Consider the following 144,179-nt stretch of genomic DNA (forward strand, 5'->3'; position numbering starts at 1 on the left):
ATTGTTGCAAAAGCCCCTTTTGTTTCACTGCTATCCTCCGGGAAAGGAAATCTACCATCCTTACTTTGTCTGGCCTCCATGTGACTCCAGATACACAACAATGTGGGAATTGGAGAAGTTCTACAGCACAGACGGAGGCCATGCGGCCCGTCTGGCTCTCTGAAGGAGAAATTCACCTAATGCCACTCCCCCCGCCTCCTCCCGGTCGCCCAGCACTTTCTTCCTTTTCGGATAACGATTCACTTCCTTCCTGAGTGCCTCGATTGAACATGCCTCCACCACAATCCCAGGCAGTGCATTCCAGATCCTAACCACTCCGTTGTGTGAAAACGGCGTTCCTCATGGTCGCCATTGCTTCTTTTGCCAGTTGACTGAATCGGTTGACTCTGAAATGGTGCAACAAACCACACAGTTGCTTCAAACCGCTAGGGAAGCAAGCACTGCGGATGGAGTTCAGGCAGAAGATTATCTATCTTCATATTGAATGGGGGAGCTCAAGGGGATGTATGGCCCACCCACGATTCTATTTCTTATGTTAAATCGATTAGCTTAATTAAAACGAGAAAACATCCATGAATGTTTATCAGTGGACACATATATTCAAAAGGGAGTGGGACTGCTTAACTCAATTGGGCCTGTTTTCTGGAAGAAAAAAATCACGATATACAAGGTCAGCATTTATTGCCCATCCCTAATTGCCCTTGAGAAGGTGGTGGTGAGCTGCCTTCTAAACCGCTGCAGTCCATGTGGGGTAGGTACACCCACAATGCTATTAGGAAGGGAGTTCCAGGATTTTGACCCAGCGACAGTGAAGGAACGGCGATGTAGTTTCGAGTCAGGATGGCGTGTGACTTGGAGGGGAACTTGCAGGTGGTGGTGTTTCCATACGTCTTCTGCCCTTGTCCTTTTAGATAGCAGAGGTCGCGGGTGTGAAAGGTGCTGTCTAAGGAGCCTTAGTGAGTTGCTGCAGTGCATCTTATAGATGGTACACACTGGCTGCCACTGTGTGCCCTTCTAGGCGGTCGAGGTGGAATTTGAATTCAAACAATAAATCTGGAATTAAAAGCTAGTCTAATGGTGACCTTTGTTCATTGTTGTAAAAACCCATCTGGTTCACTAATGTCCTTTAGGGAAGGAAATCTGCCGTCCTTACCTGGCCTGGCCAGATGTGACTCCGCAGCAATGTGGTTGACTCTTCAATGCCCTGTGAAATGGCCCAGCAAGCCATTCAGTTCAAGGACAATACATTCTGGCCTAATCAGCGACGCCCACATAGAATTTGCAGAATGGAAAGGCTACTTAGCCCAACTGGGCTACGGTTTAGGCTTCACAAGGGCATCCTCCCACCCTATCTTATCCAGTCCCATCAGTGGATCCTTCCATTCCTTTCTCACTTGTGTGTTTATCTAGCTTCCCTTTAAACCCATCCGTGCTAATCATCTCAGCCCTCTCTCGGTAAAGTCCTTACTCCTGAATGTCTTAATGGATTTATTGGTGGCTACCATATACATTTCAACATTCGTTTTGGATGCCCCGGAAGGGGAAACATCGGCTCTCCATCTGTCCTTTCAAAGCTTCCTCGCCATTTTGAAGACGTTGAATATGTCACCCCTCAGCCTCTTGCTTCGAGAGAAGAAAAGCAATCTGCTCAGCCTTCAAAATAGAATAGCTCTTACATTATCAGATATCTTCCTTTATACTCTCCTGCTGTGTACATGCGTAGAGTCATCGAGTCATTTATGGCACAGGAAGAGGCCACCCATGCCGGTCCCATTTTCCGGCTCGATCCCTATAGCCCTGCAAGTCTATCTCTCTCAGGTTGACATCCACCTTCCTCTTTAAGTCGTTGATCATCTCCGCTTCCACCGCCCTTGTGGGCAGCGAGTTCCAGGTCATTACCACCAGCTGTGTAAAAACGTGCTTCCTCATATTCCCCCTGCAACTTTTGCCCCAAAACTATCAATCTATGTCCCCTAGTCCTTGTACCATTTGTTAACAGGAACCGTTTGCCCTTGTCCGACTTATCTAAGCCCGTCATAATCTTGTCCACTTCTATTAAATCTCTCCTAAATCTCCTTTGTTCGAAGGAGAACAAACCCAGCTTTTCCAACCTAACCTTGTAACTAAAATCCCCCATCCCCGGAACCATTCTGGTAAATCTCCTCTGCACCCTCTCAAGGACCCTCACATCCTTCCCGAAGTGTGGTGACCAGAACTCGACGCCATACTCCAGTTGGGGCCGAACCAGAGCTTTGTAAAGGTTCAGTATTACTTCCCGGTACAATGCCTCTGTTTCTGAATCCCAAGCTCACTTTACTAACTACTCTCTCAATACATCCTATCACCTTCAAAGATTGTCTATAATCCGTATAAACAAGCTTCTTCGAATCAAGTTTCACATTATAATTAATCACATCCTATCCAAATAAAACAGCGCATTTGGAAGTGTAACGTGTGATGGCTGCTGGAAATGTCATGGAACGTTCCAGCAACAACACACAAATCAATAACATGAGGAGTAACTAACTCGACAGGAATGGTCAAAAGAAACTCGAAAGGGGGGACAAAGGGGGATGAAAGACCGTGTTGGCTTCGGGGTCAGCGTGGAACACCATCGGCAGCTGCAAAGAAGTTCGTCAACATCGCTTGATCGAGCTGGATGTCAAGCAATGTTGACCAAGTGTCAGATAACGGTGCAGGGACAGGCCGTAACGGTAAGTTAAAGGAATGGAGAGGAAAGATTCTTGGATCTGTCGCAACTATGGTCAGATGCAACTTTCCTTGTCAGACTCAGAGCATTCTGTGCCTTGGTAATAAATTTTTAAAAAAATAGTCAAACTGGAACTCTTTAATTTTTGAAACCGGAATTGCGAAGTGAGTTCTTTTTTTTTTGTTCTGTTCTATCGATACAAATATCAACGTGAATATTTGCTTTTTGGGAATTCTCAGGAAAATGTAAATGAAATACAGAACGTGTCCCGCAAGAGTATCATCTGAGAGAATCTAGTTACGAGCCGTGTTTGATGTGGAACACGGAGAGAACCATGGAATTGTGCCAGATATATATCTATATAAATACAGCTCATAGTTTCCAGCAATAGCGTTGCGAACATAAGAACTCGGAGCAGGCCATTCGGCCCCTCGAGCCTGCTCCGCCATTCAATAAGGTCACGGCTGATCTGTTTGTGTCTCGAATTCCACACTCCCATCTACCCCCGATAATCTTTGATTCCCTTGCCCTAACAAGAATCTATCTACCTCTGCCCTAAAAATATTCAATGACTCCGCCTCCAAACCCCTTCTGAGGCAAAGAGTTCCCAAGTCACACAACCCTCTCAGAGAATAAAATCTCATCTCTGTCCGAAAAGGGTGACCCCTAATTTTAAAACAGCCTCCCCTAGTTCTGGACTCACCCGGAAGAGGAAGCATCCTTTGCACATCCACCTTGTCAAGACCGTTCAGGATCTTATAAACTTCAATCAAGTCTCCCCTCACTCTTCTAAACTCCAGTGAAAACTAGCCCAGTCTGTCCAAACTTTCATCATAAGACAACCTGCTCATTCCAGGTATCAATCTAGTAAACCTCTTCTGAACCACCTCCAATGCATTCACATCCTTACTTAAATAAGGAGACCAAAACTGCACACAGTATTCGAGATGTGGTCTCACCAATGCCCTGTATAACTGAAGCATAACATCCTTACTTTTATTTCCAATTCCTCTCATTATAACGGATAGCATTCTATTAGCATTTTTTCTTATTCGCTGTACCTGCATACTAACTTTTTGTGAGTCATGCACTAGAACACCGAGATCCCTCTGCACGTCATAATTCTGCAGACGTTCTCTGTTCAAGTAATACTTTGGCCTGCACAAAACTGTAATACCTTCTAACTCTGAATCTTCATTCACACAGCACCCGTTTTGAGGTCGGTAATGGAGTCTAATTATACAGAAGGGTCACTATTTTCGTTTTGCATTTGCAATTTGCACTTATAACGGACAGATGTAAAATGACAAATTGTCATCATTAGAGTCATAGAGAGATACAGCACCAAAACAGGCCCTTCAGCCCAACGACTACATGCCGTCCATCAACCACCCATTTATACTAATCCTACATTAAACCTATTTTTCCCTCGCACATCCCCACCTTCCCTCAATCCTCCTAGCTACACTAGGGGCATTTTTTTCACCACGTTCAATTTGCCTATCAACCCGCAAGTCTTTGGCATGTGGGGGGAAACCAGAGCACCTGGAGGAAACCCACGTGGTCCTAGGGAGAACTTGCAAACTCCCGCAGGGGGAGTACCCAGCACCAAACCCAGGCCACTGGAGTTGTCAGACTGCAGTGCTAACCACTGCGCCACTTTTCTGATTTGTTTGAAACCTTAATTCCACCTGCAATTTCCGTTGGTGAAACAAATGCATTTTACTTTTTCTGGGATCCAGAGGAAACTGCTTTACCGTAATTGCTATAAGAACCTGTCGTGAAATAAAGTGTGTTTCTTTTTAAGGGGCCTATTGTTAAGAAGTAGAATGCACTTTTTGGACTAGAATGATAGCCGGAAATGACGCGATGAGTCCAATCTCCAGCTCCCATGCTGCATGATCCTACTTACCTTAGCACGATGGTCGTGGAGAACATAGTCTGACACTATCACTTAATACTTAATGAAAATAACGGGTCAGTTTTGATGGTGGTTGGGGGAGGGTAAATACAACTGCTGGGTTAAAATTGTAACTTTATTGAAATTGTGGGTTTTCCTTCCCGACCTGCACGTTCTTGTGAGTTGCTCTGCGATTGGCTTGAATAAAAATCGACCCCTGTCATCATTTTGATGACATTTGCTATGAATTGAGTGGTACTTGATGTTGCTTTTAATGTATTTCTTTCGCAGAGTGCAAGATGGGGAGACGGTGGGGTAGTAATAATGTCAGTGAGCTAGTAATCAGTACGCTTAAGCTAATGGTCTGGGCGCATGCATTCAAATCCCATCATGGTAGCTGGTGGAATTTAATTCTAACTAATCCATAAAGTCAGTTAATTAATGAAAATCTGGAATTGAAAGCTAGTCCCAGTAATGTCATTGCCGATTGGTGTAAATACCCATCTGGTTCACCAATGTCCATTAGGAAAGGAAATCTTCCGTCTTCACCTGGCCTGGTCTATATGTGACTCCAGACCCACAACAATGTGGTTGACTCTTAACTGCCCTCTGACATATCCCAGGGGGACACTTAGTTGTCAAGGGCAATTAGGGATGGGTAACAAATGCTGGCGGAACCAGCGACGCCCACTTCCAATGAAAGACTAAAAAAAAACTAACCAACAGAATTTCTCTGTAATCATATAAATGGATCTTGTTCCCATGAGTCCATGGCCTTTGATGTGGCTGTTTGCTGAGATCGATCGAGTCACTTACAAAGTAAACACAGCAAAGTACATTTCAACATTAGTGCAGTCTGTCCTTCAGCGTATGCATGCAGCGCTGGGGTCACTTGCGGCACGAATAAAGAGAGAATTATTAACAAACGGGCTTTCAAACATATCACCAAGTAGGTCAGAATGACAGTCCTTTCCAAAGCTGACAGATTGCGATATGGGGGTGAAGTGAATGTTTAATATCCCTTTGCTCCGAAGCATTTCTTTTAAGAACACATGCATTAAATAATTGCAGGCTAGAAAACCAGTTGATATGATACATTTGTTCGTAAGACAACTTCAATTGCTTCTACTCGATATCCAGTTGGCCTATTTAATGCAAAACTTGGCATAAATCACCCACACCCAGCATCCAATTCTGTTTATACCTGTTAGTGTCACCTAAGTGACAGAAACATGCTACACCTAAACATCACAGATGTGTGTTTCTAAGGACTGCTGAAAGATAGCACAGATCCACCATTGCCTTTGTCCTCGCAGTTGCCTCATTGGCTCCCAGTTGGACAAAGCCTCCATTTTGAAATGCTCATCATTTTTTTTGAAACTCTCTATAGCCTGGCCATACTATTTCTCTGTAAACTCTTTAAGCCACAAACACCTCAGAATCTCTGCAATGCTCCCATGTTGGCCACCGAGGCCCTAATTTGTGGAACCTCATCCTCCATTCTTCCCCACTAATCCACTCCTTAAAACTTACATCTTCAGCTGCCCTGATGTCTCGTCAGATGGTTTGATGTGCCAAATGTTATTTCGTTGCGTTGCTGTGGAGCACCTTGGGGCATTTTACTCTGTTAAAGGCGCTATAAAACCGGTATTGGGCGGCGCCGTGGCGCAGTGGTTAGCGCCGCAGCCTCATAGCTCTCGGGACCCGGGTTCAATTTTGGGTACTGCCTGTGCGGAGTTTGCAAGTTCTCCCTGTGACCATGTGGGCTTTCGCCATGTGCTCCGGTTTCCCCACACAGCCAAAAGTTTGTAGGTGATAGGTAAATTAGCCATTATAAATTGCCCCTAGTGTAGGTAGGTGGCAGGGAATATGGGATTACTGTAGGGTTAGTGTAAATGGGTGGTTGTTGGTCGGCACAGACTCGGTGGGCCGCAGGGCTTGTTTCAGTGCTGTATCTCTAAACTAAAATAAATGCAAGAGTCTGCTGCTGTAAGCTACCGTTTGACAATAGAGTAAAGTAGGCGACATTGGGAGATCTGCATAAAGGACAAACTTGGAAAATCAAACCATTCCCTCTCATACAAAACAAAAAATACCTTAAACGAAACGAATGGTATTGCTGGCAACAACAGTGATTTTGCAAAATTACCCTTGCGTGGTGTGAATATTCAAATCCCTCGGCCAACTGTGACTTTATTCTATTCGTTCATGGGATGTGGGCGTCGCTGGCTAGGCCAGCACTTATTGCCCATCCCTAATCGCCCTTGAGAAGGTGGGGCTGAGCTGACTTCTTGAACCACTGCAGTCCATGTAGGGTAGGTACACCCACAGCACTACTAGCCTGGAACTAGACATAGCTTGGAAACGACACCTGAGCTCTTAGGCTACTTCTTAATTCGCCGGTCACTTGAAATCAGTGCTGCTTTGTCACGTTGTAGCCCCCTCATGCTTGCAGCTTCAAAGTATTGTAGCCTAATGAATGCCACTGTACTGCAAGTAAGTCCAGGGATTTCTACAACGCCATTGTAAATCTTACAGGAGTTACAAGGGAAATTTTAGAGATACTACATGTAGATGGGGAGAAACCCCGCTGATGCCAGAACAGGGTAATCACAGAAAAGCACAAAAAAGAAACAACCATTCTGTTTTCTGCTGGGCTCCGGATTGTCCACATAATTCAGAATTCTTGGTGGAAATTTATTTCAAGTCTGCCCAACCAGCCGCCGGATTAATAACCTTGAGGATAGAAAACATCAAGAATGAAATAACGATGCACGATAATTAAATAGCACTTTTCCTGTATGTGTCTTGCTAATAAAATGGAGGCACCTGAAACGGGTGCAAGGTCTCAGGTGGTAGCACAAGGTGAGCATTATCGGATCGACAACGAAGTGTTTTTAAAATTTTGTTCATTCATGGGATGGGTGCATAACTGGAGGATGTAGCAGAGAGCCACCTTCTAAAATACAATGGAGTGGCATGGTAGGACATTTCACAGGGACGTTAAGAGGCAACCACATTGACTATGGGTCTGGAGTCACAAAAGTACAGAGTGGATAAGAACATTACTGAGCCAGTTGAGTTTTTATGACAACACCCATTCATTCCCCGCTCACCATTACTGATGGTAGCTTTGCATGACGCAGAGCAATGACGTGTATGTGGCTGGGAGCCGGGTGGTGTTCCCATGCATCTGTTGCCTTTGTCCTTCTAGGTCGCAGAGGTCGCGGGTTTGGAAGGTGCTGTCGAAGGAGTCTTGGTGAGTTGCTACAGTGCATCTTATAGATGGTACACACTGCTGCCACTGTCGGTGGTGGAGGGAGTGAATGTTGAATGTGTTGGATGGTGTGCCGATCAAGCGGGCCGCTTTGACCTGCATGGTGTCGAGCTTCTTGAGTGTTGTTGGAGCTACACCCATCCAGGCAAGTGGGGAGTATTCGATCACACTCATGACTTGTGCCTTGTAGATGGTGGACAGACATTTGGGAGTCAGGAGATGGGTTATTCGCCTCATAATTCCCAGCTTCTGACCTGCTCTTGTAGCCACAGCATTTATATGGCTGGCCCAGTTCAGTTTCCGGTCATGGTGACCCCCAGGATATTGATAGTGGGGGAATCAGTGATGGTAATCCCATTGAGTGTCAAGGGGAGATGGTTATATTCTCAATTGTCGGAGGTGGTCATTGCCTGGCACTTGTGTGGCGCGAATGTTACTTGTCACTTATCAGCCCAAGCCTGGATATTGTCCAGGTCTTGCTTCATCTAGACAGAGGTTACTTAAGTATCTGACACGTCATGAATGGAACTGAACACAGTGCAATCATCAGTGAACATCCCCACTTCTGACCTTCTGATGGAGTGAAGGTCATTGATGAAGCAGCTGAAGATGGTTGGGTCTAGGACACGACCTTGAGGAACTCCTGCAGTGATGTCCTGGAGTTGAGCTGATTAACATCCAACAACCACAACCATCTTCCCTTGCACTAGATATGACTCCAACCAGCAGAGATTTTTTCCCCCTGATTCCCATTGACTTCAGTTTTGCTAGGGCTCCTTGATGCCATACTCGGTTAAATGCTGCCTTGATGTCAGGGGCAGTCACTCTCACCTCAGCTTTGGAGTTCAGCTCTTTTGTCCCTGTTTGTATGAAGGCTATCACGAGGTCAGGAGCTGAGTGACCCCGGCGGAACCTAAACTGAGCGTCACTGAGCAGGTTATGGCTAAGTAAATGCCACTTGATAGCACTGTCACCGACCCTTTCGATCACTTTAATAGTGATCGAGAGTAGATTGATGCGGCATTAATTGGCCGGGTTGGATTTGTCCACCGTTTTTTTTGTACAGGACACATTTGGGCAATTCTTTACATTCCCGGGTAGATGCTGGTGTTGTCACTGTACTGAAACAGTTTGGTTCTGGGGCGTGACTAGTTCTGGAGCATAAGTCTTCAGTACTATTGCCAGAATATTGTCAGGACGCATAGCCTTTGCAGTATCCTGTGTCTTCAGCCTTGTCCTGATACAAGGTGGAATGAATCGGATTGGCTGAAGACTGGCTAGCATCTGTGATGCTGGGGACTTCAGGGGGAGGCTGAGATGGGCCATCAACTCGACAGCTCTGGCTGAAGATAGATGCAAATACTTCAGCCTTGTCTTTTGCATTGATGTGCTGGGCTCCCCCATCATTGAGGAAGGGGATATTTGTAGAGCCACCTCCTCCAGTTAGTTGTTTAATTGCCCACCACCATTCATGGCTGGATGTGGGAGGACTGCAGACCTTAGATCTAATCCGTTGGATTTTGGATTGCTTAGCTCTGTCTATCGCATGCTGCTTGTGCAGTTTGGAATGCAAGTAGTCCTGTTTGTAGCTTCACCAGGTTGACACCTCACTTTGAAGTAAGCCTGGTGCTGCTCCTGGAATGCCCCCCTACACACTTCATTGAACCAGGGTTCGTCCCCCGGCTTGATGGTAATGGTAGAGTGGGGGATATGCCAGACCATGAGGTTACAGATTGTGGTTGACTGCAATTCTGCTGCTGCTGATGACCAACAGCACCTCATGGAAGCCCAGTTCTGAGTTGCTCGATCTGTTCGAAGGGCCACACAACATGATGGAGGGTATTTGCAATGTGAAGGTGGGACTTTGTCTCCACAGGATGGTCACTCCTACCAATACTGTCCTCGGCAGATGCATCTGTGACAGGTAGATTGACGAGGACGGGGTCAAGTAGGTTTTTCATCCTTTTTGGTTGGCTGGCAATCTTCAGCATTCTGAATTATGATGACTGCTGAACCAGTATTAGTATACAAAATAGGCATCCATCTCATGTTTTTTTTATATATTCCACATATATATTAAGCACATTTAAAAGAAACAGAATGCAAAGATGTAAGTGAAAGTACAGAAGGAACACAGTTGAAAGAACATCCAACCATTTGTCACCAAAGTTGGTTCCCAGTAAAAGTAATTGTTCATACAATTCAATAAAGTACAGTCCGTAAAATACTTGAAAATTTAATTTCATTACGGTTTCTTTTCACCTTCTGTATGGTTCCAATGACAGAGAAAAACGATTTGTATTCGTACGAAAAGATGCATTATTTCTCGAAGAACAGTCTTAAAACATATTATATAAAATAACTTGAATATTGCAGGTCAAAATAATTTTTTAAAATGACTTCCAAAAGTGAAAGCGAAAATTGCAATTATCACTGATATGTACAGGGTGTTTATCAAATATCTGCGCAATTTTGAGGTCTAACAACTTTGTATGATGGATGCAAACAGTTAAAAGCACACAAAAGCCTAATTCATAATTATAACTTCATAATCTATAACTTGCGTTACATGATAACCTACACCATGGTGAGAATGAGAGAGTCGTTTATCACAACGGGGAATGCTACCAAATGGGAAGGCGACTCGCCTAATGAAGAAAACATTAAAACCTATTGTATCCTATGCGGCGTTGTGCTGTCTTTGCACCCTCAAATGTTGGTCTCTGCGGTGGTGGTAGGAATTATCGCATCTACATCGGTGTCAGCTGTACCCGAAATGGCATATGCTGAAATTTACAGAACAAAATTATTTGTGCTGTGAGATAGGATAAAAATGATGCTCAACATATCTATCACTTCCATTAATTCAATGCAATTTCATTTGTTTTAACCAATAACTACTGAAGTCAGGGGCAATTAGGGGTGGGCAAAAATCGCTGGCCTTATAGAATGAATACAAAATATGCTACACTTGCTCTGTTCGGAGTTGGCTAGTACCTGAAGACACAAATTGCAAGTCAACGAGACACCGCATGGAAATTGAGGCCCAGGATTTTGTGTAGGTACAGTCCTGAAACTGACAGCAGCTCGTCGGATCTGCACATGCCCAGTTGAACACAAAAAATCCACACGCTGCTGTCATTTCTTCTAAGCTTGCTCGTAGGGTGTGCTGTTTAAGTCTAGCCACTCCCCACCCCAAAATGCAATCAGGTAGAAGTCGGTGAACTGACGGGAGCTCGCCTTTTTCTGCCGTTAGTCACACTGTAAAAACCCTTGAAAAAGTTACACCTTGTTACATGAAGTGCAACTGGGCTTTAACAGCGTACTAAAATCATAATTACTACTGCGCTGCCTCACTAGCTCTGAAAAAAAAAGCTAATTATATTTTGTGGAATGCAGCATTTCTCTATGCTAATAAACTAAAAATAATACATTCCTAAAGTTCTTTAAAAAGAAGATAGTTTATGATATTTCGGTTTTAATCTCAACCCCATGCGTATGTCATGCTCATTAATTTCTCTGTCTGTTAAAAGTGATTTAAAAAAAAGTGTTGTATTTCCCATTTTGCTGCCTGTGACAATACTTCAACATGTTTGGCTGCTTGTGTTGCTTGGTGACATCACTGTTGCTAGACGCCTGGAGATCCCCTTAATGTTGTGTCAGATTCAAACTGATATCAGGAAAGGGCAAATTTACACCTCGGAGATCACCGATCTTTGAGGTCAGGCATAAATGCAGTGACCACCACATTCAACAGTCTTTGCTGTTGTATAAATGCATGTATTCATGATTTGGATCAATCTATGTTTTCAATACCTGTGATTGAATGATCATATCAATGAAACCTTTGGCATATTTACGTTTGAGGTAATTAAATAATGATCTGCTCAGTACTTTACCTTTTCTATTCTTCTTGCGTATGTTGATAGTTACAGCGACTGCCACAATGACCAACAACACCACCGCCCCAATCGCATAAACAGAGCGGATCAGCATTTCAGTTGAAGATTTGTCTAAGGAATGACAAGCAACTGCATTAGACTGACAGGCTTGTGTGTGCATTTCATCATGTAAATCATTTGACACTTGGAAACTCTGTGCATTGTTTGAGTTTTAACACACAATGGAAGAAAAGCACTATCGGAAATGGCATTTAAAGAAACGTAATAGCAAAATTGGTGCCCATTGAATAGGGATATAGGAACACAGGAGCAGGAGTAGGCCATTCAGCCCATCGAGCCTGCTCCGCCATTCCATACGGTCATGGCTGATCATCCACTCCAATGCCCTTTTCCCACACTATCCCCATATGGAATCATAGAAGTTCTAAGACACAGAAAGAGGCCACTTGGCCCATCGTGTCTGTGCCAGCCAAAAAACGATCCACCTATTCTAATCCCATCGTCCAGCATTTGGTCCGTACCCTGCAGCTTCCAGCACCTGAGGTGCCTATCCAGACCTCTTTTGAATGGGTTCAGGGTCTCTGCCTCAACTATCCTTTTAGGCACTGTGTTCCAGACCATCACCACCCTCTGGGTGAAAAGGTCTTTCCTCATCTCCCTCTAATGTTTCGACAAATCATTTTAAATCTATGCCCCCTCGTCACTGACCTCTCTGCTAAGGTGAATAGTCCCTTCAACTCCACTCTATCCAGGCCCCTCAAATTTTGTTTATTTCGATCAGATATGCCCTCAGCCTTCTCTGTTCCAAGGAGAACAACCCCAACCTATCCAATCTCTCCTCATAGCTGCATTTATCCCATTATTTCGTTTGTATTGAGAAATCTGGCAATCTCTGCTTTAAACATACACAATGCCTGTGATTCCACAGCCCTCTGGGGTAGAGAATTCCAAATATTCACAACCCTCTGAGTAAAGACGTTTTTCCTCATTTCGGTCCTAAGTGGCTTTCCCTTTATTCTGAAATTGTTGTTCCCTGGTTCTGGACTCCCCAACCAGGGAAAACATCTTACTTGCATCTACCCTGTCTATCCCTTTAAATATTTTGTATGTTTCAATGAGATCACTTCTCATGCTTCGAAACTCTAGAGAATACAGGCCCAGTTTCCCCAATCTCTCTTCATAGGACAGTCCCGCCATCCTGGGAACAAGTCTGGTGAACCTTCGTTGCACTCCCTCTATGGCAATAATATCCTTCCTAAGTTAAGTGGACCCAAACTGCACACAGTACTCCAGGTGAGGTCTAACCAAGGTTCTATACAATTGAAGCAAGACTTCACTACTCTACTCAAATCCTCTTGCGATAAAGGCTAACATACCATTAGCCTTCCTGATTGCTTGCTGCACCTGCATTTAAGATTAAAGAGGGGGGGGGGGGGGCGACAACACTGATACAAAATTAGCTGAGATCTAGAAAGCAGAGACTAATGGTGAACTGCAGAAGGTATAAACTGGACCCAAGGAGTCAGTATTAGGCCTACTGTTAGTTTTGATAGATATTAACACACTGCACTTGTGTATCAGCAGTAATGATTTTAAAGATTGCGGATGGTACACAGCGTGGAAAGGTGGCAAACAGTGAGGAGGATAGTGGCTGATTTCATACTGCATGGGCAGACTGGTGAAATGGGCAAAATGATGGTAGTTCAATTCAGAGCAGTGTGAACTGATGCACATTGGTCGGAAAATTGAGAAGCAGCTTCAACATTATTCTGCATGGTTGAGGGGAAAGAGCTGGTGAGTGGGACTAAATAGTGGCTCCTTCAGGTACAATGGGGCCGAATCGTCTCCTTCTGTGCTGTATGAATCTCAGTTGCGTCATCGCCCCTTGCTATATCTTCACAGAAACAAATTGCTGCTAGCTACATTCAATAGAATTTATAAACTACCATTTAACATTTGTTTATATATAATACAAATTATCATCAAACTATCTTTGCCTTTTTGCCAATACCCAGCTTTTGCTAATTCTTTTCTCCTCTCAAAAAGATGGGGTGAAGTTCAAAGTCAGGAGACAGATTAACGGATTGGCTGTCTGTTATAAATCCCACCTCACTTCGGTGTCTACTTGGACTTCAGGCTTAAGTGCAAAACGGGCGGCATCAAATTAGTAATTTCTTCTCCACCTCGGCCGATTTTCCCTTCCAATGACCTCAGTGGACAGGAAATCCGGCATCGCGTGCAATTGGTGGTGAATTAAAATCTGCCTATTTTCCACCCAAACACAAGTGTAACATTGCCCCTATGTATTTCAGTGGACATCGAAATCTAGCAGGATGTATAGCAGCACCTTTAGCCGCTCCCACCCTCTTTGCACCCCAGCCATTGAATATTCCCTCTTTCCCCATTTAATGCTTGTCCATTTTGGCAGGAAGAATAAAGAAGATGTTTATTCTTTAAATGGTGAGAGATTGTAGAGCTCTGAGATGAAGAGTGTCCTAGTGCATGAATCACAAAGGGTTAGTATGCAGGTACACCAAGTAACAAGGAAAGCTGATAGAATGTTATAATTTATCGTGAGGGGAATTGAATACAAAAATAGGGAGGTTATGCTTCAGTTATACAGGGCATTGGTGAGACCACATCTGAAGTACTATGTAGAATATTGGTCTCCCTACTTAAGAAAGGATGTAAATGTGTTAGACGCAGTTCAGAGAAGATTTTCTGAACTAATACCTGGAATGGGTGGGTTGTTTTATGAGAAATGGTTGGACAGATTAGGCTTGTATCCTCTGGAGTTTAGAAGAGTAAGAGGCGACTTGATTGAAACATATAAGACACCTGAGGGGTCTTGACAGAGTGAATGTGGAAAGCATGTTTCCCCTTGTGGGAGAATCTAGAACTAGGGGTCACTGTTCTAAAATAGGGGGTCATCCATTTAAGACAGAGATGAGGAGAATTTTTTTTTTCTCAGAGGCTCATGCATCTTTGCAACTCTCTTCCTCAAAAGACGGTGGAAGCAGAGTCCTTGAATATTTTTAAGGCAGGGGTAGATAGATTCTTGATAAGCAAGGGGGTGAAAGGTTATCGGGGGTAGGCGGGAATGTGCAGTTGGGTTCACAATCAGAGCAGCCATGATTGTATAGAATGGCAGAGGAGGATTGAGGGACCGAGTGGACCACTCCTGCTCCTAATTCGTACGTTCATTAAAAAGTGCTTTGTATCGACGGAGTGTCCATGGGAAGTTGGCGGCAATGTGGGCATTATTGATGTTTCGGATGCTTAAAGGGCATTGAGCCTGATTCCGTTCCTTGTTGCATAAATGCACTGAGACACTGGGTGTAGCTTCACCCATTTGCTTTGCCCCATTGTTGGGTAACAATATCTCCCTGCACAGTACACTTACTTTTTTCACATCGATGGTGGAACCACATGTGAGATGGTGGAGCGATTGATACTGATACAGGGATAGATGTCCACCCTAACTGTTTGGAAGGTATTGCATACTGTCTGCCCGTGATCGAAACCAGCAAGTTCTATTGTAATGGGACCGATGGGTGTATAACTGGCGACAGATGCCATAATTCATATGCTCAAATGGGGTTTCACCACTGCATTTTAGGTCAATTGCCACATTCAATTAAACTGTTTTATACCCACTTAACCAGTGCGTCTAAATCGTCTTATTTCCCTTTCTTGTGTTTTTATATTGTAAAGATGAATTCATTCACGTGGATGCTGTGACTGAAGAATTCTCGCTCAGTTTTTTCAGTCACAAGTCAAGTAGTCTCTCCCTTACAGGTCACCACCTAAGTAGCACTCACCTGTTACAGTCATCTGCACAGGTTCACTGACAGCTGATGTGAACACTGTTCCATTTACCATGACCTTATAGCCACAGGAGTAGGCTCCATCATCGTCATGGGTCACATCGGTGACGGTGAAGGTGACAGAATGGTCTTTTGCTGAAACAGTTTGGTAGTGGGTGGAAATGGCCTCTCCAGCTCTCTGTAGAAAGAACATGGCGCTGGGCTGGGCAGCGGTGCTTGTACAGGTAATGGAGATGTTTCCTCCTATTCCAACATCTGCCGACTCTATGGATATAACTGGCTGAAAAACCTCTGAAATGAAAAATCATTGAAGAAAGTTGACCACAATTCAAATGCTGATTACATTGGCGCCAATTCATTGCAGAGTTGCGCTATGTGCCTCGATGATTTGTTATGGAGTAAGTCGTTGCCGATTTTAAACCATTGAAATTGGAAATAGTGGCCGGAATTTTTCGTTGGGCGGTAGGCCCCATCCATCAGCTGAAACGTCAATGGCGATCTCACCTCGGCTGAGCCTGGGGAGCCAGACTGGGATTTTTGGCTCCACAGACATTGAAATGGTCTTGGGCGGGACTTCCACCTCCTTCAGTCAGGAGGCCGCCTGCTTTCACCAGCTGGGCTTTTTGAGGCCTGCCGCCCGGCGGCCAAGGGTAAAATACTCGCGGTAGTGGGTAGAGGCCCTTAAGTGCCAGTTAGTTGGGCATTTAAGGGCCTGGATTGGCTTGGAGCAGGGGGCTGTTCCTTACTTTCCCACTGCCGCCCCACCGAAGAATTCCAGCGGAGGTGGGAGACGCTCTGTACGCCTGTCCTCCGCCTCCCATTCAATTTAACGCTGCCCCCCGGCCCTGCCACCAGCCCACTCATTTGCGGGGGCATAATATTCCGGCCGGTGTTCACAATACAGGCGGAATCACAGTCCCGACCATTTTATGACAGGTTTGATATTCCTGTACAGTGAAGTCAAGGGAATGAAACGCTGCAGTCTGAGAAAGACATGAGGGAATTGGAGAGATTAAGAAAGGTATCATGACAATGGTTCCAGGGATGAGGAATTTATGTTATGACGGTAGATTAGAGAAGTTAGGGTTGTTTTCCTTGGAGAAGAGAAGGATGAGAGGTGATTTGATAGAGGTATTCCAAATCATGAGGGTTCCTGACAGAGTAGATAGAGAGAAACTGTTCCCACACGTGAAAGGATTGTGAATGAAAGGGCCCAGATTTAAAGTAATGGTTAAGAGACATGAGGGAAAGTGTTTTCACACCATGAGTGTTTAAGGCCTGCAATGCACTGCCTGAGAGTGTGGTGGAGGTAGGTTCAATTGAAGCATTCAAAAGAGAATCATACTGAAAAGGAAGAGTGTGCAGGGTTACGGGGAGAAGGCGGGTGGGGGGGGGGGGGGATGGCACGAGGTGTATTGCTCTTTCAGAGAGCCGCTGCAGACACGATGGGCCGAATGGCCTCCTTCTGCACTGTAACAATACTGAGATTCTGTATCACAGGTGACTGACGTGTAACTGTCAGTCTTGCATCCCCGCTCACGCCCAAATTCACCTCTGAACCTTCTTAATTATTCATCATGGTGTTATAATTACTGCACCAGAATAATAGACTCATTTCCATCTCTCATACTCTTTAGGGAGGGTATTTATTCTAGGCAATAGGCTTTATGTTCAATTCGCCACCTTGATGTAATAACTGGCGTTAGTAATGAAACCATCGCACTTAAATTCCCATTCATTTTGTCAACAGACAGCCAATCGCATTGCCTGTTTGACAACCAGGAAGCAGTCTGAAGATCTACCCCAAAGTGATTAATACGCCATGAGATTAAGATCCTCATTATTCCTACTTCTGTGTCTTCCAGAGCAACAACTTACTCTGCAACAGCACATTGATTGGAATTCAACTTCCAAAGAGGAATCTCTGCAGATGCGAAGAGAGTATTACGCAACAAGAGTGATGGATCTAGTTAGTAGCATATTCTGACATTGTTAAAGGTGAACAGAGATATGGCAATGCAAAAGGTTCAGAATGAAGAATCAATGGGGCAGGACTTGGTTAGCTTAATGTTATTCCACTCATACTAACTGTTGTGAATAGAAGTGCAAAATACCGGAGCATCAGCAGTAACTCCACAGAGCTTATAGGTGTCAGGAAGTTGACCGGCAGTTTCAGTTCATTTGATGTTTATTGAACAGAATATCAGGCTAATAATGAGCGGTCAGTGCAATACCACCCATTTTGAGCTGCCGCCCAAGACGAATTTCAGCTGCGGACAGCTACAGGTCTTAATAATTCAGAAAAAAAGCAATTCTGCCGACCGCTGGGGGATGTGTTATTTGAGTATTTCTGGAAACAGAGACATTTTGTCGAAGCTTCTCATCTTGCACTCGTCAGGACGATTCGCAAGAATGTCAACGTAAGGGAAAGCAACAAATTTACCCTGTATGAGAAGAGAGTGCTGATTGGTTGGCAAGTGGACTCTGATCAGTAGATGTGTTGCCATGGAGAATGCACCGGTTATGGTGACTGTCAGTTAACTGCCAAGCTTTGTTTGAAATTTAATCCAGGCAGCGTGATTGGTCAAGGCATTGCCCTGAGAAATGAACCAGCGAATGGCTGTCACTTATATTGTTCAGCTGAAACAGGCACAATATGTGTCCATACTCTTTCTCCCTGCGAAGAACAGAGCCCTGTGTATTAATATATGAAGCTACTGGTACGTGTAAATGCGCCACACAGTGAGTCCTACTGACAATCATAAATTGGTTGCCAGTGTAATTCTTAGCACACTGAGGATTATTTAGCAAATGTTGGCCAATTGCGGAATCACATCTAATGTTGGACACTGTGTTTTGAGTTTTGCAAGCACGGCTGGCTGGGTGCAGTCTGTACCTCGCCCTTTGTGAACAGCAGAGGAGATACGATCTGCCAGTCTTTGGGACATACAGCCTATATACCTAGCATCACACTGACATTGAAATTCCATGTTGATTGGTTGCCAAGTGGATTCTGAATTTCAATGCCAGTGTGATGCTAGAAAGAATATGGATACACATTGCGTCTGTTTCAGCTAAACGAAATAAGTGACAGCCACTCGCTGGTTCATTCCCCAGGGCAATGCCTTGACCAATCAGAGTCAAGCTGCCTGGTTTAAATTTCAAACAAAGCTTGGCAGTTAATTGTCAGTCACCATAAATGGCGCATTCTCCATGGCAACACATCGACTGATCAGAGTCCACTCGCCAACCAATCAGCACACACAGGGGTAGGCGGTCGTGTAGTGGAAATATCACTGGGTTAGTGATCCAGAAACCCAGGCTAATACTCTGAGTTCAAATCCCACCATGGCAGATGCTGAAATTTGGATTCAATTAACAAATCTGGAATTTTTGGGGCGGCACAGCGGCGCAGTGGTTAGCACCGCAGCCTCACAGCTCCAGCGACCCGGGTTCAAATCTGGGTACTGCCTGTGTGGAGTTTGCAAGTTCTCCCTGTGTCTGCGTGGGTTTCCTCCGGGTGCTCCGGTTTCCTCCCACATGCCAAAGACATGCAGGTTGATAGGTGAATTGGCCATTAGCAATTGCCCCGAGTATAGGTAGGTGGTAGGGAAATATAGGGACAGGTGGGGATGTGGTAGGAATATGGAATTAGTGTAGGATTAGTATAAATGGGTGGTTGATGGTCGGCACAGACTCGGTGGGCCGAAGGGCCTGTTTCAGTGCTGTATCTCTAAACTAAACTAAACTAAAACTCTTCTCATGCAGTATAAATTGGCTGCTTTCCCTTGCATTGGTATTCTTGTGTGAGTCCAGATGAGTGGAAGACGAAAACCTTCGACAAAATGTCTCTGTTTTTAGCGATACTCAAGTTCTGTGCTTTCAAATGACTGGATGTGTTATTTTTCGCACGAGAAAACAAATAATGAGCTAATTCTAGATATACAAATAATGATTTTGTTAAGCAAAACCCAAGGAGGAGCAGTTACCTACTACAGTTAGTAACACGGCATTACTGATGTGTGACATCAATCGCCTTCCGGACACAGTCATCTCGGATTTGCAGGTGTAATTTCCTTGGTTTATATGCGAAATGTTGCTAATAGTTATAGAGGCAAAATGATGATGGGAAACAATATCCAATGAGCGTAGTATCGATTTGTTCTTATAGAAGTGGAAGGTGTTGACATGGCTCTGCTTGGTATCCAAACAGGTAATGGTAGCTGTGTCTCCTTTCAAGTACAGGCCAGATTGGTGGTCCAACGAAATGCTTGCAGTCATCATCAGTCCTAAAACACATAGACACAGTGCATAATTTCCATTCCCATAGCCCATTGTGCAACCATGTTTGTTTCTTTAGCCGTTACGAGAACAGTTGCAGTCAATGGAAGCGATTGCCAGGAATACGTCCGAACATCCGAACATACCAATTAGGAGCAGGAGTAGGCCACTCTGCCCTTCGAGCCTGCTCCGCCATTCAATAAGTTCAAGGCTGAACTGATTGCTCCACAAAAATAGGTAATAAAGTAACTTGCGAAGAGGGCATGAGGGGGCTACAAAGGGATATAGAAAGGACAAGCAAGTGGGCAAAGACCTGGCAAATACCTGCCCCCAATAACCTTCCACCCCCTTGCTTATCAAGAATCTATCTACCTCTGCCTTAAAAATATTAAAATACTCTGCTTCCGCCGCCTTTTGAAGAAGAGAGTTCCAAAGACTCACAACCCTCTGAGAGAAAGAAATTCCCCTCATCTCTGTCTTAAATGGGCGACCCCTTATTTTTAAACAGTGGTCCCCTAGTTCTAGATTCTCCTACAAGGGGAAACATCCTTTCCACATCCAAGACCTCTCAGGATCTTATATGTTTCAATCAGGTCGCCTCTTACTCTTCTAAATTCCAGCATTCCTCATAAGACAGCCCACCCATTCCAAGTATTAGTCTAGTAAGCCTTCTCTGTACTGCTTCCAACGCATTTACGTCCTTCCTTAAAATAAGGAGACCAGTACTGTACACAGTACTGCAGATGTGGTCTCACCAAAGCTCTATATAGCTGAAGCATAACCTTCCTACTTTTGAATTCAATTCCCCTCACGATAAACGAGAACATTCTATTAGCTTTCCTAATTCCGTGCTGTACCTGCATACTAACCTTTTTCGATTCATGCACTAGGACACCCAGATCCCTCGGCATCTCTGAGTTCTGCAATCTCTCGCCATTTAGATAATATGCTTCATGTTTATTCTTTCTGCCAAAGTGGACAATTTCCCACATTATACTCCATTTGCCAGGTCTTTGCCCACTCACTTATCCTTTCTATATCCCTTTGTAGCCTCCTTATGTGCTCTTCACAAGTTACTTTACTACCTATTTTTATGTCATTAGCAATAGTAGCAAACATACCTTCGGTCACCTCATCTAAGTCATTTATATAAACTGTAAAAAATTGAGGCCCCAGCACTGATCCCTGTGGCACTCCAACATTAGAATGGTCAAGGACAGAGGTAGCACAGGCATGGATGAGATCTGCAGCATCAGGTGAACTGAGAAAACGGCAGCTGAGAGAGATGGGAGGGAAACTGGGGCGTCGCAAGTGAGCAAACACATCAGTAGTGAGAACGGATATTATGATCGGGGTAATGTTACTCTTCCATAATAATGCAATTCCAGAAACCATCCATAAGTCAAATATGAATGCTCATTGGAACTTCGTTTCTCTGGGCAACTTGTGGTTAAGAAAAATTGTTTAGGAACTAGCAAAAAGAGGCTCTATTGCATTGCCCTGCTGTTATATCGCCCATCCGATGCAAAGTTCAGGTAAAGAATAGTTTCCACTAGTCCTTGTACCATCAGCTAATGGGAAGAGATTTTCTTTGTCTACCCTATCTATTTTTTTCCATAATCTTATACATCTCTATCAGATCTCCCCTCAATCTCCTTTGCCCCTAGGAAAACAACTTCAACTTCAACCTAAAGCTAAAATCTTCCATCTGGAACCATTCTGCTAAATCTCCTCTGGTAAATCTCAAGGACGTTCACTTCCTTCCTAAAGTGTGGTGACCAGAACTGAATGCAATACTCCAGTTGGGCCTAACCAGAGCTTTATAAAAGTTGAGCATAACGTCTCGATTTTGTAGTCAATGCTTTTATTTATGAAGCCTAAGCTCCAATATGCTAATTAATCTCTCGATGCGTCTTTCTACCTTAAAAGATCGATGCATATGAACCCTCGGGTCCCTCTATCCCTGTGCACTCTTTAGAACTGTGCCATTTAGTCTATATTGCCTCTCCCCCTCCCTTCTGACAACATGCATCACCTCACCATTTTCTGTATCAAATTGCATCTGCCACTTGTCTGCCCATTCTGCTGGGCTGTCTGTGTCCCGTTGTAATCGAGTGGCATCATGCTCATTGGCTGCCGAAGCTCCAAGATTGGGATCAATGGAAAGTTTTGAAATTTTACTCTGCCTTCCAAAATCCAAGCCGCGTGCAAGAAGCTCCTTACCACACCTTAATGGGCTCCATCCCGTGCTCAAATTCATTTTGAAATGGATCAGTACAATGAACACCCTTTCCTTGACGTGCTGTTTGAGAAATCCGCTAATGGTTTCTCCACTACTGTCTACCACAAGCCTGCCATCACTGGTCAATATATGCGTTGGGATTCCTAAACCTATGCACACTATAAGATTGTCCTATCGGCAATCTCACAAACACTGCCCAAGCCATTTGCTCACAGTACAGGTTTTACGCCAAAATAGTGTGCATTAAAGCATGCGGGACAATGTCTGCACTGATCTGATCATTGCTCACTGTGTATTGCACAATATGCACACGAATGAGCCTAAGCCCGCCACTTTCCGACCTGAAAAGTGCCCCGTCTACCTCAAATTACCCTGGAAGGTTTCACGCTGCTGCTATGGAGTAGCAACACGAGTGGTATTTTCCACTAACAGGGTGCTTCCCTCAAGCCAAACAAACTTTCTGCCTACCACGCAAATGAATTATGTGGGATATGAATTTCAGTGCCGGTGCGATGCCAGCTAGGTTGGGTGTGTGTCTCAAAGAATGGTGATTCACATCAAACAGAACGTCCCTCCAGCTGTTCTCAATATGCAGATTATTGACTATACTCAACCAGCCCGTGCTTGCAAAACTCAGAACATCATGTCCAACATTAGATGTGATTCTGCAATTGGACCATACTTGCTAAACAATCCCGAGTGTGCTAAGAATTGCACTAATGTCCTTCGACATCTTTATCCTGAGCCACATTATATCATGTTTATGACTATCTTGTTCTTTCCCAACATCTACTTCTCTTATCTCTGTGATTCATTACCCATTACTGAATCCAGTAGCAAATTCTCCCGTGTTTTTTTTTGACAAAACTAGTTGAAGAAAGACCCGTGCACATTCTAAGAATACCGTTCCGGTCTCCAGTACCTATCTCTTCTAGCTAGTTAATATTCCCCAGGATTATTATACTATGTTTTTGCTCATTTTCCGAATGCGTTGGCATATTTCTTCCTCCAGTATTCTCCAACTGACAACCATACATCATCTGGTCATTTGTCCCACCAGATTCCAGCACCTCCCTGATCTCCTGTCCCCCCTTTTTTTTTACCTGTGGCAAGACTTCAAAAGTATTCTATTGGCTGTAAAGCACTTTAGGACACACTTAGACCGTCAAATTTCCAATATGAATGCACAATATTTTTCCATAGACATATAAAAACAAGTACAAAATTCCGATGAAGGGTCACTGACCCGAAAAGTTAACTCTGCTTCTCTTTCCACAGATGCTGCCAGACCTGCTGAGTGGTTCCAGCATTTCTTGTTTTTATTTCAGATTTCCAGCATCCGCAGTGTTTTGCTTTTACAAAATTATTGAGTTGCTGCCATGCTGGTTCCGTTAAGCCATGAAGTCGCCATTTAGGATGGCATTGTGGTGCATTGCTCAGGCAGTGCTGTATTGTCAGAGGTGCCTTGTTTCGGAGGAACCATTGAAACAAGGCTTGTCTCCATGTACTTTCGTATAGTCGTGCCCAGTGAAAGAACTTTCTTATTTTGAGTATAGAGTCCCTCCATTATGATGCTTGTGAGTATTAATAACAGTAATTAGATATACATTGCAAATGTTGACCTTTCCCCTGCTGTGTAATGCTGTGGTATATCCCGCTGAAATATGAGAGGTAAGGCAATTGTCACCTCTATTACATAGGTCTCTGGCCTTCATTGCTGTTTATCCAACTTCGAGCAGTGACATTTCATTCCCTTAGTAATTCTAATATCCCAATCTTAACTTATGTCTCACGCACACACACAAACACACACACAATCATCCACACTTTTAAATAGCTTTAATGGCAGAAAAGAGGTTGATGTCAACTATTTAAATACTGTTAGCGCGACAAACATCGGCAATACAAATCTTTTGGGGGCTGGACTTCTGACATTGCAAATGAGCAGTCATACTCGCTACTGACATCAACAATCTTAAATACTAATCTGATTACAATTGCGGCATACTGCAAATTGACTCAACGGTCGTGAAAAGCCTGTCAGCCCCCCTAATATGTCTTATATTTCAAATTTAAATTCCAAATAGCACTATTGCTGCTATTAATAACGAATCAATGTTATCAGCATCTCAATAGTAATATTGCCATCGTTTTACCATTGCAGTCAACTAAAATAACTCAATGTAATGCAGAACATTGATGATTATAAACGAATGGCTGCACGAACCGCATTAGAAAGTGCAAATATTACAGAACAGTGGTGATTCCGACTTACGTGTAAGAATTATTCCAATGGGGTCGCTTGGAGAAGAAGGTATCCATCGACCTGACACATGTGACCGGTAGAAACATGTATATCTCCCTTCACTGCTGTGGCTGGCATTCGTAATGACATATGTGAGGAACTGCTGGCCTCTGGCACTTTTGGTGATAGAGACCGAATCTTTTAACAACTCAAATTGTCCAAGCGGGTCAACAACCTGAACTGTGCATTTGATAGTGACCATTTCTCCCACCACGTACACTGGGTGTTCAGGACTTTTAGTGATCGTCGGCTGATGAGGAGGATCTGCAAGGATAAATTTCGAAACATGATTTCCAACAGCCAGGCATTTGAATTAATTCGACTCCAATGGTCAACAGGGATTGGCTGGAATTGAAACCAGCCCCTGAATTAGGTTCTTGAAAAGTCATTAGATTCTATTCCATATTTCTCTGACTGCAATTCTACTGATGTTGACAACACAATGTTGTATTGCTCGCCAGTGTATGCTGACTGTGTGGGACGGTAATATAGTGGTAATGTTACTGGACCAGCTATCCAGAGGCTCCGTGTTAATACTCGTCACATGAGCACAAATGCCATCTAGTGCAATTTCAGTTCAATTCATTATCAAATCTGGAATAAAATGCTGGTCCTGTTAAGATTTATCAAGAGAAACACACCTGTTTCACCTATGGCCTTTAGGAGAGAAAATCTTAAATCCTTACCTGGTCAGGCCTACACGTGACCCATACCAACAAATTTGACTCTTATCAAAAGCCTTACTGAAGTCCATGTAGACTACATCAGCTGTTTTACCCTCATCTACACATCTAGTCACCTCCTCGAAAAATTCAATCCAGTCAGTTAGCGGCTGGGTCTGACCACCATTCGATAAAGTCATTGCAGCATGGAAGCAAATGACATCGAAGCAGGCCGTTCGACCCATCGTGCCTGTGCCAGCTCTATCCAATGAAGGCCCCTCTCTCATCCTTTATGCATAAGGAAGTAATGGAAAATATATATAAGCCGGTGAATTATAATGGAAATTAGAATTCCCCTCTGCAGGTTTGAATTCAAGAGCAGTTTAATCAATAGGCAGCCTGAACTCCGTTGACATCTTAGTTGCAACGAGTTCAACTTCTTGGGTAATTTTGAATAATGTTTGTGAAAGTATTAACCGACTGCTGTTGAATGGAATCACTTAAAGCTTCTAATATATTTGGTGAACAGTATGAAATCTTCCCAACTCATTTTATAATGTAACTATGACATAACTGCGTTAGGTCTTACTCACATGTGAGAATTATTTCAATGGCGTCACTAGCAGAAGAAGGAATCCATCGTCCAGACACATGTGCCTTCGAAAAACATGTGTAGCTGCCTCCATCGCTGCTACTGACATTTCTAATGATATAGGTGAGGGCTCGTTGGCTTCTGGTGCTGTCCATGACAGAGGTCGAGTCTTTTAGCAACTGAAAACGATCAGCTGAGTCACCAGGAGCATCTCTACAGGTTATGGTGACTGTTTCTCCGGCGATGTATACAGGGTATTTAGGACTTGCGGAGATCACGGGCTGTGGTGGAGGGTCTGAAACAATGAAAGCCCAAAGATCAGTCCAACGAATAGTGCTTGTGAGCTACTGACGTGCCAATGAGCTTTAGTTTCTATTCAACAATGCCTTTGAATTAAGTTCCCTGGCTAACACCAAAGCCAGCTTTGCAAGGCTCTGACTGCAGCCCCCTTGGTACGAACTTGCATGAGGAAGGTAAGAATTTACGGCTCGTTCCTGGCAATATAATTATGAGATAAAGTCAGTTCACCCGTTTCAACTAATGCTATAACTTTGCACACTTGCCTGAGGTATACAGACCATAGTCTGGAATGGCAGTTGCATTCCTTGCAAAGACATTTGAATACTTGGCTGGTTGTCAAGAAAAAAAGTGCATAAAGCAGCAAATTGTGACGGAAATTTGCATTCAGCCCAGCAGGTTTGCATTCGAGTCCTTGTGCTCAATAGACACCATTTTGCCAACTTGAATAAACCTGACATCAAGGTTTCAAAATATTCATTCATATAAAGTTTGCTTTTGAGTTTATTGTCGTACTATCGATCAGCAAATGCACAGGGCTACGGTGGTGCACTGGTGATGCCAGTGCACCAGTAACCTACAGTCACGGTCAATCTTTTCAGGTCATGAGTTGAAATCTCACCAGGGCAGATGACACAACTTGAATTCACTGATTAAACCCGGAATTTAAAAGCTCGTCTAATTGTGACCACAAAATCATTTCAGATTGCAATAAAAACCTATCTGGTTCACTCATGTCCTTCAGGAAAGGGAATCTGCCATCCTAACCTGGTCTGGCCTACATGTTGTTCCAGAACCACAGCAATGCCGTTGACTCTTAAATGCCCTCTGAAATGGCCTAGCAAGTTACTCCATTCAAGGGCAATTAGGGATGGGCGATAAATGGTGTCCTCGCCAGTGACGCCCACATCCCACAAACGAATAACAAAACATAAAATTGTACGGTATGCAAAAACAGCACATTCTTAATTCAGACTTAGAGCATATGCTATTAATACATCTGGGCAAACATTATAAATTCTTACCAACCTCCTTTTGAAAGTGTAGTCAGGGAGAGAATCAAGGGGAAACCTCTCCACTGGTTGGAGTCATAAAGGACAATGGTCGTGGTTGTTGGAGGTCAATCATCTCAGCTTCAGGACATCACTGCAGGAGTTCCGCAGGGCAGTGTCCCAGGCCCAGCCATCTTTAACAGTTTGATCAATAACCTTCCCTCCATCATAAGATCAGAAGTGGGGATATTCGCTGATGATTGCACTGTGTTCAATACCATTCAGAACTCCTCAGATGCTGAAGCAGTTGGTGCCCACATGCAGCAAGACAAGGGCAACATTCAGGCTTGGGCTGATAAGTGGCAAGTGACGTTCGCACCACACAAGTGCCAGGCAATGATCACCTCAAATAAGAGAGAATCTAACCATCTCCCCTTGACATTCAACGGCATTACCATCCTGAATCCCCGACTATCAACATCCTGGGGGTTACCATTCACCAGAAACTGAACTGGACCAGCCACATAAACACCGTGGCTACAAGAGCAGGTCAGAGTCTGGGAATTCTGCGACGAGTAACTGACTCCCCAAAGCCTGTCAACCATCTACAAGGCACAAGTCAGGAATGTTATGGAATGCTCTCCACTTACCTGGATGGGTGCAGCTCCAACAGCACTCAAGAAGCTCGACACCATCCAGGACAAAGCAGCCCATTTGATTGGCTCCCCATCTTCCACCTTCAAAATTCACTCCCTCCACTACCGACGCACAGTGGCAGCAGTGTGTACCATCTACAGGATGCACTGCAGCAACTCCCCCAGGCTCCTTCGACAGAACCTTCCAAGCCTGCGACCTCTACTACCTAGAAGGACAGGGGCAGCAGACGTATGGGAACACTACCAAATGCAAATCCCCCTGCAAGTCCCATACCATCCTGTCTTGGAACTGCATCAGTGTTCCTTCACAGTCGTTGTGTCAAAAACCTGGAACCTCCTTCCTAACACCACGGTGGGCATACCTACACCACATGGACGGCAGCAGTTCAAGAAGGCGGCTCACCAGCACTTTGTCAAGGGCAATTCGCGATTGGCAACAAACGCTGACCTTGTCAGAGCCTCTCACGTCCCAATAGCGAATTAGCAAAAGAAAACTGGAGAAATGCGGACATTTTTACTCACATGTAAGCATTATTTCAATGACGGGACTCAGAGACGAACGAATCCATCGACCTGACATCTGGATCTGATAGAAACAGCTGTAGCCCCCTTCATTGTTGCTGTTGACATCTGTAATGGTGTGCGTGAGGGATTGTTGGTTTCTGGTGCTGTTTATGAGAGAAACCGTGTCTTTCAGCAATTGAAATCGACCAACGGAGGCACCCCGTGGAACTGTGCACGTCATGGTGACAGACTCCCCTGGCACATACACTGGGTATTCAGGACTGGTAGAGATCGTAGGCTGCGGAGGGGCATCTGAAACAGTAAAATCCGAAATGTCAACTCCAAACAACCAAGGATTCAGTCGACACTGATGTGAAAATGGGACTCGTGCTGATATCCAAAACACCTGCAGTGCCTCCTGGAACGAGCATAGGGAAAATCGGAATGGCGGTCTGAGATAAAGTCACCTCTCCCATTTCATCAACAAGTGGAATTTTTCCCACTTGCGACATATATCCTGCTTATATTTCACAAAGGCAGTTGTCCTCCTCAAGTGGCCTCTCAAGTCGCCATTTGTGGTCAAGAAATGCATTCTAAAAAACGTAAAGGAAATTTGAATTCAACTCGGCAGGTTTGCCTTCATGTAGGCCTTGACCAATATTGTTGTCTCGGTTGTAACTACTTTTCACTTGTTGAAACACTGAATAAGGGAGCATTTGCATTTGAGTTTCGTGCCTTACCGGATAAGTTCACCTAAACATTCGCAGAAATGCGACAAAATTAGCAGAATTCCTTACATAAAGTGGAATGGTTTGCAAATACAACATACTTATATTTCAGACTTATAGCCATAATTCCATAAACGCATCTGAAACAATATTGTACGTTCTTCCCAATGCGTTTTAGAAAGTGTAAATATTATAGGACTGCAGCAAGTCTTACTCACGCATGATTGTTTTTCGAACGGAATGACGAGGAGAAGAACGTAGCCATCGACCAGACACGTCTGCCTGGTAGAAACATGTATTTTATTGCTTTATTGCTGATGGTGGCATTGCTAATGTAATACGTGAGAGTTTTCACAAGCATGTTTTCCAGAGCTCTTCCCTCACTTGCATAAATGCAGACAGAAGTATAAAATGGTCGTTCTCCAGGTTGTTTTCCCTAATCTACTAAATGAGCTTTTTTTTTGAAGCATGTCCAACATCATCGCCGGTGACCGTATTGTCACAGAGTCATGCAGCACCGAAACAGGAACTTCGGCCCACCTAGTCCACTCCGACCCTCAACCACCCATTTATGTTCATCCTATATTAACTTCATTTTCCACCTCTCACATCCCCACCTTCCCTCAATTCTCCTACCTACACTAGGGGCAATTTTTACAATGGCCAATTTTACCTATCAACCCGCAAGTCTTTAACATGTGGGAGGAAACCCGAGCACCCGGAAGAAACCCACAAGTTCACAGGGAGAACTTGCAAACTCCACACAGGCAGTACCCAGAACCGAACATGGGTTGCTTGAGCTGTGAGGCTGCGGTGCTAACCGCAATTGGCTGTAAAATAACAGTATTAATAGCAATAATATGAATGACAATATTTTTCCTTGCCTCATCTTGTTGCCATTATTGGTAGAACTCTGTTACTGTCACCATCACCATGACTATCTTTACAAGCAAACAACATTGTTCGGAGCCGAGGGGAGAGTTGGGATAATATGTGTTCAATAGTAAGAATCAAGGATGATGAAATGGATGTACAGCATTTTCCTTCTCTGCAGGAATGCTAAAGCGAGTCTACAAGAGAAGGTAACCATTCTGAGCCAGTTACTGCAAACAGAATTATGAAATGAAGCCATCTCACCCATTTCAGTTTCGGGTATAACTTTTACCCAGTTGCAACTGATCTACATCTATGCTCCATCCATCAATATTGGCGACCACGCTCTGGAAGTGGTTCAAGAGTTCACCTACCTAGGCTCAACTATCACCAGTAAGCTGTCTCTCGATGCAGAAATCAACAAGCGCATGGGAAAGGCATCCGCTGCTATGTCCAGACTGGCCAAGAGAGTGTGGGAAAATGGCGCACTGACACGGAACACAAAAGTCCGAGTGTATCAAGCCCGTGTCCTCAGTACCTTGCTCTATGGCAGCGAGGCCTGGACAATGCATGTCAGCCAAGAGCGACGTCTCAATTCATTCCATCTTCGCTGCCTCCAGAGAATCCTTGGCATCAGGTGTCAGGACCATATCTCCAACACAGAAGTCCTCGAGGCAGCCAAAATCCCCAGCATATACACCCTAGTGAGTCAGCAACACTTGAGGTGGCTTGGCCATGTGAGCTGCATGGAAGATGGCAGGATCCCCAAGGATACATTGTACAGCGAGCTCGCCACTGGTATCAGACCCACCGGCCATCCATGTCTCCGCTTTAAAGACGTCTGCAAACGCGACATGAAGTCCTGTGACATTGATCACAAGTCGTGGGAGTCAGTTGCCAGTGATGGCCACAGCTGGTGGACAGCGATAAAGGCGGGGCTAAAGTGTGGCGAGTCGAAGAGACTTAGCATTTTGAAGGAAAATAGACAGAAGTGCAAAGAGAGAGCCAACTGTGTAACAGCCCCAACAACGAATATTATTTGCAGCGCCTGTGGAAGAGTCTGTCACTCTATAATTGGCCTTTAGCCACTCCAGGCGCTGCTCCACAAACCACTGACCACCTCCAGGCGCTTACCTTGTCTTTCGAGGTAAGGAGGCCAAAGAAGAAGGCATCTTATAAGATTGGAAAGATAGTTGTATGCCTTAAATGGGCAATTCCTTTCACAATTGGCGGTCCGAAAAGCTGTATAAATCAGCAAACTGTCACTGAAATGTGCATTCAACTCAGCAGGTGTGCCTTCGAGTCCTTGCACTGGGTAGGCACAACTTCACCAGCTGAAGCAATCTTGGTATTTCAGTTGTAAAGTGGCACTTTTTGAAATATTGAATGAGGGAAAATTGCTTTTCAGTTTATATTCCTACCTTCATTGAATGAATTCACCTAACACTAGCCACCTAATGAAGAAAACAAATGCATCAATATTGCTTTCATAAAATGGAACAGTATTCAAATATAACACATTCTCACTTTAGACTTGCAGCATCATTCCATAAACATATCTGGAAAAAAGCATTATAAATTCTTTCCAAAGCGTTTTAGAAAGTGTAAAAGAACTGCAGAAATTCGTGCTCACCTGTGACAAAGATTGTAATAGCAGGACTCGGAGATGATCGTATCCATCGATTGGACACTTGTCGCTGGTAGTAACATGTATAGCTCCCTTCATCGCTGCTGGTGACATTTCTAATGGTGTGAGTGAGGGATTGTTGGTTTCTGGGGCTGGTTATGACAGATATCGAGCCTTTGAGCAACTGAAATTGACCGGCTGAGGCTCCACTTGAAACTACACAAGTAATGGTGACAGTTTCCCCTGCCACATATACTGGGAATTCAGGACTCTTCGAGATTGTAGGCTGAGGCGAGTGTTCTGAAAAAGACAAGATTCAAAATACCAGTTCAAAGAATCGCGTTTTTGAACTGCGAAGGTCCAGTTTACGCATAAGTCAGAAGTCGTTTCATGTGACATCAATATTAATCCTTGCTTGGTTAGGCCACAGCTGGAGTATTGCGTACAGTTCTGGTCAACACATTACGGGAAGGACATAATTGCTCTGGAGAGAGGACAGAGGAGATTTACAGGAATGTTGCCAGGGCTTGAAGATTGCAACTTTGAGGAGAGATTGGATCGGCTAGGGTTGTTTTCCTTAGAACAGAGGAGGCTGAGGGGTGACTTAATTGTGGTGTACAAAATTATGAGGGGCCTAGATAGAGTAGACAGGAAGTACCTGTTTGGCCAAGCGGAAAGGTCAATTACCGGGGACGTAGATTTCAGGTAGAATAATTAGAGGGGACATGAGGAAATCCTTTTTTCACCCGGAGGGTGTTAGGCGTCTGGAATTCACTGCCAGGAGCAGTGGTGGAGGTGGAAACCCTCAACGCATTTAAAAGGTACCTGGACATGCACCTGAAGTGCTGTAACCTGCAAGGCTGCGGACCAGGTGCTGGAAGGTGGGATTAGATTGGGCAGTTAGATTTTTCAGCCACGATGGACTGAATGGCCTACTTCTGTGCTGTACCTTTTCTATGGCCAATGCCAAGTCAGCTTTATAGATCTCTAAGTACGGCTAGAAATATGAAAGTGCTGTTTTCCACTCATATATTAAATAAATCACATCAGTATTTGTTGCAACAAGTCAGTCACCATCCCCAATGCATCGAACACAAGCAAATAGGATAATTATTTATTTTTCTTCCCCATCTGATTATCATGATTCGGATTATTTTGTTGTGTATTATTTGATTAATATCATTGTTTCTATAACTGTCATCAACACGACCATGAATCTCCTTCCAATTTCGCACAAACGTTCGAAGCTATGGGCAGAAAATTATTCATGTGCATTCAAAAAGATAGATGAGGAATTGAATCTGATGCGTTTCCTCTCTCTACCTGACTGTTAATGCCCCATGACAAGATACTCACTTGCATGCTTAGTACATCCTAGAGTACTAGAAAACCCCCAGTCATGATAATACGTGAGCCATAAGTGGAACGGATCTCGTGTCCATGAATGTGGAGAATAAGAGAAGGGAAACGATGAATGGAAAATCCATTATGGGATGGTCATGTCAACCATTGAAATTAATAATGCAACATTACATATTATATAATGTAATGTATATGACCAATTATCACATTTATGTGAATGCATTTCAGTCAATGTAACTGGGCTTTGGATTTCTCTCAATTGGTTGGAACTCAAGTTCTGTGCACTCGATAGACATATTCTTGCACCTGAACTATTTTGGCATCATAGTGGGAACCAATTCTCCTTATCTGTAACTATGAATACTATTATTTTGCTTCTATGTCTGGTGTCTCTCTGCCATTGAACAGATTTATCTAAAACTAGCTCGTTCAGAAATATAACCAGAAGGTTTCATAATCAAACAGTTGTTTTTTTAAAAATTCATTTTAGGGATGGGGCGTCACTGACAAAGCTAGCATTTATTGCCCTTGCATTGAGTGGCTGCCTGGTCGACTTCAGAGGAAGTTTAAGAGCTAACCACATCGCTGTGGGTCTGGAGTCACAGGTAAAGATGGCAGATTTCTTTCCCTTTAAGACTTTAATAAATCAGATGGAATATGGGATACTGTGGGGAAATGGCGTTGAGGTCGAGGATCAGCCATGATCTAGTTGAATGGGGGAGCAGGCTCGAGGGGCCGGATGGCCTACTCCTGCTCCTATTTGCTCTGTTCCAATGTTCCTCTTCTTTATAAATTTGTTTGTATATCAAATTATTGAATTCTGTCTTCGGTTTTTTTTTTGTAGCTGGCTTCTATTTATGTCACCTAGTTTCATTCTCCCCACAAGCAGAAACATTGTTTCTATGTTTACCTTCAAACTTTCCATAATGTTAAATACCTCCATTCCATCCCGCGAATTATCTGGAGAAAGGAGCCCCAACCTGTTCTGCTCGCCAGTGCCTCTTCACCCTTTTCTACTGCATGGGGGACCAGAATTGTGAACAGTACTCCAAGTGTAACCTTAACATGTTTTGACACAAGGTGAACGTTCCTTCTTTGCTTTTCAATTACATTGTGCATCAGACGTAACTCAGTTGGTAGATCTCACGCGTCTGAATCAAAAACGTTGTGGTTTTGAGTCCCACTCCAGGATTGGTGCACTGCAATCTAGTCCCCACTCCAGTGCAGTACTGAGGGAGTGCTGCACTGTTGGAGGAGCTGTCTTTCTGATGAGACTTTAACACCTAGCTCCGTCTGACCTCGCAGGTGGAAGTAAACGTTCCCCAGTTTTGAAGAAGAGCCGTGAGTTCTCCTTGGTTTCCAATATTTATCTCTGAATCAATGTCACACACAAAGAAAACGATTATCTGGCCAATATCACATTGCCATATGTGGGATCTTGCTGTGCGCAATTTGGCTACTGAACTTCCTACATTACAACAATGCCTACACTTCAACAGTTTTTCATTGGCTGAAAAGCGATTTGGGACGTCCTGAGATTGCGAAAGTTGCTATAAAAATGCACGTCTTCCTCTTCCTTTTTTTCCCATTGTACAACTCTAGAAATGAAACGCAATTCTTAGTTTTCTTTAATATCTGTAGTTACATTCTTCTCTACTTCGAGTAATGTATGTGTCTATCTGTACACCTCGATCCCTGTGCTCCTCTTTTGTGTTTAGACACATTTTCCAAGCTGTATCTGATCTTTTCATTGTTTCACTAAAATGCGGTACCTCAAAATCAAACTGAACTGAATTGAAACAAAACAGAAAGTGCTGGAAATACTCAGCCGGTCTGGCAGCATCTGTGGCAAGAGAAGCAAAGTTAACATTTCAGGTCAGTGACCTTTCATCAGAACTAGCAAAGGTTACAAAAGAATTTCCACTAACATTCATTATATGCCCACCGACTCCCACAGCTACCTCGACCACACTTCTTCACAACCTGCCTCTTGTAAGGACTCTATCCCATTCTCCCAGTTTTTCCATCTCCGACGCATCTTCTCCCATGATGCAACCTTCCACAGCAACACTTCTGATATGTCTCCCTTTCTCCTCAACCGAGGATTCCTCCCCCCACCCCCACTGTGGTTGATGGGGCCTTCAACCGTGTCTGGCCCATTTCCCGCACCTCTACCCACACCCCTTCCCCTCCCACCCAGAACCGCGACAGGGTTCCCCTTGTCTTCACTTTCCACCCCACCAGTCTCCACACCCAAAGGATCATCCTTCGCCATTTCCGCCACCTCCAGCGTTATTCCAGCACCAAATGCATCTTCCCCTCCCCCTCCCCTGTTAGCATGCCGAAGGGATCATTCCCTCCGCGACACCCCGGTCCACTCCCCCATTACCCCCGACACCTCATCCCCTTCCCACAGCACCTTCCCATGCCAACACAGGAGGTGTAATACCTGCCCTTTTACCTCCTCTCTCCTCACTAAACAAAGCCCCAAACACTCCTTTCAGGTGAAGCAGCGATTTACTTGCACTTCCTTCAATTTAGTTTACTGTATTCGCTGCTCACAATGTGGTCTCCTCTACACTGGGGAGTCCAAACGCAGATAGGGTGACCGTTTTGCAGAACACCTCCACTCAGTCCAACAGCATGACCCCGAGCTTCCGGTTGCTTGCCATTTCAACACTTCCCTCTGCTCTCATGCTCACGTCTCTGTCTTTGGCGTGCTCCAGTGTTCCTGCGGACTGAACATTTACTGCAATAACTTTACAGCATGACTGGCCTTTTTATAATATAGTTTTTTTTTAACGTGTGCCTGCTTTTCATGTAGATAGAGCTGCTCATTATTCTGCCATTAACACTCTCTCTGGACTAATGCTTTGTCTTTCACCACAAGCATTAACACACGCTTTGCCTCTGTCTCAGGACAGCTTTGTTATTTAATCTCTAATTCCCTCTGTCCTATCAAACACTTCCCCTTGGCTGTCTCCCCCATCCCACTCCCCTTCACTTGCTTAAAACCTAATTCTTTTCTAACCTTTGCCAATACCGATGAAAGGTCACAGACCTGAAACATTAACTCTGCACCTCTCTCCACAGATGCTGCCAGACCTGCTGAGTATTTCTAGCACTTGTTGTTTTGTTTCAGATTTCCGGCAGCTGCAGTATTTTGCTTTTATTTAACTGTACTGGAGATCTTTTTGCCAATCACACGTCCACTCTGCACGTTTTTTGTGATTCCTTCGTCATTCTGTCCCACTTTTACTGGGTATTAACAATACTTTCCAATTTGGTCCCGTTCCCGGCTGTTGAAACTGTCCTTCTCGTTCCCTTTTCCAAATTGTTTATGGAAATTGTGAACAACAGTGGTTTCAGCACGGATCACATCTTTTCACATCTCACCAGTCTGACGGGCTACCGCTCAGCTTACCAGTTTATAGGTTCTGTAGCCAGCTTTGCTATAAATTCATCCATATTTCCCCCCCAATATTTACTCGTACATCCTTCTGTTTTAGAGGAACATTTTTTCTCTGGGATTGTACTGGACACCGTATTGAATATGTCACTGACCCGAAACGTTAACTCTGCTTCTCTTTCCACAGATGCTGCCAGACCTGCTGAGTGATTCCAGCATTTCTTGTTTTTGTTACTCCCTGTGTCTGCGTGGGTTTCCTCTGGGTGCTCCGGTTTCCTCCCACATGCCAAAAGACTTGCAGGTTGGTAGGTTAATTGGCCATTATAAATTGCCCCTAGTAGTAGGGAAATATAGGGACAGGTGGGGATGTGGTAGGAATATGGGATTAGTGTAGGATTAGTATAAATGGATGGTTGATGGTCGGCACAGACTCGGTGGGCCGAAGGGACTGGTTCAGTGCTGTATCTCTAAACTAAACATAACTTAAAGGGATAGACAGGGAAGATGCAGGTAAGATGTTTCCCCTCTTTGTGAGTCCAGAAGCAGGTGATACAATTTTAAAATAAAGGGGGAAGGCACTTATGACAGAGATGAGGAGAACTTTCTTTAATTAGAGGTGCTAAATCTTTGGAATTCTCTACCCCAAAGGCCTGTGGAAGCTCAGACATGGAGTATGTTTAAGGTAGAGATTGACAGACTTCTAAATACCAATGGTATAAGGGATGAGAATAATGTGGCAAAAAGGCTTTGAAGTGGGTGATCAGCCATAAATCTATCGAATGGCGGAGCAGGCTCGATGGGCTGAATGGCCTGCTCCTGCTCCTACATTCCTATAACCAAATAGTATAAATGTTTCATAACATAAATGAATATGTTTTTTAAGGTAGTCTAGTCTTTCTTCAGAAATCTGGTGTAATTTAGCAACACAATTGTAGCAAAATGGTACAAACTTTCCAGAATCATTTAAGAAAATTTAAATATTACAGAATTGCAGTAAATTTCACTCACGCGTGAGAGTTATGCTAATGGAGTGACTCGAAGAAGATGGTATCCATCGACCAGACACTTGTGACTGGTAGGAACATGTGTAGTCCCCTACATTGCTGGTGCTGGCATTTCTAATGGGATAGGTGAGGGATTGTTGGTTTCCAGTGGTGTTTATGATGGTGATTGTGTCTTTGAGTAGCTGATATCGACCAACTGGGGCACCACGTGGAGCTGTGCAGGTAATGGTGATTTCTTCTCCTGGCACATACACTGCAAATTCAGGTATCTTAGAGAGCGTGGGCTGAGGAAGCAGTTCTGAAAAGACAAACTCCGCAATATCAGTCACAAGTTTTTCAGCTCCTCACATCCAGTCTACTCTTATATGCAAATGAGTTGTCTTCCGAAATCAATAGGTTTGACATAGGTTTTCTGAGGATTATAAAAATTGAGTATAAAAATTGGCAAGTCATGTTGCAGCTGTACAGAATCTTAGTTAAGCCACACTTAGAATATTGTGTGTAATTCTGGTCGCCACACTATCAGAAGGATATGGAGGCTTTGGAGAGGGTACAGAAGAGGTTTACCAGGATGTTGCCTGGTCTGGAGGGCATTAGCTATGAGGAGAGGTTGGATAAACTCGGATTGTTTTCACTGGAACGATGGAGGTGGAGGGGCGACATGATAGAGGTTTACAAAGTTATGAGCGGCATGGACAGAGTGGATAGTCACAAGCTTTTTCCCAGCGTGGAAGAGTCATTTACTAGGAGACATAGGTTTAAGGTGCGAGGGGCAAAGTTTAGAGAGGATGTGCGAGGCAAGTTTTTTACACAGAGGGTGGTGAGTGCCTGGAACCTGCTGCCAGGGGAGGTGGTGGAAGCAGATACGATAGTGACATTTAAGAGACATCTTGACAAATATATGAATAGGAAGGGAATGGAGGGATATGGGCCCCGGAAGTGCAGAAGGTGTTAGTTTCGGCAGGCATCAAAATCCGCGCAGGCTTGGAGGGCCGAATGGCCTGTTCCTGTGCTGTGTTCTTTATTCTTTGTTCTTTGTAATGCATAAGCCAGGTTTACAAGAGCAGTAACGTCCAACCCTAGGTGCAGACAGATAAATGAAACCCTTGTCCTGCACTCAGATATTAAATAACCTTTACAGTGCTGATTGCAATCGATCAGTCATTATCCAGAATGTGTCAAATGGAAAGAAATAGTAATAATAATAATGAAAATAATAATATAATTCTACTTCTTCTTCTGATCATCATTATGTATATTATTCTTTTGCTTATTATATATTTATTATTATTGTTCGGAGCCTAAAACGGTCAATGTGCATTCTAATAGATGGATGGAGGCAATAGAACTGAATCTGACCTATTTTATGCCTTTCTTGGAAAGTTAACTCTTGTTCTCCAGGGACAGGATGATCACGTGCTATGCCAGAGAATGGAAGAAAAACTTACCATAGTCACTTGCCACATCTCTCTATATATCTTTCTGATGAGAAAGATACATTTCATATTTGTGGTTTTTTTTGTGGGGGTTTAGTGAAAGTAGGTATAAGAACTGGTGAAATGTAACTGGACTGGATTCATTTGAGCTTGCTATGTATACTCCTCAGACATGTTTAGAGATACAGCACTGAAACAGGCCCTTCGGCCCACCGAGTCTGTGCCGCCCATCAACCACCCATTTATACTAATCCTACACGAATCCCATATTCCAATAACATCCCCACCGGTCCCTATATATTTCCCTACCACCTACCTATACTAGGGGCAATTTATAATGGCCAATTAACCTATCAACCTGCAAGTCTTTGGCATGTGGGAAGAAACCGGAGCACCCGGAGGAAACCCACGCAGGCACAGGGAGAACTTGCAAACTCCGCACAGGCAGTACCCAGAATCGAACCCGGGTCGCTGGAGCTGTGAGGCTGCAGTGCTAACCACTGCGCCACTGTGCCGCCCGTTATCGTTATCTCAGCTTTGAGTTATCTTCATATATTGCTGCGAACGAATTCACCTTATTTGTACCATGAAGAAATGAAATTTTGCCTCTGTGTTGTCATTCAATGGATGCATCTAACAACAACTTATATTTATATCGCACCTTTAAGGGAATAAGGCATCTCAAAGCTCTCGGCCGCGGCGTTATGGCATACAATTTGAAACTGAGCCATATAGTCAGATGAAGGAAGGTTGCAAAACGCTTGGTCAAGGAGGTGGGTTTCAAGGAAGAGGGAGAGGGAGCTAAAGAGGTGGTGAGGTTCGGGAAGGGAATTGCAGATAAAAGAACATCAGCAGATGAAGGCACGACCGCCAGTGGTGGAGGGATTACAATGGGGGACTCTCAGGCGGCAAGGATTTTGGGGGGGGGGGGGGCGGTTGCAGGGCTGGTGGAAATGAGCTGAAGCAGAAGAGCAGTTGGTGCTTTTATAGAGGTGGAAACAGGCTGTCTTAGTGATAACGTGAATATATGACTGTAAACTCGAGGCAAATGTAACACCAAAGATGTAAACAATGGTTCAGGCTAAGACAGTCGCCAGGTTTGAGTCATTGACTTGGGGATCTACTCATCCAGCACCGGTTGTCAGAGAAACAGCGTGACAATTTAGCGACACGTTTGTCTTGCAGTCGAACTATGTGCTGTGCTGTGTTTTTTTTTCGGATGATGTCACCCCTGAGACTACATGTTGTTGAGATATAGGGGGAGCCAAGTGTACATCCTCGGGCTACACCAGCGGTAACAGTCTGGGAGGTGGAAGAGAAGCCATTGCAGGTGATCATCGGGCTACGAGTGGACAAGTGACAACGGAACCAGAAGCGTGCAGTCCCGTCCAACTGGAGGACGGTGGGACAGATTTTGGAGAAAGATGGTGTGGTCAACCGTGTCAAAATTTGCAGACAGGTCTCCAAGCAGAAGGAGAGAGAGTTGAGCTGTGTTAGAGACACATCGGATGTCCTTTGTGACTTCGATAGAGCCTTTTCAATACTGCAGCACGGGCAGAAAGCTGCTTGGATGGACCCGAACATGGAGTTCTGGGAAAGATGGCCATGGATTTGGAAGACAGCAGTACATTCAAGGACATTGGAGATGAAAGGAAGCTGGAGACTGGTCGATAGTTGGCATAGTGGTAATTCTACTACACTGGCTATGCAGAAACGCAGTCTAGTACTCTGGAGACGTGCGTTTGCATCCCACCGTGTCAGATCGTGAAATTTCAACACACAATTTTGTAATTCGGCAACGTTTGGTCTAATGGCGACCATGAAACCATTGTTTGACTGCAGTAAAAGCCCATCTGGTTCATGAATCCCTTTGAAGGAAATCTGTAATCCTGATCTGGTCTGGCTGACATGTTACTCCGGACACACAGCCACGTGGCCGACTCTAAAATGCCCTCTGAAATGGCCGAGCAAACCATTCAATTCAAGGGCAATTAGACACCCATATCACATGAACGAATGAAAGCATAAAGGCAGAGTGAGTGGGGTGGAGTGGTCAAGGGACGTTTTATCGAGAGAAGGGTGAAGACGACTGTTTTGAAGGAGAAAGGTACAGCACATCAGGAGAGAGAACCTTTAACAACATCAGCTGGCATGGGAAACAGGACGGGAAGTTTAAGAGAGCAGCAGTTGAGTCTCATAGACAAGTTGAGCTTGGAGCGTGCATGAGAGGAGAAATCACTGAAACTAGATCTTTATGTCGTCATTGTCGACAGGAATAGTGCCGGAAGACTGGAGGATAGCAAATGTTGTCCCCTTGTTCAAGAAGGGGAGTAGAGACAGCCCTGGTAATTATAGACCTGTGAGCCTTACTTTGGTTGTGGGTAAAATGTTGGAAAAGGTTATAAGAGACAGGATTCATAATCATCTTGAAAAGAATAAGTTCATTAGCGATAGTCAGCACGGTTTTGTGACGGGTAGGTCGTGCCTCACAAACCTTATTGAGTTTTTCGAGAAGGTGACCAAACAGGTGGATGAGGGTAAAGCAGTGGATGTGGTGTATATGGATTTCAGTAAGGCGTTTGATAAGGTTCCTCACGGTAGGCTATTGCAGAAAATACGGAAGTATGGGATTGAAGGTGATTTAGAGCTTTGGATCAGAAATTGGCTAGCTGAAAGAAGACAGAGGGTGGTGGTTGATGGCAAATGTTCATCCTGGAGTTTAGTTACTAGTGGTGTACCGCAAGGATCTGTTTTGGGGCCACTGCTGTTTGTCATTTTTATAAATGACCTGGAAGAGGGTGTAGAAGGGTGGGTTAGTAAATTTACGGATGACACTAAGGCCGGTGGAGTTGTGGATAGTGCCGAAGGATGTTATAGGGTACAGAGGGACATCGATAGGCTGCAGAGCTGGGCTGAGAGATGGCAAATGGAGTTTAATGCAGAAAAGTGTGAGGTGATTCACTTTGGAAGGAGTGACAGGAATGCAGAGTACTGGGCTAATGGGAAGATTCTTGGTAGTGTAGATGAACAGAGAGATCTTGGTGTCCAGGTGCATAAATCCCTGAAGGTTGCTACCCAGGTTAATAGGGCTGTTAAGAAGGCATATGGTGTGTTAGCTTTTATTAGTAGGGGGATCGAGTTTCGGAGCCACGAGGTCATGCTGCAGCTGTACAAAACTCTGGTGAGACCGCACCTGGAGTATTGCGTGCAGTTCTGGTCACCGCGTAATAGGAAGGATGTGGAAGCTATGGAAAGGGTGCAGAGGAGATTTACTAGGATGTTGCCTGGTATGGAGGGAAGGTCTTACGAGGAAAGGCTAAGGGACTTGAGGTTGTTTTCGTTGGAGAGAAGGAGGAGGAGAGGTGACTTAATAGAGACATATAAGATAATCAGAGGGTTAGATAGGGTGGATAGTGAGAGTCTTTTTCCTCGGATGGTGATGGCAAACACGAGGGGACATAGCTTTAAGTTGAGGGGTGATAGATATAGGACAGATGTCAGAGGTAGTTTCTTTACTCAGAGAGTAGTAGGGGCGTGGAACGCCCTGCCTGCAACAGTAGTAGACTCGCCAACTTTAAGGGCATTTAAGTGGTCATTGGATAGACATATGGATGAAAATGGAATAGTGTAGGTCAGATGGTTTCACAGGTCGGCGCAACATCGAGGGCCGAAGGGCCCGTACTGCGCTGTAATGTTCTAATTCTAATTCTAGATAGGTAGTCAGTGTTTTAAAAAATCAAACTGTATCAGTATTTCTTAGTATAAAAGAAGGATTGAAAAGTGAATACATTCATACTTCAGACATATAATAGTAATTTCGCAAATATATTTTGAAAAAAAGTTATACATTTTGTGGAATCCTTTAGACAATTGTAAATATTAACAAACTGCATTACGTATCAGTCATGTGTGAGTTATTCCAATGGTTGACCCCGAGAAGAACGGATTCATCGACCTGAAATGAGTGCCTGGTAAGAACATGTTTAGCTCCCTTCATTGATTATTGGATTATACTCCAGCATTCTATTAATATTATTAATATCATTATAATAATTATCAATATGGCTCAGAGATTTAGATAGAAGTTACAGCACATTTTTATTCGTTCATGGGATGTGGGCATCACTGGCTAGTTCAGCATTTATTGCCTAATTGTCCTTGAGAAGGTGGTAGTGAGTTGTCTTCTTGAACCGCTGCATTCCATGAGGTTTAGGTACACCACTGGTGCTGTTAGGAAGGGAGTTCCAGGATTTTGACCCAGCGGAAGTAAAGGAATGATGATATAGTTCCAAGTCAGGATGGTGTTTGTCTTGGAGGGGAACTTGCAGGTGGTGGTGTTTCCATACATCTGCTCCCCTTGTCCTTCTAGCTGGTAGAGGTCGCAGGTTTGGAAGGTGCTGTATAAGGAGCCTTGGTGTGTTGCTGCAGTGCATCTTGTAGATGGTACACACTGCTGCCACTGTGCGTCGGTGGTGGAGGGAGTGAATGTTTGTAGATGGGGTGCCGATCAAGCGGGTTGCTTTGCCCTGGATGGGTTCAAGCTTCTTGAGTGTTGTTGGAGCTGCACCCATCCAGGCAAGTGGAAAGTATTCCATCACACTCCTGACTTGTGCCTTGTAGCTGGTGGACAGACTTTGGGGAGACAGGAGCTGAGTTACTCACCGCAGGATTCCCAGACTCTGACCTGCTCTTGTAGCCACAGTATTTATATGGCTGGTCCAGTTAAGTTTCTGGTCAGTGGTAACCCCCCAGGATGTTGATAGTCGGGGATTCTGCGATGGTAATGCTATTGTACGTCAATGGGAGATGGTTAGATTCTCTTTTGTTGGAGATGGTCATTGCCTGGCACTTGTGTGGCACAAATGTTACTTGCCACTTTTCAGCCCAAACCTGTATGTTTTCCAGGTCTTGCTGCATCTGGAAACAAGCTGCTTCAGTACCTGAGGAGCCGTGAATGGTGCTGAACATTGTGCAATCATCAGCAAACATCTCCAACTCTGACCTTATGACAGAGGGAAGGTCATTGATGAAGCAGCTGAAGATTGGGCCTAGACCAATCTGTGAAACTGGTCGATTCCAGCGCTAATGGTCCACAGCATCCTCCTCTCATTTCCCTTCGTTTAACCATGTCAGGATTTCTTCAATTTCTTTCTCTGTCGTCTGCTTACACAACATCACCGGAAATGCATCCATGATATGTGCCTCAACTGCATCTTGTAGAAGCGATGTTCCACAATTTTCTCAATCCTTGAATGCATTTTTTTTTAATGAATTCCCTATTGGTTGTCTTTTTCTATTCATGGACCTCAGTTTGGACCTCCCTCCCCAGAAGACCAAACCCTTTCACAATTTTAAAAACCTCCATTAGGTCACCCTCTGTCTTTTTTTTCCCCCTTAAAGAAAGGAGTCACAACGTACTAAGGCTCGTAGATGCTCCAATATGAATATATTTAAGCCTGAGTGAGACATATTTTAGGTCTTTCCGTGTATTAAGGGAGATGGGGAGCGGGTGGGAAAATAGAGCTGTTCGGGTATGGTCTGCTACTGCTCCTATTTCTTATGGCCTTACAACCTTACCCTCTCTAACATTCCTGAATGCTTTCCAACCAGTAATATAAAGAACCCATCACTGGCCTTGCTTTATCACGTGCTCTGGTAATGTAACCACGTGACAGCCCCTTGTGGAATATTGTGCCTAAAGTTCACCAGCGTTTGAATTTACAATGCGGAAATTGATGTACACACCTTATATAATAAGCCATTCATCATTGTAGTTAATTTCTCAATCTGGTGCTTGCAACATTTTTGGATTATTACAGGTTTACTTCTTTTTTTCTTCTTCTCAGTGTCCTCTGATTTCATTGCTTTTTCTTTCAGCAGCTCTCTGGCATCGTGTCCCCTTCCAACATACCTTTAAAACCATTTCCAGCAGTGCAGGCGAATGTCCCTATGACCACATTGATCCCGTGTCTGCTCAGGTGCAACCCCTTCATTTTTTCACACTTCCTCTTCCAGGAAAATAGATCCCAGGGGAACATGAGTCTGAAAAAGTCCCTCCTGCACCAAGTCTCTAACCACGCATGTAACTGCACTGTGTGCCTGTCTTGATGGACAATATTATGTGTTACTCAGATGACAGCTGTGAAGGCACTGGGGCATGGACTGAAAGCTGATTGGTGGGATTCAAACATGGAGTTCTTTGAAAGGCGGCAACAGGTTGGAGATGAAAGGGAGATGCAGATCTGTCGGTAGTTCGCAAGGAAAGAGGAGGATTTGAAGGATAGACGAACAGTAGCTTAGGAGAGGAAACCCTTAACACTATCAGCCAGCATAGGAGCCAGGAAGGGAGGTCCTAGAGGGCAGTAAATGCGTCTCATTGACTAGGTGAGTTCGGAAAGGGCGTGAGGACAGAAGGAAAGGAAATGAGAGAAATATCGAGGCCAGGAGAGCGGGAGCCTCAGGGAACGTTCTGCCAGGGGCACAGAAGAATAGAGGGATGCTGCAGAGGCTGATATTCAGATGGCCTCACTCTAAGGGACAATAAAAACCATGCCCACCCCGCACAATCTAGCCAGATGTACAGAAAAGGCATGAAACGGTGTACATATTTCATAGCATAAAATAAGCGTTGCAAAGCCAATATGTTACTACTTCTGGGCTAGGGCATCATTTCACACATATATGTGCAAAAGCATTAGAATTTCTTCCGGAACTGTTTAATCCATTGTAAAGATTACAGAACCGCAGTAAGTATCACTCACCTGTCATGCTTATTCTAATGGGCTGACTCTGAGATGAACGGATCCATCGGCCTGACACCAGTGCCTGGTAGGAACATATGTAACTCGCTTCGTTGCTCTTGGCGACATTTCCAATGGGATAGGTGAGGGACTTTTGGCTTGCGTTGCTGTCTATGACAGTGGTAGAGCCTTTTCGCAACTGAAATCGACCAACTGAGTAACCACGTGGAAGTGAACAAGTAATCGTGACGCTTTCACCTGCCACATACACTGGGTACATAGGACTCGTAGAGATCGTGGGCTGAGGTGGTGTTTCTAAAATGATAAAATACAACATTTTAATTTCCACAACCTTCCCAGTTCTTGAATCAACGTATTTTCTGAATTCTCTGTTGGATATAATCCAGAGTCCGAGGTTAATTCTCTGGGGACATGGCTTCAAATCCCACCACAACAGATGATGAAATTAGAATCTAATTCATAAAAATCTCGCATTATGAAGCTCGTCTAGTAGCGACCAATTGTTGGTTCATGTAAAAACCCACCTGGTCCACTAATGTTCTTCAGTGAAGGAAATCTGCTGTCTTTCGCTGATCTGGCCTCCACGTGACTCCAGCCCCCACAGCAGTGTTGTTGACTCTTAAATGTCCTCAGAAATGGCCTAGCAAGCCACTCAATTAAGAACTATTAGGGATGGGCAATAATTGCTGGGCAAGCCAGTGATGCCCGCATCCCATGAACCAGTGAAATGAAGTATTGGGCTTACTCTTCTGTTCACGGTCCCCAATTTTGGACTCCCCGGGAGTGTTAACAATCATATCTGTGTGTAACCTATCAAATCCTTTCACAATTGTAAATACTTCCATTGGTTCAACCCTCAACCTTCTCTTTCAAGTTGGAAAAACAAATGGTATACCATTTCCATAGTATAAAGTCAAGGTTGCAAAGAGTATATATTCTTAGTTAAGTGTCAGAGCAAAATTCCACAAATATATCTGGGAAACCGTTATTGCTTTGTCTGGAATCGTTAATCAATTGTACCTATTACTGAATTGTAATAGGCTTCACTCACGTGTGACAGTTATTCTCATGGGTTGACTCCGAGAAGAACGGATCCATCGACCTGACACCTGTGTCTCATAGGAACATGTGTAATTCCCTTCGTTGCTCATGGCGACAATCCCGATGGGGTAGGTGAGGGATTGTTGGCTTATGGTGCTGCTTTTGAGAGTGTCCGAGCCTTTCAGCAACTGAAATCGACCACCTGAGTGATCCCGTGGAACTGTGCAAGTAATTGTGATAGATTCCCCTGTCACATAGACTGGGTGCTTTGGACTGGTAGAGATGGTGGGCTGAGGCGGGGTTTCTGAAACGATAAAATGCGAATTACCAACCCCAGATTTCCAAGAGCTCAACTACTCGTGGGCTTTGTGAATCTTTAGAGTTCTCTACCCCAGAGGGCTGTGGAAGCATGCCATTTCGTATGTTGAAAGCAGACATTGACACATTAAAATAGAAAGGAAGGCTACAGACGGTATACATATTTCATGGTCTGAAATAAGGGTTGTCTTAGAGAGATACAGCACTGAAACAGGCCCTTCGGCCCACAGAGTCGGTGCCGGCCAACAGCCATCCACTTATACTTATCCTAAATTAACCCCCTATTCCCTATCATATCCCCACCACCTACCAACACTCGGGGCAATTTACAAAGGCCAACTTTCCTATCAACCTGCAAGTCTTTGACTGTGAGAGGAAACCAGAGCACCCGGTGGAAACTCACACAGTCGCAGGATGAACTTGCAAACTCTGCATAGGCAGTACCCAGAATGGAACCGTGGTTGCTGGATGTAATGAAGCTGCTGTGCTAACCACTGCATCACTGTGCATACTTACCTTTCCACCGATTAAGCATCATTTCAAAAACATATCTGGAAAAAAATCATGATTAGTTTCTGGAATTGTTCGATCAGTTGTAAATGTTAACTAACAGCAGCGAGTATCACTCACGTGTGACAGTTATTCTGATGGTTTGACTCTGAGATGAACGGAACCATCGACCTGACACCAGTGTCTGGTAGGAACATGTGTAACTCCCTTCGTTGCTCTTGGCGACATTTCTAATGGGATGCGTAAAGGACCGTTGACTTGCATTGCTGTCTATGACAGTGGTAGAGCCTTTGCGCAAGTGAAATCGACCAATTGAGTAACCAGGTGGAAGTGTGCAAGTAATCGAGACGCTTTCTCCTGCCACATACACTGGGTATGTAGGACGCGTAGAGATCGTGGGCTGAGACGGAGTTGCTGTAATGATAAAAGCCAAGAGCATCATCTCCACACCTCCACCTATCTACTCTTTTTCTGAAAATGGACTTTGCTTCAGTCTCAGTACAAGCAGCCCTTGTATTAGATTCGAACACAAGCCCCAATATATGCTTTCTATGAGATCTGAGGGCATCTGGCACAATGCAGAGGTAAGATTGTAACTCGCCAGGGTGTATTCCTGCATGAGTTCAGCCCTCATCCTTCTCTTTTCCAGGGAAAAACGCCACCATGTATTACAAGTGAACATAAAAACATGCAAATTAGGAGCAGGAGTAGGCCACCCAGAGGTTGCGAATCTTTAGAATTCCCTACCCCAGAGGGCTACGGAAGCTCACTCATTGAGTATGCTTAAAGCATAGATTGACTGATTTCTAAATACCAATGGCATAAAGGGATATGGCGATAGTGTGGGGGGAAAAGGCATTGAAGTGGATGATCAGTCATGATAGTATTGAATGGCGGAGCAGGCCCGATGGGCTGAATGCTCCTGCTCCTATTTGCCTATGTTCCTACCCCCACTCCCTCCCAGATCGTCGACGGTTGCGATTCTTTGGTGGAGGATGCTGGGATCAAGCATGTCAAAGGTTATAGACAGGTCAAGAAGCACAAGGAGATATAGCTAACCTTCGGTAAAGTCACAGAAGCTGTCATTTATGACTTAGATAACAGCCATTTAGACACAGTGTATGGATGCAAACCTGATCAGAGGGAATCAAGTTTGAAAATGTTGGAAAATTTGAGATACAGTAACACATATGAGGAGTTTGGAGACAAATGGGTGGTGCAGATCTTTCGGTAGTTCGCAAGGAAGGAGGAGACAAAGGTTCTTTCTTTTATGGGGAATTTCAACAGTACCACAGGAGAAGGAGCCGTTACCACTATCAGCTGTCATGGCAGCCAGGAAGGGAAGTTGGAGAGGGCAGCAAATGGGTCACACGGACTACTTGAGCTCGGAAAGGGCATGAGGGTAAAATGGATGGGATCTAGAGAAATGTGCAAGATCATGGCTGGAAAAGGGGGGAACCTCAGGGGACGATCTGCCTGGGAGGCAGCTGAAGGGAGGGAAGCTGCAGAGACAGTTGATGGGATGGTCTCATTCTTCGGGACAAAACCGTCAATGAGCACATTCTAGCCAGAAGCAGAGAATTTTGACTGCACAGGAGGAGGCCATTCGGCCCCTCGTGTCTGCACTGGCTCTCCAAAAGAGCAGTTTACCTCGTGCCATTCCCCTGCCTTCTCCGCACAGCCCTGCATATTCTCCCATTTCAAATAACAATATAATTTCCTCTTCAATGCTTCAATTGAACCTGCCTCCTCTACACTCTCCAGCAGATCCCAAACACTTGCTGCAAGAATAAGTTTTCCCTCACATCGCTGTTCCCTCTTTTGCCAATCACCTTAAATCTGTCTCCTCTTGTTCTCCTTCCACCAATGGGAACAGTTTCTCTCCATATGCTCTGTCCAGACCCCTCATGAATTTGAATACCTCTGCAGAAGCTCCTCCCAGCCTTCTCTTCTCCAAGGAAAACATTCTCTACTTCTGCAATCTGTCCTCGTAACTGAAGTTCCTCATTCCTCGAAACATTCTTCTGAATATTTTATGCACTCTGTATGATGCTTTCTGATCCTTCCTACAGTGTGGCGCCCATAACTGGACACAATACTCCAGCTGAGGCCGAGATTGTGTCTTATACAGTTTCAAAATATCCCTCCTTACTCTTGTACTCTATACCCCTATTAATAAAGCCCATGTTACTGTATAAACCGCTCTTTCAACCTGTCCTGCCACTTCAATGATTTATGTACATATACACCCACGTCTCTCTGCTCCTGCACCCCCTTTAGAATTATAAATTTTATCTTATACTGTCCCTCCGCGTTCTTCCTTCCAAAATGAATTACTTTACACAAATCTGCATTAAATTGCCTCTATCCCTTGTCCACCCATTCCACGATCCTGTCTATGTCCTTTTTAATTTCCGTACTGTCCTCCTCACAGTTAATGTTTCCCAGTTTGGTTTCATCCGCAAATTTTGAGGTTGTGCCCCTGTACATCAAGGTCGAGGTCATTAATAAATATCAGGAAGAGCAAGGGTCCAAACGCAGACCCTAGTGAACTCCACAAACCTTCCTCCACTTCAAAGTCATCCATTAACCACTCGGCTCCTTCTTCTTGACACTCAGCCAATTTCGTATTCATGTTGCTACTGTCCCTTTTATTCCAGGAGCTATAACTTTGCTCACAGGTCCGTTGTGCTGCACTTCATCAAATGCTTTTGGAAGTCCATGTACAACAACAGCATTACCCCCATCAACCTTCTCTGTTACCTCATCTAATGACTCCAGCAAGTTCATTAAAGAGGATTTGCCCTTCACAAGTCCGTGCTGGCGTTCGCTAATTAACGCGAATTTTCCCAAGTGACTAATAATTTTGTCCCAAATGATCATTTCCAGAAGCTTCCCCACTGCCGAAGTTAAACTGACTGGCCTGTAGTTATTGGGCTTATCTTAACGCCCTCTTTGCAATAAGAGTGTAACATTTGCAATTCTCCAGTCCTCGGGCATCACTCCTGAATCTAGGGAAGACTGGAAAATTAAAGCCAGGGTCTCAACAATTTTCATTCTCATTTCCCTCAGTATCCTTGGATGCATGTCATCTGGTTCTGGTGTCGTATCCACTTTAAATACAGACTACCTCCTGGTTATCAATTTGAAACTATTCACGTGTCTGAATTTATTTTTTTCCACCATGATCTGCCCAGCATCTACTTTGGTAAACACACGTGCAAAGTATTCAGTTAATACTCAGTCATGCCCCCTGCCTCCGTACGTAAATCCCATTTTTGATCCCTAATCGGCCCCAGTTATAAATAAGAATGCATCAAACGGTATACATATCTCATAGTGTAAACTAAGGGTTGCAACATGTGTATGTTCTTATTTCACGTATCGAGGTCATTTCAAAAACAAATCTGGAAAAACGTTTTGATTTTTTTTCTGGAATTGTTGGATCAATTGGAACTGTTACTAACGGCAGCAAGTTTCACTCACGTGTGACATTTATTCTAATGGGTTGACTCTGAGAAGAACGGATCCATTGACCTGACACCTGTGTCTGGTAGGAACATGTGTAATTCCCTTCATTGCTCATGGTGACATTTCTAATGAGATGCATGAGGGACTGTTGACTTGTGTTGCTGTCTATGACAGTGGTAGAGCCTTTTCGCAACCGAAATCGACCAACTGAGTAACCACGTGGAAGTGCACAAGTAATCGTGACGCTTTCTCCTGCCACATATATTGTGTGCGTAGGACTCGTAGAGATCGTGGGCTGAGTTGGGGTTGCTGAAACGATAAAAGATTATCCTATATTATTTATTATTGTATTAGATTCGAACACAAGCAACAACCTATGCTGTCCAGAGATCTGATAACATCCGACTCAATGCAGAGGTAAGTTTGTAACTCACCAGGGCGGATTCACTGATTGAGTTAGAGACTCGGGTATCCAGGTCCCTAGATGATTTAAATGACAGCAACAGCTCTTCAGGGACATTGGCGTTTATATCTAGGCAGTAGAATACAAGGGGGTACAAGCCATGGAGGCATAGAATTGGAACTGCACAGAAGGAGGCCATTTGGCCCATCGAGTCTATGTAGGCTGTCTGTAGACGAATCCAATAGTCTGATTCCCCAGCTCTATTCCTGTAGCCCTGCAGGTTTATCTCCCTCCATTACCCAGTCAGTTTCCTATTGAAATCATTGATCATCTCTACTTCCACATCCTTGTAGGCAGCGAGTTCCAGGTCATCACCACTCACTGCGTGAAAACGTTCTTCCGTGCATTCCCACTGCCCAAACCCTTAAATCTATGCGCCCTAGTGCTTGTACCCTCAACTAACGGCAACATTTATTCTTTGTTTGCCATATCAAAACCTTCCATAATCTTCAACACCTCTATCCAATCTCTCCTTCAATCTCCTTTGCTTCAAGGAGAACAACCCCAGCTTCTCCAACCTAACCTTGTAGCTAAAATTCCTCAGCCCTGGAACTATGCAGATGAAGCTCCTCTGCACACTCTCAAGGACCCTCACATCCTTCTTAACGTATGGTGACCAGAAGTGGACACAATACTCTAGTTGTGGCCTAACCAGAGCTTTATGGAGGTTCAGAATACATTTCCTGCTTTTGTCTTTATTTACGAAGCCCAATATCACATCTGGTTTCCCAGCACTCTCTCAATATTTCCTGCCACCTTCAAAGATCAATGCACATGACTCCCCAAGTCTCTCTGTCCATGTGCCCTCTTCATAACTGCACCGTTTAAACTCTATTGACTCTCCTTATCGCTTTTGTCAAAATATATATCAGCAATGCAGTGATCCTAGCACTGACCAATGGGAAAAAAACGCTGCTTTAAGTCCTCCAGTCTGAAAGGCAACCATTTAACATGACGTGCTGTTTTCTATCTTAAAGCATTTTTTTTTGATCCGAGCTGACATCAATCCTCCTCTCCCATGAACCTCAATTTTGTTAACCAACCTTCTAGGCGATACTTTGTCAAATGCTTTCTTAAAATCTATACGGACAACATTCATTGCTTTCCCGTCATCATCCTTCTCTGTTACCTCATTAAAACAAATCAGTCAGATTGGTCAAGTGTGACCAAGTGTGACAAATGTCTTTACACCCTTTCTTGCATAAGGGTGTCACATTTGCCACTCTCCAATCCTCTGGCACCTCCACCGTATCTAGGGAGGTTCAGATGATTTTGGCAAGCCCTTCTGCTCTATCCAGCACTACTTCCTTCAAGAACCTGGGATCCAAGCCATCCGGCCTATGAGACCTCAACATAACCAGCCCTTCACAGTACTTCACATCCTGTCCATCTATTTACACCCCATCCATTATCTCTACCATCTCTGCTTCCACCGATATTTTATCAGAATCCTCTTCCACAGTAAACACACATGCAAAGAAACATTCTAGACTTGCCCTGTGCCTGTAAGCATATATTACTTCCCTTGGTCCCCAATAGGCCCAACCTACCTTTTACTACCCATTTACGATTTGCATGCTGGTAGAATATTTTTGGGTTTCCTTTTGTGTTCACTGCCTTTCTATTCTCATATAACTTCTTTGCAAGTCGTTTCTTTTTTCTTCTTCACTTGTCCTCTCAACTTATTGCATTTGACCTGTTTCTCGCTTGTCAAATTCACCTGACATGCATCATAGTCCTTCTTTTGCTTTGTTTCATCACCCTGCTTCAGATATAACTAGCCCACGTTAAGCCGCATGTGGAGTAATATGCCCAGTTCCCGGCACCACAGCACAGGGACAATATATAGCTCTTGGAGGGAATGCAGCATATTTTCTCACATTGACTCTTGGACGTCAAGGGTATAATAAAGAGGAGACATTTTACAAGCAAGAATTTAGGAGATTAAGGTGTGGCTTGGTTGAACTTTTCAAGATATTAAGGGGAACAGATAATGTAGATGGAGAAAAGCAATTTCTGGCGCTGGGGGAGTCCAGAACTATGGCACACAATCCAAACATTAGAGCCAAACTATCCAGGAGCAAAACTTATACAGACAAAAATTGGCCAAAGTTTGGAACTATCTTTTAAAAGTGGCAATGAATGAGAGGCAAAATAACATTGGCGAACTGTCCCACCCCGCAACTAAATGAATTACTCCAGCCCTCGCCTCCAAGACTGTCTCTACGTGGCCAGAAAGATTCCGTGGATAAGTTCAGGAGAACGCAATTGTTAAGAGCTTCGGGGAATATAAATGCAAAGTCCCCTCTTTCTCCCAGGCATGCAGAACTTAATATATCTCCGCCCTCAATTTTTCTGATATTTTATTACAGATTTGCTGCTCGATCTCCTTCTCACTTTTGGGGATCTACGTGAACAACTGACAATGCAAAAACTTCTTTTATGTTCTTTAACATAATCAAATAGTTTCCATCTTTCAACACTTTCTATATGGTCCCTCTGCAGCAGTGTATTATAAGAACTCAAAGACATATCAATCATCTTTTGATTTGGGCGATGGTGTTCTTACCTGGGTTGCACCTCACACCTGCATCTTCGTTGTGACCGCAGTTTTCTTTCCCCCATCCGCTGAAGCTGCAAGACCGCAGGGAAGACTCTGTCCCAGTGCATGCAACATCGTCCATCCAAATACGCCCGGTACCTGCTCCGAAGTGAGCGCTGCTGTGCGCTGATATGGCGGGCCCGCAGCGCAACTCAGTGCAAACTACTTTGGCATCTGGCATACCCCAGCTGTCATCGCAAACCGTTCCCCATTCTCCTCCGTAATAAACCTCCACTCTTCCAGAGCAACGATCGTTTGTGTTCACCAGTCTCACATTCGATGCTGTTGGACATTTTAGATTAACAAATCACCCTCCTCTGATAAGGAACAGAATATCATTCACTAGTAGCTTCCGCAATCATTAACAACAGTGCACTGAGTGTGTCCTTTTATCATTGCGGTATGTTGGTAATCTAAGATTTATAAGGTTGCATAAGGAGATCGATAGATTTCTACATATTAAAAACATCAAGGCTTACGGGCACAGTGCTGGAAAATGGTGTTGAAGCAGAAGATCATTGAATGGCGGAGCGGGCTCAACGGGCTGAATGGCCCACTCCTGCTCCTATTTCTTATCGCCTTATGTTCACTCAACAGCAGGACCATTACGTTTTTTGTTTTGTTTTGCATTTTTCCGGCCATCTTTTTCTACCAGTCAAAATTTATTTTCAATGGCTATGTAGAACAGTAACACGTCTTCACATTGGTTCTCAATCTGGCAACACCTTAAGGGCGCTATGTAAGGAGAAGAAAACTAAGACTAGGGCGGCACAGTGGCGCAGTGGTTCGCACCGCAGCCTCACAGCTCCAGGGACCCGGGTACTGCCTGTGTGGAGTTTGCAAGTTCTCCCTGTGTCTGCGTGGGTTTTCTCCGGGTGCTCCGGTTTCCTCCCACAAGCCAAAAGACTTGCAGGGTGATAGGTAAATTGGCCATTATAAATTGTCACTAGTATAGGTAGGTGGTAGGGAAATATAGGGACAGGTGGGGATGTTTGGTAGGAATATGGGATTAGTGTAGGATTAGTATAAATGGGTGGTTGATGTTCGGCACAGACTCGGTGGGCCGAAGGGCCTGTTTCAGTGCTGTATCTCTAATCCAATCTAATCTAATCTAAAAACTGGAAAGAATTGCATTCATATAGCGCCGTTGACGAAGCGCCACATCGCTTTAATGCCAGTTGGCACTTTGGATGTGCGGCTGCTGATTTCCTGTCGGAAACGCAGCATTTGGGCACAGCAAGATGCCATAAAACTGCAGTGTGATAATAAGCAGGTAGTCTGCTTTTGTGACGTTGATGAGGGACAAAAAAAAAGGCCGAAACCCACTCACCCTTCGTCGAAATAGTGCCATGGGGTCTTGGACGCCCACTTGAAGTGGGGCTCGAATCAACAACCTCCTATGTCAGCAGTGATAGCGCCACAAGTTGGCACCACAACTTTGATTGAGCCACAATCAATACACCATGTGGTAGCTTTCATTCAGTACCTAACTGACAGCGGTTATTTCACACTAACAAGTCGGGTACCCATCACCAGTGAAAGCGCACAGGCACGATTTTCGTCCTGAATCACAAACTGCTGCTGATAATGGTTCCCACTTATACATCTGGAGGGATGTTTCCTCGGCAGCGCCATTAATTCGAACTGGAGTGTCTTGTGACCCAAATGCTGCGCTGGTTCGAACTTACAGAGCTTCTAGTTGGATCCCATCTCTTATCAACATCCTGGGGGTTACCATTGACCAGAAACTGAACTGGAGCAGTCACATAAATACCGTGGCTACAGGAGCTTGTCAGAGGCTGGGAATTCTGCGGTTAGTAACTCACCTCCTGACTCCCCAAAGCCTGTCCACCATCTACAAAGCACAAGTCAGGAGTGTGATGGAATACTCTCCATTGTCTGGACGGGTGCAGCTCTAACAACACTCAAGAGGTTCGACACCATCCAGGACAAAGCAACCCATTGATCGCTACCTTAGCCACCACCTTCATCATTCACCGCCTTCACCATCAATGCACAGTGGCAGCAGCGTGGACTATCTGCAAGAGGCACAGCAGCAACTCACGAAGGTTCCTTGGACAACTCCTTCCAAACCCGTGACCTCTATCACCTAGGAGGACAGGGCAACAGACCCATGGGAACACCACCACCTGCAAGGTCCCCTCCAAGCCACACATCATCCTGATTTGGAATGATATCGGCCGTTCCTTCACTGTCGCTGGGTCAACATCCTGGGACTCCCTGCCTAACAGCACTGTGGGTGTACCTGCCCCGAATGGACTGCAGCGGTTCAAGAAGGCAGCTCACCGCCACCTTCTCAAGGGCAATTAGGGGTGGGCAATAAATGCTGGCCTAGCCAGTGACGCCCACATCCCATGAACGAATAAAAAAGCGATCACAAGCTTGCACAGATGTTATTATCTCTCGTTTCTCAGGATATCAGTAATTTAGTCCAGCCATACTGCCCCCCCAAATTAAACTTTAACTTCTTACCCAATTTCTCTGATCAAACGTGCCTTTTTTTCTTAAATGGCCTTCGGTTTTTCAACAACTGCTGTCGTGTTTTGAATGCACCTCCTACCAATGTAATCTATAATTGCGTTAGCCACCATCACAGAGAATATTGGCTTAAAATCCAGTTATTAGTGCTGGTTGCTGTATCGTTCGTCAGCTTTTTGCTCATGTTTTCTGGGACGTCTGTGGAATGTAGACCTGTATCCTCTATACCCCTCATTTCAAGTATCCTTGCTTGAGAAGTATCTTATGATGCACTTTACCTAGGCTAAGCTGCTAACCTATTAACTAACACAGTATTCTGCACAGATATGTCTCAATCTACACCACCTAGATTTAAATAACTACTTATTCATCTCATTGTCAGTTGTAGGGCCTCACTGTGTCTACATTAACAGTTGCATTTCCTTATAGAATGACACAATGCACTGCAGCAACTCGCCAAGGCTGCTTCCACAGCACCTTCTAAACCTCCCGCCTCTACCACATGGGATCACCAAGGAGCTGCAAGTTTCCATCCAAGTCTAACTTGATCAAGTAATTAAGTCTGAACTTCATCTCGATCAAGTCATTGAGACTTAAGTCACTTGAGATTACCTTGGTGTCCAAGAACCAATGTGAGAAATGATGCCGCATTTAAGTAGATCAATTAATTAACTCTTCAGTTTACTTCTGTTCAGTTTAGCTACCCTACAATTAAATCAGTGCCGTCAAATGTACATTGTTTTTCCATGTGGAAGCTCCAGGCTCTTTCCTGTGTCCTGGACAACCACAGCTACAGGAAGCGTCGTCAGCTGGAAGAGGTCGATCTCTCAGATTGGGTGCTTGTGCAGTGGCTGGCACCATTTATTCTTTGGTGAAGATTCTTTGGTGGAGGATGGTGGGATCAACCATGTCATAGGTTACAGACAGGTCAAGAAGCACGAGGGGAGATAGTTTACCTTCGGCAAAGTCACAGAGGACATCATGTATTAGTTAGATCGCAGCCATTTAGGCACAGTGGCATGGATGCAAACCTGATCAGAGGGAATCAAATATGGAGTCTTTTGAAAGTGGTGTCAACTTTTAGAGACAGCAACACATACAAGGAGTTTGGAGACAAAGGGAGATGTGGATCTGTCGGTAGCTCGCAAGGAAGGAGGAGCCAAGGGTTCTTTCTTTTATGGAGAATTTCAACAGTACCACATGAGAAGGAGCCGTTACCACTATCAGCTGTCATGGGAGCCAGGAAGGGAAGTTGGAGAGGGCAGGTCTCATGGACTACGTGAGCTCGGAAAGGGCATGAGAGCAAAACTAGGGAACTAGAGAAATGTGTGAGATAATGGCCGGAACAGGAGGAACCTCAGGGGAGGTTCTGCCAGGGAGGTGGCTGAAGTGCGGGAAGCTGCAGTGACAGTTGTTGGGATCATCTCATTCCTCGGGACAAAGACATCCGCGAGCACATTCTAGCCAACATTTCAGAATCAGAGAGCTGCGGCTGCACAGGAGGAGGCCATTCGGCCCCTCGCGTATGCACTGGTTCCCGAAAAGAGAAATTTACCTCGCCCACCTCCCCTGCCTTCAACGCACAGGCCTGAACATTATTCCTTTTCAGAATCTTGAAGGGAATGCAACACAACTTCTCACATTGGTTCTTGGACACCAAGGTTAAATCACGACATTATACAAACAAGGATTTAGGAGATTAAAGGCGTGCACTTGTTGAACTTTTCAAGATATTAAGCGGAACAGATAATGTAGATGAAGAAAAGCAATTTCTGGTGCTGGGGGAGTCCAGAACTGTGACACTTCATCCAAAAATTAGAGCCAGATCTTCCAGGAGCAATATTGGGCAACACTTATACAGACAAAACTTGGCCAAAGTTTGGAACTACCTTTTAAAAGTGGCAATGAATGAGAGGCAAAATAACATTGGCGAACTGTCCCACCCCGCAACTAAATGAATTACACCGGCCCTCGCCTCCAAGACTGTCTCTACATGGCCAGAAAGATTCCGTGGATACGTTCAGGAGAACGCAATTGTTAAGAGCTTCGGGGAATATAAATGCAAAGTCCCCTCTTTCGCCCAGGCATGCAGAACTTAATATATCTCCGCCCTCAATTTTTCTGGTGTTTTCTTACAGATTTGCTGCTCTAGCTCCTTCCCACTCTTGGGGATCTACGTGAACAACTGACAATGCAAAACCTTCCTTCATGTTCTTGAACATAATCAAATAGTTTCCATCTTTCAACACTTTCTATATGGCCCCTCTGTAGTGCTGTATTATAAGAACACAGTGATATATAAATCATCTTTTGATTTAACGATGGTGTTCTTACCTAAGTTGCACCTCACACCTGCATCTTCGGCGTGACCACAGTTGTGTATCCCCCATCCGCTGAAGCTGCAAGACCGCAGGGAAGACTCTGTCCCAGTGCACGCAACATCGTCCATCCAAATACGCCCGGTACCTGCTCCGAAGTGAGCGCTGCTGTGCACTGATGTGGCGGAACCGCAGTGCAACTCAGTGCAAACTACGTTGGCATCTGTTATACCCCAGCCATCGTCGCAAACTGTTCCCCATTCTCCGCTGTGATAAACCTCCACTCTTCCAGAGCAGCGATCGTTTGTGTTCACCAGTCTCACATGAATGGAAGCAATATCTGAGATAATATGGAGGAAAAGTTAATTCTGATCCATTTGATAATTGTACTTTCCAAAGCATGAGGACTTTTTACTTTCCTTCCATGCTGTTGGACATTTTAGATTACAAAGAACAAAGAACAGTACAGCACAGGAACAGACCATTCGGCCCTCCAAGACTGCGCCGATCTTGTTGCCTGCCTAAACGAAAACCTTCTGCACTTCTGGGGACCGTATCCCTCTATTCCCATCCTAATCATGTATTTGTCAAGCTGCCTCTTAAATGTCGCTATCGTACCTGCTTCCACCACCTCCCCCGGCAGCAAGTTCCAGGCACTCACCACCCTCTGTGCAAGGAACTTGCCTCGCACATCCCCTCTAAACTTTGCCCCTCTCACCTTAAACCTCTGCCCCCTTGTAACTGACTCTTCCACCCTGGGAAAAAGCTTCTGACTATCCACTCTGTCCATGCCGCTCATAACTTTGTAAACCTCTATCATGTCACCCCTCCACATCCGTCGCTCCAGTGTAAACAATCCGAGTTTATCCAATCTCTCCTCATAGCTAATCTCCTCTAGACCAGGCAACATCCTGGTAAACCCCTTCTGCACCCTCTCCAAAGCCTCCACGTCCTTCTGGTAGTGTGGCGACCAGAATTGCACACAATATTCTAAGTGTGGCCTAACTAAAGTTCAGTACAGCTGCAGGATGACGTGCCAATTTTTATACTCTATGCCCCGATCGATGAAGGCAAGCATGCTGTATGCCTTCTTGACTACCTTATCCACCTGCGTTGCCACTTTCAGTGACCTGTGGACCTGTACGCCCAGATCTCTCTGCCTGTCAATACTCCTAAGGGTTCTGCCACTTACTGGATACTTCCCACCTGCATTAGACCTTCCAAAATGCATTACCTCACATTTGAACGGATTGAACACCATCTGCCATTTCTCCACCCAAGTCTCAAACTGATCTATATCCTGCTGTATCCTCTGACAATCCTCATCACTATCCGCAACTCCACCAACCTTTGTGTCGTCCGCAAACTTACTATTCAGACCAGCTACATTTTCCTCCAAATCATTTATATATACTACAAACAGCAAAGGTCCCAGCACTGATCCCTGCAGAACACCACTAGTCACATCCCTCCATTCAGAAAAACACCTTTCCACTGCTACACTCTGTCTTCTGTGACCGAGCCAGTTCTGTATCCATCTTGCCAGCTCACCTCTGATCCCGTGTGATTTCACCTTTTGTACCAGACTGCCATGAGGGACCTTGTCAAAGGCTTTACTGAAGTCCATATAGATAACATCCACTGCCCTTCCTTCATCAATCATCTTTGTCACATCCTCAAAAAACTCAATTAAATTAGTGAGACACGACCTACCCTTCACAAAACCTTGCTACCTCTCGCTAATAAGTTCGTTTGTTTCCAAATGGGAGTAAATCCTGTCCCAAAGAATCCTCTCCAATAATTTCCCTACCACTGACGTAAGGCTCACCGGCCTATAATTTCCTGGATTATCCTTGCTCCCCTTCTTAAACAAAAGAACAACATTGGCTATTCTCCAGTCCTCTGGGACCTCACCTGTAGCCAATGAGGATGCAAAGATTTCTGTCAAGGCCCCAACAATTTTTTCCCTTGCCTCCCTCAGTATTCCATCAAGCCCTGGTGACTTATCTACCTTAATGCTTTGCAAGACACCCAACACCTCCTCCTTTTTGATAATGAGATGACTGAGACTATCTACACTCCCTTCCCTAGGCTCATCATCCACCAAGTCCTTCTCTTTGGTAAATACTGATGCAAAGTACTCATTTAGTACCTCACCCATTTCCCCTGGCTCCACACGTAGATTCCCTTCTCTGTCCTTGAGTGGGCCAACCCTTTCCCTAGTTACCCTCTTGCTCTTTATATACGTATAAAAAGCCTTGGGATTTTCCTTAATCCTGTTTGCTAATGACTTTTCATGACCCCTTTTAGCCCTCCTGACTCCTTGCTTACGTTCCTTCCTACTGTCTTTATATTCCTCAAGGGATTCGTCTGTTCCTAGCCTTCCAGCCCTTATGAATGCTTCCTTTTTCTTTTTGACTAGGCTCACAATATCTCGCGTTATCCAAGGTTCCCAAAACTTGCCAAAATCATCCTTCTTCCTCACAAAAACTTGCAGGTCCTGGATTCTAATCAACTGACGTTTGAAAGACTCCCACATGTCAGATGTTGATTTACCCTCAAACAGACGCCCCCAATCTAAAATCTTCAGTTCCTGCCCAATATTGTTATAATTAGCCTTCCCCCAATTTAGCACCTTCACCCAAGGACTACTCTTATCCTTATCCACAAGTACCTTAAAACTTATGGAATTATGGTCACTGCTCCCGAAATGCTCCCCTACTGAACCTTCGACCACCTGGCCGGGCTCATTCCCCAATACCAGGTCCAGTACGGTCCCATCCCTAGTTGGACTGTCTACATATTGTTTTAAGAAGCCCTCCTGGATGCTCCTCACAAATTCTGCCCCATCCAAGCCCCTCACACTAAGTGAGTCCCAGTCAATATAGGGGAAGTTAAAATCACTCACATCCACAAACCTGTTACCTTTACATCTTTCCAAAATCTGTCTACACATCTGCTCCTCTACCTCCTGCTGGTTGTTGGGAGGCCTGTAGAAAGCCCCCAACATAGTGACTGCACCCTTCCTATTCCTGAGCTCCACCCATATTGCCTCACTACACGACCCCTCCGAGGTGTCCTCCCGCAGTACAGCTGTGATATTCTCCTTAACAAGTAATGCAACACCCCCACCCTTTTTACATCCCCCTCTATCCCGCCTGAAGCTTCTAAATACTGGAACATTTAGCTGCCAATCCTGTCCTTCCCTCAACCAAGTCTCTGTAATAGCAACAACATCATAGTTCCAAGTATTAATCCAAGCTCTAAGTTCATCTGCCTTACCTGTTATACTTCTCGCATTGAAACAAATGCACTTCAGACCACCAGTGCCGCTGTGCTCAGCAACATCTCCTTGCCTGCTCTTCCTCTTAGTCTTACTGGCCTTATTTACTAGTTCCCCCTCATTTAGTTCACCTGCTGTCCTACTGCTCTGTTTCCCACCCCCCTGCCACACTAGTTTAAACCCTCCCGAGTGATGCTAGCAACCCTCTCAGCCAGGATATTTGTGCCCCTCCAGTTTAGATGCAACCCATCCTTCTTGTACAGGTCCCATCTGTCCCTGAAGAGATCCCAATGGTCCAGATATCCGAAACCCTCCGTTGTACACCAGCTGTTCAGCCACGTGTTTAGCTGCACTGTCCTCCTGTTTGTCGCCTCACTGGCACATGGCACAGGGAGTAATCCAGAAATTACAACCCTAGAGGTCCTGTCTTTTAACTTTCTACCGAACACCCTAAACTCCCCCTGCCGGACCTCATCACTCTTCCTGCCTTTGTCATTGGTACCGATGTGTACCACAACCTCTGGCTGTTCACCCTCCCCCTTCAGAATGCCCCCTGTTCGTTCAGAGACATCCTTGACCCTGGCACCAGGGAGGCAACATACCATCCTGGAGTCTCTTTCACGTCCACAGAAGCGCCTATCTGTGCCCCTGACTATGGAGGCCCCTGCAACTATTGCTCTTCTGCGCTTTGTCCCTCCCCGCAGAACAACAGTGCCATTCGTGGTGCCACTCCTCTGGCTGCTGCTGTTTTCCCCTGATCGGCCATCCTCCCCAACAGTATCCAAAACGGTATGCTTGTTAGAGAGGGGGGTAGCCACAGGGGATTCCTGCACTGACTGCCTGCCCCTTCTAGCGGTCACCCATCTGTCTGCCTGCACCTTGGGTGTAACCACTTCTCTGAAACTCCTGTCTATTACACTTTCTGCCACCTACATGCTCCTAAGTGCATCCAGTTGCCGCTCCAACCGATTAATGCGGTCTGTGAGGAGCTGCAACTGGGTACACTTCCTGCAGATGAAGTCGTGCAGAACGCTAGAAGCTTCACTGACCTCCCACATCTCGCAGGTGAAGCACTTCACCCCTCTAACTGTCATTTCTATCACTAATTAATAAATGAATTTAAAATAAATAAGTACTATTAAATCCTTACTAAATGGTTATAATTAACTATATGGTCCCCGGTGCAAGATTCCTTCTATAAATATTCAATGCTGAGTAAATAGAGTAATCTCCTCCCTCTGGTTTAGTTACTCTATTTATTAGTTAGTTAATTAGGGTTTTAATCAATTTTTATCAATATTTTATTTTCAAATTCAGCAAAACAAAATACCTACCAGCCAATCAGGTCACAGCTTTCCTGTGACGTCACTTTCAGGGTTTTTTTAAACCAGAGGTAAGTTTTTTTTATAACAGATCACCCTCCTCTGATAAAGAACAGAATATCATTCACGAGTAGTTTCTGCAGTCATTAACAACAGTGCACATAGTGTTTCCTTTTATCATAACGGTATGTTGGTAATCTAAGATTTATAATCATACCAACTTGGAACACAGAAGTCGGCCCCTCACACCTGTGCTCTTCTGCTTAGTCCAAAATCCCTGCTTTTTACCCTGTAAATTCCTTATCCTCAGCTACCTGTCCAGATCCCTTCTGAATTATTGAGGCAAGCAGCTCTCACCATCTTTGCAGGTCGAGCACTCCAGATCCTGACTGTTCTTTGTGTAAAATCAAACATCCTTATCTCCTCTTTGTATGTGTTCCCAATGAGCTTTTCATTTCACAAATATTCGTTAGTAAGATGTGGGCGTGGCTGGCAAGACCAATATTTATGGCCATTTGCTGATTGCCCTGGAGAAGGTTGTGGTGAGTCGCCTTTTCAAACCATGGCAGTCCATGTGGTGCTTTTTAGGTAGGCCGTTCGAGGATTTTCCACTAGCGACAATGAAGAAAAGCCAGTGCAGTTCCAAGTCAGGCTAACGTGTGGCTTGGAGGTGAACCTGTGTGTAGCGGTGTTCCAATTCACCTTGTTTTTCTCGGTGGTAGGGGGTACGGGTTTGGAAGGTGCTGTTGAATGAGCCTTGGTGAGTTGCTGCAGTGCATCTTGTACATGGTACACACTGCTGCCACTGTGCATCAGTGGCGGAGGGAGTGAACGTTTGAGGAGCTGAATAAAGTGCCAAGCATGATTCTGTGTTTCCCTGAATGGTATCGGGCTACTTGAGGGTATTTGGAAATGCATCCATCCAGACAAACGATGACTACTCCTTCACACTCCTAACTTGAGCCTTGTAGGTGGTGGGCAGGCTTTGAGGAGTCTCAAAGTGAGCAATTTGCCACAGGACATCGAGCCTCTGACTTGCACCTGCAGCCTCGGTATTAGAGTGGCGGGTCTAGTTAAGTGTCCAGTTCATAGAGACCCTCGCCCAACCTCACCTCCAGCCTGCTCAGCACCACCCCAACCAGGATGTCGATGATGTAATTCCAAGGGGAGCAAGTTCGAGTCTCTCATATTGGAGATGGCCATTGCCTGGCAGCTGCGTGACATGAATATTACTTATCAGCAGCAGCCCGGATGTTGTCCAGATCTTTTCACGTGTGGGCACGGATTGCTGCATCACCTTTGGGGCTGTAAGTGGAGCTCAACACTGTGCAATCATCAGTGAACATCATTGCTGCTGACCTTATGATGGAGGGACGGTTATTGCTAAATTATCTGAAGATGGTTGGGCCTAGGACACTCTCCTGAGGAATTCCTAAAACAATGCCCTTGGGCTGAGATGATTGGCCTCCACTAGTGACATTCACATCCCATGAGCCAACCAAGGAGTTGCTGAACTTTGCTTGTTAAATCGGAAGTTTGAGCATTCTTTGCCCATGTAAGCATTGGGGCTGTAACTGTGTCAGTTGTGGCTCAGTGGTGAGCACTCTCTCCATTCAGTTCAATAAGAGCAATAAGGCCCCGTTCCAGAGACATGAGCACAGTACTGAGGAAATGTTGCACAGGCAGAGGTGCTGTCATTCAGATTAGTCACTGGACCCAGGCCGCAACTGCTGTCTCAGGTGAATGCCAAATACCCCATAGTACTATTGATATTCACTCAATGTTAACTTCTCATTTGAAGAAGTCAGATTATCCAGTCATAATTATGTTCCTGTTTGTAGAATTTTGTTTGGTGATAATTGGCTGCCACCTTTCCTGCAAAGCAACAAACTTACTTTGTTGTAAAGTGCATGAGCATGCGCTGAAATCGAGCAAGACGTTGTATCAATACACTTCTTTTTATAATAAAATATTTTGGGCTATGCTGTGAATATCCCTCGATCTGGTAAAGGATTTGGGAGGTGTGAGTGATGCAGATTGCCTGGTCGTAATCATATTGCTGTTTTCAAATGCTAAACCACAAGTGATCCAAGTTTCTTTTTCACCAGATCCACTCATTCATGGATTTACGAAAGGGAAATCATGTTTAACAAACCTGTTGAAGTTTCTTTCAGATTATAACTGGGAGAATAGATAAAGGGGAACTGGTCGAGGTGATATATTTAGATTTTCAGAAAGCTTTTGATAAAGTCCCACACAAGCGTATAGTAAATAAAATTACTGCAAATGGGATTGAGGAGGGGGGAATATACTGGCATGGATTTAGAACTGGTTAATGGAAAGAAAACAGAGAGTAGGGATAAACGGGTCATTTTTAGGTTGGCAGGCTGTGACTAGTGGGATACCACAAGGATCAGTGCTTGGGCCCCAGCTATACACTATTTATATCATTAATTTAGATGTGGGGATTAAATGCAATATTTCCAAGTTTGCAGATGACAGAAAAGTGTGAGTTGTGAGGAGGGTACAAAGAGGGGAATTTGGAGAGGCTAACCGAGTGGGCAAAAAATTGGCAGATGGAATACGATGTGGAAAAATGTGAGGTTATCCACTTTGGTAGGAAAAACAGAAATACAGATTATTTCTGAAATGGTGAGAGGCTGGGACGCGTTGAACTTCAAAGGGGCTTGGGTGTCTTTGTTCATGTGTCACTTAAAGCTAACATGAAGGTACATCAAGCAATTAAGAAGGAAAATGGCACTTTGGCCTTTATTACAAGGAGGATTTGAGTAGAGGAGTTAAGATGTCTTACTACAATTACATAGAGGCTTGGTGATAGCACACCTGGAGCATTGCGCGCAGTTTTGGGCTCCTTACCTAAGATTACATGCCATAGAGGGAGTGCAACGAAGGTTCACAAAACAAGTTCTTGGGATGGACGGATTGTCCCATAGCAAAGATTATTCTCTAGAGTTTAGAAGAATGAGAAGTGTTCTCATTCAAAAATACATAATTCTTACAGGGCGTGCCAGGGTCGCTGCAGGAAGGATGTTTCCCCTGGCAGCGGGGATGGGAGGGGTCTCAAACCAGGGGACACAGTCTCAGATTAAGAAGCAGGCCATTTGGGACTGAGAAGAGAAGGAATTTCTTCGCTAAGAGGGTGGTGAATCTTTAGAATTCTCTCCCCAAGATGGCAGTGAGGCTTAGTCATCGAGTATGTTCAAGATTGAGATCAATAGATTTCTCCATATTAATAACATCAAGGGATATGGCGATAATGGAGGAACTTGTCAAATGGCGGAGAGAACTCGAGGGCTGAATGGCCTACTGCGGCTCCTATTTCTTATGTTTTCATGTTCACTCAACAGCAAGACCAATAAGAGGTTTTTTTTTTGTTGCATTTTTCCTGCCATCTTTTTTTCTACCAGTCGAATTTTATTTCCCACTAGCATCACTGGTGAAAGTGCACAGGCACGATTTCCGTCCTGAATAGCAAACCGCTGCTGATAATGGTTCCTACTTATACATCGAGAAGGAAGTTTCCTCGGCAACGCCATGTGATTTCTGCTTAGGCCATTAATTCCAATTGTAGTGTCTTGTGACCCCAATGCTACACCGTATCTGCTTATGCTGGTTCGAACTTCGAGAGCTTCCAGTTGGATTCCATCTTTTATCAGCAACCCGGGCATTACAACTGGCCAGAAACTGATCACAGCAGTCACATCAATCCAGTGGCTACAAGAGCAGGTCTAGAGGCTGGGAATTCTGCGTGCAGTAACTCACCTCCTGACTCCCCAAAGCCTGTCCACCATCTGCAAGGCACAAGTCAGGAGTGTTATGGAATACTCTCCACTTTCCTGGATGGGTGCAGCTCCAACAATACTGGAAAAGTTCGACACCATCCAGGACAAAGCAACCCATTGATTGGCCACTCATCCACCACCTTCAACATTCACTGCCTTCACCATCAATGCGCAGTGGCAGCAGTGTGTACCATCTGCAAGAGGCACTGCAGCAACGCACCAAGGCTCCTTCGACAGCACCGCCCAAACCCGTGACTTCTATCACCTAGAAGGTCAAGGGCAGCAGATGCATGGGAACATCACGACCTGCAAGTTCCCGTCCAAGCCACACACCATCCTGACTTGGCACTACATCACCTTTCCTTCGCTGTCGCTGGGTCAAAATCCTAAATCTCCCTTCCTAAGAGCACTGTGGGTGTACCCACCTCACATAGACTGCAGCTGTTCAAGAAGGTGGCTCACCACCATCTTCTCAAAGGCAATTAGGGATGGGCAATAAATGCTGGCCCACATCCCGTGAATAATCTGCAAAAGTTTATTGAGGGCAAATTGTGTTAATTAATTGCCAAGTGCTTTCATTTCAGTTTACCTTTATTAATAATACATACCAGTTATAAGTTAGTGCACTCTTCATTTGGGGAATTGTGTTCTTACCTGCTTGACAGGTTACACCTGCATCTTCATTGTGATTGCAGTTGTTACTGCCCCAACCACTGAAGGGGCAGGAGGAGAGCGAAGACTCGCTTCCACGGCATGCAACATCATCCATCCAAATTGTCCCCGTCCCTTGTCCAAAGTGAGCTGCCGTGTGTACGGAAGTGGGAGGCCCACAGGCTAGCTCGCGGCATACAACCTGGGCATCTGCCATATCCCAGCTATCGTCACACACTGTCCCCCATCTTTCACTGCGGTAAACCTCAACTCTTCCCGAACACGCATTGGGCCCGTTCATCAGTCTCAGACTCTGTCCTGAAATAACATGGAGCACACGTTACTTCCATGACATTGCTTTGAGAATAGAAGACCCTTCCGTTTTCTCTGTTACTAATCGTCATGGCGGTGCACTGAAGGACTGAGATGAGGAGAAATGACTACACTCAAACGGTTGTGAATCTTTAGAATGCTCTACCCCAGTGGATGCTCCATCATTGAATACATTTAAGGCTGGGCTAAATATATTTTTGGTCTCCGAGGGAATCAAGGGATATGGGGAGCGGGCAGGAAAGTGGAATTGAAGCCCGGGATCAGCCATGATCGTATGGAATGGCAGAGCAGGCTCGATGGACCAGATGGTCTACTTCTACTCCTATTTCTTGTGTTCCTGACCTGATCTAGAGTCGGCAGGGTGGGGGGGGGGGGGGGGGGTGGGGGGTGAGGGAGGGGCTGGTGGTGGGGGAAGGGGTTTGTGGTTGCATGTAGTTTTAGTCACAAAGACCGGAAGTCCATGTTTCCCCACATCTTGTAGCAGGTGGATTCTATCCAAGGGAAGAAGGTAACTTTGGTGCGAGAATGGAACTCCCATTCCTGCTGGCTCACAGGGTAGCACTTGCCATTTCGCCAAAGCTGTGCTGAGCTGTTCGGTATCACTAGGCCCGGGAATCCTGGGCAGCCAGCGTTAAACAGAAGCGGTTGGAATGTGGAACCGGGAGTAGGTGAGGTGACTAGCATAGATATGTTCAAGGAATCTGGACAAGCACATGGGGGAGAATGGAATAGAAGGATGTGCTGAAAGATTAAGATGAAGTGGGCTAGAAGGATGCTGGTGTTATTATTCAAGGTAGTGAAGGTTGCCAGAAGAGCAAAATTGGAGCATAAGAGCAGAAATGGGCCGTTTAGACCCTCGAACCTTTTCTGATACCCATTGAGATCAGAGCTGGTCTGTGACGTGGCTCCATACACAAGTCTTTATCCCACACCCTTAATAGAGTTACATCACAAGAATCTATCAATCCGAGATTTAAAATTTATTATTGCATCTCGCATCAATTGCCATTTTCAGATGAGAGTTTCAAACTCTTTGTTTCTTGAACTGTTTTCTGGGTTCACTCCTGCAAGGTTCAGTATTTTATTTTCGACTATTTAGTTTAGTTTAGAGATCCAGCACTGAAACAAGCCCTTAAGCCCACCGAATCTGTGCCGACCATCAACCACCCATTTATACTAATCCTACACTAATTCCATATTCCTACTAAACATCCCCACCTGTCCCGATATTTCCCTACCACCTACCTATACTAGGGACAATTTATAATGGCCAATTTACCTATCACCCTGCAAGTCTTTTGGCATGTGGGAGGAAACTGGAGCACCCGGAGGAAACCCACGCAGACACAGGGAGAACTTGCAAACGCCACACAGGCAGTACCCAGAATTGAACCCGGGTCGCTGGAGATGTGAGGCTGCGGTGCTAACCACTGCGCCACTGTGCCGCCCCTTGTCCTGGAGGACTAAAATCCCACCCAACAGAAAGAGTTTCACTCTATCCAGCCTACCTACTCCACTTCATAGGTTGAAACATGTTTGGGTGTGAGATGCTGGGAAATGTTGCTGAACGGAAGGGCCTGGATGTCCTTGTGCACGGGGCCAGGGAGGGGTAGCATGCAGGTGTAGCGAGTGGTTGAAAGGGCAAATGTAAGGTTGGCCTTTGTTGCAGTTGGATTGCAGTATCGGAGTGAAAAGGTCCACTTTAAAATTTGGTAGCACATTTCTTTCTAAACAATATATGGACTCAGAGATCACAGGCCTTTACAAAGGCAGAAAGGGGAGTGATGACTGCATATGTTCAGTGAAGAAAACACTGGAGTGTTGTTACAGGGTAACACAGTGGCGCAGTGGTTAGCACCGCAGCCTCACAGCTCCAGGGACCTGGGTTCGATTCTGGGTACTGCCTGTGCGGAGTTTGCAAGTTCTCCCTGTGTCTGCGTGGGTTTTCTCCGGGTGCTCCAGTTTCCTCCCACAAGCCAAAAGACTTGCAGGTTGGTAGGTAAATTGGCCATTATAAATTGTCACTAGTCTCGGTAGGTGGTTGGGATATATAGGGATAGGTGGGGATGTGGTAGGAATATGGGATTAGTATAAATGGGTGGTTAATGGTCGGCACAGACTCGGTGGGCTGAAGGGCCTGTTTCAGTGCTTTATCTCTGAACTAAACTAAACTAAAAGGCAGTTCATTGCTTGGTGAGTGTTACCCTTGCCTTTTGTTGTCCGCAAGGTCAGGGCAGGAAATTTAGAGAGTGGTCGATTTTTTTTTTTATTTGGTCAATTTTAAGTAGGATTAAATCAAATACGTAGGTTTTTTTTCTGGTAATTTTAGATAGCAGTCCAATAAACAGAGGCATGGCATGGAATTTCAATTCCCTTGGGGGCGCATCCTTTGACTTGTGTTTTTGTGTTCTGGACAAGCACATGCGCAGGAAGTGTCATCAGCTGGAGTTCCGGTTTTTTGAAACTTCATCAGCAGCTGGCTTTACAGCTGAGCATCCGCGAGGCTGAGCACTATGGGGGAGGGGTAGCACATTTCTGGAGGTGGTCACCTGATAGTTTAAGAATGTGCAGGCAGGTAGGGAAAGGGTGACAGCCGAACAGTTATAGAGGACCAGGCACGTCGTGCAGGAGTCCCCTGGGTGCTTCTCGCTCTCTAACCAGTATTCAGTTCTGAATACAGGTGAGGGCGATAGATCCTGTGGGAAATGCAGCAAGAGTCACGTGGCTCAACTGTGCCAGTGGGGAGGAGGAGGATCGGGTGATAGAAGGTTAGGGGAATAGGCAGGCATTTCTGCTGCCACAGACTGGGCTCCTGGGTGGTATGCTGCCTCCCTGACACTAGGGACAATGATGGCACTAAGCAGCTAAGGAACATTCTGAGAGCAGAGCGTGAACAGCCAAAGGTCCCAGCCCAAAGCGGTAGCAATTGCATAGGTAGAAAGATGGATGAAGTCCTGCAGGAATATTTCAGGGTGTCTAATTGACTATCGCTATGTCACAGCGAACACAATTTGGAACGAGGTTTTTCGTAATATAATGTTACTGATAGCAATACTGACCTTGGGAATAAATCTTCTGCTCTACGCCCACAAGCACTGAAACAGGAGACAAAACAACATTAGCTCTTTGCCGAGCTTCCTGCTGAAAAAGAGGCATTAGTCTCGTCTTGCAATAACATCGAATTGCATTTATATGGCGCCTTTAATGGAGTAAAACTTCCAAAGACGCTTCCCAGCCGTGATTATCAACCAAATGACAAAGTGCAGAGGTTCAGGGAGGCAGTTCCAGAGATTAGGAACTTAGATGGTCCGGCAGCCGATGGTGGACGCATGAAAATCATGGATGCAGTGGCATAATGGTATTGTCACTGGACCAGTAACCCAGAAGACCCAGGTTATTGCTCTGGGGACATGGGTTCAAATCCCACCACAGCAGAAGGTGGAATTTGAATTCAGTTAATAAAAGTCTGGAATTAAAAAGCTAGTCTAATGATGGCCATGAAACCATTGTCGATTGTTGTAAAAACCCATCTGGTTCACTAATGCCCTTTAGGGAAGGAAATCTGCTGTCCTTACCTGGTCTGGCCTACACGTGAGTCCAGACCCACAGCAATATGGTTGACTCTTGGCCTACCAAGCCATTCAGTTAGGGCAATTAGGGATGGGCAGGCTTGGCCAGTGATGCTCACATCCCAGGAATGAATATTAAAAAAAACCCTCCAGAATTGGAGGAGTGAAGAGATAGGGAAAGGTGAAGCCATGAGAGATTAAATAAAAACAGGCATTAGAATTTTAAGGTCAAGGTTTGCTGGTCAGTGATCAGTGATCACAGGGATGATAGCAACCTTATACAACTATCAACCTCCAAGATGTTTAAATCGCTAAATCAGAAGAATGACAACTGCTTATCAATCAGATAAAAGAGAAATAAGAAAATGTTAATTATTTACATGTTCAGTTGTTCGTTTTTATATTATGTCTTTAAACATGTACTGTCAAAGATATGTTCTCTATCAACTTGACATTGTGGGGGCGTGGGTAGTGCCATAGGCTAAAACAAGTCAGAGGGAGACCATTCGGCCCACCGTGCCTGTGCTAGCTCTTTGGTGAAGCTAATCAATTAATCCCACTCTTTGCCACGCTCTTACCCTATGGCCCAGCATTTTCCCACCTGAGGTATTTATCCAATTCCCTCCCAAATGTTACTATTGAATCAACATCCAACATCCTGTCAATCAGTGCAATCCATAGTCTCAACAAATCGTTATGTGGAAACTACGTTGCCTCATGTCTACTCGGGTTATTTTAACAATCAAGTTACATCTTTGCCCTATAGTCGCAGAAACAGTTTTGCCACTGGAAACAGATTCGCCTTATTCACACTTTCAAAACCATCCGTGGTTTTGAACATCTCTATAAAATCTCCCGTTAATCTTCCCTGCTCTAAAGATAGCAATCCCATATTTTCTGGCCATCTACATAAATGAAGTCCGTCATGCCTGGCACCGTTCTAGTAAACCTCATTTTCACCATCTCCAAGGCCTTAACATCCTACCAAAAGGGTGGTGTCAAGAATTGAACACAGCACTCCAGCTAATGCCTATCCTAATGCCTAATGCTTATTAATGTTTAGCATGGCTTTCAGGTGCTGGGATCTGCATAGGGACCAACGGCATAGATAGGACTGGGAATGGAGCTCTCCTTGATAGGTTAGGGTTCAAATTAAAAAGAAGAACCTCAAAAATAATAGTCTCTGGACGGTTACCTGATCCACGCACCAATTAGCATAGGGGTAAACAGACTGGAGGTAAATGCGTGGCAGATTGAGTGTTATGGGATCCAGGGGTTTCACTTCATAAGCCACTGGTACCAGCACTGGAGAAAGTGGAACCTGTTTTTTGGGATGTGGTGCACTTAAACCAGTGACTTGGCAAATTGAACAACCAGGGCAGTAGACAGGGGTTAAAACTGATAAGAGGAGGTGAGACCTTTCAGTAAAGGGTTGATTCTGAAGCAGAAAGGCAACTGTAAGGGTTAGAGCAGAGCAGCGTTTTGGGTAAACTTAAGCAGAGTTGGTCAGGAAGTGATGGCGAGAAGCCACAAGTGACCCAGGCAGCATCAGAGAAAAAATTGGAATGAAGTCGAACCGATATCTGAAGCATTTGCAACAAACTCGATCAGTTAACTGCACAGGCAGAAATTAAAAGGCTTGATCTAACAGCAATTACAGAAACGTGGCTGAGCAAAGGTGGGAACTAAATATTCCAAGCGGCTTCACATTGAGAAGAGAGAGGCAAAAATGGAACAGGTGTAGGCCCTGATAATAAATGATGGCATAAAGATAGTAGAGAGAAGGTGCTTTGGCTCGGAAAATCAAGAATCCAATTCGAGGGAGCTAAGAAACAGCAAGTGGACGAGAGGTGGGGACCTTTATCGGCCCCATAACAGTAGTTGTAGTGCAGATAAGAGCATAAATCAGGAGATGAGAGGCGCATGTAATAAAGGGTAATGCAGTAATCTCCACGAATGCAGAACAAACGAAATTTTCAGTGATCATATGGAGGACGAGTTCAAGGGATGTATGGAAGATATTTTTTGTGATCGGTATGTCAAGGAACCAGCTCAGGTACAAGTTATTGCGGGTCTAGTATTGTGCTATAGAAAGTAATAAACGTGTAGTTAAAAAAAAAGCTCTGTGGAAGAGTGATCATAATATGATAGAATTGTATTCTGAATTTGGAAGTGATTTAATTTAGTCTGACACTAGGCACTCAAATCTAAACAAAGCATTCTATATAGGTGTGAAGGCGAGTTGGCTATGGTCGATTGGGAAGCTCCCTTAAAAGATATGATAACAGTCAGACATTGGATAGCATTTGAAGAATTAATGTGTGACCGTGCAACAAATATGCATTCTGTTAAGGCACAACAAAACCGAGAGAGGAAATTATTCAACCGTGGCTAACAAGAGGAGCTAAAGATAGATGAAAGAAAGAGGCGCAACATTTGCCAAAAAAAAAACTGTAGTAACCCAAGGATTGAAAGGTAGCAACTATAACCCCACTATTTCAGGAAGGTGGATGAGAGAAAACCGGGAGATACAGGCTTTGCCTCACATCAGTAGTTGGGAAAATGCTGGAATCTATCATTAGGGGCGAGGTAACAGGTATTTGGAAAATTATCATCTGATTTAGCAGAGCCAATACGGATACATGAAAGGGAATTCATAAATGCACTTGATGGAGACACTGTCAATACTGTCATAGCCAATCTAATCAATTTTCAGCAAATTGTAATCCTTCCATAATATTTCCAGCAGAGGCCCTCCATGATTTATTTATACTATTTAAGGAATAATTTAACAAAGACATGAATCACTCACCTGCCAGGAGTAACAGGGATGAGGGAGTCATTTTCGCCTGACCATAGATGTGCAAGTTTGCAAAAATGATAACCCAGCTTGACCGTCAGCTGCTTATGACGAGCAGCACTGTAGAAAGGGGAACTGCCTGATCATGAGTAAGCGAAGTTTCAATTCACAAAAAGAAGAAGTCTTGTGAAAATCTGAAGTATTTGCAGTTTGTTAAGATTTTCCGGGAATTTGAGATTTACTGCTAATAATAACTTGCAGCTACAAACTTAGCCTTTATCATTATGTGTTGCAGTGGTTAGCACCACAACCTCACTGCTCCAGTGACCTGGGTTCAGTTCTGGGTACTGCCTGTGCGGAGTTTGCAAGTTCTCCCTGTGTCCGCGTGGGTTTTCTCCGGGTGCTCCGGTTTCCTCCCACAGCCCAAGACTTGCAGGTTGATAAGTAAATTGGCCATTGTAAATTGCCCCTAGTGTAGGTAGGTGGTAGGAGAATGGTGGGGATGTGGTAGGGAATATGGGATTAATGTAGGACTAGTATAAATGGGTGGTTGTTGGTCAGCACAGACTCGGTGGGCTGAAGGGCCTGTTTCGGTGCTGTATCTCTAAATAAAGAAAAAAGGCGAAATAAAATAAAATTTACTAATGAGGAGGACTATTCTTGAAACATCCACATCCATTTCTAAGCTATATTTAATCTGTATATATTGTCATATCAAAATCCATATTTATATCTATATCAATATTTATATAAAATAACAGAACCTTACAACACTAAAAGAGGATGTTGAAACAATTATCTTTATTCAAGGTCTTTGCAAGTGCCATTTAAATATTTAGAGAGGCAGGGTTGTTACAAAATTGAAATACCATTTCATTAACACTTCCAATCCCCTCCCCCAGCTCCACTCGCAATGAATACCCCATTGATTTTTTTGTCCTAACCACCCCCCCCCCCAAAAAAAAGTGAGTTGTCACTCACAACCACCCCGCCCAACCCCCACTCCCGATCTTTGTTGCCTTTGCCCCTACAGCGTGTCTACAGCGAAGCCCCGCCGACATCGGTAAAATGCGGCGTGACCTTCTCAGCACTAGGGGTCGTGGCGGGCCTCTCCCAGAAGAATTTTACCCCACCAAGACCACCCCGGCACCAGAGACCTCATAAAATTCAGCCCAATATGTTGTGACCTGTGGAGAAGTGGGACTGAATTGACAGTGCACTCCTCCCACTTGGGTTGTAACATATTTAGTTGGGGGATCTCTGTTTTCCTGAGACAAACCCATCGCCAGCAATGTATAATTGGAAGTGGGTCATTGTAATTGGAAAAGGGAAAATAAAAAGCACAAATTTTCCTGTGCAAGGGAGTAAAATCTATATTACCGGAATGTCTGTAGCAGTTCCTGAAGCTTTTATGGGGATGGAGAATGTACACCACAGTGACTTGCAAAATTTAACCAAGCCTAAAATAAAGGATTTGGCATCGTAATTGGGTTTAGATTCGAAAAAATACAGACCCAAGTGAAATAATAGCCCAACATTTGAAATTGGAAGAAGACAGTAAGTCAGAGGGCAGTGCAGTTGCATTAGCTAGAATCCGGTTGTAGATGAGGCAGCTTGAACTTGAACAGGGAAAAAGAATTGAAAGAACTTGAATTTGAAAAAGAGGAAATGGAAAAAGAGAGAGCATTTCAGGGAGAATAAACAAGAGAACTAAGGGAATCCGAATTAAGAAAGATAGAACTAAGTCAAAGAGGTGGTCTTGACTCAAGTGAAAATTCTGTTCATGTCGAATCTGAGTCCAGCACAGGACCCAACGGAAAGCTATTAAAATTTACCTGAGCTCTCCCTACGTTTTAGGAAAGGGACGTAGAGGCATTTTTCATTTATTTGGAGCAGATAGCCAAGCAAATGAAATGGCCAAAGGAAAGCCGGACACTGCTTATGCAAAGCAGGTTAATGTGCCGAGCTCATGCAGTTTATGCCATGCTTTCTGAGGAGGCTTCTTCAGATTATGAGATGGCAAAAAAGGCTATTCTCACTGCCTATGAGTTAGTCCCTGAAGTTTACCGACAGAACTTTTGGAACCTCCAGGGATTGGATGGGGGAGACATACATAGAATTTGAGAGGGTGAAACAAATTAGATTTGATCGGTGGATGCAGGCACTAAGGATGGAAGCCACGTATGAGAAACTTAGAGAACTGCTTCTCCTAGAAGAATTTTAAAATTCACTCCCTCCTGTAGTAAGAACTCAGAAGGTTTGAACAGCCAGACAGGTAGCAGCAATTGTTGATGATTGTGAGCTTGTGCATAAGCCCAAACCCTTTGTCCGTCACCCCCACAAACCCGAGAAGGATGCAGGTGTGAGAACCAAAGGATGGCATGTAACCAGAATCAAGAAGGGACAGCCGGAAAGACCCCTGGATCCCCTCCTCAGTCCAGAAAGGAAGGTGCTGAGGGTAGAAGTGAGGTTCACAAGCCTAAATGTTACCATTGTCACAATGTGGGACATCTTCGAGCAGAATGCTGGAGGTTGCGAGGTAAACCCATGGGACCTATTGGGGTGGACAAAGCCAATGCAGTGAAAGGGACCCCCGACCAAGAGTGCAGCAGATCAGGCTGTAGCTCTGACTGCAGCTGTAAGGCCAGGTACAGAAACCACTGTGAATGCAGAGATTGTGAATAAGATACCTGAGAGTTAGAGGGAAATCTTCTCGAAAGGGAAAGTAGGTCCCTATCCCTCAAGTGAAGCAAGCAAATATAGAGTCATACTTCGGGACACAGGAGCAACCCAAACGCTTTTGCTGGGGAAAGACATAGTCTTCCCACAAGACAGCGCACTGAATGCTAAAGTTTTAGTGAATGACATTGATATTGTACGGTACCTTTGTATTGGGTGCACCCAGGCTGTGACCTAATATCTGGAACGGTATCTGTAGATGGAGTTGATTTACTCCTAGGGAATGATGTGGCGGAAGAGGAGCGAAAGTAGTAGTTTCTCCAGTAGTTACAGAAAAAAAGTGAAGGTAAAGAGACAAATAAGTTGCAGGAAAAGTTCCAGAAATATTTCCTTCTTGTGCAGTAACCCGAGCAATGGCTAAACAAGTGCATTGTCAGAAGTAAAATTGGCACCACCGTCAGATAGCCGAATATCTAAACTATCTTTGGCGATTTAGATAATCCAAATGAAATATTTAGCATGTCTTCTCTGACTACAGCTCAGCAAGATGACCCAGAGTCTTATGAAAGTGACTCTGTTTGGAAAAAAAAATTAAAAAGGAATTTGTAGTTAAGCTAAATAAATTGTGAATCTGTTTGTTTTTAATCAAAAGGACTGAGGGATCCAGATTGACAACAGTGTTGATGTTTGTCAGATGGCTCAGGCTTGGCTTAGCTTAGAGTGGAAGCCCTGGCAACAGCTGTAGGAAATTGATAAGACTTTGACTGGACAACCCCAGCAGCAAGCACAGAACACCTGGGTGGACAGTAAACTGCCAAGTTGTTTGGTTGTTAGTCTGTGTGTGTTTGTGTGTATGTGTTGTGTGTGTGTGTGTGTGTGTGTGTGTGTGTGTGTGTGTGTGTGTGTGAGATACCTTCTGAAAGGGGACAAAAGTCAAGTTTGCTGCAGAAGAAGGAGAGAATTTCTAGAAAGAACAGAAGACCACAACCCAGCTCATTTTCTTGCAATTCCCTAAAAGACTCTGCGAAGTCTACTGCCAATTTATCTTGTTTCCTGCATTTCAAGAGGGCCTGCTAAATTATTTTTCAACGCTGCCGAAAGAGGACTAATTTCTGGAAGATTCTGTGGATTCTGCCTACCTGTGCTCGGCGACTAGATTGTGTGCCAGTTTGGTTTCTCATCTGCTATTTTTTTCAAGAGTGGGCAAATGGGATTCAATTAATCCCACGCCCCTAATCTACCCCCAACCCCACCGCTATCCCCAAGCCTCCACAGAACATTTAAATTTGTGTACTCTGGATATAGACCCGCCTGCCAGTGGAAACAGCTTCTCCCTGTCTACTCTCTCAAAATCCTGCATAATTTAGAACATCTCTATCAGGTTGTTTCTTAACCTATGAATCTAAGCAAGCATAATTACAGAACAGCTCCTTCGCAGTTATGATATAATGTTCAAATCAATATGAGATATTGTACCTCAGTAGTTAATTCGTTTCATTAGCTCTGGACAGTGATGCTAAGTTTAAAAATACTTCATGTCAATGTGAGAAATGAAATGCTTTTGAAGATAGTTGGAGATGCAGACGTGTGAGATATATATTTGTGTCTAGGTAAGCGAAGCAAGACCAGAAGAAGAACACAATACACAGGAGCAGGAGTAGACCATACATCCCATCGAGCCCACTCCGCCATTCAATATGATCACGGCTGATCTTGGGCTTCAATTCCACTTTCCTGCCCGCTCGCCGTATCCCTTGATTCCCTGCAAGACCAGAAATCTGTCTATCCCAGCCTTACATATATTCAATGATAGAGCATCCACTACATTCTGGGGTAGAGAATTCCAAAGATTCGCCGCCCTTTGAGTGTAGTAATTTCTCCTCATCTCAGACCTGAATGATTGGCGCCTCACCCCGAGTTCTGGAATCCCTGACCAGTGGGTACAATCTCTCAGCTACTACCCTATCAAGCCCATTCACAATCTTGTATGTCTCAATTAAATCGCCTCTCATTCTTCTATACTCCAGAGAATATCGGCCCAATTTACTCAACCTGTCCCTCATCCCAGGGACCAATTTAGTAAATCTCGACAAATTAAATTTCTGTTAAAAAGATCACAAGAAGAAAATAAATGCAGGATATTGTCTGGATATATTAAACAGACATTGACCTCTGTTGGCTGAGCAAAGAACAAAGAACAAAGAAAATTACAGCACAGGAACAGGCCCTTCGGCCCTCCAAGCCTGCGCCGATCCAGATCCTCTAGCTAAACCTGTCACCTATTTTCTAAGGGTCTGTATGTCTTTGCTTCCTGCCCATTCATGTATCTGTCTAGATACATCTTAAAAGATGCTATCGTTCCCGCGTCTACCACCTCCGCTGGCAACGCGTTCCAGGCACCCACCACCCTCTGCGTAAAGAACATTCCACGCATATCCCCCCTAAACTTTTCCCCTCTCACTTTGAGCTCGTGACCCCTAGTAATTGAATCCCCCACTCTGGGAAAAAGCTTCTTGCTATCCACCCTGTCTATACCTCTCATGATTTTGTACACCTCAATCAGGCCCCCCCTCAACCTCCGCCTTTCTAATTAAAATAATCCTAATCTACTCAACCTCTCTTCATAGCTAGCGCCCTCCATACCAGGCAACATCCTGGTGAACCTCCTCTGCACCCTCTCCAAAGCATCTACATCCTTTTGGTAATGTGGCGACCAGAACTGCGCGCAGTATTCCAAATGTGGCCGAACCAAAGTCTTATACAACTGTAACATGACCTGCCAACTCTTGTACTCAATACCCTGTCCGATGAAGGAAAGCATGCCGCATGCCTTCTTGACCACTCTATTGACCTGCGTTGCCACCTTCAGGGAACAATGGACCTGAACACCCAAATCTCTCTGTACATCAATTTTCCCAAGGACTTTTCCATTTACTGTATAGTTCACTCTTGAATTGGATCTTCCAAAATGTATCACCTCGCATTTGCCCTGATTGAACTCCATCTGCCATTTCTCTGCCCAACTCTCCAATCTATCTATATTCTGCTGTATTCTCTGACAGTCCCCTTCACTATCTGCTACTCCACCAATCTTAGTGTCGTCTGCAAACTTGCGAATCAGACCACCTATACTTTCCTCCAAATCATTTATGTATATCACAAACAACAGTGGTCCCAGCACGGATCCCTGTGGAACACCGCTGGTCACAAGTCTCCATTTTGAGAAACTCCCTTCCACTGCTACTCTCTGTCTCCTGTTGCCCAGCCAGTTCATTATCCATCTAGCTAGTACACCTTGGACCCCATGCGACTTCACTTTCTCCATCAGCCTACCATGGGGAACCTTATCAAACGCCTTACTGAAGTCCATGTATATGACATCTACAGCCCTTCCCTCCTTATCATCCGTTGCAATAGATTCCACATACCAGACAATAGTTCACTTCAGACAAAATACAACTGACAAGAAGATAGATGTTTTGATTAATGGATATTCGTTTGAATTCTGATTGAGAACATACAATCGGTTAAAACTAACAGAAAAATAAATGCCTGTGATAAGCACATAGTCAATTTCATGATGCAAGATGAACAGTTTCGGAAATGTGCAACACTAGTTCGAATCAAAGTCCTGAAATGAAAACGCGGCAGTCAGCATTGTCCTGATTTGGGACTTTGGAAAGGATTGGGTGGGAGCAGTTTGTTTTTTTTTCGGGAAACGAAACAGGAACTTAAGCAGAAACTGCAAAATCAGTCTATTGGAACTAAACTTGACCCAGTCAGGGCGGGGGAGATGGACAAAGGTACCAGCCTATTAGTTAGCCTTTCAGTTGGTATTCTGACCCTTAATGAATGGCAGTCCCTGCTAGGAATTGTCGCTAAGTTGAAAAGAAAATGATCTGAACCGCAGTAGCTTCATTGGTGTATCCTTACGAATAATGAAATCGAAGCTGAAAATGCTGGGAGACGGTCAGAAATTCATCCAGCAGTCATGGAGAGAGAATTAAATTCAATAGCCTTTCATCAGAACTGGAAAAATGTTAGAGGTTGGGAAGTCTTTGAACAAGCAGGGAGCCAAGCAAAAGTTAGAGGGATCACAGGGGGAGAAGGGCCTTCAATAGGAGTGAACAAATGACGAAAGGGACGATGCAAGGTAAAAGATGGGTGCAGAGGAAGGTTGTGAACAGTTACAGCAGAATAACAGAGCTAGAGGGAAGCATAAACAAAATCTCCTATGTTCCGTTAATGATGAGCATGTGACATGTCCCTTGATATCATCTTGACACCGCTTGCATGAATTTGCATATAGTTGAGCATCTGATCAATCTTGCATCCAAGTTTAACACAATCATTTGGCTGCACAAAGAATGAACCTGTAAATAATTGCTACAATGCAGATATCTTGATGAAAATACGAATCAGTCTTCAATACAATCCTTCAGAACAGAGGTCGAAACAGTGCACAAGCTGTACTACTCCTGCTGTTGTTTCAATATTTGAACAAGGCTTTTTTTTTGTCCTCCTCCGGGAGTCAAGTGATTTTGCAAATTTCATTTGATGAGGTTGGATGGTGAAGGCTGGCTTAGAGGTCCGGGAACGAAGCATAAATCTACAAGGCGAAGGATTTCTACAAAAAGTATTTTTAAAAAGAGAATACGTCCTGAAATGTTATTAACACGGGGCAGATATTATGGTAAGGGTTTGAGAAGTCGTGTGGTAGGTTGAGCTAAAAGGGAGAGTCGCCAAGATCACACACCGAGATGTAAGGGACAAATGCAGATGGAATTGCCTTCAGCTAAATATGAATTGCCAATAGACTGGTTGTAGCAATCAAGCTGCACTTGCCCTTCTAGGTCAGAGTTGTCCATCGTTTTCACATGGGGAGGGGTGGGGCTCAGGTGAGACAATTTCTGAAAGATAAAGGCATGAAAACAATTATCTTACTTTAATCAAAACAGAAAGGAATGTGCATTTTTGCCAAGCAGCTTTAAATGAGAAGGCTAATTGGTTGACTTCCTTTCTTCATCACTCTCTCTCTCTACCTGTATTCCTCCTCTCCTCTCTCTCTCTCTCTCTGTCTGTCCCCGTCCCTCTCCCTTTCTCTCTCTCTCAGCCCCTGTCTACCCCACCCTCGCCTTTTCCCCTCCCTCTCTGTTCACCTCCCACTCTATCCCCTCCCTCTGTGAGTGAGTTTCACAGCTGACAGTGCTGACAGCGGGAACAGCCGCCAGTTGTGAGAAATTCCGCTCACCCCTTCCTCAGTCTGGCTATTTTTAGCCACCACGTATTAAGTGGTCGACGTTTCGAGTCGCTCAGATTTGTTTTACTAAAAGGTATCCCAAGTTTTACATTCGACACTCAGTTCCATGAGTAGAGAGATATGAAGCGCAACTATTACTTAAGTGGCATTTCCTGCTCAGCTCAGTTGCCAAATATGGAACAGGCAGGGCAACGTGTTGGCAATCGTTCTCTTACCGAGCTGTGCTTATAACTATAAGATGCAAGCACTGCCCGCCTGATTGGCACCGCATCCACTCTCTTAAACTTCCAAGCCCTCCACCAGTGGTGCACCATGTTCACAGAGTGTCCTACCTACAGGATGCACTGCAGCAACTTCTTTTGGGCAGAACATCCCAAACCAGCGACCTCCACCAACTAGAAGGGCAGCAGTTACACTCGAACAAGACACCTCTGAGGTTCTGTCCAACTCGCGACACTGTCCTGAAGGCGACCTGTAGTGCCGTTCTCTAACGGTTGCGGGATCAAAATCATGGAACTCGTGAAACAGGCGCAATGTGTGTACATGTTCTTCCTGTCTGCAAAGAACAGGTGCCTGTGTATTAATATACGCAGCTTCCAGTACGAGCAAATGCTCCACACTGCGGAACCCGACTGACAATCTTGAAATGGTTGTCAGCCGTAATTGTCAGCACACTGAGGATTATTTCGCAAATGTTCTCCAATCGCGGGATCACATCTCATGTTCAACACTGTGTTTTGAGTTTTGCAAGCAGGTTTCAGCTAAATGAAATAAGTGACACACATTCGCTGGTTCATTCCTCAGGCCAATTTCAAACAAAGCTTGGCAGTTAACTGCCAGTCACCACAAACTGGTGCCTTCTCCACGGCGACGCCGCCAACAATCAGAGTCCACCAATCAGCACTCTCTTCTCATACAGGATAAATTTGTTGCTTTCCCTTACATTGGTATTCTTGCGGGTTGTCCTGATGAGTTCAAGATGAAAAGTTTTGGTAAAATGCCTCCATTTTCAAACTTTAAAATCTTAAAACATTAAGAGCATTGCATTTTTTAAAAAAACTTCCCCTTTGCATTTTCTTTCTACTCTTCATATTTTAAGTCTTCTCACCAGTAGGCATTTCCTAGCTTCTTTTCATACTCTAATATTCTCATTAGCTCCTTGATCTCCTTTCTCTTGTGTTCTTTCCCTTGCCTTGTATTGCCATAAGCACTGTTAAATCTCTACCCTCTGCCAGTTCTGATATAAGGTGAAATGATTGGAAGTCTTAAATCTGTTTCTTTCTCCACAGATGCTGCCCGACCTACTGAGCATTTTATAACATGTTCTGTTTGTATTTTGGCTTCAGCGCTATCTTCCAAGGATATTTCAACAGCACAAATCATCATTGTGTTGTCTCATGAAGATGTCTTAGGAACTGCGGTTGCTTCGGATCGGAACACAAGTTAAAATGCTAACATGCAGCCATGTTGCTTTATCCCACACCCCACCCTGGTTGACTGATAGTTGCCTCTGCTTAAGTTCTAAATGACCAGATTGTGCACTTACTGTTTATTTTTTTCCTAATCTGCCACTTGCCTAATCTGCTTTCATGTGCAAGACTGTACAGAGGTAACTGCAACTACTTACATAGAAGTTCATTTTTTATTATGATTCCAATTGATTTTCCATATTCCTGAAACTATTTACCTTCGATTATGAACTGATTCTGTGCTTACCACTACTATTTGCTTTGCTATCTATTTTTCCAACCAATACTTTTCACGACTCTACGGTTTTTGTTATTATTATTATTCAATGTGTTTTATGCTCTGGTATATGGAATCCATTGTGGTGGCTTACGAAAGTTATTCAGTAGAGTGGCATTTGGCGTTCCTATTACACAGAGGTGGGCCATTCGGCCCTTCATGCTTGTGACGGATCTAGGTGAGCAGATTGGAGACCCCTCCTTAGGGAAGAGTAGGTTGAGAGATTTGAAAGAGGTGCTCAAAGTCATGAGGGGTCCGGACAGAGTTGATAGAGAGAAACTGCCCCCCTTGGTGGAAGGGGAGAGGAGCAGGAGACACCGATTGAAAATGAATGGTATATGAGGAAATACATTTTTTTTTTTTTACCCAGGGTGTGGTTAGCATCTGGAATGCACTGCCTGAGAGTGTGGAGTAAGCAGGCTAATCCAGACTTTCAAAAGGGAATTGGATAAGCGCCTGAAGGGGTAAAATTTGCAGGGCGATGGTGAAAGGGCAGAGGAGTGGGACTAGCTGAGTTGCTCTTGGAGAGAGCTGGTATGGGCATGGTGGGCCGAATGTCCTCCTTCCATGCTGTAATGATTCTACAATCCCATTCCCCAGCATTTTCCGCATGTCCTTGCATTATGTCCCCAATTGCCTTTCGAACGTTTCTATATAAGATGCATCCACCACATTTTCATGGAGTGTGTTCGAGGTCTTACCCACCCTCTGTGTTGCCGATCCACTTGCCGGATGGAACTGTTCTCTCTACACATCCTCTATCAAGACTATGCATAATGATGAACTGTTTTGTTTAGATTTCACCGAATCTACTTTTCTGTAGGGGGAACATACCCAACTTCTACAGCTGAGGCCTAACCAGTTTCCAAAGATTTAGTAAGACTTCCTTGTTTTTGTATCTAATACCGCTATTTGCAAAAGTCAAGTATCCAATACGCTTTCTTCACTGCCTATCAACTCGCACCGCCAGCGTCAAAGGTTTGTGAACATGCATGCATAAGGTCCCTCTGTTCTGGCAAAATGATCCTTACGATTATACTGCCTCTCTATGTTCATGTGTAACACTTTAATTTTGTCCCGGACCATTGGTCACCTCTTAGCAAACTAGGATATATCCCATCTGGAGCAGGTGACTTGTTAACTTTCCCAGCAAATGTATCCCCTTTCTGTCTGTTTTGGTCCTAGCCTACTCTAACATCAACGATATCTCCTTCCTTTATGAAGACAGATGCACGGCATTCACCCAGTACCCCATTCATCCCCTCTGCCTCCATAAGATTTCCTTTTTCCTGCCCCTAATCGGCCCCTGCCATTCCTGTAACCTCTGTTATAATTTTCTATGGTTAAACAAGCTTGAAAAGTGCTGGAACAGTTGCTGAATCACAGATATAGAAACTTGGAGTTATCGAGTTCAGCACAGAAGGAGTCCATTTGGCCCAAAGTATCTATGGCATCTTTCAGAAAGAGCGACCCAATTAGGACCACTCCCTGTTCTTGCCTATCGCCTTGTAAAATGATTCCCTTTAAGATATTTCTTCAATCCCCCTGTACCTGTTGTTGTTGACTGCGTTTCCAGCACACTTTCAGGAAGTGCATTCCAGTTCTAGCTGCAATTCGCTGCAGCACAGTTATTTTCCTCATATGCCCTCTTGTTATTCAGCCGATTTGCATCAATCACTGTCTTCTTGTGACTAATCTCACAGCCACTTATTTATCTGAACAAGGCCCGTTCATTTTCTTGAACAATTATACGTAATTATAGGCAATGGTTCTCAGCTCTCCCAGTATTTTACTTAAAAAGTTAGTCTGCTGTCCTGCATTGGCTGAGGCAAAGCGTATAAGAGTAGGGAGGTTACCTAGTAGGTACACTAGGGTCGTGTATGCAGTTCTGGTAACCCTATTGCAGGGAGCATGCAATTCTAGAAGCCAGGATAGACAGTATATTTACGAGGCATTTGCCAGGACTGAAAATATTTACCAAGGGGTAAGATTGGATAGACGAGGGTTATTTTCTTTGGAGTGGAGGTGGTTGAGGAGAATTGGGATAAATAAAATTGTGAGGGACCAAGATAACGTGGATAGAAAGGGCCTATCTTCCTGAGCAAAGATGACTGTAACCACTGGACATAGATTTAAAGTAACTGGTGGAAGGATTAGAGGGAAGTTGAGGGGAAATGATTTCAGCCAGAGGGTGATGCGGGTCTGGAGCTCACTGCCTGGAAGTGAAGTAGAGACAGAAGCACTGAAGACATTTAGAAAGTACTTGGATATGCACTTGAAGTGCTCAAATCGCTGGGACGATGGACCGAGATCTGTAAAGTCGGATTAAGCTGGGTTGTTCTTCTGCAGCTGGCGTGGGCACGACAGGTCAAGTGCCCTCCTTCCATGATGTCAATTTCCAGGATTCTTTGATTCAAAGCTCATGTTTGTGACTATCAGTACTGACAGAAGCGTCGACGAGATTCAGGTATTTGGACATCGATTCAATTTGCATTTAGCATCATTTTTCGAAGACTGTTACAACAGGGTTTCCACTTGATGTTACTTTTTGAAGACTTATACATAAACAAACTGCAGAAACCTTGGACTAAGGGGAGATGTTTACAGAGAAGTGACAAGCCAAGATTTATAAGGGTCAGGGGATTTTGTCCTGCTGATAGGAGCTTCGCTTTTGGAGAGATTGTTTTTGTTTTTGGCTTCGGGTTGGGTGTGTGGACAGTGTTTTTGAAAAAAACAGTTTGGAGGACACTTGCCAAGGGAGCAAGCCCCAATTCGACTTGCTCCATTTCTTTGAAAAGCCTGCCAGCTTTTCAATCTTTTCAAGAAGATTGGGTGGCACAGTGGGTGCAGTGGTTAGCACCGCAGCCTCACAGCTCCAGCGACCCGGGTTCAATTCCGGGTACTGCCTGTGTGGAGTTTGCAAGTTCTCCCTGGGTCTGCGTGGGTTTCCTCCGGGTGCTCCGGTTTCCTCCCACATGCCAAAGACTTGCAGGTTGATAGGTAATTTGTCCATTATAAATTGCCCCTAGTATAGGTAGGTGGTAGGGAAAATACAGGGACAGGTGGGGATGTGGTAGGAATATGGGATCAGTGTAGGATTAGTATAAGTGGGTGGTTGATGGTCAGCACAGACTCGGTGGGCCGAAGGGCCTGTTTCAGTGCTGTATCTCTAAAAAATAAAGAATTACTGAGAACTCAGGCACAGAATCACAGAATTGTTACAGTGCAGAAGGAGGCCATTCGGCCCATCGTGTCCGCACTGGCTCTCTGAAAGAACAATTCCCTCAGTTCCATTCCCCTGCCTTCTCCCCGTAACCCTGCACAATCTTCCTTTTCATATCACTGTCTAATTCCCTTTTGAATTCTTCAATTGAACCTGCCTCCCCCACGTTCTCAGGCAGCGCATTCCAGACCTTCACCACTTGCTGTGTGAAAAAGTTTTTTCTCATGTCACTTTTGCTTCTCTTAACAAACACTTGAAATCTGTGCCCTCTCGTTCCCGATCCTTTCACCAGTGGGAACAGTTTCTCACTATCTACTCTGACAAGACCCCTCATGATTTTTAATACCTCTATCAAATCACCTCTCAGCCTTCCCTTCTCCAAGGAAAACTGTCCTAACTTCTCCAATCTATCTTCATAACTGAAATTCTGCATCCCTGAAATATTCTCATGAATCTATTCTGTACTCTCTCCAATGCCCTCACGTCTTCCAGAACTGGACACAATACTCCAGCTGAGACCGAACCAGTGTCTTATGCAAGTTCAACATAACTTCCTTGCTCTTGTACTCTATGCCCCTATTAATAAAGCTCAGGATACTGTATGCTTTATTAACTGCTCTCTCAAACTCTCCTGCCACCTTCAATGACTTATGCATGTATACACCCAGGTCCCTCCGCTCCTTCACCCCTTTTGAATTGTACCCTTTATTCTATATTGTCCCTCTATGTTCTTCCTACCAAACTGAAACACTTCACATTTCTCTGCATTGCACTTCATCTGCCACTTGTCTGCCCATTCCATCAACTTGTCTACATCCTTTTGCAGTTCTACACTATCCTCCTCACAGTTCACAATGCTTCCCAGTTTCGCGTCATCTGCAAACTTTGAAATTGTGCCTTGTACACCAAGGTCCAGGTCATTAATATATATCAGGAAAGGCAAGGGTCCCAACACTGATCCCTGGGGAACTCCACTACAAACCTTCCTCCAGCCCAAAAAACATCCATTAACCATTGCTCTTTGTTTCCTGTAACTCAATCAATTTCGTATCCATGTTGCTAACTTCCATTTTATTCCATGAGCTACAGGTTTGCTCAGAAGTCTGTTGTGTGGCACTGTATTAAAAGCCTTGTGAAAGTGTAAGAAACAGACTGAAACTGCTGTCGCATTTCTCCTGAAACGCCTGCCAAAATGATCCTCAATGGTCGCCTGAAAAGAACTGTTCTAGGAACATCCCAGTACAGCTGTCCACTCTTAATTGGGACGCCAGACAAAAAAAAAGGACAACCGACATCTTTCCATATCTTCTTTTTCTTCAAGAATGAGCAAGTATTTGGCGAAAGTATTCTTTGTTTTTTTTTGTGACAAACCTCTGCAGAGAGAGAATTTCTGTATTTTTTTCAGAGTGCATGAGTGTGTGTGAGGGGTTAATTCAAAATGGGAACTTTTGAATTTGAATCGGTGTGTTAATGCTTTGCTTCAATACTAGATCAGTCGTGTTTTGATAATAAGCCTAGTTGGTGTATTCTAATCGGGGTAAACATTTAAATATAGGTTGTGAGCTGTGGAGAAGTGGAACTTCTCCGTCTCAATCGTAACAATATATGAAATGACTAAGTGAAATCTCTCTGTGGTTTGGGTATTTTGGAGATGTTGGTCAGATTAGTAGCTCTTAGAATGCAATGAACAATGCGGAACATAGTCGCCTAATTAAGGAGGACTTGGTGAGTTGCACAGTTGAAATTTAATGTAGCGATGTTTGAAGTGACGCATTTTGGAATGAAAATATTAGGAAAGGCAACAGAAAATGAATGATGCATTTTAAAAGGTTGCCCGATGACAGTGACATGTGCGCCAATTAGAGATGGAGATGGTGAAAGGGGGGACATTAACCGCAGTGAGACAGGGACACCAGCAGATGGAGATGGTGAGAGGGGAGACAGTAACTGCAGTGAGAGAGGGACACCAGCAGATGGAGATGGTGAGAGGGGAGACAGTAACTGCAGTGAGACAGGGACACCAGCAGATGGAGATGGTGAGCGGGGAGGCAGTAACTGCAGTAAGACAGGGTCACCAGCAGATGGGGATGGTGAGAGGGGGGCCGTAACTGCAGTGAGAGAGGGATACCAGCAGATGGAGATGGTGAGAGGGGGGCCGTAACTGCAGTGAGAGAGGGATACCAGCAGATGGAGATGCTGAGCCATTGCTGATGGGAGATTCTGTGTTACTGAGTTTGAAAGTTTCCAAAAGTTTGAGGAGGTTACTTTCTGTAAACTTGAGATGCTGAATGAAATAATTTCAATACAATTTGTGTTAAATGGCTATCTTCCTACTATGTAAACACTTGTAACATTAAACTGGTTCCTGTTTGGAAAAGTATTTTTAGTGATTAAAGATAATTTATAAATAAAACAACAGCATCAAATTAAACTCAAACAATCATTTACAAATAAAAACTCTCTAAATAAGTTGTGTTGAGTTCTTCATCACTAACGTTATTACATCTCTCTCTCTCTCTCACTTCCCTTTCTATGCTGGTATCTTCTGTACTATAACTCAGAGTAATTGAAGTTTTGATCCGATTGTCTTTTGAAAGTTAATTTTGAATCAGCTTTCAGAAACCTGTCAGTGAATTTCAGACCAGAATAACTCCCTGCCTAATTGTTTCTCCCCTCTGCTAGTGTAAACAGTCTCTTCTCATGTCTCCAAACTGAGGTAAAGATTTTGAATACAATTATTTTCTCCAGGACAGCAACCGCAGAGGAGCTGAAACCTCCTGAATGTGGACAAGCAATGAACAAAAATCCCTCTGAATCCCCCAGGAGAGCAGAGAAAAGAAACAGTCAGGAAGCAAATGGAAACAAGTGACACTTTATTACAGCAGTAAAAAACTCTGTCAGAATGTGGAGGTCGTTCTCGCTGAGCTTTATATAAACTGGAGGTGACAAGTGGAAGATCTTTCATACAATTTGTGTTAAATGTCCATTTCCCAGCTTTGTAAACCCTTGTAACATGAAACTGGTAAATATTAAGAAGGTATTTTTAATTGATTACAGCCTAATGCATAAATACAGCAGCAGCAAAGAATGTGCAAAGTATCATTGAGAAATATAACTGTAAATATGGGTGAGAATTGTGTGAAATGTCACCAGTTGTTAAAGTTCTCTTGGCTGCATCATTAACCGGGCTCGAGTTTAGTTTGAGACACAGTGGAATTGAAAATCTGAATAAAAACTGCCTGTTTATACTGCAGTCAAACAGGCCTCTCCAGCAAAAACTCATTGCCGGAATTTCAAGGTAACTGCAGTGAGACATTTTCAGTCATTTTCTGAACTTTCTGTTAACTGGAGATGAATAGTGGAAGACATTTAATACAATTAGTGTGAAAAGGCCATTATCCAAACCAGTCCCACCAGGTTTTAAATGACAGCAGTTTTTCTGTTCTGTCCATGAGGTTTTTGGGGGAGGGAGAGAGAGAGACAGACAGGCAGGTTTCTGTCTGGAATGGTCCATTTGGGATATGGCTGGAATATCCCTCTCTCCCCATCCCCTGTTTACACAGAGACTCACCTTGGACTGTCCCAGACCTGGGAGGCAGTGTCCAGATGAAGGAAGCTGATAGCTGGTTGGGTGAGCTGTATTTGGGGTGGACTGTCTGTTTTGAGTGACAGGTTCTGGGATATATTAGGACAACATCAGCCTCCATTCTTTCTTTCCATGTGGCTGGTTTGTGAAGGTGAGTTTCTGTATCTCAGTCTCTGTGCCCAGGTGAATTGCAAGCTGATTACAGTGTGTGTGTGTGTGTGAGAGAGAGTCCAGTCTGAATCCCCTGCTCTCTCTGTCCCAGTCCTGACCCTTGTCTCCAATTCCCACCCCAATCTCCCTCTCCAGGATCTTTTCCCCATGGATGAGCTGATGGAGGGAAGGTGTTAGAGTCCAATGATGGAGCGTAGACCGTGTGGGATGGTGAGTATCACATCTTTATTGTCTCTCTCTGCCTTTCTCTCTCCTTTTGCCTCAATCTCTCTCTTTCAATCTCTTTTTCAGTCTCTCTGTGTCTATTTCTCTCTGTTTCTCTCTCTGTTTCTCTCTCTCTGTTCCTCAATCTCTCTCTCTCTCTGTTTCTCTGTCTGTGTGTTTCTCTCTCTCTCTCTGTTTCTCTGTCTGTGTGTTTCTCTCTCTCTCTCTCTCAGTCTCTCTGTGTGTTTCTCTCTCTCTCTGTTTCTCTCTCTGTTTCTCTCTCTCTGTTCCTCAATCTCTCTCTCTCAAATCTCTCTCTCTCTCTCTATTTCTCTGTCTGTGTGTTTCTCTCTCTCTCGATTCTTGCTCTGTGTTTCTCTCTCTGTTTCTCTCTCTCTCTCTGTTTTTTTTCTCTCTCTCTCTGGTTCTCTCTGAATGATTGTGTGTCTTCCTGTCTCAATGGATTTCTTTGTCCTTCTCTCTCTCAATCTCTCTGTGATTCTCTGTCCTTCTCTCTCTCAATCTCTCTGTGATTCTCTGTGTGCCTTTCTCACTGGCTTTCTGCCTGTCTCTTTGCTGCCTGCAATTTCTTTGTGTCTCAGTTCTTTCCCTGCACTTTTTTCCCTCCTCTTTTTCTGTGTCTCTTTCAGCCTTTTCTCTATTCCTCTGACTTTCTTTCTACTGTATTTCTGACTTTGTCTTTTCTGTCTTTTTCTGACTTTGTCTTTTCTGTATTTCTGACTTTCTGTCTTTTTCTGACTTTGTCTTTTCTGTATTTCTGACTTTCTGTCTTTTTCTGACTTTGTCTTTTCTCTATTTCTGACTTTCTGTCTTTTCTCTATGTCTGTCTTTTCTCTATGTCTGTCTTTTCTCTATGTCTGTCTTTTCTCTATGTCTGTCTTTTCTCTATGTCTGTCTTTTCTCTATGTCTGTCTTTTCTCTATGTCTGTCTTTTCTGTATTTCTGTCTTCTGACTGTCTGTTTCTATCTTTTCTCTCATTTTTTTCTCTCCCTTCTTTGTCTTTCTTATTCTCTCTCTTTCTCTTTCTATCTTTTCTCTCCTTCATTCTCTATCTATCTTTTCACTCCTTCTTTCTCTCTCTTTCTATCTTTTCTTTCTTGCTTTTTCTAACACCCCAGCAAAGCACCACACCCCACACCCCGCAATTTTTTATCTCCCCCGCATTTTTTTCCCCCCTGGAATTTATACCCCCCTGGAATTTATCCCCCCCCCGTAATATTTATCCCCTCCCCCCCGCAATTTATCCCCCCCCTGCAATATCCCACAAGCAGCAGTGTGAGTACAGCCGGCTACCCCTCTCTCCCCCTCTGATTCCCTCCATGTTTCCCTCACTCTCCTGTGTGTCTCTCTCCCTCCTGTTACTCTCATTCAGAGAGACAGATGGAGAGAGAGATAAATTCACGGCACTGCCCAAAACACCAGCTTTATTCGGGAATTATACCGGCTTCAAGCTCCGGACTTAAATTCCAGGCCTTCAGGAGAGCTTTACACACAATGAATTCACTTCTAAAATGCAGTCACTGTCACAATGCAGGGAATTCTGCAGGCAAGCCGTGCACAGCAAGATCCCAGCAATGGTGACACTTCAAAATTCAGTTTACCAAGATTTTGAGTGTGGATTTCTCGCTCTGTCTTTCTCCATCTTTCTCTGCCTTCCCTCCCTCATCCACACTCCGCCTGTCTCTCTCTCTCTCTCTCATTTACCTGCCACCTTCAGCTGTTTCTCTCTCTCCCTCTTTTTCTCTCCATCTGTTTCTGCCTCAGTGTTCTAATGTAAGAATTGATGCAGGGAATGTATGCACAGCAGGATCCCACAATGTGATCATAGCCAGATATCCTATCACAGTCCTCTGAAAATGCTGAACTCCATCTTTAAACTTTTCACAAGCCTTTATACAGCTTCACGTTCAGCTCTTGTAATTATTGGCCCTCAGGAGCAGTTGAGAATCAATGAACTAATTTTTAAAGTGGTCCTCACTGTTGCAATGCCGGAAACCTGTTGGCAATCTGTGCACAGCAAGGTCCCAAAGGCAACAATCTGCTAATATGCAGATAATCTGTTTTTAGTGACGTAAGTTTCGAGATCCCAGAGGGAGGGACATTCCTGCAGTTTGAAAATCTCAAACACCCCTCTTCCTGTCTTTCTCCTGCTCCCTCCCCCCTGCACCCCATCCACATCTGTTTCTTTTTCTCTCGATCTGGGATTTAATCTGGATTGAAACGTCCTCTGAAATGTTTATATTACCATTTAAAATAACCACACGTCACATTGTGGCTGCTATTGATTAATGGTTAAAATAGAGAAAGTGCGGGGGAGAGAAAAGCAGAGGAAGATGGAGAGAAAACACAGAGAAATCCACAATCTGACCCTCAGGAAGCTGAATTATAAAGTGTACTCATTGTTGTCATGTGGGAAATGCTGCAGGGCACTAGATGCACAGCAAGATCCTACAAGCTGCAATGTGATCATAGCCACATTTCAGTCCCCAGAAAGGGCGAAACGCCTTATTTATACTGGGAACAAGCCATTGTGCACAGCAAGATCCCACAAGCAGCAGTGTGATAACAGCTGGCTACCCCATACCCCCTCTGATTCCCTCCATGTTTCCCTCACTCTCCTGCGTCTCTCTCTCCCTCCTGTTACTCTCGTTCAGAGAGACAGAGAAATCTGCGCACAGCAAGATCCCAGTAACGGTGACATTTCAACATTCAGTTTACCAAAGTTTTGATTGTGGATTCCTTTCTCTCTCTCTCTCTCTCTCTCTCACTCTCCGCCTTTCTCCATCTTTCTCTGCCTTTCCTCCCTCACCCACACGCCGTCTGTCTCTCTCTCTCTCTCTCTCTGCATTTAACCTGCCACCTCCAGCTGTTTCTCTCTCTCCCTCTTTTTCTCTCCATCTGCTTCTGCCTCAGTGTTGTAATGTAAGAATTGATGCAGGGAATGTATGCACAGCAGGATCCCACAATGTGATCATAGCCAGATATCCCATCACAGTCCTCTGAAAATGCTAAACTCCATTTTTAAACTTTTCACAAGCCTTTATACAGCTTCACATTCAGCTCTTGTAACTGTTGTAAAATTCTTGTGAAAACACAGAGAAATCCACACTCAGACCCTCAGGAAGCTGAATTTTAAAGTGTCCTCGTTGTTGTCATGTTGGAAATGCTGCAGGGCACCAGATGCACAGAAAGATCCCACAAGCAGCAATGTGATAATAGCCAGATTTCAGTGCCCAGAAAAGGATGACAGTCCCTCTTTAAACTGGGAACAAGTGGCTGATTCTGTCTCACCAAATAACAACAAATCACATTGCTGTGTGTGGCATGTTTTTTTTATTTATTAAAGGTTTAATTGGAGAAAGAGTGTGACACAGAGACAGAGAAGAGAAAGCATGGGGGGAGATAGAGACACAGGGAAAGAATGTGGAGACAGAGAGAAAGCTAACCTCAGAACTACAGTAAAATAAATTAAAATGGGCACTGTGCATCTTATTTCACTGTTAGCTTCCTAGCTTTGACCAAAACACCAGCAAACCTCACAGACAGGGCTGGAAGGAGCAAGGGGCAAATGGGACTCCCTCCTGGGGCTGCTCCTTTAACCCCAGGCTTTCAATCTGTATAAAACACCAGGAGCCCCAATCCAACATGAAATGTTTAACCCAGGGCCCCAGGGAGGAAATTAAACCTCAGGCTAATAAACAGACACAACTCACGTGGGCCCTTTGGGTGCAGCCTGTGGACAAGGCCTCAGTCCATCCCCTCTGGAGGAAGCTCCTGTCAAAGGATTCCTCGTCCCAGACTTTCCCCCTTTTCATCTTCACCGTGCAGTTTTCAGAATGAAAATTCCTGAAGGCAAGAGGGAGAGAGAGAAAATTGATTAAAAGGCATTGTTAAACAAAATAGCACAGCAAGAGCCCAGCAATTGCCCTCGGTTACACAGATAATCTCTCAGCAACACCCAAATACAAACAAATCAGTTAATCAAGCAGAGGCTAAAATGGTTCAGACAGTTCCCTCCACCAGTGTGTGTCTGTGTGTCTGTCTCTTTATCTCACTCCGTGTCTCTGTATCTCTCTCTCTCTTCCTATCTCAGTCACCCCTGTGACCCTCTCTCTTGCTCTCTCTCTCTCTGTCCATATCGGGCTTTTTCCCCTCAATTTTGTATCTAATCTTAGTTGAAATAAGCTATGAAATATTTCTGTCTCACCATTTAAAACAACAACAAATCATATTGCAGTGTGTGATATGTTTTTAATTATTAAAGGTTTAAATAGAGAGACAGAGGGAAAGAAAGCTGGAGAGAGACAGAGAGAGAAATCTCAACTCAGAACTTCAGTAAAATGAATTGAAATGGGCTCCGTCCATTTTATTTAACAGCAAAGCTTCAGAACATTGTCCAAAGCACACAGATTATTCTAGAATTATTACAAGCCTTGAGAAACTATCATATTTGTGACTTAATTCCTAGCCTTTTGAAGCTCAGAGTTAATTTTTTAAAGTGGTCGTCACTGTTGCAATGTTGGAAATGTTGCAGGCCATTGGTGCACAGCAAGATCCCACAAGCAGCAGTGTGATAACAGCCGGCTAACCCCTCCTCTCCCCCTCTGATTCCCTCCATGTTTCCCTCACTCTCCTGCGTCTCTCTCCCTCCTATTACTCTCATTCAGAGAGACAGAGAAATCCATTCTCAGAACCTCACTGTCAATTCAAATGGTTGCTGCACATTTCATTTCACCCTCAAATTCACGGCACTGCCCAAAACACCAGCATTACTCGGGAATTATAACAAGCCTTTATACAGCTACACCTTTCCGATGTTTCATTTAGTCTTGCGAGGTGGGCCCCAGAGAGGATATTAAACCTCAGGGTCATAAACAGACACAACTCACGTGGGCCCTTTGGGTGCAGCCTGTGGACAAGGCCTCAGTCCGTCCCCTCTGGAGGAAGCTCCTGTCCAAGGATTCCTCGTCCCAAACTTTCCCTCTTTTCACCTTCACCGTGCAGTTTTCAGAATGAAAATTCCTCAGGGGAAAGAAGGAGAAAAAAATTGGATTAAAATACAAAGCGAAGACATTTTTAAACAAAATTGCACAGCAAGAGCCCAGGGTTTCCTCTCTCAGTTACACAGACAATCAGCAATATTCAAATACAATCAAATCACAGTTATAAACCAGATTGAGACAGAGAGAGCACACACACAGACACACACACTGAATCAGACTGGGGAATGTGTCTACTCTCTCTAGAGAGAGAGTGAAAGGTGGGTTTTGTGATTGGAACTGAGATCTTCAAACCCAGTTACTATCCTGAGTGAGCTGTTTGCAAACTCCATCCCTTGAGCCTCTGACATGTTGGGCTGTCTCTCAATCTCCTGCCTCGGGGGCAGGGGAGGGGGCCTGTCCATTGATATGTTAATCCAAGGACAGGACCTTCCTGACTTTTACAGTCCATTGATATGTTAATCCCAGGACAGGACCTTCCTGACTTTTACAGTCCATTGATATGTTAATCCCAGGACAGGACCTTCCTGATTTTTCCAGTCCATTGATATGTTAATCCCAGCACAGCAATGCTTTCAGCCATCTCTTAGTTCATTTTAAACCTCTAATTCTTTACCAATGGTAAGTTTTTTATACTTACCGGTCTGGAACTCTGCCCTCCATGTCTTCTCCCTGGATGCAGGCCACAAAACCCCGAGGTAAGTTTTTTATACTTACCGGTCCAGAACTCCGCCCTCCGAGTCTTCTCCCAGTCAGCTGTGTTCTTTGGAAGTTCTCTGCTCCCCTCACTGAGGACAGGTAGGAAATGAAAGAAGCTCCTCACTCCCTCCTCACCGAACTTCCTCAGTTACCAAACTTCCACTATAGCACTCTAATGCAACCCAGGTCAGCACTCCAGTGCAAACCTTCATCGTCTTTCAGTCAAAATCTTGGACCTCGAGACCTAAACACAATGTGGGTGTAGCTACACCCTACAGAATGCATTACTTCAAGAAGGTGGCTTTCCAGCAGCTTCCAGAGGGAAATTAGAAATAAATTCTGACCATGCACACATCCCATGAACGAATAATAATAAAATTTTTAAAACAAACATGTTTTGAGCGTGACCTGGAATGGGCTGCCTGAACAGGTGATGGATACATATGTATTAACAATATTCAAGGAAAACTGAGACAAATTTTTAAAGGGAGACGTTTACAGGGCTGTGGGGAGTGGAGCAGGCGAGAAGGGCTAACTGGATAACTCTTGCAGAGAACCGGCACAGGGGACGTCAGTTCTGAATGGTCTCATACAGTCATAGAGTCGTACAGCGTAGAAACAGGCCCTTCAGTCCACCGCATCCATGCTGACCATAATGCATATCTATACTAATCCCACCTGCCTACATTATTTTTATATCCCTCTATGCCCTACTCATTCATGTCCAGATGCCTCTGAAATGTCGCTACTGTTCCTGCCTCCACCATCTCCTCAGGCAGCTCATTCCAGATACCCACCATTCTTAGTGTGAAAAATTTACCCCTTTAATCCCCTTTAAACCTCCTCCCTCGCACCTTTAATCAATGCCCTCTAGTTTTAGTCACCCCTACCGTGGGAAACACTCTGGCTATCTATGCCTCTCATAATTTTATGTACCTCTATCATGATTAGATTAGATTAGAGATACAGCACTGAAACAGGCCCTTCGGCCCACCGAGTCTGTGCCGAACATCAACCACCCATTTTTATACTAATCCTACACTAATCCCATATTCCTACCAAACATCCCCACCTGTCACGATATTTCCCTACCACCTACCTATACTAGTGACAATTTATAATGGCCAATTTACCTATCAATCTGCAAGTCTTTTGGCTTGTGGGAGGAAACCGGAGCACCCGGAGAAAACCCACGCAGACACAGGGAGAACTTGCAAACTCCACACAGGCAGTACCCAGAATCGAACCCGGGTCCCTGGAGCTGTGAGGCTGCGGTGCTAACCACTGCGCCACTGTGCCGCCCAATCATGTCCCCTCTCAGCCTCCTTCTCTGCAGGGAGAAAAGACCCAGCCTATCCAGTCTCTCTTTATAACTCAAGCCCTCCAAACCAGGCAAGGTCCTTGTGAATCTTTTCCGCACCATCTCGAGCTTAATCACTTAAAGCGAATGGCGTTCAGTCAATTTATGACTGTGTGATATCGGATATTTGGCAAAAGAAGCTAATAGGAAATCTTATCTGCACAGAGTTCTTTTGCTCTAAAATAGATTCAACAGCAACTTTCGAAAGTGGAGGGGAATGGGGCTAAATAGCATTGATTCGATGAATTAATCTTCCTTCCTTCATGGGATGGGGCCATCACTGGCGAGGCCAGCATTTATTGCCCCATCCCTAAATCCTCCTTGAACTGAATGGTTTGCTAGGGTAATTTACTGGGTATTTGCGAGCCAGTTGCATTGCTGTGGGTTTGGAGTCACATGGGGGCTGGACCAGGTAAGGACGGCCTATGTTCTCCTCCATAGGTGACCAGTAAACCAGATATGCTCTTTACCATCCAAGGACAGTTATATGGTTCTCATGACACCAACTTATTAACAGCAACTTTTATGCTTTAATCATTTAAAATCAAATTGCAACCATTGTTTGCAGTGGAATTTGAACCCATGTTCCAAATGCATCAGCCTGAGAGCCTAAAGACTTAGTCGAATGACATTACAACTCGACCACCAGCTCCACACGGGAATGGTTTCCTCCTGTGCTGCAATGTTCTGCTTTTCATTGTTTACCGAATGTTCTTTTGAACTTTTGAAAAACATATCCTCATCCTTTGACAATTACCTTAAATGTTTATTCACTGGATCCGGACCCCAGGCCGCCCTTACAACATTTTCGTCTGCATGATTAGTGCTATCTTTCCCCCAGAAACTTTAGACAACCAAAATGTTATTCATTAACACGGATATGTCCCGTCAGCAAATCTTTTCTTCTGGCTGTGGGCTAATCTGAGGAGGCAATGACTGGTCAATGAGTTCTTTGCTGTTGTTATTAGGCAAGGCGTTGCGTCTGAATTCCGAAGGTCACTTGAATAATTTACCAACGCTTTCGACAGTAAAAGGAGGGAGGACACACCTTGCAGTAGCAAACTGAGAGAGATCGCAAAGGAATAGACAGCGTTTGCAATCCAAAGAGGTAAGTGGATTACGATCTAGGTAGTCTTTATGCAATAACTGCCGTCGGCAAGACGGCACTGCGCACACTGAGGTAGAGGTTGTCTTCCTTCGGCTGTGTAAAACTGTTAGCAGAGATTCAACAGCCCGCTTCAGAAAGAAGATGAGTAAGAAACACGTACAGAGCATACTGAAGAAGGATTTGTATTTATGAAGCGTCTTTCACTACCTCAGAGTCCCTCAAAGCGATCTGTAGTCAAGACTTTGTAAATATGAAATAGTTAATAAAGCGTCCAATAAGAAATTCAGGAGAAACCTCTCTACCCAGAAAGTGATGGGGATGTGGACTTGATACCAAATGGAGTAGAGAGGGCGGATAGGAAATGTACATGCAAGGAAAAGCGAGGTCAGTGCATGAGGAGAGAGGAATAGAAGGATAAGAAAGTGGGGTGCAATATTGTACTGCGGTTTGGGCAAATGTTGTGCTCAAATCTTCAGAATGGCACTTAAACCCACAACCTTCTTTTACAAATGGAGGGGTGCTACCACGGTTGGGCAACTTGGAAGATGGATTAGTACACTAGGAGGGAAGGAACAGAAGGATAGACAGCTAGGCCTCGATGAAGAAGAGTGAGGAGAAGCTCCTGCGGAGGACAGACAGCAGCTTAGACTGTCAGAGCTAAATGACTTGTTTCTGTGGCGTGAAGTTTTATGAAATTCTATATAAAAGACAATTGCATTAACTATGAGACATGGTTTTGAAAATCATAGAAGGAGGTCTTTTCTCTGAACCCCCCCCCCCCCCCCCCACTTTTTTCACTTTGGATAAGTGCCTTTTCAGGAGCATGTAAAAATCTTTCATCTCCTCCTCTTTAACAACAACTTATGTTTATATAGCGCCTTTAACGTAGTGAATCGTCCCAAGGTGCTTCACAGGAGCGGTTCCAAAGATGACTTGCCACTGAGCCACATAAGGACAGATGGTCACAAGATGATTCAGATACAGAGGCTGTGCAGGGACATGGGGAGAAGGCAGGGGGAGCAGCACCAGGTCAATTGCTCTTGTGCAGAGCCAACGCAGGCACGTCGGACCGAATGGCCTCCTTCTGTGCTTTCACAATTCTCTGATACTGTGATGTGGTTTCCTGTGGTTTAAAGTTCAAAAGCAGCCAGGGAGAGCTGGTTACCTATTTACAGGGACACTGGCCGGACCGAAGTTAACCTGTTGGTCGTCAGTTGGTAATCGAGCATAAGCTTTTTTTTAAAACATTCATTCATGGGATGTGGGCGTCGCTGGCTAGGCCAGCCTTTATTGCCTAACTGTCCTTGAGAAGGTGGTGGTGAGCTCCCTTCTCGAACCGCTGCAGTGCATGTGGGGTAGGTACACCCACAGTGCTGTTAGGAAGGGAGTTCCAGTAATTTGACCCAGCGACAGTGAAGGAATGGCGATATAGTTCCAAGCCAGGATGGTGCGTGGCTTGGAGGAGAACTTGCAGGGGGTGATGCTCCCATGCATTCCCTGCCCTGGTCCTTCTAGGTGATAGAGGTCACGGGGTTTGGAAGGTGCTGCAGTGCATCTTGCAAATGGTACACCCTGCTGCCACTGTGCGTCGGTGGTGGAGGGAGCGAATGTTTGTGGATGGGGTGCCAGTCAAGTAGCTGCTTTGTCCTGGGTGGTGTCGAGCTTCTTGAGTGTTGTTGGAGCTGCACCCATCCAGGCAAGTGGAGAGTGTTCGATCACACTCCTGATCTGCACCTTGTAGAGGGTGGTCTGGCTTTGGGGGAGTCAGGAGTTGGCATGTGATTTAAATTCTTAATAAATTGCGGTTTAATTCGTAGGCTTTGACCAGGCAATCAGTTAAACTGAGACTGCCATGATGGCCCAATCCAAGTTAAAGTAAGGTAATTGTTGTGTCTTCCACTGGATGGGACAATTTGCGTGCCTGGACAGATCCATGGAACACCCTAACCCTAACGTCCCAGAAGGCACCGACAATAATATGTCAACAATCAGCTACTTGCACCTTGACAGAAAACATCCCAAGGAACTTCACAGAGCACTGAAGAAACAGACAGGGGAGGCAAAGATGGAAAATCCGATTTCACATAAGCTTGGTCTAACCCTTGAGATTTATGCTGGGTTTGAATGGAGAGCAATATAGTGAGGCCAACAAAAACAAGAAATGCTGGATTCACTCAGCAGGTCTGGCAGCATCTGTGGAAAGAGAAGCAGAGTTAACGTTTCGGGTCAGTGACCCTTCTTCGGAACTGACGAATATTAGAAAGGTCACAGATTATAAACAAGTGAGGTGGGGGTTGGGCAAGAGATAACAAAGGAGAAGGTGCAGATTGGACCAGGCCACATAGCTGACCAAAAGGTCACGGAGCAAAGGCAAACAATATGTTAATGGTGTGTTGAAAGACAAAGCATTAGTACAGATTAGGTGTGAATATACTGAATATTGGACATCAGCAAGTGCAAACCTGAAGAAAAACAACCTGAAAAAAACAGTGGGTAAGCAAACTAAACAAACTAAGATGAAATGAAATAAATGCAAAAAAAGATTGTAAAAAATGTAAAAAGGAATGCAAAAAAAAAGGAAGAAAAAATAACTAAAAATGACTAAAAATGAAAGTAAAGTGGGGGGCTGTCATGCTCTGAAATTATTGAACTCAATGTTCAGTCCGGCAGGCTGTAGTGTGCCTAATCGGTAGATGAGATGCTGTTCCTCGAGCTTGCGTTGATGTTCACTGGAACACTGCAGCAATCCCAGGACAGAGATGTGAGCATGAGAGCAGGGGGGAGTGTTGAAATGGCAAGCAACCGGAAGCTCAGGGTCCTGCTTGCGGACTGAGCGGAGATGTTCCGCAAAGCGGTCACCCAGTCTGCGCTTGGTCTCCCCACTTTACTTTCATTTTTAGTCATTTTTAGTTATTTTTTCTTCCTTTTTTTTTGCATTCCTTTTTACATTTTTTACAATCTTTTTTTGCATTTATTTCATTTCATCTTAGTTTGTTCAGTTTGCTTACCCACTGTTTTTTTCAGGTTGTTTTTCTTCAGGTTTGCACTTGCTGATGTTCAATATTCAGTATATTCACACCTAATCTGTACTAATGCTTTGTCTTTCAACACACCATTAACATATTGTTTGCCTTTGCTCCGTGACCTTTTGGTCAGCTATGTGGCCTGGTCCAATCTGCACCTTCTCCTTTGTTATCTCTTGCCCAACCCCCACCTCACTTGTTTATAATCTGTGACTTTTCTAATATTTGTCAGTTCCGAAGAAGGGTCACTGACCCGAAACGTTAACTCTGCTTCTCTTTCCACAGATGCTGCCAGACCTGCTGAGTGAATCCAGCATTTCTTGTTTTTGTTTCAGATTTCCAGCATCCACAGTATTTTGCTTTTATATTAATATAGTGAGGCCGTTGGATATAGGGAGTGATTTCCAGAACCTGGAGCCTACACTATTGAAAGTGCCATCTTTCGCTTGAATGTCTTTCTCCAGCGCTGCCTGCTGCATATTTTCCCGCCATTGGTGACCTCTCGACCAATGTAGAATCACGGAGTGTTACAGCACAGAGAGAAACGTAGAAAGACAAAAAATAGGAGCAGGAGTAGGCCACTCGGGCTTGCCCCGCCACCCAAAAAAGATCATGGCAGATCGTCTAATTCAGTACCCTCTTCCCACTTTCTCCCCATATCCTTTGATCCGTTTGGCATTAAGAATTAAATCTCCTTGTTGATTATATTTAATGACTTGGCCTCCACTGCCTTCTGCGGTAGAGAATTCCACAGGTTCACCACCCATCTGAGTGAAGACATTTCTCCTCATCTCGGTTCTAAATGGCATACCCCGTATCCTGGTTCTGGACTCCCCAGCCATCGGGAACATCCTCCCTGCATCTAGCCTGCCCAGTCCTGTTAGAACTTTATCGGTTTCTGAGACCCACTCTCATTCTCCTAAACACGAGTGAATACAGGCCCAGTCGACCCAATCTCTCCTCATACGTCAATCCTGCCATCCCAGGAATCAGCCTAGTAAATCTTCTTGGCACTCCCTCCATGGTAAGAACATCCTTCCTCAGATAAGGAGAACCAAACTGCAGACAATACTCCCAATGTGGACTCACCAAGGCCCTGTATAACTTCAGTAAGACATCCTTGCTCTTGTATTCAAATCCTCTTGCAATGAAGGCCAACATACCTTTCACCTTCCTAACTGCTTGCTGCACCTGAATGCTTGCTTTTAGCGACTGGTGTACAAGGACACCCAGGTCTCGTTGCACCTCCCCCTTTCCCAATCTATCACCATTCAGATAATAATCTGCCTTTCTGTTTTTACAACCAAAGTGGATAACCTCACATTTATCCACGTTATAATGCACCTGCCATGTATTTGACAACTCACCCAGCCCGTCCCAACCACATTTGAGCCTCTTTGTATCCTCCTCACAGCTCACAGTCTCCCTCACTCCCTCATCACTCTACCCCTCCACCTCCCACACCCCCCAACCCCCAGTTTTGTGGCGTCTACAAACTTGGAAATGTTACATTTAGTTCCCTCACCCAAGTCATTAAAATATATTGTGAATAGCTGGGGCCCAAGCACATATCCTGTACAACACTACTCACTGCCTGCCACCCGGAAAAAAGACCTGTTTATTCCTACTCTCTGTTTCCTGTCTGACAAACAATTCTCAGTCCAGGCCAGTATATTACCCCCAATCTCATGTGCTTTAATTTTGCACACTAACCTCTTATGTGGGACCTTCAGAAAATCCAACTACACCACATCCACGAGTTCTCCCTTATCTATTCTACCCGTTACATCCTCAAAAAACTCCAGTAGGCTTGTTAAGCATGATTTCCCTTTCGTAAATCCATGCTGACTTGGTCCAATCCCGTTTATGCTTTCCAGGTGTTCTGCTATCACATTGTTTATAATAGGCTCGAGCATTTTCCCCATACTTATGTCAGGCTAACTGGTTTGTAATTCCCTGCTTTTTCTCTCCCTCCTTTTTTAAATAGTGGGGTTACATTTGCCACCCTCCTTTCTGTTGGAACTGCTCGAGAGTCTATAGCATTTTGGAAGACGACCACCAATGCTTCCGCTGTTTCCAGGGCCACTTCCTTTAGAACTCTGGGATGTAGATTATCAGATCCTGGTGATTTGTCAGCCTTTAACCCCATTAATTTCCCTAGCATTTTTTTTTTTACTAATAATGATTTCCTTCAGTTCCTTCCTCATTAGACCCTTGGTTCACTAACATTTCTGGGAGGTTATTTGTGTCCCCCTTTGTGAAGGCTGAACCAAAGTATGTGTTTAATTGTGCCGCCATTTTTTGGTTCCCCATTATAATTCCCCCATTTATGTCTGTAAGGGACCTACATTTGTACATTTGTCTTCAATAATCTTTTTTCTTTTCACATATTTATAGAAGCTTTTACAGTCAGTTTTTATGTTTCCCGCAATTTTACTCTCATACTCTATCTTCCCCCACTACATCAACCTCTTTGTCCTCTCTTGCTGAATTCTAAACTGCTCCCAATCCTCAGAATTGCTTCTTTTTCTGGCAATTTTATATGCTGCCTCTTTGGATCTAATACTATCCCTAATTTATTTTGTAAGACACGGGTGAGCTACCTTTCCAGTTTTATTTTTGCGCCAGCCAGGAATGAATAATTATTCCAGTTCATGCACACGTTCTTTAAATATTATCCATTGCCTATCCACTGTCAACCCTTTTCATAAAGTTCCCCAATTTACTGTAACCAACTCGCATTTCATAAAGTTCCCCAATTTACCGTAACCAGCTTGGACCTCATACCTTTGTACTTTCCTTTATTTAGATTCAGGACCCTAGTTTCGGATTCAACTACTTCACTTTCCATCTTAATGAAGAATTCTATCATGTTATGGTCGCTCCTTCCCAAGGGACCCCACACAACAAGATTGTTAATTAATCTTTTCTCGTTGCACAATACCTAATCTTGGATGGCCTGTTCTCTAGTTGGTTCTCAACGTATTGGTCTAAAAACCGTGACATACACACTTAAGGAAATATTTCTCCACAGCATTATTGCTGATTTGGTTTGACCCATCTATATGTAGATCAACGTCACCCATGATTACAGTTGTACCTATATTGCATGCGTCTCTAATTTCCTGTTTACTGCCATCCCTTACATCTCCACTACTGTTTGGGGGCCTATAGACAGCCCCACCAACGTTTGCTGCCCCTTGATGTTTCTTAGCTCCACCCGCACAGGTTCCACATCACGATTTTCCGAGCCAATCACCTTCCTCACTATTGCATTGATTTTCTCCTTTACCAACAACGCTACTCCACCTGCTTCCCCTTTTTGCTTGTCCTTCCTAAGTATTGAATACCCCTTTCTGTTAAGTTCCCATCCTGCAGCCATGTCTCTGTAATCACAACTATATCATAACCATTTATATCTATTTGCACTGTTAAATCATATGCCTTATTACGAATGCTCCGCGTATTAAGCCACAATGCCTTTAGACTTGTCTTTTTAACACTGTTAGTCATCTTCACTTTATTTTTCACTATGGCCCCATTTGTTTCCCACCCTTGTTTTCGCCGCCTTCCGCTTTTGCTTTGTACCTTTCCGCCTTTCCTTTCTAGCCGAGTTTCCCTCTCCTCTGTCTCCCTGCTCGGATTTCCATCCCCCTGCCATTCCAGTTGAAACCCTCCCCGACAGCACTAGCAAACCACACCCCCTCCCCCCCCCCCCCCCACCCCCGAGGAAATTGGTGCCGGTTCTGCCCAGATGCAACCCGTCCAGCTTGTACTGGTCCCACCATCCCCAGTACTGGTCTCAATGTCCCAGGAATCTGAATCCCTCCCCCTACACCATTTCTCCAGCCACATATTCATCTGATATATCCTGCTATTTCTGCTCTCGCTAGCACATGGCACTGATAGTAATCCTGGGATTACTACCTTTGAGGTCCTACTTTTTAATTTATGTCCGAACTCCCAACATGCAGCTTGTAGGACCTCATCCCTTTTTGTTACCTACGTCATTGGTGCCGATATGTACCACGACAACTGGTTGCCTCCTCCCCCCCCTCAGAATGCCCAGCAGCCGCTCAGTGACATCCTTGACCCTAGCACCAGAGAGGCAACATACCATCCTGGAGTCTCTTTTGCAGCTGAAGAAATGCCTGTCTGTTCTCTTACAATTGCATCCCCTGTCACTATACTCCTGCCATTTTTCTTCCTCCGCTTCTGTGCAGCACAATCACCTATGGTGTCATGTGCTTGGGTCTTGCTGTTTTCCACTGAGCTATCTCCATAACAGTATCCAAGGCGGTATATCTGTTAGAGAGGGGGACGGCCACAGGGGACTCCTGTTCTACCTGCCTTCCTCTACTCTGTCTGGTGGTCACCCATTCCCTTTCTACCTTTGCAGCATTTGCCTGCAGTGTGACCACCTCGCGAAACATGCTATCCACGACGATCTCAGCGTCACGGATGCTTCACAATAAATCCACCCACAGCTGCACAATGTGGGCAGCCAACAGCTGCAGATGGATACACTTCCGGCACATATGGTCGTCACGCACACTGGAACTGTCCCTGATTTCCCACACAGCGCAGGAGAAGCATATCACGGGTATGAGCTCTCCTGCCACGACTTACCTTGAGATTACTTAGTTACTCCTTTTCGGTTAAAAGAAAAATACTAATTAAGCTTGGGGCCTCCTTCTACTCCAAACACGACCCACTACAATCTAAAGTCCTTACCTTGACTTTTGAACCTACTGATAAAGCCTACTAAATATCAATACAGTTCACTCATTAAAATAAACCTTACTCAAAAAGTTAATCATTTGTGAATTATTATTGAGCTATTTGCACACACCCCCTAACGCCGGTGTCCCAACCCGGCTCTTTAGAGGTGTCCCCTAACAACAGGTCCTCACCAACCAATCACCTTGCAGCCTCTCTGTGACGTCACTGCACTGCTCACTTTGTTTCCAAACTCCCTGTTGCCTGGACAGCGCGCGAGCCTCGGGCTCTGTTTATCCGCTCCTCACTCTCTGTGTTCTTCCCGCAGGTCCGCTCCTCACTGTGTTCTTCCCGCAGGTCCGCTCTTCACCCCCCCCCCCACGCCCCGCCCCGCCCCCGAAGATCAGTGCTGCAAGGCCGCGATCCTCGGCCTCCATTTATCCGCTCCCCGCTCTTGCGTGTTCTTCCCGCGGCTCCACTCAACTCCCGGATCCTCGCCGTCCCGTCTTCCAACCGCCGGTCCGCTGCTCTGCCGGGAGGTAAGGTCCTTCGGTCCGTCGCTGCAAGCTCCGTCTGAGACGTGGGCGTTCTGACAGGTTGCAATAGGCAGTCTGAATTTCTGAAAGGATGACTGAACGCCACTTCCTAGTGCTTCCTGCACAGGAACGTGATCGGCAGATGCCCCCCCCCCCCACCACCTCCTCCCCATTGAGTTGATATTTACAGTGTATTCCTCATTTCCGAAATGATGCTGAATTGACTTTGTTTGCCTGTTAGATGAAAACGAGAAAGCGAGTAGCCGTCATTGGCGCCGGTGCCAGCGGCCTAACTTGCATAAAGTGTTGTTTGGATGAAGACTTGGAGCCTGTATGCTTTGAGAGGACAGATGACATTGGAGGGCTGTGGAACTTTCAGGCAAGTTATGATGCTTTTGAGAAGAAAATATCGGTATCGATTCAGTAAGCTGTAGCAATATTACATAATTTTTTTTTTTTAGTTAGAGATACAGCACTGAAACAGGCCCTTCGGCCCACCGAGTCTGTGCCGACCATCAACCACCCATTTATACTAATCCTACGCTAATTCCATATTCCTAACACATCCCCACCTGTCCCTATATTTCCCCTACCACCTACCTATACTAGGGGCAATTTTTATAATGGCCAATTTACCTATCAACCTGCAAGTCTTTTGGCATGTGGGAGGAAACCGGAGCACCCGGAGGAAACCCACGCAGACACAGGGAGAACTTGCAAACTCCACACAGGCAGTACCCAGAATTGAACCCGGGTCGCTGGAGCTGTGAGGCTGCGGTGCTGATTTGTGATTCAACTCCCCTTTAGCCGCATTTCTTAAACGCCCGTTAATATTTTTGCTTTGCAAATCAGTCAAACTCAGTTTTTAAAGGTCCGATTGAACTCCAGCGGCTCCAGCCTTTTCAGGTTACTGGACTAGGTTTCAGTGGCCCAGGCTAATGCCATTGGGATACGGGTTCAAATCCCGCCACAGCGCCTGGTGGACATTTTAATTCAATCAATTCATAAACATTGAAAGTTAGTCCCAGTAATGGTTCAAAAATCTCCATTACCAAAGGAAATCTGCCGTTCATACCTGGTCTGGCCTAAATGTGACTCCAGACCCACAGCAATGTGGTTGACTCTTAACTGCCCTCTGAAATGGCCGAGCAAGCCACTCAGTTGTCAAGGGCAATTAGGGATGCCCAGAGGCTAGAAAATAATAAGAAAGCTCGAAATTTTCACCAACCTTCTATGTGAAAAAGTGCTTATAAAAATACCTAAATCGTCTATCTCTAAAGGTGTGATTAAGTCCACTTGTTCTTGTTTTCTGCACCAGATGTTATAGTTATGTCGAATCTACCCAAATAAATTACTTCCGACAGGCTAAAACTTTCGATCCCTCCTCTCTTAATACTCAAGGGAAATCAAGCCAATCCTATGGTGCAGTTACTCACAATTGAAATCTTTATTGCACAGCGTCATTCTGGTGAATCTGCGTCCACTACCTTCCTGAGATGCATTTCCCAAAAGAAGTATAGTAAGTGCACCAGAGTTACTGGTGCTTTGAATGTCAGATCTGGCATATTGCAGACAGTTGATGCGTTACCATCACCCCCACACCCCGCCCCACCCCGCCCCCAAACAATCCAGCAGTACTGTCAAATATGGATTTTTACCTTTGGATTTTCTTCATTAGGAACAAGCTACGGATCGCAAGGCCAGCATCTATAAATCATTGATCATCAATACTTGCAAGGAAATGATGTCTTACAGCGATTTTCCTGTTCCCGATGATTACCCAAATTACATGCATCATTCCAGGATTCTGGAGTACTTCCGGCTTTATGCCAACCGCTTTGATCTGATGAAATACATACGGCTGAAGGTTAGTTCTAACTATTGGTAATGAAAGATCTTGTTGGCACTCCTTGATAGTCTTGTCCTAATGATCTATAAACATGATGGACATGTGGCAGCCCTGCTTCAGTAGATAACACGCTTACCTCTGCATCCAGAAATGGTGGTTTCAAATGCCACTGCATGAAATGTGAGCACATTGGCCATATTGCAGGGCCTGGTGCAGTACTGAGGTAGTGCTGATCATAATCATAAGAACTAGGAGCAGGAGTAGGCCGTCCGGCCCCTCGAGCCTGCTCCGCCATTCAATAAGATCATGGCTGATCTTTTCGTGGACTCAGATCCACTTACCCGCGCTCTCACCGTATCCCTTAATTCCTTTATTGTTCAAAAAGATTAGCTTTAAAAACGTTTACTGAAGAAGCGTCAACTACTTCACTGGGCAAGGAATTCCATAGATTAACAACCCTCTCGGTGAAGAGGTTCCTTCTTAATTCAGTCCTAAATCCGCTCCCTCTAATCTTGAGGCTATGCCCTCTTGTCCTAGCTTCACCTGCCAGTGGAAACATCCTCTCTACTTGTATTTTATCCATTCCCTTCATGATTTTATATGTTTCTATAAGATCCCCCCTCATTCTTCTGAACTCCAATGAATATAATCCCAATCTACTCAGTCTCTCCTCATAAGCCAACCCCCTCAACTCCGGAATCAACCGAGTGAACCTCCTCTGCACCCTCTCCAGTGCCAGTACATCCCTTCTCAAGTAAGGAGACATAAACTGCACACAGTACTCCAGGTGCGGCCTCACCAGTACCTTATACAGCTGCAACATAACCTCTCTGCTTTTAAACTCAATCCCTTTAGCAATGAAGGACAAAATTCCATTTGCCTTCCTAATTACTTGCTGTACCTGCAAACCAACCTTCTGCAATTCATGTACAAGGACACCCAGGTCCCTCTGCATAGCAGCATGCTGCAACTTTTTACCATTCAAGTAATAATCCTTTTTACTGTTACTCCTACCGAAATGAATGACTTCACATTTATTAACATTGTATTCCATCTGCCAGACCTTTGCCCACTCACTCAATGTATCTATGTTCCTCTGCAAAGTTTCACAGTCATCTGCACACTTTTCTCTGCCACTCATCTTAGTGTCATCTGCAAACTTTGACACCCTACACGTGGTCCCCAACTCCAAATCATCGATATAAATTGGAAATAATTGCAGTCCCAACACCGATCCCTGAGGCACACCACTAGTGACTGATTGCCAACCAGAATAGCACTCATTTATCCCCACTCTCTACTTCCTGTCAGTCAACCAATCCTCTATCCATACTAATACTTTACCCCTAACGCCATGCATCCTTATCTTATGCAGCAGCCTCTTGTGCAGCACCTTGTCGAAGGCCTTTTGGAAATCTAGGTACACCACATCCACTGGGTCCCCATTGTCCACCTTGCTCGTAATGTCATCATAGAATTCCAAAAGATTTGTCAAGCATGACCTGCCCTTCATGAACCCATGCTGCGTCTGCCCAACGGGACAATTTCTATCGAGATGCCCTGCTATTTCTTCCTTGATAATAGACTCAAGCATCTTCCCCACTGCAGAGGTTAATCTAACCGGTCTATAATTCCCCATCTTTTGTCTACCTCCCTTTTTAAACAGTGGCGTCACATCTGCTGTTTTCCAATCTGCTGGGACTACCCCAGAGTCCAGCGAATTTTGGAAAATTACCGCCAGTGCACCTGCTATTTCTCCCGCCATCTCTTTTAGTACCCTGGGATGCATTCCATCAGGGCCAGGAGACTTATCAATCCTTAGCTCCATTAGCTTGCCCAACACTACCTCTTCCGCAATAATGATTGTTTCCAGGTCCTCACCTACGTTCGTCTCTTTGTCAATTACTGGCATGTTATTAATGTCCTCCACTGTGAAGACCGATACAAAATACCTGTTCAATGCCTCGGCCATTTCATCATAGCCCATAACTAAATTCTCCTTCTCATCCTCTAAAGGACCAACGTTTACTTTAGCCACTCTTTTTCGTTTTATATATTTATAAAAACTTTTGCCATCTGTCTTTATATTCTGTGCTAGTTTTTTCTCATGTTCTATCTTACTTTTCTTTATAGCTCTTTTTGTGGCTTTCTGTTGACCTTTAAAGTTTTCCCAATCTTCTAGTTTCATGCTGCTTTTGGCCACTTTGTATGCCTTCTCTTTCAATTTGATAGCCTCCCTTATTTCCTTAGACACCCATGGCAGATTACCCCTTTTCTTCCAGTCCTTCCTTTTCACTGGAATATACTTTTGCTGAGCACTTTGAAAAATTGCTTTGAAAGTCCTCCACTGCTCGTCAACTGTCCCACCATAAAATCTTTGTTTCCAGTCTATTTTAGCCAAGTCCTCCCTCATTCTGTTGTAGTCCCCCTTGTTCAAGCACAGGACCCTGGTATTGGATTTTATCTTCACACACTCCATCTGTATTCTAAATTCAACCATACTGTGATCACTCCTTCCAAGAGGATCCCTAACTATGAGGTCATTAATTATTCCTGTCTCATTACACAGGACTAGATATCAGATAGCTTGCTCCCTCGTCGGTTCCATTACATACTGTTCAAGAAAACTATCACGGATACACTCAACGAGCTCCTCCTCAAGGCTACCCTGACTGAGCTGGTTCGACCAATCTACATGTGGATTAAAATCCCCCATGATAATTGCCGTACCATTTTTACAGGCATTAGTTATTTCTTTGTTTATTGCCCGCCCCAATGTGATGTTATTATTTGGTGGCCTATAGACTACGCCTATCAATGACTTTTTCTTCTTCGAGTTTCTAATTTTCACCCAAATGGATTCAACCTCATTCTCCATCGAACCTATATCATCTCTCAGCACCGCCCTGATGTCGTCCTTGAGTATCAGAGCTACACCCTTACCTTCCTGTCTGTCCTTCCGAATAGTCTGGTACCCCTGGATATTTAACTCCCAGTCGTGACCAACCTGTAACCATGTCTCCGTAATGGCTACCAAATCATATTCATTCGCGATGATTTGTGCCGTTAACTCATCAACCTTGTTACGAATGCTACGAGCATTCAGGTAAAGTGCCTTTGTGCTAGCTTTCTTACCCTCATGATTCCCAACATCTCTAATAATAACTCCTGCAGTGTCGCAGGTGTTCTCTTTCGAAAGAGACATTAAGCCCTGTCAGATGTACGCAAAAAATCCCAACTGCCACTCTTTTGGAGAAGAGCAGACGAGTTCTCCATCATCCTGGGCCTACGTGTTCCCAAACCAACATCACTAAACTTGGCAATCTGGCCAACATGTCGGTCGTGGGCGCTTCCTCTGTATAAATTCACCGGTGTGTTTCCTACACTACAATGGTGACTAAGCTTCAAAAGTACTCAGTTGGCTGTGGTATACTTTGAAATGACCTGAGGTCATGACCAGTGCTATATACATGCAAGTCTTTCGTTTTTATCTTCTTAACTGCTCTTTGCTGGGTGAGATAATTAAGGTTGTCCGGCCCTTCCTGTGAACAGATTCCTGATGCTCAGCAATGGGTCCTCTTAAACTCGCGTTCAAGCAACTAACATTTAAGTTCATAAAGATTTCTGTAAGAATGAATATGACTGCGAATAATTCTTGAGGAGGGATTCATTAAATTAATTCAACTTGAAACAATCCGTTTGAATAGGAGCAGGCCTTTGGCCCTGGTGCTCCTCGCCCATTCAATTAGCTTGTGGCTGATCTAATTCATGACTAAATTTCCCCACTTTTGCTTCCATGCCCTTTAACCCCCTTGTCAAATAAAATTCTCCCCATTGTGAACGTAACAAATTAATTTTGACTCGGCAGTTGGTCGGGAAGAATTCTGTTGTCCTTTGTTGAGCATGTGCATCAGCCCGAAATGGTCCAGGACTGATTTTAATGTTACAAACCCTTTTATTGATTCCATTAACCTTTGGAAATCGTTTCTCTCTCGACCATGTCATACCCTGTCATCATCTTAAACACCTCAATGAACTCACCACTAAATTGCCCATACTCACGGGAGTACAAGCCGAGTCTATGCAACCTGCAGGCATAATGAATCCATTGAGCTCTGGTCTCATTCTGTATTGACAGAATTGTTATCAGCAGAAAATTGGCAGTCATTTATTTGCCGTTGGAGGTATTGTGTTAACGCCACGGTGAAACATTGTACGCAGAGCCCAGTTTTGGTTAATACATGCTCAGGGTTCAGTTTATTGGCCATCACCAAGGCGAATGGTAGTCATGTAATCTATTCCACTGTTACAAATTCCCATCTACCTGTTGCTGGGACATCCCGTGTGAAGAGAGGTGTGCATGTTGCTGTCTTCAGTGTCGATCACAGAGTCATAGAGTTATACAGCACAGAAACAGGCCCTTCGGCCCATCGTGTCTGTGCTGGCCACCCAGCACCCAACTATTCTAATCCCATAATCCCGTAGCCTTGTATGCTATGGCATTCCCAGTGCTCATCTAAATACTTTTTAAATGTTGTGAGGGTTCCTGCCTCCACCTCCTCTTCAGGCAGTGCGTTCCAGACCCCAACCACCCTCTGGGCGAAAAAAAATCCTCAAATCCCCCCTAAACCTCCTGCCCCTTCCCTAAATCTATGCCCCCTGCTTATTGACCCCTCCACTATGGGAAAACGTTTCTTCCTATCGAACCTATCAATGCCCCTCATAATATTATACACCTCAATCATGTTCCCCCTCAACCTTGGGTGGCGCAGTGGTTAGCACCGCAGCCTCACAGCTCCAGCGACCCGGGTTCAATTCCGGGTACTGCCTGTGTGGAGTTTGCAGCTTCTCCCTGTGTCTGCGTGGGTTTCCTCCGGGTGCTCCGGTTTCCTCCCACAAGCCAAAGACTTGCAGGTTGATAAGTAAATTGGCCATTAGCAATTGCCCCTAGTATAGGTACGTGGTAGGGAAATATAAGGACAGGTGGGGATATGTGGTAGGAATATGGAATTAGTGTGGGATTAGTACAGATGGGTGGTTGATGGTCGGCGCAGACTCGGTGGGCTGAAGGGCCTGTTTCAGTGCTGTATCTCTAAAATTAAAAAAAAAACTAAAAAACCTTCTGTGCTCCAAGGAAAACAACCCTAGCCTTTTCAGTCTCTCTTCGTAGCTGAAATGCTCCAGCCCAGGGAACATCCTGGTGAAACTCCTCTGCACCATCTCCAGTGCAATCACATCCTTCCTATAATGTGGTGACCAGAACTGTACACAGTACTCCAGCTGTGGTCTAACTAGCATTTTATATAGCTCCATCATAACCTCCCTGCTCTTGTATTTTACGCCTCGGCTAATGAAGGCAGGTATCCCATATGCCTTCCTAACCACCTTGTCTACCTGTGTTGTTGCCTTCAGTGACCTATGGACAAGTACACCAAGGTCCTTCTGACCTTCTATACTTCCTAGGGTCCTACCATCCATTGTATATTTCCTTGCCTTGTTAGTCCTGACAAAATACATCACCTCACACTTCTCAGGATTAAATTCCATTTGCTACTGCTCTGCCCATCTTACCAGCCCATCTATATCGTCCTGTAAGCTGAGGCTTTCCTTCTCACTATTTACAACACCACCAATTTTCATGTCATCTGCAAACTCACTTATCATACCTTCTATATTCACGTCTAAATCATTAATGTACACTACCAATCATTTTGTTCCCATTCGTGGGATTTCTCTGTCATTTCTAAAAACACTTAATAACGCAATGGTGAGCAGCAAAGCAGAATGCTATCCTGGATTTATCATGGCAGTTAGAATTACTTCATCGGTTTTCCCCTATTGGTATTGAAAAGTCAATGGGAAATCTAGCAATTCAACCCATAATATAACAAAAAAAAATACAATATAATGTAATTGCTAATTCCATATCCCGCAGGCAGAGTAGTCTACAATATATATTAAAGACAAAGAATATTGATGAACAATATTATCGGTGTGTTTGTTCATATATCCCAGATAGGCAAAGGAAATTTATTTTCACATCAAGTCACGGCAGTACAATTGCTGTGTGGAGTAGAGCGCAGAAGCAAACATTATTGTTTCGAAACAATCAGACTTAGAATACTGATAACATTATAAATATATTATATAATACTATAAAAAGTATTTTTTTAACAAGGGATGAAAGCCGTCGTATTTACCTTTTGTTCCTTTTTTTAAATCCTAGAGGATGCTATCGAGGACATTTTTGAAATATCGCCCACTATTATTCAATCCAGTGTAAACATCCGCTCTTTCCACATTGTTTGCAGTGTGCACTCTCTCAAATATGCGCTGCAGTAAATCACCAAGTTTTCTTTGCCAGCACCTCTCACACACGCTGTATCTACTGCTTAAATGTACAAGGGTAGTAGGTGCATTGAAACTTCTTTACCTCTAAGTTCCCTTCCATGTCATACAGCCTCCTGATGTATCACCGTTCCTTCAAATTCTCTTGGTCAAACCCTTGCCCTCTCTACCTAACAGCATGGTAGCAAGTGAGTTCACCACCATGACCATCTCGGGGGTAACTGGGGATAGATCATAAACGCCGGCCCGCCTGGCAGTGACCGCATCGCGAGAATGAATAGTAAAATCGTCTTCCTGTTTCCACAGACCGACGTGTGTGCCATAACGAAGCGACAGGATTTCTCCTCCACTGGACAGTGGGACGTGGCAACCAAAGACAGCGACAGCAGGGTGGAGACGTATGTTTTCGATGCCATTATGGTCTGCACCGGCCACCACAGCAGCCCACATCTGCCTTTGGACTCATTCCCTGGTGAGAATTTCAAATTACGTTTCCATCAATTGTATCAAACAAAGTTCAAAGCTGGAGCTGAATCCCGGCTTGGGCACGCATTCTAAATGCACGGGCCGCCTGTCATAATCCCCGCTTGATATTCAGTTCTGCGAACGTATTTGTTTGCTTGTATTCTTTCGTGGGTTGTTTGTGTTACATGGTCATTTGTTGCCCATCCCGAATTGCTTTGTTAACTTATTGGCTTGCCAGGCCGTTTCAGACGGCAGCAAAGATTTAACCACTTTCCTGTTTGTTCCGAGTAATATCTAAGGCAGACCGACGGATGGCATCTTTATTGAGGGTGGCTTGCACGTCCAAATTTTTAATAATTGATTTGGATTGAAATTCCACCAGCAATCTTGCTGGGATTTGAACCTATGCCCGCAGGGTATTCGGGAAAACCTCAGCATTATTCGATAAATAACTGCCCCTACATCACCGTCTCTAATGTGAATTCTGCACATGGAGTGCTGATAAGACTATGCCTGCTTCGGTCTATGACTCATGTATAAGCTATACCAACTTACAGACCCATAATATCTTGTTCTTCAAAAAAAAGTATATTAACAGAAAACACCGCCAGTGTTAGTTATCCATTTGGAGTGCACTGGTGCAGAACATGAGTGCAGGAAATGTATACTTTAAGGAGTGGGCTTGGGTCGGGAGTATTTTCAAGCAGCCTGGTGGGTGGGTGCGGTCGTGTGGTAGTGATGAGGAAGACTGCCTCACAGCATGAAAGGAGGTGAGCGATGTCATTGTGGCGTGGCGGGGAAAACATTTCAGAGTAGAACATGAATCTGTATGTCACAAACGTAGAACTTCTAAATCTTCAATAATCTCGATAAAGCTTTCAGTAATGCATTGAAAGATTCGCAAGCCTTCAGTTAGACTGACACTTGGTGTAGAATTGCCTCTTCTGACGGTCGGTCAGACCGGTCAAATATTAACGCATGTACCGCTCTTTAGAGGACCCGCCCGATATTTAGCCTGATTCATGTCAAACGACTGAAGGGGCCTCAGTCACATAACGACCTAGGGGGCCTACATCCGTCAATGTGTGAAGGTGGCTCGACTGTTTAATAAGGTTGTATTGATAATGTAGTTGGGGAGAATATGGAGTGTCATTAACCAAAGGTCACAGATTTGTGATAAATAGCAAACAACCGGGGGGGAGAAGAGCAGAAATAGTTTTACACAGCACTACTTGAAACGATGGTGAAAGTAGAGTAGATAGTTACTTTCAAATGGGAGTTAAATATAAGCTTGAAGAGGAGAAAATTTCAGGACTGTGCACAAAGAGCAAGAGTTTGAAAATGGTTAGGTCTCTCTGTTTATTATACCAGGTATTTAGGGGGTTATAGACGAGTAGATGGAATAAGCATGCTGCTGAGCTGTGATCAAATTGAATGGAAGAGCAGGCACGAGGGGTGAGTGCACCGTTCCTTTCCCATATTTCCATCTTGCTGTGCTGTGGGAAAAACTGGCCACCAATCCTCATCACACAGCCAAAAGAACTGAACCCAGGAGCTGAGGTGAGAGTGACTGCCCTCGACAACAAGCCAGCATTTGACAGAGTGTGGTATCAAGGAGCCTTAGTCAAAGTGGAGTAAATTGGGAATCGGGGGTGGGGGAACTCCCCGCTGGTTGGAGTCATACCGAGCACAAAGGAAGATGGTTGTGGTTGTTGGAGGTCAATCATCTCAGCTCCAGGGCATCAGTGCAGGAGTTCTTCAGGGTAGCGTCCTAGGCCTAGGTAGCATCTTCAGCGGCTTCATCGATGACATTCCCTCCATCGTAAGGTCAGAAGTGGGGATGTTCAGTGATAATTTCAAAATGGTCAGCACTATTCGTGACTCGTCAGATACAGAAGCAATCCATGTCCATATGCAGCAAGACCTTGGGCTGATAGGTCTCGGGTTACATTTGCATCACACAAGTGCCAGGCAATGACCATCTCCAATAAGAGGGAATCCAACCATCTCCTCATGACATTCCATGGCATTGCCATTGCTGGCACCCCCTAATATCCATTGACCAGAAACTGAACTGGACTAGCCATATAAATACCGTGGCTATAAGAGCAGGTCAGAGTCTGGAAATTCTGTGCTGAGTAATTCACCTCCTGACTCCCAAAGCCTGTCCACCATTTACAAAGCACAAGTCAGGTGTGTGATGGAATATTCTCCACCTGCCTGTATGGGTGCAGCTCCAATACCGATCAAAAAGCTCGGCACCATCTGGGACAAAACCGCCTGCTTGATTGGCACCCCATCCACCACCTTCAACATTCACTCCCTCCACCACTGACGCACAGTCGCAGCAGTTTTTCCATCCACAAGATGCACTGCAGCAACTCGCCAAGACTCTTTCGGCAGCGCCACCCAAACCCGCGATCTCTTCCACCAAGAAGGGCAAGGGCAGCAGATGCACGGGAACACACCACCACCTGCAAGTTCCCCTCCAAACCATACACCAACTTGGAAGTATATCGCCATTCCTTCAGTGTCACTCGGTCAAAATCCTGGAACTCTCTGCCAAACAGCACTGGAAGTGTACCTACCCCACATGGACTGCAGCGGTTCAAGAAGGCAGCTCACCACCACCTTCTCAAGGGCAATTAGGGATGGGCAATAAATGTTGGCCTAGTCAGCGATGCCCACATCTCGTGAACGATTTAAAAAAAATCTAGCCACCTTGGATCCAATATATCCTTACCCACTGAAATATCTGTCATCCGGTGGCGGACAATATTCTACAGAACACTTGACACATATTAGAAATCCTATGGCAGGACTGCTAATAGCTATTGTACATCTGTTGAGCACATATTTAGTTTCTGTTATGTCGTGGCTCATTATTAACTCCTATTGCATCACATCATCAACCCTTTTGTGATTTAATCGCTCCTACCCTCTCTTTCCTGTCCTAAAACTCGCTTTCCCAGGCCCTGGAGTTATAATGTGTTGATCTCACAGTTTTGATGAAAGATTACTGACCTGAAACTTTTACTCTGTCCCTTTGTTCACGGATGCATCCTGGCTGTTTGAGTTTTATCTCGCCTTTTCTATTTTCTTCCCGATCTCCTGCATCCACCGTGCTGTTACTTTGTTCTATTTCTGAGTAGGTAAAACAGAGCTTTGAACACAGCTGTCGTGCATCATACGTATTTTGTCTATATGTGTGTATGTACCCAGGCATAGAGGAGTTCAAAGGTCAATACATGCACAGTAAAGAATACAAAGACGTGCGAAGGTTTGAAGGGAAGAGAGTGGTAATAATCGGAATTGGAAACTCTGGGGGCGATCTGGCCGTTGAAATCAGTCGTCGTGCTAAGCAGGTAATACCAAAATGTTTAGTTTGCTGTGCGTTCTGACAAAGGCAAGGGCCAAGGAATTTCGATTTGGGCGAGGGTGCTGAACGGCCGTTATCGCATGGGCCACCTGTTATAAGTCCCTCTTGCTATTCAGTTCTGTCTAAATCAGGCACGGCGTTTACCCAGTAGCTGTTATAATATTGTTCATTTTGTACTACCGTTTAAGTTTCATTTACATACGAATTAAGAACAGGGGTAGTTCATTCAGCCCCTCCGCCATTCAATAAGATTAAGGCTGATCTGTTTGTGTATCGAATGCCACACTCCCATCTACCTCCTCAATAGCCTTTGATTCCCTTGCCTAACAAGAATCTATCCACCTCCGCCTTATAAATATTCAATGACCTCGCCTCCACCCCCTTCTGAGGCAAAGAGTTCCAAAGTCACACAAGCCTCTGAGAGAAAGACATTCTCCTCATCTTTGTCCTAAAAGGGTGACCCCTAATTTTAAAACAGTGCCCCCTAGTTCTGGACTCACCCACAAGAGGAAACATCCTTCCAATCAAGTCTCCCCTCACTCTTCTTAACCCTAGTGAAAACAAGCCTAGTCTGCACAACCTTTCCTCGTATGACAACCCGCTCATTCCAGGTATTAATAAGTAAACGTCCTCTGAGCTGTCTCCTACATCCTTCCTTAAATAAGGAGACCAAAACTGTACACAGTATTCGAGATGTGGTCTCACCAATACCCTGTATAACTGAAGCACAACATCCTTACTTTTATTTTCAATTCCTCTCCTAATAAAGGATAGCATTCCATTAGCATTATTTATTCCTTGCTGTACCTGCATACTAACATTTTGTGACTCATGCACTAGATTCCTCTGCACCTTGGAATTCTGCAGCCGTTCTCCGTTTCAGTAATACTCTGCTTTTTTAAAATTCTTCCTACCAAAGTGAACAACCACGACTGCATTGTTACAATTATCGATTCTGTATGTAATTTATTAATTCTTCACGAAGATATTCTCTTCCATTCATTTGGTCCATTCATCTACCTTTGACAGGAATTCATCTTCAGTGGTAGGATCGACCGGGCTGGTCGTTTCTTTGTTGCGTCTGGTTAATGCCGGGTGGTCTGGCCAGTTTTCTTCTTCTTAGCCCTTTTCGTAGCGTTCTGATACAGCTGAGTGAGTGCGAGGACATTTTCGAGGCCAAATAAGAGTCAACCACATGGTTGTCGTGGGTCCAGAGCCACATACAGACCACACTGGGTTAGGAGATCAGCCACTACCTTTTGAATGGTGGAGCAGGCTCAAAGGGCCAAGTGGCCTACACCTGTTCTGATATCTTACATTCTTATGTTCTTACCGGTCTTTATCCATCGAGCTATACAAGTGAGCTCACTTTCAGCAATTCTTTCGTTTACCGTTTTGGGAACTCAGCCAGGTTATTTGGTGGTTCGAAAAACCCGATGGGTATCCCACTAATGAGGATAGAGGCATATAACACGCTTTACGGACTGCAAATACGAATAAAACCAAGAAATTGATTCACTTCTGGCATCCGTTCTGACAGAATTTTGGATTAACATTCCCGATTGATCTAGCATTCGTCCTCACATTATTGAAACATCTTCCAGGTGTTTCTCAGCACAAGGAGAGGTTCCTGGGTACTGAATCGTGTCGGACACGACGGCTACCCGACTGACATGTTACTGAGCTGTCGATGTCGATATTTGATGAGAGATGTCTTGCCTTTTTCCTTCACCAACTGGTTCGTTGAAAGATCCTTGAACAGCCGATTCAATCACGCAAACTACGGACTTCAGCCGAAGCACAGGTGTGTAGCATCCCAAAGACATGTAATTGAATTCGATTTCGCTACTCAGGCCAGATAATTGAAGAGTGTTGGATAGAACTGCAATTGATTTTCGTGCCCACCCCCCGCCCGCCAAACCGTTTACGGTTTAGTTTAGAGATACAGCACTGAAACAGGCCCTTCGGCCCACCGCATCTGTGCCGACCATCAACCACCCATTTATACTAATCCTACACTAATTCCATATTCCTACCACATCCCTACCTGTCCCTATATTTCCCTACCACCTACCTATACTAGGGGCAATTTTATAATGGCCAATTAACCTATCAACCAGCAAGTCTTTGGCATGTGGGAGGAAACCGGAGCACCCGGAGGAAACCCACGCAGACACAGGGAGAACTTGCAAACTCCAGACAGGCAGAACCCAGAATTGAACCCGGGTCGCTGGAGCTGTGAGGCTGCGGTGCTAACCACTGCGCCACTGTGCCGACCACAGTGGTAGTCGAGGCTTCTGTCCCCTCCAGCATAGAAGGTTAATGGAGTGATCCAATTGGCTGTTTCAGAGGTTAAAGGAGTGCATGGGGAGAACCAATTTCCTTTTAGTGATCAAGAGCAGGGCTTCAAAACCTTTAAATTGGAGCAGCATCTTTGAGGTGTAATTTCCCACAAAAAGTAATGAAAATCTAACATTTTCTCCCGAACAAAGTCTGGAAATTGGGGTCTATTAAACATTGCATACATTTCATAATCAAGATCGATAGGATTTTGTTAAGGAAGAATATTGAGGGTAACAGAACCAACTGGGGTAAACGGAGTTAAAATATAGATCAGTCATTATCTAATTGGATGGTGCTCACAGCCTTGAGTGGCTGTATGGTTCCTCCTCTTTCTATGCTCCGTCCAAGTCGCCATTTCCCTAGCACTTGTCATAAAGCTGTGCACTCACTTCTGAAACGATTTGCATCAGTTCACTGCACTGATTAATATTCCGCTTTAATCACCGTGACAGCGTTTTCAGTCAACACCCCATGGTCAACGATGATTTGCCAAACAGAATTATTTCAGGAAGCATTCTGGTGAAATCAAATGTGAAGCAATTTACCGAGACCTCTGCCGTTTTTGAAGACGGCAGCGTGGAGGACATCGATGTGGTTGTTTTTGCGACTGGCTACACCTTCTCTTATCCATTCCTGGACGAATCTATCCTGGCAGTTAACAAAAACCACGTTTCTCTCTACAAGTATGTTTTCCCGCCTCACATGGAACAGCCGACTCTCGCCATCATTGGCCTCATCCAACCATTGGGAGCGATTATGCCCATATCAGAACTCCAGGCTCGTTGGGCAACACGAGTGTTTAAAGGTATGAGAACATTTAACGTGAATCTCAAATGGGGAGAAATGTTTGAAAGCAGGACTTGGATACATAGAGCGCCTTTCAGACCTCAGGACTTCCCAAAGAGCTTGATCGCCCATGAAGTGCTTTTGAAGTGTAGTCACTATTGTAGTGCAGGAAGCACAGTAACCAATTGGCATGCAACAACAGCAATGCAATGATGAGTATTGTTTAATGATTTGGAATGAGGGATAGATATTGGTCTGGACACAACTCCCCTGCTCTTAGAATCATAGACACTTCCACAGGCATAGAAGCAGGCCATTCGGCCAATCGAGTCCATGCCGGCTCTCTACGGAACTATCCAATCAATCCCACTCCCAAGCTCAATTCCCGTAGCCCTGTAGGTCTTCTTTGATAAAGTGCAATGGGATCTTTTACGTGCAACTTAGAGAACAGATGGAGCCTCACTTTATTGCGTCATCTGAGAGAAGGCACCTCCAACAGTCTCTCAATGCTGCACTAGATTTTTCCACTCAAGGCTCTGGAGTGGGAACCCACAGACTTCTGGCAGGGAGGCAACAGTGCCATTGCTGACCCGAGAATTACACATTACCAGAGCGGTGCGTCTTAATGCAATTGCTTTCTTGAGTGGACATCAGTGACGTTTTGAACGCTTACTCTATTTTAACTGGGAGGGAAAATCAACTTGAGCGAGAATGCAAAGCCAAGAGCATGGCACCAGTTAGCAGTTATAATCTCATCTGATATATAGAGTGCTTGACGTTAATGAAATTGAATAACCAGCCAAGTGTACAACTGGAGGCTCATGCTTTATCGTCCGTTTGCATCTCCATCCAAGTCAAATTTAAATGTTTCATCTCCAAAAAAAACAAGTGTATCGAATCACTAACTTCCTGTTGTCTGTCGCTCTTTAACTCTGAGATGTTTTAGTTTTAGAGATACAGCACTGAAACAGGCCCTTCGGCCCACCGAGTCTGTGCCGACCGTCAACCACCCATTTATACTAATCCTACACTAATTCCATATTCCTACCGCATCCCCACCTGTCCCTATATTTCCCTACCACCTACCTGTACTAGGGGCAATTTATAATGGCCAATTAACCTATCAACCAGCAAGTCTTTGGCATGTGGGAGGCACCCGGAGGAAACCCACGCAGACACAGGGAGAACTTGCAAGCTCCACACAGGCAGTACTGAGAATTGAACCCGGGTCGCTGGAGCTGTGAGGCTGCGGTGCTAACCACTGCGCCGCCCATGTATCGGTTCCTTACCATAAGCAGGTCACACCTAAATGTAACGTTCAGCTTGCTTTCCCACCAAGACAGGGCTCACAGCTGCTGCAGAAAATTTATGAAGATTGCTTCTGAAATTCTTCTTCACGTCTTGTATAAGTATTAGGGTGAATGCATACAGTCGGGGTGAAATTTGACCTGGGCGGGGACGCCAAGCAGACAAAAAAGTTTTGCTCGCCCATGATATGCGTCACCCCATATTCAGTTCCATTCAAAAATGGCTGGCCACAGATGCGATATTGTGATATTCCGTTTTACATCCCTGCCCGAGTCGAATTCCATATATATATATGTTACTGTGTTAAAGAGTGGAAGAACTTTAGACTTCACGGATTTAGTATGGCAAGCCGAGGTTGTTGTCCAGACTTAATTACATTGACTTGAGCATTTAATGTTTCAGGATTTGAAAAATTGCCTTCTGTCACTGACATGTTGTCAGAAATAAAGGATAAAAGAGAAAGAATGGCGAGCAGGTAAGAGCGAACCATATAATCGTAGAATCATTTAATCGTGCAACACAGAAAAAGGCCGTTTGGTATAGCAAGACTAAGCCAGACCTTTTGAAGAGAAAAACAGTCATTTCCACAATCCCGTGCATCCCCACACCCCTGCAATTATTTTTCCTACATGTGTTTACCCAATTGCCTTTTGGAAGCATTAACTGATTTGCTTCCGACACCCCATCAGGCAGTGCAATCCAAATCCTAACCACACGTCATGTTTTTTTTTCTCTGGCCTCTGCTTTTGCCAGTCACCTGAGGTCGGTGCCAACCAGCGATCCAATATTCAGTCATTATAAACGGTTTCACTCCATGTACATAATCCAAAAGCTTCATAATTACAAATGCCTATGTCCAGAAGGCATTTGACACGTCAAATGTTACCAGATACAATTAAAGCCATGGTGTAGGGGGTAACATATCAGCATGGATAGAGAATGATTAGCTGTCAGGAAACAAAGAGTTAATCGGTTTCAAGGTTTTCAAGCTGTAACTAATGGAGTATCACAGGGGCCTCACCTATTTACAATATATATCAATGACCTGGATAAAAGGACAGAATGTATGGTTGCTAAATTTGCTGATGACACAAAGTAGGAGAGTAAGTTGGGAAGAGGGCAGAAGGAGTCTGCAAAGGGGTGTAGCTATGTTAAGTGAGCGGGCAAAGATTTGGCAGATGGATTATAATGTGGAAGAATGTGAACTTGCCCACTTTGGCTGGAAAAATAGAGAAAAAAAAACATATTATGTAAATGGAGAGAGATTTCAGAACTCTGAGATGCAGAGGGATCTGGGTGTCCTCGTACACGAAACACAAACAGGTAGTATGCAGGTACAGCAAGTCATTAAGAAGGCAAGTGCAATGTTGTCGTTTATTGCAGGGGGACTGCAATGGAAAAGTAGAGATGTTTTGCTACAGTCGTACAGGGTATTGGTGAGACCACATCTAGAGAATTGTGTGCAGTTTTGGTCTCCTTACTTAAGAAAGGATACAATTGCATTGGAAGCAGTTCAGAGAAGGTTCACTTGACTGATTCCTGTGATGAGAGGGTTATCTTATGAGGAAAGGTTGGACAGTTTGGGTCTGTATTCATTGGAGTTTATAAGAATGAGAGGTTAGCTTATTGCAACATATAAGATCCTGAGGGGAATGGACAGGATGGATGTTGAAAGGATGTTTCCCCTTGTGGGAGAGACTAAAACTAGGGGTGCGAGGTGGGGGGGGGGGGGGGGGGGTGGCGGGGGAGGGGGCACAGTTTAAAAATAAGGGCACTCCATTTAAAACAGAAATGAGGAGAATGCTTTTTTTTTTCTCAGAGGTCATCAGTCTGTGGAACTCTTTTCCCCGGAGAGCTATAGAGACAGGGTCATTGAATGTTTTTAAGGCAGAGGTAGACAGTTTCTTGACAATTAAGGGAGTCAAAGGGTATCGGGAGCAGGCAGGAAAGTGCAGTTGAGTCCACAAACAGATCAGCCATGATCTTATGAAATTGTGGAGCAGGCTCGTGGGGCTGGATGACCCACTCTTCCTCCTAGTTCTTATGGTGGGATGTAAATCTCATCTGAGCTTTCTCTGTTCTCTGTTCTATCCACCTAACTATAAGACCTTATCCCTGGAACCATTGGCATCAATTGGTGCTATCCCAATTCAAAGACTTGGTGTGGTTCTGAAGTGTGGTGCCCAGTATTAGAACAAAGAACAAAGAACAGTACAGCACAGGAACAGGCCATTCGGCCCTCCAAGCCTGCGACGATCTTGATGCCTGACTAAACTAACACCTTCTGCACTTCCGCGGCCCATATCTCTCTATTCCCTTCCTATTCATATATTTGTCAAGATGTCTCTTAAACGTCTCTATGGTACCTGCTTCCACCACCTCCCCTGGCAGCAAGTTCCAGGCACTCACCACCCTCTGTGTAAAAAAAACTTGCCTCGCACATCCCCTCTAAACGTTGCCCCTCTCACCTTAAACCTATGTCCCCTACTAACTGACTCTTCCACCCTGGGAAAAAGCTTCTGACTATCCACTCTGTCCATGCCGCTCATAACTTTGTAAACCTCTATCATGTCGCCCCTCCACCTCTGTCATTCCAGTGAAAACGATCCGAGTTTTTCCCACCTCTCCTCATAGCTAATGCCATCCAGACCAGGCAACATCCTGGTAAATCTCCTCTGTACCCTCTCCAAAGCCTCCACGTCCTTCTGGTAGTGTGGCGACCAGAATTGCACGCAATATTCTAAGTGTGGCCGAACTACAGCTGCAACATGACTTGCCAATTTTTATACTCTATGCCCCGACCAATGAAGGCAAGCATGCCGTATGCCTTCTTGACTGCCTTATCCACCTGCGTTGCCACTTTCAGTGACCTGTGGACCTGTACGCCCAGATCCCTCTGCCTGTCAATACTCCTAAGGGTTCTGCCATTTACTGTATACTTGCCACTTACATTAGACCTTCCAAAATGCATTACCTCACATTTGTCCGGATTAAACTCCATCTGCCATTTCTCCGCCCAAGTCTCCAACTGATCTATATCCTGCTGTATCCTCTGACAATCCTCATCATTATCCACAATTCCACCAACCTTTGTGTCGTCCGCAAACTTACTAATCAGACCAGCTACATTTTCTTCCAAATCATTTATATATACTACAAACAGCAAAGGTCCCAGCACTGATCCCTGCGGAACACCACGAGTCACATCCCTCCATTCAGAAAAACACCCATCCACTGTTACCCTCTGTCTTCTGTGACTGAGCCAGTTCTGTATCCTTCTTGCCAGCTCACCTCTGATCCCGTGTGACTCCACCTTTTGCACCAGTCTGCCATGCGGGACCTTGTCAAAGGCTTTACTAAAGTCCATGTAGACAACATCCACCGCCCTTCCCTCATCAATCATCTTCGTCACTTCCTCAAAAAACTCAATCAAATTAGTAAGACACGACCTCCCCTTCACAAAACCATGCTGCCTCTCGGTAATAAGTTTGTTTGTTTCCAAATGGGAGTAAATCCTGTCCCGAGGAATCCTCTCTAATAGTTTCCCTCCCACTGACGTAAGGCTCACCGGCCTATAATTTCCTGGATTATCCTTACCACCCTTCTTAAACAAAGGAACAACATTGGCTATTCTCCAGTCCTCTGGGACCTCACCTGTAGCCAATGAGGATGCAAAGATTTCTGTCAAGGCCCCAGCAATTTCTTCCCTTGCCTCCCTCAGTATTCTAGGGTAGATACCATCAGGCCCTGGGGACTTATCTACCTTAATGCTTTGCAAGACACCCAACACCTCCTCCTTTTTGATAATGAGATGACTGAGACGATCTACACTCCCTTCCCTAGGCTCATCATCCACCAAGTCCTTCTCCTTGGTGAATACTGATGCAAAGTACTCATTTAGCGCCTTACCCATTTCCTCTGGCTCCACGCATAGATTCCCATCTCTGTCCTTGAGTGGGCCAACCCTTTCCCTGGTTACCCTCTTGCTCTTTATATATGTGTAAAAAGCCTTAGGATTTTCCTTTATCCTGTTTGCCAATGACTTTTCATGACCCCTTTTAGCCCTCCTAACTCCTTGCTTAAGTTCCTTCCTACTGTCTTTATATTCCTCAAGTGCTTCATCTGTTCCTAGCCTTCCAGCCCTTTTGAATGCTTCCTTTTTCTTTTTGACTAGGCTCACAATATCCCGCGTTATCCAAGGTTCCCAAAACTTGCCAAACTTATCCTTCTTCCTCACAGGAACATGCTGGTCCTGGATGCTAATCAACTGACATTTGAAAGACTCCCACATGTCAGATGTTGATTTACCCTCAAACAGCCGCCCCCAATCTACATTCTTCAGTTCCTGCCTAATATTGTTATAATTAACCTTCCCCCAATTTAGCACCTTCACCCGAGGACTACTCTTATCCTTATCCACAAGTACCTTAAAACTTATGGAATTATGGTCACTGCCCCCGAAATGCTCCCCCATTGAAACTTCGACCACCTGGCCGGGCTCATTCCCCAATACCAGGTCCAGAATGGCCCCATCCCTAGTTGGACTATCTACATACTGTTTCAAGAAGCCCTCCTGGATGCTCCTCACAAATTCTGCCCCATCCAAGCCCCTAGCACTAAGTGAGTCCCAGTCAATATTGGGGAAGTTAAAGTCACCCACATCTACAAACCTGTTACCTTTACATCTTTCCAAAATCTGTCTGCATATCTGCTCCTCTCCCTCCCGCTGGCTGTTGGGAGGCCTGTAGAAAACCCCCAACATCGTGACTGCACCCTTCCTATTCCTGAGCTCCACCCATATTGCCTCGCTGCATGACCCCTCCGAGGTGTCCTCCCTCAGTACAGCTGTGATATTCTCCTTAACCAGTAATGCAACTCCCCCACCCCTTTTACATCCCCCTCTATCCCGCCTGAAGCTTCTAAAGCCTGGAACGTTTAGCTGCCAATCCTGCCCTTCCCTCAACCAAGTCTCTGAAATAGCAACAACATCATATTTCCAAGTACTAATCCAAGCTCTAAGTTCATCTGCCTTACCTGTTATACTTCTCGCATTGAAACAAACGCACTTCAGACCACCAGTCCCACTGTGCTCCGCAACATCTCCCTGCCTGCTCTTCCTCTTAGTACTACTGGCCTTATTTATTATGTACTCCTCATTTATTTCACGAACTGTCCTACTGCTCTGGTTCCCACCCCCCTGCCACACTAGTTTAAACCCTCCCGAGTGACGCTAGCAAACCTTGCGGCCAGGATATTTGTGCCCCTCCAGTTTAGATGCAACCCGTCCTTCTTGTACAGGTCCCATCTGTCCCTGAAGCGAGCCCAATGGTCCAGATATCTGAAACCCTCACTTCTACACCAGCTGTTCAGCCACGTGTTTAGCTGCATTATCTTCCTATTTCTAGCCTCACTGGCACGTGGCACAGGGAGTAATCCCGAGATTACAACCCTAGAGGTCCTGTTTTTTAACTTACTACCTAACTCCCTAAACACCCCCTGCAGGACCTCATCACTCTTCCTGCCTATGTCGTTGGTACCGATGTGTCCCACAACCTCTGGCTGTTCACCCTCCCCCTTCAGAATGCCCCCTGTCCGTTCAGAGACATCCTTGACCCTGGCACCAGGGAGGCAACATACCATCCTGAAGTCTCTTTCAGGTCCACAGAAGCGCCTATCTGTGCCCCTGACTATAGAGTCCCCTATAACTATTGCTCTTCTGCGCTTTGTCCCTCCCTGCTGAACAACAGTACCAGCCGTGGTGCCACTGCTCTGGCTGCTGCTGTTTTCCCCTGATAGGCCACCCCCCCCAACAGTATCCAAAACGGTATACTTGTCAGAGAGGGGGACAGCCACAGGGGATTCCTGCACTGACTGCCTGCCCCTTCTCGCGGTCACCCATCTATCTGCCTGCACCTTGGGTGTAACCACTTCTCTGAAACTCCTGTCTATGACGCATGCCGCCACCTGCATGCTCCTAAGTGCATCCAGTTGCCGCTCCAACCGATCCATGCGGTCTGCGAGGAGCTGCAACTGGGAACACTTCCTGCAGATGTAGTCCTCCGGAACGCTAGAAGCGTTCCCACATCTCACAGTTGAAGCACTTCACCCCTCTAACTGACATTGCTAGCACTAATTAGTTAATTGATGTAATATAAATAAATACTTATTAAATCCTTACTAAATTATGATACACTTCACTATGTGGTCCCTAGTGCTAGATTTCTACAATAAATATTAAATCCTGTCTAAATACAGTAATCTCCTCCCTCTGGTTTAGTTACTCCACTTATTAATTAGTTAATTAGTGTTTTAATCAATTTTTATCAGTTTTATTTTCAAATTCAGTACTGATTCCCCACCAGCCAATCAGGTCACAGCTTTCCTGTGACTTCACTTTTTCAGTTTTTTTTTTCCACCCAAGGTAACTTACTCTGTAAACTCACCGCTCCGGAACTCCGCCCTCTGAGTCTGCTCCGAGAATCCCCGAGGTACGTTTTTTATACTCACCGCTCCGGAACTCCGCCCTCCGAGTCTGCTCCGAGAATCCCCGAGGTACGTTTTTTATACTCACCGCTCCGGAACTCCGCCCTCCGAGTCTGCTCCGAGAATCCCCGAGGTACGTTTTTTATACTCACCGCTCCGGAACTCCGCCCTCCGAGTCTGCTCCGAGAATCCCCGAGGTAAGTTGTTTTTTTTTGGACACCATACTTTTGCTGGGGCCGAACGAGCGTTTTAAATTGGTTTAGCATAACTTCTCTGCTTTTGGAGTCCATGCCTAAGTTAGCCTGTCACCTGCCAAAATGTGTACACAAACATCAGGTCTTTCTGTTCTGACACCGCCTTTCAAATTGCTTCATTCTTCATATCAAAATGCATCACCGCACAATTTTCTGCGTTGAATTTCACCCGCTATCTGTCAAACATTCCACCAACTGTCTATGTCCTCTTCAAGCCTATTACAATCTTATTCTCTGTTTATACACTCCTAAGTTTTGCGACATTTGCACATTTCAAAATTATGCTCTGTACCCCATGTCCTAGTGATTAATGTCTATCTATAAAGGTAGTAGTCCGAATACTGATCCCTGGGGAGCTCTGCTGTATGCCTGCCGCCCGCCCAGTAAATCAACATTCCATCTTTTATCCCTTAGCCTATTTTATATCCAAGCTGATACTTCCCCTTTTATCCCATGGGTTTTAATTGTCCAAAGAAGCCTAGTGTGTCGTAATTTAATCAAAACCCTTTTGAATATCAACAGCACTGATCTCCTGCACCTTCACCATTAGGTCATGAAAAATCTCTTCCATGTTAGTCAAACACTTTTCATTCTTTATAAATCTGTGCTCAAACTCCAGCTGTTAATTTTTTCCAAGGTTATTGTTTCTAAAATCTTCCCTTCGAGTGATGATAAACTGACTGGTCTGTGATTGCCAGGGATATTCTTCCCCTTTTTTTTGAATAAAGGCGGGATATTTTCAAAACTCCAGACCTTTGGAATCATTCCTGCATCTAAAAAACACTGGAAGATTTTGGCCAGCGCACTCATCCCCTCAATTTCTCACCTTACTTGCCTCAACAACCGATAATGCAACCCATCTCGACCGTGTGACCTCAACACTTTAATTACTGCCAGATCTTACAGTACCTCATATTTATCTTTCTCTTTAATCTCCCTGCAGTATCGCAGCAACTTCCTTGTTTACCATAGCTTTGGCCAAATCCTGTTCCTTGGTAAACAACAATACCAATTACACATTAGGTACCTCAGCCACGCCTTCTGTCTACACCAATGGATCTCTATTTGATCCCTAATAGTTCCTACCGCTGTCCCCTCAAACCTTCTTCAGTGAAGTAAACGCATTTCCTGTATATATCTTTTTTTCTTTCGTGGGATGTGACTATTTGTGCCCATCGCTAATTGCCCTTAATTTAGTGGCTTGCTCGGCCATTTCAGAGGGCAGTTAAGAGCCAACCACATTGCTGTGGGTTTGGAGTCACATGTAGGCCAGACCAGGTAAGGACGGCAGATTTCCTTCCCGAAAGGACATTATTGAACCAGGGTGGGTTCTCCCGGGCGCACGACGTGTTGTGGAGATCCTGCATGGCACAGAATGTGCATTTAACGGACTCTACCCGATCTGCCACGTTAGCTTCAGTTACTTTTTTTTTAGCGTTTTCCGCGAATTTGAATGTTAATTGAATTAGCTAACACGAAAGCAATACAACTTTAACCACTACTTAAACACGAATTTAATCAGGTATATGCGTACACTAATGGCCAGAAACATTAACCAATAAACTCAGTACTTGGCTGTACACTGAACCACGCCGCCACTCACCTTAATGCTGAATATGATGTTTCGTTCTTGAGTTTATCCCTCTGTTTCACTGGTATCTGCATTTCTGGTTCTCACAACGGGCTGTGCATTCTCTTGCCTCCAAATGGATAAGGGCACCATTAAAAATAACTCCTGGGCTCTCACATTGCTCAGTTGCCGGTAATTGCGCTGCCCCTTACTCCAAAAGGACGCCTCTGTATATTTTCTCTCTTCTGAGCTGTTTGAGCTCAGTTGAAGAGGTTCAGATACTTGTGGAAGGAGTCAAAATGGCCACTGGTCCTGCTCCTGATAAACAGACAGGGCGGCCACGGGGGAAACTAAACGATTGTGATCATTAGTACAGAACTTTAGTTCGGCCACACTTAGAATATTGCGTGCAATTCTGGTCGCCACACTACCAGAAGGACGTGGAGGCTTTGGAGAGGGTACAGAGGAGGTTCACCAGGATGTTGCCTGGTCTGGAGGGCATTAGCTATGAGGAGAGGTTGGAAAAACTCGGATTGTTTTCTCTGGAACGACGGAGGTGGAGGGGCGGCATGATAGAGGTTTACAAAGTTATGAGCGGCATGGACAGAGTGGATAGTCAGAAGCTTTTTCCCAGGGTGGAAGAGTTAGTTACTAGGGGACATAGGTTTAAGGTGCGAGGTGAAAAGTTTAGAGGGGATGTGCGAGGCAAGTTTTTTACACAGAGGGTGGTGAGTGCCTGGAAGTTGTTGCCGGGGGAGGTGGTGGAAGCAGGTACGATAGCGACGTTTAAGAGACATCTTGACAAATACATGAATAGGATGGGAATAGAGGGATATGGGCCCTGGAAGTGCAGAAGGTGTCAGTTTCGGCAGGCATCAAGATCGGCGCAGGCTTGGAGGGCCGAATGGCCTGTTCCTGTGCTGTACTGTTCTTTGTTCTTTGTTCTTGTTCTTTGATCCCTTTCAAAAGCAAAGAAAAGCATAATAGTGTTCTGGCAAAATTAGATAAACTATTTCCGGCAGGATGGGCAAGTGCCCTCTATCTGTACTGTAAGATTGAAGGAATAGAAATGCCTTTTGGGTAATCGTACATAATGGGCAATTTCGCATTGGATGTTGGGTCAGGTAGGCAATTAAGTTGTGCGTTTGTTTTGCCACGCAAGGTACGTCAGCTCCCAGAGACACACCATACAAGTTGATTACGTCCCCTACATGGACGAATTGGCTGAACAGATCGGAGTCAAACCCGACGTCAAGCGCCTCTTCCTCAGCGATCCACGACTGGCGTACCAGGTCTTCTTCGGCCCGTGCACCCCATACCAGTTTCGCCTGAGCGGGCCCGGGATGTGGGGGGGAGCCAAGGAGGCCATCCTGACCCAATGGGACCGCGCCGTTAAGCCGACCAAAACGCGCACCTCGACTGGCAGACAGGACGGCTCCTCCCTTCCACTGCTTCTCAAGCTCATGGCACTGCTCCTGGTGGTCTATGTTGTATGCTTGTTTCTCTGAATGTTGGGAAGGTGCAATGGCATGGGTGTACAAAAGACGCATGTCATGCCTTGCCTCAGTCGAGTAATCGATAGCCATTCAGACACTATCCATATAATAATCTTGTAATTATTGGCATAGACTGATCAAAGGTAGATTTGTGTTTTAAATAGTGGCGAGAAATGGACGGTATTGCATTGGCCACCTTTTATACCTATTGCCTGATATTCCGTTCCATTTCAGTGGTTGTAACTGCAGTTTGGACGGGGTGCATAGAAACGGCGACTAATGCAATGCCAACTGTTATTTTCTTGCGAGCATTGAGTTGACTTTACACCTGATGTCTCATTGATTTTTGCGGGACAGATTTCCCTTTTGATATTTACCCTAGTCGATGTTTAATGTTTAATTGATTTTCAAGCCCATTGCCCAGCAGAAGTGCTAATCTTATGCCGGTAAGGCACATTAAATGATCTAACCCCTTGTTTCTCTGGAATGATGCACACATTGGCAAATGTTTATTTTTAAAATAGGCGATAATTGCATTTGGGGTTAGCAGTCTTTATTTGTCTTTTCAATAACACAGTGGCGCAGTGGTTAGCACCGCAGCCTCACGGCTCCAGCGACCCGGGTTCAATTCTGGGTACTGCCTGTGTGGAGTTTGCAAGTTCTCCCTGTGTCTGCGTGGGTTTCCTCCGGGTGCTCCGGTTTCCTCCCACAGCCAAAGACTTGCAGGTTGATAGGTTAATTGGCCATTATAAATTGCCCCTAGTATCGGTAGGTGGGAGGGGAATGTCGGGACAGGTGGGGATGTGGTAGGAATATGGGATTAGTGTAGGATTAGTATAAATGGGTGGTTAATGGTCGGCACAGACTCGGTGGGCCCAAGGGCCTGTTTCAGTGCTGTATCTCTAAATCTAAATCAACACTGTACAATGAAGGAAATAATTGCCTTTCAGTTGACTATGTAAGCAATAGAACTCTTTCATATGTATTTATGTACATTGTAAACTATTAAAATCTACCATAATTTTCTGCACATCCTATTATTGTAGAATTCCATCTTTCATGGTATTTATTTTACATTTTCACCGTTTCACAACACAAAATGCGCAGTCAAAGATGGTAGGGGTAGGAATTCATCACAGTGGTTAGCGAAAAATGGACGGTTTCATGCCGGCTGCCTATTTGGCATCTTTTGTTTTTGTTAATTCGTTCCTGGGAGGTAGAAGTCGCCGGCTAAGCCAGCATTTATTGCCCATCCCTAATTGCCCTGGAGAAGGTGGTGGTGAGCTGCCGTCTGGAACTGCTGCAGTCTATCTGGTGTCAGTACACCCACAGTGCTGTTAGGAAGGGAGTTCCAGGATTTTGACCAAGCGACAGTGAAGGAACTGCAATATAGTTCCAAGTCAGGATGGTGTGTGGCTTGGAGGGGAACTTGCAGGTGCTGGTGTTCCCATGCATCCGCTGCCCTTGTCCTTCTAGATGGCAGAGTTCGCGGGTTTGGGAGGTGCTGGCGAAGGAGCCTTGGTGCGTTGTTGCAGTGCATCTTGTAGATGGTACACACTGCTGCGTCGGTGATGGAGGGAGTGAATGTTTGTGGATGTGGTGCCAGTCAAGCAGGCTGCTTTGTCCTGGATGGCGGGACTCAAAATAGGGCTCAGGTTTTAACGGACGCCTAATAAGTGACCGCCGATGTTGAGATACTATCCAAAACTAACTTTGACTTTGCCCTTGAAAATGAGATTAGGTGATAAACATATACAATGTAATGAACCTGAAATCATCACATTCTGCAGGCCTAGTAAGAGGAAAGTAATTGGACAACATTTGCTGAAGAATACTCAGTGTGGTATGAATTGCACTGACAACCAACTTAAGATTGTAAGTAGGGCTCGTAGTGTGGCGCATTTGCACCTACCAGAAGCTGCAGATATTAATACACAGGGCCCTGTTCTTTGCAGACAGAAAGAACATGTACACACATTGCACCTGTTTCACTTAAACAACCAAGTGACAGCCATTCGCTGGTTCATTCCTCAGGGCAATGCCTTGACCAATCAGAGTCAAGCTGCCTGGTTTAAATTTCAAACAAAGCTAGACAGTTAACTGTCAGTCATCATAAACTGGTGTATTACTCCATGGCAACGCCTGTACCAATCAGAGTACACGCGCCAACCAATCAGCACTCTCTTGTCATACACTATTATGTTGTCCCTTTTCCTTAAATCAATATTCTTTTAGATTGTACTGATAAGCACAAGGCAAAATTCTTCGACAACATGTCTCTATTTTCAGCAATACTCATGTTCTGTACTACCAAATGGCTGTTTGTGATCAGTACTGTTCATCAATTACTTCTAGCTATTGCTGTACAATCTCTGGTGTTCGATATCCATTGACAGAGCCAGCCTATAACAGTTCAACAAGGGATGAAAATTCATTTTGTGCGGCACAACAAAATTGCCGAATATTCAGTTGGTTAACATCAATGGAACTGAATGTATAGATGGCAGCTAAATAAAACCCAAGTCGCCCGTTTTGCTCAGTCACTCAAAGAAAGTTCCTACCGCCAAGTGCATATAGTCGATGAAGAGTGTTGCGCACTGTAGTACGTTTCTTTCAGACCGGACCCTATTAGAGGGTATGCTGGTCGTGTTTCATTATTTCATGGGCTGTGGGCGTCGCCGGCAAGGCCAGAATTTGTTGCCCATCCCCAGTTGCCCTCGAGACGGTGGTGGGTGTGTGTTGTGTTCTTGAACCACTGCAGTCCATCTGGGCAGGGTACACCCACAGTGCTGTGAGGGAGGGAGTTCCAGGATTTTGACTCGGCGACAATGAAGGAATGGCGATACATTTCCAAGTCGGCATGGTCTGTGACTTGGATGTGAACTTGCAGATGACGGTGTTCCCATGTGTCTGCTGCCCTTGGCCTTCTAAGTGGTAGAGGTCTCGGGTTTCCCATACATCTGCTCTCTTTGGTCGTAGGTTTGGAAGTCGCTTTCGAAGGAGGCGCGGTAAGCGGCCACGGTGCATCTTGCAGATTGTACACACTGATGCTACTGTGCATTGGTGGTGGAGGGAGTGAATGTTTAAGATGGTGAATGGGGTGCTGATCATGAATACTTCTTTTTCCTGGATGGTGTCTTGCTTCCTGAGTGGTTTTGGAGCTGCAATCATCCAGGCAAGTGAAGAGTATTCCGTCACATGACTGACTTGTATCTTGTAGATGGTGGACTGGCTTTGGGGAGACAGGAGGTGGGTTACTCGCCGCAGAATTCCCAGCCTCTCACATACTCTTGTAGCCACAGTATTTATGTGGCTAGCCCAGTTCAGTTTCTGGTAAATGGTAAGTCGATATTGTTGATAGTGGAGGATTCAGCGATGGTAATTCTGTTGAAAGTTAAGGGGAGATGGCCACACTCTCTCTTTGTAATCTTCAGTGTGGGGCACTTGTGTGGTGCGAATGTTACTTTCCCATTACTAGTCCAAGCCTGGATGTTGTCCGGGTCTTGTTGCATATTGGCACAAACTGCTTCAATACCTGATGAGTTGCGAATGTTACTGAACAAACATCTCCACTTCTGACCTTATGAGGAAGGAAATTTCATTGATGAAGCAGCGGAAGATGGTTGGGCCTAGGATACTACCATGCAGACCACCTGCAGTGATTTCCTGTAGCTCGGGTTATGTCCTCCAACAACCACAATAATCTTCCTTTTTCCTTGGTATGACTCCAACCAGTGGAGTGTTTTCCCCTTGATTCCCATTGACTCCAGTTTTGCTAGGGCTCCTTGATGCCACACTCGGTCAAATGCTGCCTTGATCTCCAGATCAATCATTCTCACCTCAACTCTTCAGTTCAGCTCTGTTGTCTCTGTTTGAACCAAGGCTGTAATGAGGTCAGGAGCTGAGTGGCCCTGGAAGAACACAAATTGAACGTCACTGACAGGTTATTGCTGCAGTACTGCTTGTTAGCACTACTGACGACACCTTCCATCACTTTATTGAGGATTGAGAGTAGATTGATGGGGCAGTAATTGGCCGGATTGGATTTGTCCTGCTTTTTGCATATAGTACATACCTGGGTAATTTTCCACATTGTCGGGTAGAGGCCAGTGTTGTAACTGTACTGACACAGCTTGGCTCTGGATGTGGCAAGTTCTGGAGTACAGGTCTTCAGTGCTATTGCCGGAATGTTGTCAGGCCCCATAGCCTTTGCAGAATCCACTGCCTTCAGTCATAACTTTAAATCACGTGGTGTGAATCGGATTGGCTATAGGTTAGCAAGCGTGATGACGGGTCCTCAGCAGGAGGCTGAGGTGGATCACCCACTCTGCACGTCTGGCTGAAGACGGTCGCAAATGCTTCAGCACTTTCATTTGCACTCATGTGCTGGGCTCCCCCATCATTGAGGACGGGGATATTTGTGGAGCCACCTCCTCCTGTTAGTTGCTTAATTGTCTGCACCGTTCACGCCTATATGTCGCAGCACCCCAGAGCTACGATCTGATCAGTTTGTTGTGGGATCGCTTCGCTCTGTCTATTTCGTGCTGTTTCCACTGTTTGGCACGCAAGTAGTCCTGTGTTGTTGCCTCACCGCGTTGTCAACTCATTTTTAGGTATGCCTGGTGCTGCTCCTGGCATGCGCTCCTGCATTGCCCATTGAACCAGTGTTGATATCCTTATCCTTATGGATAGAAGCAGGAAGATTAGCCGAAGTTTGACAGTACAACAACCCTGATGACTCAGCAACAGATTTTATTTCAGAAGAGGAGCTCAATTCCAGACAGCAGCGGCTCCGAGAATTTGTTTATTGTGGACACCTTTCCAGATGAACCAACTGCCCGAGTACCCCTGCCAGTATGAAGTTTAATAGGTTAACTTTTTTCATGCCCAAGCATTGTACTAAATTCACAAGGTATATTGTACAAATACAAACTAAACACTAACTTAATATTAGTACTCGTTGTTAATATGATAGATGTTTGTTCGGGCATAGGTCTTAATGGCTGGAATGAAAGGTAATGAGTGGAGTCGTAAATTGCTTTCTGCACAAGGACGCTGACGGTACATTGGTTTCATTCCAGTGAATGTTGAAAATCCCCTTGTGGTGGTAATGCCGTTGACCATCAAGGGGAGAAGGTTAGATTCTCTCTTCAGTATCTGCTTCAGTATCTGAGGAGTCACAAGTGGTGCTGAACATTGTGCAATCATCAGCAAACTTCCTCACTTCTGAGCTGATGATGGAGAGAAGGTCATTGATGAAGCAGCTGAAGATGTTTGGGCCTTGTACACTATCCTGAGGAACTCCTGCAGAGATGTCCTGTGCTAGGGACGACTCCAACCAGTGGCTAGTTTCCCACATAATTCTCACTGACTCCAGTTTTGCTAGGGCTCCTTGATTGCATACTCGGTCAAATGCTGCTTTGATGTCAAGGGCAGTCACTCTCACGTCAGCTCTGGAGTTCAGCTCTTTTGTCCATGCTTGGACAAAGGTTGTAATGAGGTCAGGAGCTGAGTGGCCCTGGCGGAATCCAAACTGAGCGTCAGTGAGCAGGTTTTTCCTGAGCAAGTTCCGCTTGATAGCATTGTTGACGACCCCTTCCATCACTTTGCTGTTGATAGAGAGTAGACTGATACAGTGGTAATTGGCCGAATTGAATTTGCCCTGTTTTTTTGCCTACCCGACAGGCTTGGGCAATTTTCCATATTTCCGCGTAGATGCTAGTATTGTAGCTGTACTGGAACAGCTTGGCTAGGGATGTGGCGAGTTCTGGAGCTCAGGTCCTACGCACTATTGCTGAACTGTTGTTAGGGCCCACAGAGTTTGCAGTGTCCAGTGCCTTCAGCCATTTCTTGATATCATGTGGAGTCAATCTGATTGGCTGAAGCCAAGTATCTGTGATGCTGGGGAGGCCAAAATGGATCCTCCACTCGGCACTTCTGAAGAAGGATGCAAATGTTTCAGGCTTGTCTTTTGCACGAATGTGCTGGGCTCCCCCATCCTTGAGGGTGAGGATATTTGTGGAGCCTCCTCCTCCAGTTAGTTGTTTAATTGTCCACCATCATTCACGACTGGATGTGGCAGGACTGCAGAGCTTGGATCTGGTCCGTTGGTTGTGGGATCGCTTAGCCCTGTCCATTCCATGCTGCTTCCGCTGTTTATCAAGCAACTAGCCCTACCAGGCGAACACATCATTTTAGGTATGCCTCTACTCCTGGCATGCCCTCCATCTCTCTTCATTGAACCGGGGTTTGTCCTCCGGCTTGATGATAATGGTAGAATGGGGTATATGCCAGGCTATGAGGTGACGATAGATTGTGGTTGAGTATAATTCTGCGGCTGCCGATGGCCTACAGCGCCTCATGAAAGCATAGTTTTGAGTTGCCAGCTCTATTGGAAATCTATCACATTTAGTACGGTGGTAGTTCCACACAACACAATGGAAGGTCTCCACAAGGGCTGGTCAGTGGTCACTCCTACCAGTACTGTCATGGACAGATGTATCTGCGACAGGTAGATTGGTGAGGATGAGGTCAGGCAGTTTTTTTCCCCTTTTGGCGGCTCCTCTCTTCACCTGCTGTAGACTCAATCTAGCAGCTGTGACCTTTAGGACTCGGCAAGTATTGGTAATACTGAGCCACGTTTGCTGATGCATATTGAAGTCCCCCAGCCAGACTACATCCTGCGTCTTTGCTACTTGCTGTATAAAACGCTAGTTAGGCCACAGCTGGAGTAGTGTGTACAGTTCTGGGCACCACACTATAGGAAGGATGTAATTGCACTGGAGAGGGTGCAGAGGAGATTCACCACGATGTTGCCTGGGCTGGAGAATTTCAGCTATGAAGAGAGACTGAAAAGGCTAGGATTGTTTTCCTTAGAGCAGAGAAGGCTGAGGGGAGATTTGATTGAAGTACAGACAATTATGAGGGGCATTGATAGGTTAGATAGGAGGAAACTTTTTCCCTTAGCGGAGGGGTCAATAACCAGGAGGTATAGATTTAAGGTAAGGGGCAGGACGTTTATAGGGGATTTAAGGAAAAATCTTTTCACTCAGAGGGTGGCTGGTGTCTGGAACACACTGTTGAAGAGGTGGTAGAGGCAGGAACCCTCACAACATTTAAGAAGTATTTGGATGAGCGCTTGAAATGCCGTAGCATACAAGGCTACGGGCCAAGTGCTGGAAAATGGGATTAGAATAGTTAGGTGCTTGATGGCCTGCACAGACACGATGGGCCGAAGGGCCTGTTTCTGTGCTGTATAACTCTCTATGACTCTACTTCGTGCACTTGGTTTTCAACATGGAGAAGCACTGATTTATCAGCCAAGCGGTTTGGGCAGCGGGGTGCGATAGCTTGTAATCAACAGTAGGTTTCCTTGCCCATATTTGACTTGATGCCACAAGACTTCATGAGTCATCGTTAGGAACTCCCAGGGCAATTCTCTCCCCCACTGTACCGCTACCTCTGATGGCAGCGTCAGGGACATTGTCTGTAAGGTATGATCCCATGTGCATGACTATGTCCAGCTGTTGCTTGACTAGCCTCTGGAGCAGCTCTCCTAATTTTGACACAAGCCACTTGACTTCAGTCAGGAGGACTTTGCATGGTTACTCAGGCTGGGTTTGCCGTTGTCGTGTCCAGTGCCTCAGTCGATGCCAGATGGCCCGTCCACTTCCCTTCCTTTTCTTCGGCTTTGTAGTGGTTTGATACAAATGCGTGGCTTGCGAGGTGATTTCAGAGTCAACCACATTCGCTGTACGTCTGGAGTCACATACAGGCTAGACCAGGTGTGGACGACAGATTTCCTTTCCTAAAGGACAAGAGTGTAGCAGACGGGTTCTTATAACAATAGACAATGGTTTAATGATCGCCATTGAACTATTATTTGACATTCACGTTTTGTTTATTTCAAGTTTTACCAACTGCGGTGGGAAGATTCAGACCCTTGTCCTCAAGGCATTCGCCTTGTTCTCTGGACTAATAGTCCAGCAACATTACCACTACACCACCTCCTTCCGTTTATTGCCCGGTCCTGCAGAATTTGTAGACCATGCCTGGATCACTATGAACATGTCTGGGCACTTTCGAAAGGACATATTAGCCTTGGAAGGAGTGCATGGTAGATTTACCAGAATGAAACACGGACTCCAATGGTGATGTTACAGAATAGATGACACAAACTAGGATTATATTCCCTGCAATTTAGATTGTTATAAAGTGATTCGATAGAATTAGACAGGATATTGAGGGCAACAGACAGGATAGATAGAGATAAACTATTCCAGCTGGTTTGGGAGTCTACCAGTCAGACTAGTATTGTGTATAAATAGCGCCACAGTTTTCAGGAGTGAAATTCGTAAACACTTGGACATCACCAAGCAATTTTTTTTCTCAGGTGACCTTATTAACCAAAAGATTATTGCATGGAACCGTCCGCTCTGTAATGTCTAGTCAGTAGTGACCTTGGTAATATTCCTTATCAAACGTCTTTCTTTTAATTTTATACTGTCTTAACAATGGAAGCGGCAGCTCCACTGACCCAAAAGGTTTAAACGCGATCAAATGCTGCCAGCAAACCCGGAAGACCTTTCTGTTCAACTGCTCACATCCATGCCTGTGTCTTTGAGCCCACAACTTCTGATGTGATTGGGCACAATATACTGGCATTGAATGAGAATTGGTTAACGGACAACAAGCGGACAGTAGCATGAAACGGGCCATTTTCAGATTGGCGGGTTGTAATAGTGGGACACAGCAAGTATCACTCCTTGGGACCCAGCTGGTCACAATCTACGTCAATAATCCGGATGTGGGGACCAAATTTAATATTTCCAGGTCGCTGAGGACACATGACTAGATGGGAATGTGAGTTATTTCGAGGGTGCAACGAGACTTCAAGGGGATTTAGACAGCTGAAGTGAGTGGGTAAGCACATGGCAGATGGAATATATTCTGGAAAAATATGAAGTTATCCAGGTTTTCAGGGAAAACAGAAATGCAGATTATTTGTTAAATGGTGAGCGGTTGGGAAGTGTTGATGTCCAAAGGGACCTGGGTGTCCTTGTTCATGAGTCACTGAAAGCTAACTTGCAGGTGCAGCAAACAATTAGGAAGGCAAGCCATTTGTTGGCTTTTGTTGCAAGAGAATTGGGAGTAGAGGAGTAAAGAAGTCTTTCCGCAATTACATCGAGACTTGTTGAGACCGCACCTGGAGTATTATGTACAGATTTGGTCTCCTTACCTAAGGAAGGACATACTGGCCACCCAGGGAATGCAACGAAGGTTCACCAGACTGATTCTTGGGAAGGCGGGATTGTCCTTTGAGGAGACGGGGGCCTGTATTCTCGAGTGAATGAAAGATGATCTCATTGAAGCATACAAAATTCTTGTAGGGATCGACAGGGGAGATGCAGGAAGCATGTTTCTTCTGGCTGGCGGATCTAGATCCAGGGGACACAGACTCTGAATAAGAGGTAGGCCATTTAGGACTCAGATGAGGAGGAATCTCACGGGTGGAATGCAGAAAGTTTTTTTCCCCCCAGGCCGCTTCACTGAGAATTAAAGCAGAGCTTCGGAAACCTGCTCAGCACACCGCCTCTGACTGAGGTTTTCTCTCGCATGCGCGAGAGAAATTTCGCAGAGGGTGTGCCGAGAGAGCCAAGGGAACGCGAGAGGATCGATCATTGGACAATTTCTCCTGTGTAACGCCCAGAGATGTCTCGGCTACCCCCCAAGGGTATGAGTATCAGAGTTTGGGAACCCCTGATCTGCAACGTACTAGCTGAAAGGCTGGCGGGACCGTCGAAAAGAATGTGGACGCAGACTTTTTTCTTTATTCTTTCATGGGAGGTGGGCACCGCTGGCACGGCCAGCATTTGGTGCCCATCCCTACTTGCCCTTGACAACTGAGCGACTGACCAGGCCATTTCAGAGGGCGGTGAAGAGTGGAGCACATTGCTGTGGGTCTGGAGTCACATGTCGGCCCGACCAGGTAAGGACGGCAGATTTCCCTCCCTAAAAGACATTAGTGAACCAGTTGTTTTTTTTGTATGACAATCGATGATATTTTCATGGCACCATTACCGAGACATTCCCTCACATCCAATGAAGTGAGCAAACCTGTAGCGTCATGTGGTATCAGCTGGAGGGAAGGATTAAATTGAACAGCTCTTTCAAAGAGCGTGCATAGGCACGGCAGGCCCATCACCACCCTGCTCTCCTGTGATGTTCCATGT

At 44.8% G+C, this 144,179-nt stretch overlaps 2 protein-coding genes across 6 annotated transcripts; one reads left to right on the plus strand and one right to left on the minus strand.

Moving 5' to 3' along the window:
* Positions 1-9,937: 9,937 nt before the first annotated feature.
* On the minus strand, positions 9,938-74,436 carry LOC137356218 (uncharacterized). Of its 3 annotated transcripts, XM_068022071.1 has the most exons (18): positions 74,343-74,436; positions 71,021-71,056; positions 67,632-67,946; positions 58,586-58,909; positions 53,720-54,034; positions 50,703-50,996; positions 47,337-47,630; positions 46,399-46,692; positions 45,348-45,641; positions 37,155-37,448; positions 31,382-31,675; positions 28,166-28,459; positions 25,700-25,993; positions 24,415-24,708; positions 19,606-19,905; positions 15,611-15,907; positions 11,787-11,900; positions 9,938-10,673 (listed from the first exon to the last, which is right to left on the minus strand). In XM_068022071.1, exons 1-18 carry the CDS (start codon positions 74,371-74,373, stop codon positions 10,597-10,599), a joined length of 4,455 nt encoding a protein of 1,484 aa, XP_067878172.1. In that variant the 5' UTR covers positions 74,374-74,436; the 3' UTR covers positions 9,938-10,596. The 3 variants fall into 3 exon arrangements, with proteins under 3 accessions (XP_067878172.1, XP_067878174.1, XP_067878173.1); XM_068022073.1 differs by lacking the exon at positions 67,632-67,946; XM_068022072.1 differs by lacking the exon at positions 28,166-28,459.
* Positions 74,437-91,076: 16,640 nt separating this feature from the next.
* Positions 91,077-134,977, plus strand: LOC137356302 (flavin-containing monooxygenase 5-like). 3 transcript variants are annotated; one of them, XM_068022176.1, is made up of 10 exons: positions 91,077-91,205; positions 99,249-99,388; positions 107,908-108,045; positions 109,345-109,533; positions 116,170-116,335; positions 119,551-119,693; positions 121,312-121,511; positions 122,503-122,855; positions 124,547-124,619; positions 133,614-134,977. In XM_068022176.1, the coding sequence occupies exons 3-10, from the start codon at positions 107,908-107,910 to the stop codon at positions 133,957-133,959; spliced, it is 1,608 nt and encodes a 535-aa protein (XP_067878277.1). In that variant the 5' UTR covers positions 91,077-91,205; positions 99,249-99,388; the 3' UTR covers positions 133,960-134,977. The 3 variants fall into 3 exon arrangements, with proteins under 3 accessions (XP_067878277.1, XP_067878278.1, XP_067878279.1); XM_068022177.1 differs by lacking the exons at positions 91,077-91,205; positions 99,249-99,388 and adding an exon at positions 107,389-107,458; XM_068022178.1 differs by lacking the exons at positions 91,077-91,205; positions 99,249-99,388 and adding an exon at positions 107,646-107,669.
* Positions 134,978-144,179: the final 9,202 nt, after the last annotated feature.

This window comes from Heterodontus francisci, chromosome 45, assembly GCF_036365525.1.
Source record: "Heterodontus francisci isolate sHetFra1 chromosome 45, sHetFra1.hap1, whole genome shotgun sequence".
Classification (NCBI taxonomy): domain Eukaryota; kingdom Metazoa; phylum Chordata; class Chondrichthyes; order Heterodontiformes; family Heterodontidae; genus Heterodontus; species Heterodontus francisci.

Coding starts and splice junctions, on each gene's coding strand:
- LOC137356218 (XM_068022071.1), bottom strand. CDS start 74,373: ATGACTCCCTCATCCCTGTTACTCCTGGCAG. Junction 67,947..71,020: donor GCAGAAGATTTATTCCCAAG/GTCAGTATTGCT, acceptor ATGTTATTTCAG/GACAGAGTCTGAGACTGATG. Junction 15,908..19,605: donor CGTGTTACTAACTGTAGTAG/GTAACTGCTCCT, acceptor TTTTCATTTCAG/AGGTTTTTCAGCCAGTTATA.
- LOC137356302 (XM_068022176.1), top strand. CDS start 107,908: ATGAAAACGAGAAAGCGAGTAGCCGTCATTGGCGCCGGTGCCAGCGGC. Junction 116,336..119,550: donor GCCTTTGGACTCATTCCCTG/GTGAGAATTTCA, acceptor GTATGTACCCAG/GCATAGAGGAGTTCAAAGGT. Junction 119,694..121,311: donor TCAGTCGTCGTGCTAAGCAG/GTAATACCAAAA, acceptor AACATCTTCCAG/GTGTTTCTCAGCACAAGGAG.